Here is a 144,179-nt window from a genome sequence, read left to right on the forward strand (position 1 = left end):
AATGTCACAGAGACTAATACCATGGAGAAAGAAAGAATATTATTAGATCAGTGGTTTTCAATAGGATTGACACTGCTCCCAGGGAAGTGTTTTTGGGTGTCACCATTCTGTCTCATTTAATGAGGCTGGAAGTCCTGTGATATTCAGGACAGCCTTCCAAAAGAAAGAATTGTCTAGCATCCTACGTGACTTTTTATTGGTCTGCAAAGAACATCCAGGTAGATGAAAATCTACCCATAATTATCTGAACCTAAACTTACCTCTGTTTTACATGTAAACAGACAGTATTTTTTGCATAGTGTTGAAATATATTTAATCTTCCAGGAATAGTGCTATTGAGGGAATGTTATATTTTGGGAATTTACCAAGAGTTTTTAACCATTTGGAAAAATTGTGCCTCCAAAGATAAATGCTGCCAGTTGGTTTTAGACCTAAGTTCAAGCATCTGGCATTGCATATTATAGTCATGTGCAAACAATTTCATATTTAAATACCTATTGTTTTATTGCAAATAATTTTCCTTCCATGTATTCTTTTATATTACAGTAACTGTATGCATAGGGCAGCACTGGAAATGATCAGGTATAAGCTCTCTGTTGTCTTCTCCCGGGGAGTCATGTGGACAATGCTTCATTCTCCCAGCAACGATATGTGACAGCATGTATAAAGTATTGCCAACTAGGGAAGTTTACTTAGGCCATGTTGTCAGGGTTTTAATTAGGGGGGCAGTCATGTAACTGTGGAGTGCCTACATGGCTGACCTTACTCTGTCTCTAGTTCCTCTGAGATCAGATTGATACTTTTTGGCCCAAAGCCCTGACCATAAGTTACTTTATTAGCATAAACTACTTGTTGTGGCCCCAAACCCCAGGTACACAAAGACACTCTTTTCAGGCAAGGTATTTTAAAAGCTTAGAGATTACCTTCCAGAAGCTGGTCAAGGGCCAAATTTTTGAATAAACAGGGTTTGGACAACCCAAGCCAATTCAGTTAATTCTTCATTTCATGCTATGAATTTTATTTCAGAACATGAAGGAAGTATTACAAAACTTTTGTTAAAAAAGAAACATTGGATCTGCTACGGTTTAGAATCACTGTATTGAACATAGAGATTGAGAGGTGACAGAATAAACTCTTAACACTCTGGATGGAAAGGTAGCTGACTGCCCTTTCCATCTACCCCCCTCTCAGCCTCATTAAGGTGGAAGAGTACAATTTTTGAGATAAAAGTCTTTGAGTTAAGCTACTTGAATAAAAACCTGGCCCTATTACTTACAAATTGTGTGGTTCAGGGGAGACTATTGAAAGTTTCCATGACTCTGTTTCTTCATTTGTCAGTAAAGTAGAGCTGTGGGGCACCTGGCTGGCTCAGTTGGTTAAGCACCAGACTTCAGCTCAGGTCATGATCTCACGGTTCGTGGGTTTGAGCCCTATGTCAGGCTCTGTGCTGACAGCTCAGAGCCTGGAGTCTGCTTTGGATTCTGTTGTCTCCCTCTCTCTCTGCCCCTTTTCAGCTCACGCTCTGTGTCTCTCTCTCAAAAATAAACATAAAAAAAAATTAGAGTTGTAATTGTACCTACCAAGAACATAACCAGTTACTGATAAATGGTTCTGAGTAAACACTCAGTGTCTTTTAGAATTATTAATATTAGGGGCGCCTGGGTGGGTCAGTCAATTAAGCATCCAACTTTGGCCTAGGTCATGATCTTGTGATTTGTGAGTTCGAGCCCTGTGTCAGACTCTGTGCTGACAACTCGGAGCCTGGAGCCTGCTTCAGATTTGTGTCTCCCCCCCTCTCTGCCCCTCCCCTGCTCATGCTCTGTCTCTCAAAAATAAATAAATGTTAAAAAAATAAGAAAAAAAAAGGAATCCCTAAATTAATAGCTTTCCTAAGAACAGAAATGGGACTACCAAATTCAGAGAGCAAAGGAAGGTTCATGGTCATTTGAAATTTTAGATGTGGTACCTTTTGGTGGGCTCTTGCTCTCAGTCTTTCTCTCAATGAAGGGAATACTTGCTATTTGAGAAGAGTTGAAGTCTAGGGAATCAGAAACAATAATAGAGAAGTATCATTTATCTCTGTTACTTTTGATTTAAAACAAGACAGCTTAAAGCAAACCTCTTTTTTATTCCTAAATTGTCCTTAACTAATCACTAAGGTACTAACGAGGCAGAGATTCAGGATAGCAGCCTAAATGATAAACATTTGATTGAAACTTTCTTTTGGTGCTGCTTCCCTTGAGTAGCTCGGCATAGAGCCTATGTAGGGCACCCTCCACACACATGGCAGTTAGTGAGCAGCCTGAACTCATAAAACTTTTCTTACCCAGAGAGAACAAATCACATTATGTAAAGAGATTTTGAAGTGCTTTAGTCATTGCTTTCATGATATAGATGCAATTTATAAGAGTACGCGAATGATTCATTTAGCCAAAATGGGTTGCGTAAGTTGACTTTTGTCAAAAACAACTTAGAATAAGAGAATCAGCTAATTGAAGACTGTGTGATACCTCAGCTGCAGAGTCTCCATTTATGGTAGAAATACAGACCACTTCATCCAAAGCCAGGTGCCATCAAACAGCAGAAGATGAGAATACATACTTTACATTAGAGAGCTTGCTTTCTAGATCAGCCCACAGGGCATGGGGGTGGCCCTTGGGGACTGAGTGACTCATACTCCCAACCCTTAACAAAAGCTATTAATCTTTCTTCTTTTTGGGAAAACTGTTAACTTTTTCAGAAAATTAAAATAAACTTGAGCTATTGAATAATGCAATTTAGTAAAAGAAACATTCTCTAGAAGCTGTTACCCAAAGAGATCAAGAGAGCTTGCTCTCCACCCCATCACAAGACAAGGGGCATCTTTTCCAGATTTCAGCAGCCCTGGGAGACAGAGCATCCAGCATTCTCCAGGGACTGCTGAAGTGAAATCTGCTGTTTGGCATTCCTGCTGCCCTCAGACACTCTGATCATCCCACTACTCCCAAGTTCAAATTCTCCTAATGCTTCTGGGGTCCCTCTCCATTGATCTGGTCTCTCACCTCTTTAGATTCCTCTATGCCTTCTAACTGCACCATTTGCCATTCCTGATCCATGATGTGCAAACTCTTAGATATCTCAGTGTCTTTCACATGTTTGCCTTAACCTAACTCCCTCCTGCAGCATTTCTCAAGCAGCAGTTGTTCATGTGCTCACACCCCACTCATCTCTGGGTCAGACCATCTGACTACTAATACCTCGTCCACCTGCCTGAAATGATGTTTTACCAACCTTCTGAGATTCTCCCTTCTATGTGTCATCCTGTACCTCTGGCTACCCCAAACTGCCTCACTTACAGTCACCAATTCAGACATCCCACTCTAAGGCCACAACCTCTTATACCCTTGTCAGTTTATATAACCTTTGGCTTAACTGAGGTTATTTCCTGCTTAATTAAGATATAAATGACATACAACATTGTATAAATTTAAGGTGTACAATGTGATGATTTGATATATGTATATATTGCAAAATGGTTATCACAATAAGGTTAGTTAACACATCATTTACCTCACTTAATTATCATTTTGTTGTTGTTATGTTGAGAACACTGAAGCTCTACTCTTTTTTAGTTTATTAATTTTATTTATTTATTTTGAGAGAGAGAGAGTATGAGCTTGCACCAGGGAGGGGGAGAGAGAAGTGGAGAGAAAGAATCCTAAGCAGGCTCCGCATTGTCAACATGGAGCCTGATGTGGGGCTCAAACTCACGAACTGTGAGATTATGACCTGAGCCAAAATCAATAGTTGGACACTTAACTGACTGAGCCACCCAGGCACCCCTAAAGCTCTACTCTTATAGCAAATTTCAAGTATACAGTATAGTACTATTAACTCTAGTCACCATGCTGCACATTAGATCCCTGGAAATTAGTCATCTTATCACTGGAAATTTGTACATTTTGACCTACATCTCCCCATCTTCCCCAGCCCTCTGCCCCTGGCAACCACCAATCTACTATCTGTTCTGTGAGTTCATTGTTTTTACATCCTACATATAAGTGAGATCATACAGTATTTGTCTTTCTCTGTCTGATTTATTTCACTTAGCATAATGCCCTCAAGGTATTTTGTGGCATAATTGTTTTATTTTGATGCTTCAGCCCTTCAGCATCAACATTAACTCATGTAGCTTTCTCTTGCTGTTCAGTAACTCTTTCAGAATTTTCCTCTCTATCCTTAAAGACCTTGCTTCCTTCTTACCCTCAGCAAATGATTGGGATTACTTGACATAGACATTTAGACATTTCAGTCGCCTCAAGTTCAGTATGTGGAAAAATATTTTTGAATCCTCCTACTCCATCAGAAATGCCCTGCCTTCAGTGTTCTTTATCTTTATTTCACTCTTGCACACCTCCAATTTATTCTTTCAATATTAAAAAGAAACATAAACCCGAAACTTTACTATCTATGGGCAACCATTCCACTATTAGAAAGTTCAAATGAATAGTAGTCATACTACTGCATGGGCTGGCTCCTACCTAGTGTCGCCTTGTACTGCTCCTCACTCTGCCAGTATGTGTTCCACCCATAATCAGCATCTTTCATTTCTTCTAATGTATTAAGGATCTTGGCATAGGCAGTTTTCTCTGTTTTCCATCACACTCACAACTGTCCATTCTTCATGTCACCCCTGAAGTATCCCTTCTTCCGGTGAAGTTTCCATCAACCACAAGTTCTCTAATAGACTAGGCTAGGTCTTCTTGCTACACAGTATGTAAGAGTTGCAGTTCTTAATTAGAATTATTGATTAATACATCTTTCCTACCCTCAAATTAAGCTCCATTAAGGTAGGGGCTTGGTCCATTTTGTTCACTCATAGAGATTCTCAGTAACAGCCCTGCAAAAATGTGAATAAATGACTTTAAATCAATCTATTTACTATATTTTTAGAAAGTATTTGTTGTGACTTACAGTGGTAAGATTTTCTTTTCTTATAGGAGACAAATAACTACACAGTTCCATGCACTCTTTTCTTGTGTCACTATCTTCTATCTCTCCAGCTCATTCTCTCAACTATTCCTATTCCATCAAAAATTTTTGCCTATATCCCTGAAACTTAACATGACTGGAAAAAAACATGTGACTACACTGACCACTCCTACTTCAAATTCAGGGCCATGAACCTGAAAGTAGACCCTTAATTCTGCTCTGCAATCATAGTACATTTCCCTGGGCTGCTTTCCCTCTGCTCTCCTATAAGATTTTCTCTCCTCTTCCTCTCTCAGACTTTGAATATGTGTCCCCACCCCGGCCTCCCTTTTCAGCTGACACCCTTGCTTCCTTCTCCACAGAGAGCCCTGAAGTATTCACAGGAAAACTTCCTTAGATCCTTGCATCACATTGACCAACGTACCAACACCAGCAGCTAAAAGCTCTGGCAGCAATTGATACATGAACTGCCTGTGCACCTGATTCAAGCCAGTCCTTTCATGGGTACATTGGACCTCAGCTTCTCTCACAGAAAGAAATTGCTCCAGAGATTCTGCTTCCCTCTCTTGTGTTATTATGTTTTCCTTGTTTATACCACTATTCCTAACAGTATACAAGCATGATATTATTTCTCCATCTTAAAAAAAATAAAACTTTTCTTGACCCTATTGTCTCCACCAAATACAGTCCGATTCTCCTGTTTCTCTTTGCAGCCGTCCTGTTCACTATTTCAAATTCTTCTCTTCCAGTTATGTCTTAACCCCTTGCTCTCCTTCTGCCAGCCAGACTCTGGCCTCATTCTTCCATTGGAACTGTGTGTATTAAGGTCCTAAGTCACACGTCTATTGGCCCCTTCTCAGCCCTCATTGTACTTGATCTTTTTGAAACATTTGACTCAGTTGATTACATCCTTCTCCTTAATACACTTTCTTTGCCTGACTTGCAGAAATCTGCACACTCCTGACTTTCCTCCAACACCTCTGCTGTGCCTTCTTAGTCTACTTTACTGCTTCCTATACTGGATCCATGCCTCCGTGTGGGAATCAATGCCCTGGGGCTCAGTCCTTTTGTTTCTTTTATGCCTATATTCACCCTTGATGACACTGTGGCTTTAAATTCCAAGTATATACAGTTTACTTTCAAATTCATGTCATCAGTCTGGATTTCTCTCAGACATACAACTGCCCACTCCCTGGCTACACAGTTTCAAACCTAAACTTCTCCAAAATGAAGCTTCTGTTCTGCTTCCAAATCTACTCTTTCTCTATGTGTTTCCATTTCACTTGAGGGAAGCTTAGTCCTTCTAGCTGTTTATGCCAACAGACTTTTAGTCATTTTTTAATCTGCCAGGAAATCTTGATTCAGACATTAAAAATATTAAAAACGAATCAATTCTCTCCATTTTTAACTATGATTACACTGCTGAGTGGCCATTTATACTTCACCTGGATTGTTGCTGTAGTGTTTTCATTGGTCTCTCTGCCTCCCAATAATACAGTTAGAACCTACCTGACATACTAGCTAGGCTGATTTTTGGTGAAACAATTGGATTTTGTCACTCACCCTCTGAAATCCCTGTAATGGCTTCCTAAGTTAGAAGAAAGCCAAATTCCTTACAATAGCCCCCAAAGTCCTACATGTTCTACATGCACTTGTACTCTGACTTATTCTGTTCCTCACTTCCTGCATTGCTGCCTAGTGGCCAGCTTGCTTTTCTTTGAATTTCTAAGGATTATCTATTTTAGGGTCTTTCACTGGCTATTCCCTTTGCCTGGGACATTCTTCTTTCCAGAGAGCTTTATGTTTAATGCTTTCCTTGCTTCAAGTCTTTGCTTAAAGGAAAGACCTCCCAAAGGCTTACCCTATTTATTTATTTTATTCTACCACCCTGTTTAAAATGACAACCTACCCTTCCTAGCACCAGTGATTCCTCTTAATCTGATCTCTTTATTTAATGCCATTATCCAATTCTGCCATTCATATATCATCCATTTACTATGTATAGTTTATGGTCTGACTCTTTGAGTGGAATTTAATCACCATCAGATGATGGAATTAGATTATTTTGTATTTTTGATCACTGATGAATTTTAAGTCTCCAGAAGAATGGCTGACATAGAGTAGCTGCGCAATAGATACTGACTGAATGAACTGTAATGTCGAAAGGATTTTTTTCAATGTTAGAAAATCATTGGCATTTATAGTAAAATGTGTTCCCTTTATTTGAAATATATTACAATATATATAAAGAAAAAAAACAATCACAGCAAAATGCATTGTCCTGAAACAGTCACGGTTTTATCTACTTTTTAAAAAAATGTTTAATTTTTTTTAAAAAAATTTTTTTTTCAACGTTTTTTATTTATTTTGGGACAGAGAGAGACAGAGCACGAACGGGGGAGGGGCAGAGAGAGAGGGAGACACAGAATCGGAAACAGGCTCCAGGCTCCGAGCCATCAGCCCAGACCCTGACGCGGGGCTCGAACTCACGGATCGCAAGATCGTGACCTGGCTGAAGTCGGACGCTTAACCGACTGCGCCACCCAGGCGCCCCAAAAAATGTTTAATTTTTAAGAGAGAGCACACACGTGCGAGTGAGGGAGGGGCAGAGATGAGGAGACAGAGGACCCAGAGGGTGCTCCACGCTGATAGCAGAGAGCCCAATGCAGAGCTCAAACCCATGAACTGTGAGATCATGACCTGAGCCAAAGTCAGAGGACCAATAGACTGAGCCCCCCAGGAACCCCTGTTTTATCTACTTTCAATTTTCTTTCTATGCATCCAAATGTAACTGAGATGGCAGCCCGGAGCACACTACCCCTCCTCCCCTGGGCTGCTATGTGCTTTCTTTCCCCTCGTTCTCACATCGCTCTGGCACGCAACTCAGCACCTGTACAAACCCACTCAAACATCTGCTCACACAGATGTCAATGTGAACAACGAGGGCTTTACAGATGGAGTAATGTTAAGGGGGTCATAGCAGAACCTTAAAATCTCATTAGACATGTCTGTTCTCTGATGCTCCTTCTAGGCCTTGCTATCACCAGAAGTTTCTCTATGACACTTTCCTATAGTTCCCAGTCTTGTTGGCTCCAATCTATCACTTGCCTCTGGTTAAATTCAAATTCTTCTTTCCTTAATCTTGCGAAAACAGTTTAGCTCTGTCTCATTCTTTATGTTGAAATTAATGTATCAAAATCGAGGAAAAGATTAGCAAAAGACACTTTCATTAAAATGAAAAAACAATCATAGCAAAAAACACTGTCCTGAAAGAGTCACAACTCATCTACTTTTTCTATTTTTTGGTTTTTTTAAATGTTTAGTTTTAAGAGAGAGAGAGAGAGAGTGCAAGCGGGGGAGGCAGAGAGAGAGTGAGACACAGAATCCAAAGCAGGCTCCAGGCCCTGAGCTGTTGGCACAGAGCCTGATGCGGGGCTCAAATCTATAGGCCACAAGATCATGACCTGAGCCAAAGACCGCCATTTAACCGAATGAGCCACCCAGGCACCCCACAATTGATCTACTTTTAAACTTCTTTCTATGCATCCAATGTAACAGATGGTGGCTAAGAGTACCTCCCAACCATCCTCTCCAAAACACTGCTATGTGTTATTCTCGTCAGAAGCCACTGGTTTTGTGTATGAAATCTTTTGCTTGCAATTTCTCTTTAAAATTTATAAAAATAATTTTCTGATATCAAGTATTCTTCTGAAGTGTGATTTTTTTTTGTAAGAAAGTTATTTTTTTAAGTTCATTTATTTTGAGAGAGACAGCACGAGAGAGCAGGGGAGGGGCAGAGAGAGGGAGAGACAGAATCTCAAATAGGCTCCATGTTGTCAGCGAGGAGCCCGAATGGGGCTCAAACCATGAACCTTGAGATCATGACCTGAGCCAAGACCAAGAGTCTGATGCTTAAATGAGCCACCCACGCACCCTTGGAGTGTGATATTTCTTAATGCAGTATGTGATAGAATTTATTTTGCTGAAGTCCTATTGTTGGGACATATATACTATTTACTTAATCTGACAGTGTTTGATACAAAGAGGTGAGGTTTCCTATTGGCTTTATCTCAACTAATATTTGACCTTATGTTATCTTGTCATAAAACTTATTGTTTTTAATGGTTTCTGATTGTTTTCCTTCTTCTTTTGCTATATTGACTACTCTGTTTTCTTCTCTTAATATGAAGGCATATACTTTGTTTTTATTTTGGGAACATCTGTTTTTAGATACTATAATATAATGGTTATTTTCCTTGAATATTTGCATCTAAGCATGTATTAAAAACCTCCATATATTATAATAAATTCAACTTGGCTTTCTTCTTCCATCCTTTCCTCATTCTAACTTTTGTTCATTAAACTGAATTTTAAGTCTGCCATTAATTCATATTTTTGTATCATGTCTTCTTTTTCAAGACATTTTTATAGTATATTAAGTTTTATAATGATTTAATATTTATTATGTTTTCTTTACATAGTTTTACTTCTTACAGACAATTCCTTTATACTGTGATTTCTCTGTTCTTAAGATTTTTGTTCTTTTCTCATTTTGTTGAATTTGTCAAATATTTTGTATTAAGGATGTGTGTATACTATACTTTCTGGTTGCTAGAACATCTAGAAATACCTTTTCTTGTCCTTGTAATTGAATGCAAATTTCATCTTATACAGAGGATGTTATCACTTTTTTTCTCTGCAAAACTCAGAGAATATTGATCTACTTTCTGATCTCAAGAATAAGTTCAATGATATTTGGGAATACATATGTCCTGTATCATACCCACAATTTAAAGGGGAAGAATGTGCAACTGTTAAAATGTGGTAAAATGTTCAAAAGTGTAGGTAAAAGGTAACGTAGAAGATAAATCATGTTTCTGTCTGCTGTGTGCCAAAGTGAACACTGGAATATTTTCAGACAGAGAGCAAATGGAAATAACACAACTGATTGTGGTATTTCTATCTCACCATCACTGTCCTGCTTATGTCCTGCCTACATGCCTGTTTAAGTATACTTGCTTGTTTTTGAAGATACTGTACAATGTTTTCATGTATGACACATAAAATCCCCTAAATCTCGGCTGTGGTTGGGTAAAATTCTTTCTTGATACCTTTTAAGGACTTTTAAACAATGCAAAAGCCTGTACTAACATTTTCATAACAATTTCTATGCACTCAGGTACTAAGTTAAGATGTGAAGTGAATATTATAAAGAAGTTTCCATATGGTGCCAATATAATGAGAATAGATTGAGGTTCTAATATAAGGTTGAAAACAAAGGAGAAATAGTATCAACCAAGTTATCGTTAAAGCAGGTAAAGTTTAAATCAAGATTTGAAATCTTAAAACATCTTGGTTCAGATTTTTCTTACCATTTTATATATAGGAGATTGAATTCCCTTGATTGTGTCATTTGTTTTAACAATAAAAATGGACCCATGAAAAATAGCTATTTATGATACAAAAGATTCTAATTTAACAACACAAGGACAATGACAACAATGAACAACAGCATTGAAAAATTTCAGAAAATAATGCAGTAGAGGACTGAATGCCAATTTCATGGTAAAACTATTGCTGAGAATTATAATTATGTAATTATAATTAAATTACCTAATCACTCCCAACAGGTTAAACAACTAGAGTGCACAACTAGCTAGTATATTTACTTGGACAACTATGCCTATATTTAAGATAGTCTATTTCATTGTGGATATAATCTATAGAAGGAGAATTATTCTAATGTTGTAGTTCATAAGATAATATTCCTACAAAATTGTGCAAATTTAAAATAGAATCATAAGGACTGGAAGGCTGTATGACATTGGTAGCTAGATTCTTTTGGGCTTAGTCATTTCTGATGGAAATATTGATATACAAATAAATGACAGCTGTCAGTTCATGTAAGATAGCTGGCTTCAATATAAAAATTTGTTTAAAAAGAGATTATTATTGAAGAGACAGCTGGAAAAACTGGAAGAAGTTATTTTAATGAATGTTAAATAAGTCAAAGTTAATTTAAATAAGATCAGTGCTAATATTTATAGTATCTACATAAATTTGAATTTCAGTGATGTAGAAAATTTTACCTTTTAGATTGAACAATGATGAGGCTTTGTATAGAATAAGAGAATTCCAAAGTGCTCTGAATTAACAAAAAAATTCATATGACACTATGTATCTCAAATATGCAACATTTCATATTCATATGAAATATGAAATTTCCAAAAATTTATATGAAGAATGCAAAGGGGTAGCATGTAATAAATGATATTGTTTGTTGAAAACACACTGAATTGTATCTCATCATGGGTTACATGAAACAGTGTTTCAAAAATGTAACTTGGCTAATTGGAGGGATTTGCTGAAACTGGCTTCCAGATCCACATTTTTTAAAAAATTTTTTTTAACGTTAATTTATTTTTGAGACAGAGAGAGACAGAGCATGAACGGGGGAGGGGCAGAGAGAGAGAGGGAGACACAGAATCGGAAGCAGGCTCCAGGCTCTGAACCATCAGCCCAGAGCCCGACGTGGGGCTCGAACTCATGGACCGGGAGATCGTGACCCGAGCTGAAGTCGGACGCTTAACCGACTGAGCCACCCAGGTGCCCCCAGATTCACATTTGATGTTTTCCTCTAACCTGTCTCACATGTTTAGAGCTGGGGCTTTTGCTCTAAGGGTGCCAAGTAAGAGAACAGCTATTGCCAGCTTCCTTTTCAAAAGCAGAAGCATTAAAGAGAAACATAACCCTGGAGGAGGCTAATAAAGAATTGTGCAAAAGCAAAAATCCCCAAATCAAGCAAACAAAAAAGCAAACATCAAAATTGGTATTTCACAGTTGTGAATAAGAAGACACACATTTTTAGACTGCACATGTTTTGAGACTAGTTAGAAACCACATTTTATAATGTAAGAGCCCTCTACTCAAGCCCTACTACATTGTCAGTTTCATATGTCGGCCCTTCTACCAGCTCTGCTACTATCTATACTCTTGCTTTCACTTCTTTGTAGTCTATAAAATGACTGAGACTGTGGTGGTAAATAGAATGAAACAAATTTATTCCAAAGGGAGTATCAGCATGAGGGAAATGGGGACCATGGGGGAATGAACAGATGTTAATTATTGATCCTGGTAGAAGAGAGATTGAAAGAGATCAGTGCCTGTTCATTCTGGCATTTATTATGTTAGGTTATAAAATTACATTTTTATCTCTGTGTAACAGATTCAAGCAATCACATTTGATCCACTAATCCAGTTTTCTGAACTGGGGATGTGATTTATAGAATATAGCAGGATAAATGTTAATAAATTAATTTTTAAATGGACCTTAGTTGCACAGAATGCTGTTAATCATAGTGTTTCGTTTGTAGACAAATTATCCTCATTGGTCCATGCAAAGCCGTCTTTTATTTTATGGTTGTAGGTATGGTGCATATGTGTATTATTCACATAAAGAGCATCCATGAACTCTCAATCAAGAATTAGACTCTTTCTAGTTATTTATACCTATACATTTATTTGTCCTTATTCTATTCCTCTAGCTCCCACTTCCAAATAAACACTATCCTGGATTTTTTTGTCATTCACTCTCCCTTTCTTTCTTTTTATAGCAACAGCTCTATTGGGATATAATTCATATACCAAATCCATCACTTAAAGTGTATAATTCATTTTTTTAGTGTATTCACCTAGTGGCGCGTTCATCAGTACAGTCAATTTTAGAACATTTTCATCTTCCTCAGAGTAACCCTGCTCCCTTTTGCCGTCTTCCCTGCCTCCACATCTACTGCAGCCTCAGGCATCCATTAATCTAATTTCTGCCTCTATGTATTTGCCTATGCTAGACATTTCATTTAAATGGAATCATCGTACCGATTGGTATCTTTCGTGACTGGCTTCTTTCGCTTAGCATAACGTTCCAACGTTCACCATGTTGTAGTGTGTACTGGTGTTTCATTCTTATTTATTGCCAAATAATATTCCATGAGGTGGATACACCACATTTTATCTTTCTGTTCATCAGTTGGTGGGCATCTGGATTGTTTCCTCTTTTTTGTGCTAATATGAGTGATATTGCTCTGAACATCCATGTGCAGGTTTTTTTTTTGCAGACATATGTTTTTATATTTCTTAGAGATATATTTAGGAGTAGAATTTCTGGGTCACGTGATAACTTTTTGTGTACAAGTTTGAGGAACTGCCACACAGTTTTCCAAAGTGGCTGCACCATTTTGTATTTCTATTAATCATCAGTTAGCGTTCCATTTAATTTTTTATAATTTTTGCAATACTTGTTAGTATTTATCTTGTATTTAATTTTTTAATGTTTTTCTATTTATTTTTCAGAGAGAGAGAAAGAGAGCGTGAGCATGTGCGAGTGGGGGGAGGGGCAGAGAGAGAGGGAGACACAGAATCTGAAGCAGGCTCCAGGCTCCGAGCTGTCAGCACAGAGCCTGATGTGGGGCCTGAAATTAGGAACCGTGAGATCATGACCTGAGCTGAAGTCAGATGCTCAACTGACTGAGCCACCCAGGTGCCCCAGTTATTGTCTATCTTTTAAATTACAGGCATTTTAGGGGCACCTGGGTGGTTCAGTTGGTTAAGTGTTCGACTCTTGATTTTGACTCAGGTCGGGATCTCACAGTTTATGAGATTCTCTCTCTCCCTCTCTCTCTGCCCCTCCCCCCACTCGCGCATGCTCTCTCTCTCTCTCTCTCTGTTCACACTCTTTTTCTCTCAAAATAAATAAATAAACTTGAAGCTAGAGACATTTTAATGGGTGTGCAGTGGTCTCTCATTGTGGTTTTGATTTCCATTTCCCTGATAACTGATGATGCTGAACCTCTTTTTCAGTGCTTATGGCCATATGCATATCTTTTTGGAGAAATTCTTTTAAGGTCCCTTGCCCATTTTAAAATTGAGTTCTTTATCTTTTTATTATTGAGTTATAAGAGTTCTTTATATATCTAGACACACAAGGCTTTTATAAGATATATAAGTTGCATATATTTTCTTCCATTTAATAGTCTGTCTTTTCACTTTCTTGATGGTATCCTTTGAAGCATAAAACTTTTTAATCTTGATGAAGTTCAATTTACTTATTTCTTTAATTGCTAGTGCTTTTGTTTTCACACTTGAGAAACTGTTGCTAATTCCAAGGTCATGGAAATTTATGTCTATGTTTTCTTTTAAGAATTTTATCATTTTTGCTCTTACATGTAGGTATTTGGTCCACTTTGAGTTAGTTTTTGTATATTGCATGAGGGAGGGGCCCAACTTTGTTTGGATGTGGATATCAAATTGTCCCAGCACTATTTGTTAAGAAAACTGTTGTTTTCTCTTTGAATTGTTTTGGCAAAATTGTCAAAAATTGGCTGATCATAAATATGAGGGCTCATTTCTAAACTCTAAATTCTATGCCATTGGTATATAGTATATTCTTATTCAATTATCAGTTTTTATTCTATTGCTCTAAGTTAGTTTGTGCATAGTTTCTGTTTGTAATGATACAATATACTTTAGAGATTAAAAATATATATAATATTGTATATGTAAATTCTTCAGAGGCTTAGTGTTTTTAGTCAGTGTTTTATTACTAAATTTTATCCCTGTTGTAGGTAGAAATAATTCAGTTATTTCACTGATATGTCATAATTTGTTGTTGAATATGCCATACTTTCTTTATCTAGCACCCTTTCTATAGGCATGTGGGTCATTTCCTGCTTTTATCACCCCTGTTTTGTACAGTGTTTCTATAAAGATTCTTGTCCTATTTACTAAATGCACGTGAATGAAGGTTTCTCTGGGTGTATACTCAAGGGTGGGATTGCTCCATCCTCAGTAGGTGTTTCATAGATATTTCCAAACAGTTTTCTTACTATTAGTCTCCTATCAGAAATATATTAGGAATCCCATTAGTCACCACCTCTTCACAGTTGGTGTTGTTAGACTTTGTGAGTTTGTCAATTAATACTGTATAATATATCACTATCTCATTACAGGATTGATTTGTATTTCCTTGACTAATAAGGTGGAGGATGTTTTTATATGTTCATTGCCCATATGCATTTATTCCTCATTAAAACACCTTTCATGGTTTTCATGTTTCTGCCCATTTTAAATTAGATTATTTAAGCTCTTATTGATTTAAGATTTTTTTTTTATAAAAAAAATCTTTTTAACGTTTATTTATTTTTGAGACAGAGGGAGACAGAGCATGAACGGGGGAGGGTCAGAGAGAGGGAGACACAGAATCTGAAACAGGCTTCAGGCTCTGAGCTGTCAGCACAGAGCCCAACGCGGGGTTCGAGCTCACAAACCGCGAGATCATGACCTGAGCCGAAGTCGGCCGCTTAACCGACTGAGCCACCCAGGCGCCCCAAGATTTTTTAAAATATAACTTGCTGCTAACTGTTTGCTAGTCATATGTGTTATAAATATCTTATCCCCAATTTGAGCTTCCTTTTCACTTCTGGAAGTTGTTGTTTTTTGTGTTTTTTTTTTTTTGATGATGACAAGTTATTTAAGTTTTGAGGTATAACTGACATACATTATATTAGTTTTAGGTGTGCAACATAATGACTTGATATTTGTAAGATAATCATCACACTACGTCTGGTTAACATCTTTCACCATACATTGTTACAGCATGTTTTGTTCTTGTGATGAGAACTTTTAAGATCTACTCTCTTAAGAACTTTCAAATACTCAATACAATATTATTAATTATAGTTGCTATGTTGTACATTACATTCTCATTATTTATTTATTTTATAACTAGAAGTTTGTACTTTTTGCCTTTCTTCAACAATTTCACCTTCCCTACCCTCATCCCATCACCTCTGGCAGCCACCCATCTATTCTCTGTATCTATGAACTTAGTGTGTGTGTGTGTGTGTGTGTGTGTGTGTGTGTATAATGATACAATATGCTTAATGATATATATGTATATATATAAGATTCCACATATAATGAGATCATATGGTATTTGTCTTGCTCTGTCTGACTTATTTCACTTCACATAATGCCCTTAAGGTCGATTCATGTTGTTATAAATGGGAAGTTTTCGTTTTTTTAATGACTGAGTACTATTCCATTGCATATATATTTTACATGTTCTTTATCCATTCATCTGTTGATGACAGACATTTAGGTTGTTTTCATATCTTGGCTATTGTAAATACTGAAATGAACATGGCAGGAGGTGGGTACAGATACCTTTGCAGGTTAGTGTTTTCCTTTTGTTTGGATAAATTCCCAGAAATGCAAATGCTGGATCATATGGTAATTCTATTTTTAATATTTGAGGAAACCCCACACTGTTTTCCACAGTTGCTGCACCAATTTACATTCCCACCAATGGTGCTGGAGAGTTCCCTTTTCTCCATATGCTTACCAATACCTGTTAATTCTTTTTATAATAGCCATTCTAACAATGTGAGGTGATATCTCATTATGGTTTTGATTTGCAATTCCCTGATGATTAGTGATGTTGACCATCTTTTCAGGTACCTATTGGTTATTTTGATGTCCTCTTTGGAAAAATGTCTGTTCAGTTCATCTGCCCATTTCTTAATTGGGTTGTTTACCAATTAATTGGGTTGACTGGCTTTACTGCTATTGAGTCAGATGAATTCTTTATATATTTTGGGTATTAACCCCTTATTAGATTTATGATCTGCAAATATTTTCTCCCATTCAGTAGGTTGCCTTTTCATTTTGTTGATGGCTTCTCTTGCTGTGCAGAAGCTTTTAGTTAGTGTAGTCCTACTTGTTTAGTCTTTTGTTGCTTTTGTTTTTGGTGCTAAATTATTTGATGTAATACAATTGATTGGTCTTTTAAAAAATACCAAGCATATTTTAAAATTTTTTTTTTTTTTTTTTGAACGTTTATTTATTTTTGGGACAGAGAGAGACAGAGCATGAACGGGGGAGGGGCAGAGAGAGAGGGAGACACAGAATCGGAAACAGGCTCCAGGCTCCGAGCCATCAGCCCAGAGCCCGACGCGGGGCTCGAACTCACGGACCGCGAGATCGTGACCCGGCTGAAGTCGGACGCTCAACCGACTGCGCCACCCAGGCGCCCCACCAAGCATATTTTATGCTCTGTCATTCTCTGTCTCTAAAAAATTTATAGTCTACAAAGAATTTTGACAGTTTTTGACATTTAATGCTACTGGAAGTTGAATTTAGTATGTGGACTGTATTTTTCCCTATGAATAACCATTCTTCCAAGTGCAATTATTAATAAATAGTTCCATTTTTCCACGATCTAGTATGTCCTCTCTGTCACACATCTCATTTCCATATCTGTTTGACAAGTTTTTGCTCCATTTGTTTTGTGTATTTGTCTAACCCTGCACTAGTGTCACACTGTTTTAATCACTATAGCTTCAGAATAAGCCATGATATTTTCAAAGTAAGTCTCACCTCTTCCTCTTCCTTCTATTTCAGCAGTCTGGCTGTTCATAGACCTTTACTTTTCTATACACATTTAGGAATCACCTCATCATGTTCTATTAAAACAAAATTAAAAAAAAAACTCATTTGGGTTCTGATTAGACTGGCTTTGAAACTTTGAGTTGCTTTAGATCAATTTGGAGGAAATTTAAATCTTTCCATTTTAAGATTTTCTATAATTGCCTTGGGCTATTTCTAAGAAACTGGAAAGTCTTAGCCAGGGGTGCCTACCCCAAGGTCATAAAGATATCCTGCTTGGTCTTTCAGAAGCTGTATAGGCTTACAATTAGGTGTGACATGTCTGAAATTACTTTTTATGTAGGATATGAAGTAGGTTTTCAAATTATTCTTTTAAAAATGAATTTCTAGTTGTTCCGGTACCATTCTTTTCCCCTTTAAGATTCATTTAAGGCTTTTTTGTAAGGATATGGGATGTACAGAGTTGCGTTTTCTAGAGGTGGACCTAATAGCAGTGGGTAGTAGAGAATGGTTTGGTGAGAATCTGAAAGTTTTTAAACCAATTAGCAAGATTTGCAGAATTCAAATAACAGGTTTCATGGCCTGAACTAAAATAGTGGCAATGGAAAAATAATTTAGAAATGAGATAAGAATAGCAAGACTCTAGGACATGAGCCTATGTATCATGCTCCCTCTCTTACCTTCTTTGCCCTTTTTTGCAAGGTCAGGGTCAATTTGGTATCTACTCCCTCCTTTTTAGCAACTTGATCTGCGCATACACCCAGCTTATGGTTCTTAGAAATATTTGTCCCGGGGCGCCTGGGTGGCGCAGTCGGTTAAGCGTCCGACTTCAGCCAGGTCACGATCTCGCGGTCCCGGAGTTCGAGCCCCGCGTCAGGCTCTGGGCTGATGGCTCGGAGCCTGGAGCCTGTTTCCGATTCTGTGTCTCCCTCTCTCTCTGCCCCTCCCCTGTTCATGCTCTGTCTCTCTCTGTCCCAAAAATAAATAAACGTTGAAAAAAAAATTAAAAAAAAAAAAAGAAAAAAAAAAAAAAAAAAGAAATATTTGTCCCATCCATAGGTATTAGGCATTAATGATAGGAATGGTACTGGTGACAAAAACTAGTACCCACTGTTTGCATAGTGGTTTACATATTATAAAAATGACACATACATTAACTAATTGGTAGATCGGACAGACACAACTTATCTCAGTTTATAGATGAGTAAAGTAAAAGTCAGTGAAGTTTATACATCTTTCATCTTGATGATTTATCTACAGAGGCAAAAAACCAGTAAGTACTCTTTTGTTTCATAGCGTGTTTAGTGTTGTGTTCTGCTGAAAAAGCATCAGGTAATAAATTGTGCATGAAGTTTGAGGGCCAAAGACCTAGATTTGTGGCCCAGTCCCACCACCTACTATGTGAACTTGAGCTTTCATTTAACTTCTCTCAATCAGTCACCATCTCTGTAAAATGGGAGTGATAAAACCCACACGCCTTGTGGTAATGATCAAGAAACAGCATAAGTGAAAAAAAAAAAAAAAGAAAGAAAAGAAACAGTGTATGTTAAACATTTTTTAATTTGCATAAATATTAGTTTTTATATTTCATGACACATAGAGAATAAAAGCCCAGACTTTGGAATGATTTAACCATGTGTTCATAGCTGTAGCTCTACCATTCAATGTATGTATGTCTACATAATTGATGTGAATCTCAATTTCTCCATTCAAAAATGGTCACAGTAATACTTCATAGGGATTTTGTGTAGATTAGGGCTAAGATAGAGCACACTGCTTGGTGCATCATACATGAGCTGTATGTTTTAGGCAATATGCCCAAATTTAAAACAAGACAAAACCAAAAAACTCTCTCTTAATCCTTGACCCTCGCTTTCAATTACAGTTTCTGGTTGAAGTAACTCTATAGCTTTTAGCACTGCTTCTCCATTGTTGTTCACTGAGTTGGTTAGATTTTTGCACTCCTAGAGGCACCACTTCCATAGACTACAGTATGATCAATGCCCTCAGGAGCTGTGCAATTGGGTGGCTTGTTTGTGTTTTGTGTTCTCGGTATGATTTTTATGTATTAGTTCCTTTACTTTCTGGTTTGATTTTCTGCCGCTCACTCAGGCATAGCTTCCCATTTAGGATAAAATTTTCTGTCATATTTGTCCTGAAATTTAAAAAAAAATTGCTCACGAAAGTGCATACAAGCTAACAATTAGATTCACTAAGTGCATTCACAGTGGGAACTGATTTTGTTCACATAATTTATACTCCTATTTGGAACTTTTGGTGATTTTTCCATTTGGAGGAAAAGTGGGTTAAAAAACCAGAAACTGTCAGGTGTCCTATTTGTGGTTACTGTTCAGATTTTTGGCTTTATTCTCTGTAGATATCGATGGGTATATAGTCCTGTTGTATATGTTATGAGAGTGGATAGAATCAAAACTGTTCAAATCTAGCACATAAATGAATTTTTAATTGCTTATTAATGAATTGAATGCTTTTAAATTCTTTCAGATACACAGGTGGTGACAGCCCAAATTGTCAAATAACGACTCATGCTTTTCAGAGAGGATAGCTTTTGATTGCACGTTGCTTTATGTTTCTCACATATATTTTTTAATGTATATTATTTTTAATCATATATATTATATAAATTGCTTTTCTGATTATAACCTAATTATTATACCTTGTGGTTAGCAGAATGGAGGTATGTTTAAGATGTGATCAAATGAAAAATTTGTCTGCATTTAAAAAAATGGGATAATAGGGGCATCTGGGTGGCTCAGTCAGTTAAGTGTCCAACTTCGGCTCGGGTCATGATGTCATGGTTCATGAGTTTGAGCCTCGCATTGGGTGAGCTCCAGCCCCTCTTCTGGCTCCACGCTGACAGTGCAGAGCCTGCGTGGGATTCTCTCTCCCTCTCTCTCTTCCTCTTGCTCACTCATACCCTCTCTCTCTCTCACAAATAAATAAAATTAAAATTTTTAAAAATGGGATAACAATATCTGAAAATCAATAAGGAAGAGTATGGGGAAAATCTTAATGAAATCCAGATTTTCAAATAATACCTACGAGAAGTGGTCAATACCACTAGAAAAAAAAGAAATAAGAAAACATTGAAGAGATATCATTTTTGTCATGTTCAAATTGGCAAAGATTAAAAAAAATTGGCGAAGATTCTAATAACACCACAAGTACTGACTAGAGTACTTAGAAACTATCATATATTGTTAGTGGAAATTAAATTTTAAATCAATGTGAATAGAAATCTAAATATTTGTTGGGGAGATATTTGGAAATACTAACAAAGAAAAAGCCATTTGTTGTTCTTTTCAGAAGCAACTTAGATTTCATTTGGGCTCCACCACACTTTTGGGTGTAGAAACTTAAGCAAGGCCAGACAGGTCACATCACTAACTCTTTATCCTACATTCTATCCAGAGGCATAGATTGATTTACTTGCTGCTTCTTATGAGCTGGTTCTTTTTTTGAACAATGATTCTAGTATAGAACATCCAGTTTATCACTGATCATGATTTCCTTTTGAGTCAAGTGCTCTGTTGACCACCTAAAACTAGATGCAACACCTATGTTGTTCCTTATGAAAATATTTTTGAAAATCTGAGGAAAAACAAAATGAACAAATGAACAAAATAATGGGTATACTCCAGCAGCTAGATCACTTTCTATTTATGGGGATTTTTTTTTTTTTTTGCATATGAAACAAACGTAGCTAATATGTGTTAGTATTTACCTCTTTAACACTCAGGTCATGATTATTTCCTTACTCCTCAATGGAAATAATCTAGGACCGTACATTAATAGTTTTGTGAAAGAAAAATTTGTGTGCATTGAGATTTTTAAGGTATATTCAGTTGCTTGAGTTAGTGAATTATTGATAAATAAATTACACTGCTTTCTTTGGAGTGCCAAAAATAATGACTGCTAAAGAAAATTTTATCAAAGGAAAGGTCTCAAAATGAAATCTGAAAAAGGTATTTTCTTCGAGGACAAACAAAAATAATTTATAATCACTTTATTTATTTTTCAAAATACATAGGAAACAGTAAAATTATATTTCAAGTGCTTTTCCATTTTCTTTTACAAAAGTAATCATAAACTGTACACTTCATAACAGCTTGAGGTTTCATTGTTACATAATTCATCTGAACCTGACAAATATTCACACATTCTAAAGAAGACATTGTAAAAATACTGAAATGTGTAACATCTTTTAAAGGTGGTTGCAAAACATTTGTTCTAAGTAATACAATTATATGCAGTCAAGTTTCACAATTGGCTGGTTACCATGTACAAAAACCCGAAACACGAATTTCAAAAGATTTTAAAATTTCTGTTCTATAATGCAGAAGTCAAAGATATTGATTTGAACAATGGCTACGTATTACATCACAAACCTCAGTTAAAAAGTCACCTTATGAACAATGACTGAAGGATACCAAAAAAAGATCAAATATGATGGATCTAAATTATTCAATATCATGTGTGCATTGAAAAAAAATTAAGTTTTCTGGCAGTTGAGAATAATTGGCAAATATCTTGGACTATTCATTAGTGGAATCATCACATTTAAAATGTGAGTTGGTTCTTTTCTATTTTGACCTCTCAATTCTTCATTCTGAAAGACAGTCTCACTCACTGTGTTCCATAACTTACCCATATTTTGCAGATGAACCCCATTACTTCTCTCAGGTGGAAGGGTCAGTAAAAAGTTGATGCAAATGACATGAACTGTGTTGGACTTTTTGTTTATAAAAAAACTATAAATGCAAATGTGTTGTATATTAAAGTTGGTTTATCTGCTTCTTTCTTATATAGGGATAGAATTAATGAAGCTATTCCTAATGGAGATTACTGTGTCTTTTAAATGGGCAGCTTAAGGGGTGGGTGGGCAGGGTGGGTTAAATGGGCGACGGGCCTTAAGGATGGTACTTTTCGGGATGAGCATTGGGTGTTAGGTAAGAGATGAATCGCTGAGTTTTACTCCTTTTTTTAAATACCTTTTTTTTAATGTTTATTTATTTTTGGGAGAGAGAGAGGGGGAGGGAGGGGTAGAGAGAGAGGGAGACACAAAATCCAAAGCAGGTTTCAGGCTCCGAGCTGTCAGCAGAGAGCCTGACGCAGGGCTTGAACTCACGGACCAGACTGCGAGATCATGACCTGAGCCAAAGTTGGATGCTTAACCCACTGAACCACCCAGGTGCCCCACTGGGTTCTACTCCTGAAGCTAAGACTACACTGTATGTTAACTAACTTGAATATAAATCTAAAAAAATAAGTGGAAGGCTTAAAATGTCTTTTTAAGGAAAAGAATAAACCCACAAAATGATCTATATAGATACAAATAGAATAAATCATTCAATTTTTATAAAGAACGATTTTTTAGCTAGCCTTAGTGATTATAGTGTTCTGTTGTTTTTGGTTCACAAATTTTATTCTATAGCAAAATCATAGCCAAACTCTGTATTGATGTTTGGACTGGGAAAATAAAAAAAAAATTAAAAAAAAAATTTTTTTTCAACGTTTATTTATTTTTGGGACAGAGAGAGACAGAGCATGAACGGGGGAGGGGCAGAGAGAGAGGGAGACACAGAATCGGAAACAGGCTCCAGGCTCTGAGCCATCAGCCCAGAGCCCGACGCGGGGCTCGAACTCACGGACCGCGAGATCGTGACCTGGCTGAAGTCGGACGCTCAACCGACTGCGCCACCCAGGCGCCCCGTAAAAACTTTTTGAAATATATAACAAAAACAAAAATCTGTATTAACCTTCCAACATTGAGACTGACTTCTGTAAGAATTTTTCATTCATTTTTATAATATGCCTCATTATCCATTAAATGGTTTTTGAGGGAACAAAAATATGAAATTGAATAATTGAAATCCACCACCCTGTACAGTAATAGGGATTCTGTGCACAGTTGATGTAAATCACAACAAAATTGCTAAAGAAAATGACACATTTTTTTACGCTTTCATAAGATCAGGCATAGTTTGTTCTTCGGAGAGAGTTCTTATACCCAGGTGAGCTTAGAAGAAATTATTGTCAGTTGGAGATGAAAACAATTCCACATTAAGTGCCATCTGTATCTCTAGATCTATCAATGGTTAGTCATTTCCAGTATTTCAATATAGATAAAAATAGAATTACTCTAATCAATTCCTCCTTGTAGGAGTGTATTTAAATCATCTCAGGCATAAAGAAGCCTATCTTTTCTCTTAAACACCTACTTATTTTTTCGAACACCATTTCTGGTATTCAAAATGTTTGCATGCAATAACTTAAGCCTCATTGCAGTCCTTAATTTAGTTCTTTCTTTTTGAAGTTTCTATACCATGGTATTGTCATGCCATCAAATCATGCCACCTTCATGATGAGCAGGGTGAAAATGAAAAAACACCTTTTTACTCTGATGAGAAAACACTTGGGCTGAATATTACTTTACTGCCACTGTTCAAATACACATCTTTTTGGTTAACTGTTAATGGTGGATGACAAGTATTAATGCATCTTTTATTAAATTATTATTCACTGTAACTAACATAAAATTGAGTTAATAGGAAAAGTATTTTAATGAAATAGAAAATTCTTACGTTAAAGAGCATCACTAAGTAATACATTGGAAACAGAATTTACTTTAATCAGCTCTGTTTCCTATGTAAAGTATAAACTCACTATTTTCTTTTGAAGAATGGGTCTTAGTAGGTTCAGATGAATCATATCCTGAGCCATGTCACTGAGGAACTATTAAAATTCTGTGTCATGAATTTTTTTTGGACAGTATTAGAAGATTTGTATTCCACCAAAAGTTAAAAGTACAAAGAAGATTTTGATTTTGCATTCAAAATCTTTATTTCCATGTGCTTTAACATCTGTGTTTAACTACCATTTAGTTACATAGATTTTAACTTAAAACTTTTTTTTAGCATTTATTTATTTTTGAGAGACAGAGGAGTGGGAGAAGGGCAGAAAGAGAGGGAGACAAAGAATCCAAAGCAGGCACCAGGCTCTGAGCTGTCAGCACAGAGCCCGACACAGGGCTTGAACCCACAAACCACGAGATCATGACCTGAGCTGAAGTCAGATGCTTAACTGACTGAGCCACCCAGGTGCCCCATGTAGATTTTAACTTTAAATTACTTTACTTTGCATACTTCTGCATCATCTCTTATTGGCAGCAATAAATTCTTAGCCTAAAATCTATGAAAGTTTAGATCAACTGAAGTACATCAGAATAACCAGAGCTGCTGCAAGAACAAGTTGTGACTCAAACAGATCTCCACATTGTCTTTAGATTTAGTGGAGGCTGAATGACTTTCTGAAATCCTTATCAAGTCTATTTTGTTTTTTGTCTTAATTATCAGGTAGTCAAGTTACCTGGTAATAATCACAATTAAGGTGGCAAAAATGAAATGCCATTCCATGAAACTATATGTACTGCACTTAGATGACATCAAGTACTCCTTAAAGAGGTAAAGAAATGACTATGTGTTCAAAGTTAAGATTTTGTATCCCTTTGTTTGCAATAGCCTTCAGCTCTTTGGATAACCCATTCTGAAATAAGTTATATTTTGTTTTATGGACAGCAGAAGTTGAGAAGGGAGTGAAAGTTTAGCTTTTTTCATTTTTAAAGGAATTCATCATTAAGGTAAAGTCTTACGAGATTGTTCTTTATTGAGTCTGCAAAATCTTAAAATAAAAATTATAGGAGAATAAACAAGGTGGAAATGACAAGTATCATAACCAAATAGGTTCATATATATTTGCTTTTATCTAAAACCTGAGTCAGTTTTGATCAATTGTGATCTCCCTGCAGTAACTAGAACACACGCACATTCGCCAAAACTGCATGAGAAAGTGGATGCTTGGCTCTGCGTTCCATCTCTAGTTCCCTGACATAGTCGTAATGATAGTTTTTACTGAACTGTGAATGCATTCATATCATGAGTTTTTACATGTAAAACAAAGTATCAGAAACAGGGCTAGCCTTACAAAGAAGATTAAAATTGTCAAGAAAAATATTAAGAAACTAGTGTAAAAAGCATTGTCTGTTCAGATTTTGGTGAGAAGACTGTAGACTCCACAAACATTAATGTTCTTTCATATTCAATTTCCTCATTCCCCTGATTATTTAGAGAATCAGGTAAAATACACAAGTAAATAAAATAAATTAAATTAAATTGAAAACCAAAAAGAAAATCAGTGTTACAAAATGAATCAACACTTGCTCCCTTTTCCTAGACTTATGTTGGACAAGTCCCTGAATAAGTCCCTGAAATTAGGTGTTCATTATATACCCAAATTGCAACTTCATAATGGGTCAGTGTTGTCATTAAAATGTTAATTTTAAATACTGAAATTCAAAACATTCCATCTTCAATTACAAGCAGAAGGAGGATCAGTTTGAATCGGTGTGTGGCTGTGTAGAATGAGGGTGTGTTGTGTTGAAAGTGGTAGGATTATGTTTTTGCAACAAGAAGTATTATTTTAAATGATCACGCTTTATGAATAGGAGGGTAAATGTCCCTCATGCGTTGCGTGAAAGATGAGCTGTGGTAAGGTTTCTTTTCATCTGTCTCACAGGATTAACAAATACTTGGCATGATGGGTTTATTCTAATCCCTAGGAAACAGTTTTTAAAAACTACCCTAAAAACAGATTTTATCTATAATCCCCATAGTAAAGTCTCCTGTTTGGCTGGTTGTTTGTGTTGTTTTCATCACAAGCATTGGCTTTTTCTCCATAGGAGGCAAAGAAAAGCAGGAGCTCCTAAGAATGCATAAAAAGTCCTTTAAAATATGTTTTCAGATGAAAATAATTATTATAGGAGATATAAGGAAATACAGTCGCTAATTAGTTATAGGCTGCAGCTATATCTACTAATAAAAAATCTGTCAGCAAAAATGTTATTTTATTGAGTATCACTTGTCTTCCCATTTGACAATTTTTATTTCCTAGTGAAACAAAGATTTCCAAAATTGAATGATCATCTTCAGTCATTCTGTGTAGAGCAAATGGTTCTTCTAAACTTCATAAGGTAGACAATTATTTTCAAACAAGAAACTTCAAACTTCAAACAAGTTCCTTCTGTTATTTTTTATCAGCTAATATTAGCTAGAAATAATTTCTTTTGTTAGGAAGATACAGGCATTTTTGAAAAGTTTTAGGGAATTGTGTTTGCCTTTAAAATGTTAATGTGTAAAATATTTACATCTTAATTAACAGTAATGCCATCAGATGAGAGATGCCATGATCAAAATTTCACAGCTTAAATTTTTTTTAACATGTAGAAATAAGGGATTCTACTAAAATCAAAATTTTATAACTACTGATAAAATTTTCTCATTCTGATAATGTGTTTTTACATTCTAAATACAGATTTTTCTTGCCTTTTTTGTTCTTTTAACCTCCTATCTTGAGATAGCTTTGAAATATGCACTATCCATTGCATATATCTCAAAAATATGGTTGAGGTCATTCAATATGGATACCTTCAGATAGGGTCCAGAAATGAGACAATAAAAAGTTGACCTGATTTAAAAGAAAGTTCTGTCATGTAAAAACATTTGCATAGTTTTTACAACTCCTGGCCTGATCCTTGATCCTTATGAAGGCAAATACCTTTCATGAAAGGACTATGGGTCTGGGCCTTTAGAATTATTTTTATTTCTATTAAATGTGGAAGTTATGTTATTTATGGTATGTGATAGAATTTTCTGAAAAATAAGTCATCCATTCTTTAGGAAAATACCCAGTTCTAGTGATTAGTTTCTGATTGGGTTTAAAAGTCACCATTACTATGTACAATCTAATTGACAATAAGCACAGACATTTTATTGTACCTTTGGTGTAGTATGTTCTATCAGAAATACAGGATCTATGTAATACCTTTATGTCATAAAATATACAGGTCACAGTACTTGAGAACTTTACAAACACTTAAAAAATAAACGACTTCTCATTCTATTGACTTAGGAATACTAACGCTACATTTGAGATAAAGATTATTAGAATTTTGAAAATATCAGTTAAACAGTTCAACAGATGTTTGAACCACTGTAACATTAAGACAGTATAAAATGGTAGCCCAAATGGCTCAACCTCCATTTTTCAGCTACTAAATATTACTCCTTAAGTTTAATTCAAAATTGTTCTTTAAATTACAGCTTTACGTGTATGCTTCAAAGAATGAGCTTGAGAGACAAAGTTTTGAGTTTAGCAGAGCCAAACCTCACTAAGGACCTAATTTTCTGAGAATGAAAGAATATATGATCAGATAAGTAACATTAATTTGATTGTTTAAGGATTTAATGCTGTTTAAGTTCAAAATTTCCATTAAAGTCTATATGGAACCATCTGTGCGACTAGAGATGAACATTGTAACAAAATCAAAACCATACATAAGTGACATGTGCTACTTTATACAATAGCAGCATAAACTATATTTAATTTTAGATAAGTATGGATTCTTTTAAAAGAATGTATTTCTTATGCAAAGAATTGCAACTTATTAAAACACCTTTGTGCTAATAGGTGTATGAAATGAAGAATAAAATGCCTTATGAAAGTAAGGACTATTTGTATTCAAGTAAAATATATCAAGATGTCCAAAGTTAAAGAAGGGACAAAAAAAAAAAAAGCAAATGAAAAATTGTACATCAAGTTTGTTCATTATCAGGATATATTTTAAATGAGGAAATCAAACCTTCCACTCTTTTTCTGATCTGATGAGCACATGGTCCTGGGTCCTTATTAAAATGGTCTTTATTCTGGAGGCATTATGGTGTGGAAGGTGGTTTGGGAGATGGACAGGATCCTTGACTATCAAAACTGGTTGCCCGGCCAGGTAACTGAAAGACAATTATTTCATAATGCATGATCTAATGCAAAAAAATAACAAAGTGGGTAGTTGTTGCTGTCTCTTAAAAAAATGTATATTTATTTTTTGAGTGAGAGAGAGCATGAGCAGGGAGGGGCCAGAGAGAGAGGGAGACACAGAATCCCAAACAGGCTCTGCACTGTCAGCACAGAACCTGATGCAAGGCTCAAACCCACGAACTGTGAGATCATGACCTGAGCTGAAACCAAGAATCAGATGCTCAACCAACTGAGCCACCAGGGTGCCCCTGTTGTTACCTTTTAATAGTGAATATTCACCCATGATATGCAGTCTCTGAGGAGAAGATATACATAAATACCCCCACCCTCCAGAACTCACCTTCTCAGGCAGCACGATGGGGCACAGACATCTCACGGAGATGTAGACACAGCATGGTACAAAATGGCATGCAGACCAACACTGTACACACAATTATTCATGACTAGAGATTCATTTCACATTCTATGAATGTTCTCACTGCAAAATAATTAATGGTTTGTGATAGTGGAGGACAGTTGCTAGGTAAGCGCAAGAAGGCTCAAGGCACAAGAGACCGCATTGCACTTGTTCTAAGGCAGGAGGTGATTTTTATCAGGGTCATTAACGAAACAACAGGACTGACTTTGGCAAATGGGAGCCATGGGGGTTGAAGAATAATTTCTCATGGTTCTTAAATATTACATGTATTTAAAAAGTTCAATTACAACAGGATAAACTTTTGATTATTTAGGTAGAAGTAGCCAGATTTTCTAAATGATACTTTAGTCTCTGTCCCACCAACTTACCCTGTTTTCGAGTAATTGTTCCTTTATTATTTTAATCCCTCCTCTGGCAACAAAAGACATAGTTATACACTCACCACTTTCCCAAAATGCAAAATCCAGCCAGTTCTTAGGTCTCTAGTCCATATGTTCTGTTTGACCAATGAATGTAGGTGCAGGAGTTGGAAAAAAGGAGCTACTTGCTGGAGAAAGTATATTTACATAGTCTTTAGTCCCATTTGTCCTCTGATACTCAGCTGCTATAAAAATATCAGGGATCTTCTTCTGATGCCCAGATTGTAGCTTGTTCTTCCTGTATGTCCTACAATGACTGAAAAGTGTTCACATGTCCTGAGACACAAACAGATGCCTATTCCATAGCTCCCCTTCACCAGATAAATATAGAGCTGCTTATTAAACACTTACAAGTAATTATAATATGCCTTGGGTCACACAAACCCTATCCTGTTATTAGTGAAAAGTTTTTGCTCATATTATCTCTTTTCTCCTTGCATAATTCTTGTGAAGTCTGGAGGGGCATGCATTTCTATTTTCATTAAATATGCAGGAATGCGGCTGTAGATAGAATAAGTGATTTGTTCAGGATTAGACAGCCAGAGAAGCAAGGATTAGAACCCACATCACTTTCCAGTGTGGTTCTCTGCCCAGCAAACTCTACTTTCATGTCTAGATTCTTAGAATTAATATTCGCTTTTCAAATTTTAAGTAAAAACAAGATGAGAAGCAGGAAAATGGATAGTGATCGAATAATAAAAAGTATAGTATACTTTAGACAGTACACACTGTTGACATGAAACACAACTTTCCCAAGACTTGCTGAATTAGAGAATGCACATGTCTGTACTTTGAGGGAAAGTGCTGCATGAATGTGCATTTGTGTTTGTATATGTGTATCTTTTATGATTTATATGAAATGAAATGAGGTAAAGATTAAAAGCATTAATATATATAAGCACATATCTGTGATAACAGTTCACCTCTGTTGCCTGAACATGCACTGTTCATATAGGGTTCATCAGATTTTCCCTATAATATCCTGAGTAACAGCCAAGGTCACAGTTTTGTGACTAAGATGAAAGGAACCTGGACCCTCTGACATTTAGTTAATTGCACTGTGCTGCCTTTCTCATTCAACCCAGGGCTTAGTGCCAGATAAGAAGCAGAATCTTACTGGTGAACATAGGGCAGAGTATTTTTCATTTACTATGTGGCTATCATAACTATTTTTATCGAATTGCATAAATTCCATCATCTACCACACAACGTTTTGTCAACCTGCATTATCTCTCAGGTCACATAAAAGACTTACTTTGTGACTCTTCAAGAGGCTCCAGAAATCATCTTTGAGAAAGAAAGTCATTTCATCTAGCAACATTCAGTGTATCAAGTACTGACAAGTAACTTAAAGCCTAAAAATCCTGATAGAAACTGGTATTGATACTTATGGTTAATATAACTATTAATGTTAGTTGTAATCAGAGCTAACATTATGCCAGACTGCTAAGCACTTACTATTTGGCATTTTATTTAGTTTTACTCTTTGACTTTACTACTATTACAGAGTAACAGCAGAAATGTAGAGAGGTTACAGTAACATGTCCAAAGTTCTCTAATAGACAGTCACAAAGCAGAGCCAGGCTTCGAACTCAGGCATGCTGATGTCTCAACATTCTAAATATTTGTGAGCACTTTCACTTCCTGACCAAAGTATTGGGAGATATACCTGTCCCTTTACACAGATGAGTCGTATTAGAAGATAGTACTTCTATTTAAGGATTCTTGGGATGTTTAGGTGAGGTGGCTGTTTTCACAAAAAAGAAGCAGCAAAATTCGGTTTCCAGTTAGTAATAAATTTACTTCATTGCTCTATCACTCATTGATAGAAGTTTCCAGGCTACGTAAAGATAATGACAGTCTTGCAATTTCATGAGCTTACTGTCCAAAGGAATATCAAACACAGAAAGTTTTTTGGTTTCTAAAATACAACAAGGCACACAGAACTCTGAATACTGGATGATAGAATATGTAGGACAGAAGTAAGAGCAATCTCTGTTTAAAAAAATAGATGAATATATAAAATTTCAGACAAATGTTGGCAGATAAATAATATTTAAGCAAAAGAGATTAAGAGAGATAGAGAGAGAGAGAGAGAGAGAGTGAGTAGATGTCAGGGAATCACAGCATACCTCCAGCAAGGGGTGCCAATGTGTTATTGGTTTTCGGTGATAGGCCAGCATTTCATTCCAGTGGTCTCGCCCAAGACCCTCAGCGTCCAGTCCTGTTCTACACACTCCTATGACCTCATTGTGTCCTACCCTACGATTCGGAGGATATTACACTTTCATTCCAACATTCAAAGATAAATGGAGTTTCATACATCTTAGCAGAATTTCAAGCATATGATTTAAACATTGGATTTTGTGATGGGCTCTAAATGATTCTGCAGATCAAACTACTTTCGGTCAAATTAAAAATCTTAAGTAAACAAAATTTACTACACAAGATCAGCATTCAAATATGAATTTGTAAAAGGAGCACACATAAACCATTTTAGTTCTCTGTAACTTGAGCACATGTCACAATAAACTAGAATGAGAAACACTGCTCCTTACCTGTACTGTTGAATTTGGAAGCAATACTATCAACTTTAAGTGACATAAATCAGCTCTCATTTTTTCTTCACAAGGCTTAATGTTTTACAATGATGCTTAGATTTCTTATCAAAAGGTCAGTACCCACTTTCTTGTATAAATGACCATATTTAATTGACTCTAAGTGATATGTCAGCATATGTTACTGCTTATACTACAATTAAACAGGGCAGGGCTACTACAGCATTTGATTTATTATTGCATGGCACCAGAGCACACTGCACAACATTCCTATTTCCTATTCCTGTCCTGTTTTCACAGCAACAAATCAAAATAACAATGATAGTTAATAAGTCTGAGAGCTTATTATGTGCCAGACACTGTTGTAAGTAATTTAAATGTACTAACTCACTTAATTCTCACACCATGACCATGAGTATCATTATCATCATCTCATTTTACAGATAAAGAAAGTAAACACCCAGAGAAGTTAAGGGACCCACCCCTACTCACTTAGTAAGAGGCAGAGGCAGGGTATGAATCAAGATAGTTGACTCAAGTGTGCATGTGCTAAGTTGCGTAAGAATGAAATGTTATTTATTTATTATTTATTTATTTATTTATTTACGCGCTCACTTATTTGAGGGGGTGGGCAGAGAGGATGGGACAGAGAGGATCCCAACCAGGTTCTGCACTGTCAGCACAGACCCCGATGCAGGGCTCAAACCCACTAACTGTGAGATCATGACCTGAGCCAAAATCAAGAGTCAGATGCTTAACCGACTGAGCCACCCAGGTGCTCCTAGAATGGAATGTAATTTAAGGGCATTTCTATAGGGTTATTTTGACAGACATCTCTAAGGAGACTTTTGAGATAATTTTAAGATCTTTTCATTACTTTCTTCCTGTCATTGATGTAGATATGAATGCTTAGTATTGTGATTCTTCCATATAAAATTTCGCAAACAAGCGTATTTTTAGGAATAATTTTTCAAATCTTTCTGTTTTATATATTCTTAGCATCCATTTCCCTAAAACTGTCTGCATGACAAACACTCACTTGTATCTACCTGCAGTCACTGCTGTGCTAAATCAATAGGAGTAATTTTTTGGTAAAACAGAACAAGGGCTTCTGATGAAAACATTGCAACATTTTTAGAGTTTGAAATTTTAACCAATTCAAGATTTCTCTCTCTATAAATAGTAAAATTTTTTCCCATAAGCTGTGATATAAACTAATTGCAAATAGATGGTATAAAACATTTTATTTTTTTAGTGCTTCATTTCCTCTGAGCCAGAGGATAGCATATCAATTTCTCTAGGTTACAGGGTTCTGGTTACTACTATTTTCATCATACCATAAAATGGAGCACTCTTTTTGAATATATTAGAACAAAATAAATGTAGTAAGACACTGTCTGTGTGCTGATAATTTTGTAGGTTAAACATACAGTATTCTTTTCTAAAAGGGGTGTGTGTGTGTGTGTGTGTGTGTGTGTGTGTGTGTGTGTGAAGCTGTGAAGCATGGGTGGGATGGGGTACATAGAGCTAGGTAACATTTCAGACCAGGCAAGAATGGGAGAATAAAGTAGGAGCTAAAGCAGGAAGAAACTTCAGATGTGCACTTGGGAGTTTGCCATTGATTTTGTGAAAGAAGTGACTCAAAGTGTGTGAGCTGGAAGAATTATCCACAAAGCATGTTTTAAGATTGACGTGAAGGTATCAAGGCTGTCTTCCTATGGCCGTTATTCACCTTCCACTCTTAATACTCACTGTTAATGGTCCTATAATATGCTAATGTCTTTCAAATGGGAAAAGTGAATCCCAAAGAGATTACATAATTTGCCCTTTCACACAGCCAGTTGATGATAGAGCCTGGTTAAGAATTACTATATTCATATTCCAGCCCCGTTGGGAAAACAAACTTGACTGGTTGTAATTTCTGTTGTTACTGTAAAAGGACATCACAATAGTGCTTTGTGTAATGGGTTCCATACTACTTCTGCACCACCCTTACACCAGCCCCAGGTGTCCTGTCTTTCAACTTAAGAATGACTTCTTTTGGAAAAGAAAAAAGAAATATTATAACATGGGAAAAATAAATTTTGAATGAATAAATTTTCCCTCTTCCAGTTTAAATTAAAACTGTTGTTGTAGCAGTAAATAACCAGAAAAACTGTATTTGCTCTACATATGACCACACAGGGCTGTTCTTCAGTGAGAGAAATACACATACCTATCATAATCCATGACTGCAATGGAGAGGCTGACCTGGTCCACATTCTCTGGAGGGATATCGAAAATAATAGCCTCATTGTACACAGGGTTTAGAGTGTTTTTCTTCGTCGTTGTTTTCCTCTTTTTTAATCTCCGACCTTCACACATCAGAGACACTTTGACATAAGGATCTAGGAGTAGTGAGGTAATTTCATTAAAATGAAAGTAATAGTACAAGACATAAATCAAACTGTAGGTAACTATAACTAAATAAGGAAAGTAGTATATTAAGCCTTGTAGTATTATGTTTTAAATTCGAATGACTTATTTTGGGCAATAGACTAAGACTTCTTACTTAAAAATTTTTTTTTTATGTTTTATTTATTTCTGAGACAGAGACAGAGCATAAGCAGGGGAGGGGCAGAGAGAGAGGGAGACACAGAATCCAGAGCAGGCTCCAGGCTCTGAGCTGTCAGCATAGAGCCCGATGCGGGGCTCGAACTCACAGACCGCGAGATCAAGACCTGAGCTGAAGTCGGACGCTCAACCGACTGAGCCACCCAGGCGCCCCATGACTTCTTACTTTAAATGTAAGAATTTATCCTGAAAGAATCAGAAAAGAATTAATTTCATTTTTAATACAACAGAGAAAACCTACTAGTTTATCAAGAGCCAGTCTAGAACTATAATGTGTCTTTTAGTCACAGCTATTTGAGGACATATTTTGTTAAAAGTGATTTCTAGGGAATATAATCCTAACAAGTAAGAATAATTGCATTAAAGTTAATTTCCTTCAAATGATTTAGGATAAGAGTAAAATTTGTGAAGAGCAATATTGTATCATATATGTGTGTATATATATATATATATGTATATATATGATACAGTACGTAGAAATTAGAAAGCAAAAACTACATTAGTTAGAATTTCCTCAATTGTTGGAAAGGTACTAAAATTAGAAGTTTAATTTTACAGTCAGCATGTTGGTGCTTGATTAAGGAGCTCCGATTGAAGAAGAGGTCACTACAAATATATTAAATAGATTGTATTTATATTTATTTACATTGTATTTGGTATTATACAATAGTATACAATAAAAAAAGGCGATACTTGGTTTAAAGATGTTCTTAAGGAAACCTATTGATATGACATTGCCTATATGATGCCGACTTGGAAGAGAAAAATTTAGTTGGAGTACATTTTTATAGGCCAAACGGGTCAAATAAATGTTAACAAGTTCTGCCCCCACTGACTCATCTCCAGACTTACTTCTGCCACCTTAAGTAGAAAAACTGGTCCAGTATTATAGAAAATTATGCAGAATCATATGAAAGTTTCTGTAAAAGCCTTACTTTTGTACCTTTTTATGAGAAGCAGGTGTGGTTTTGGGAGGGGGTGTTGGCATTGGGGTGAGAACGCTATCTGGTGAAAATCCGTGACTGCTCTACATTCATTCTTGTTTTTTCTCCTTTCCACCTATGGAGTAATACATCTCATTTCCTTAGAATAAGCCAAAATCATGGCAGTATAAAGTTATTTGAGCAAATGAACACCTTTTAAGCGCTAGAAAAATGTATCTGTATATTTCATAAGCATTTCCATCAAGGGGCAAAATATATTTTCTGACTAGAAATAGAGTATGCAAAGGAAAACAAAGTATAAAATGGTAATGTTCAGTGACTGCTTCCCATTTATTTTTCAGTTTTTTAATAGGAAGTATGTTCTAAGGAAGAAACTCACTTCTCTGATACTCTTTGGTCTATGAGCCCCCAGGCCTAGGCCTCTCATTAACAATGGGAACAAGGCATGATTTATCCTCCACCACCCCCATCATGTCTCTGACCACATTTCTCTACTAGTGACAAGGATAATTTACTGGCTCCTTAGTTGATTCACAAGCCTCCTGTGAGAATTAATGAGGTGGTGTTCTCCGAGCATGCACTCCTCTGATGAAAAGCTTCATATAAACAAAAAGTACTCTTGTAGCTAATTATAACTTTGATGCTGTCTGCTTGCCTCAAAATTTGATCTCTTTTGATACATGGTGGAAAGAGTAGAATAAACAATAATTTGCAGAGTTCTTCAACATTTACTGTCCCAAGACTTTTTCACCAAAATAAATGTAAAATTTACTTACTTTATTTCTACCTTTATATATCAATTATGTGTTGCAAATTAAAAAAGATGAAAACATAATTCACAAAATAGTTTAAAAGTGAAGATGATAGAGAAAAATTTACAATTGGAAGTCTCCCTCCCATCTGTTCCCATACCTCTCTCTCCTCCGTTTAGTTTTTGTGTATCACTTTGTTATTTCTTTTGCAAATATTAACAACATAAATATATATTGTAATGTTCCCCATTCTTACACAGAAAGGAGCATGATTTTTGTATTTATTTTTGCACCTCACTTTTTATTTTTATTATTATTATTATTATTATTATTCACTTAGTATATCCTGGAGCTCTATCCCTTAAGCTTTTTGCAAATTTAGTTTATTTTTTTTGTTCTGTAGAACCATAAAGTTATAGATTCGTTTCCTTAGGTCATCCTTTCCTGTATCTCCACTACCATTTTTTATTTGTTTAATTCAACACATGCTTACTGACCTCCCTCTTCTGTCCTTACCATTTTTCCCTTCATAGACCTGTGCCAGAGTTCACATATTTAGTTAACATATAACCCTCCAGACTGTTGTGATTTAAACAAAGGGATAGGGGTGCTTGGGTGGGTCAGTCGGTTGAGCGTCTGGCTTCGGCTCAGGTCATGATCTCACGGTTTGTGAGTTCGAGCCCTGCGTTGGGCTCTGTGCTGACAGCTCAGAGCCTGGAGCCTGTTTCAGATTCTGTGTCTCCGTCTCTCTCTGCTCCTCCCCCACTCGTGCTCTGTCTCTCTCTCTCTCTCAAAAATAAAAAAACTTAAAAAAATATATAAATAAACAAAGGGATAAAAGAGAATGGTGTGGCTTTACCTCTTTATCAAAATTAGCATAAGAGAAATTTCCTCCAAGAACATCCTTAAGAAACTTCAAGAAGCATTTCTTTACTTTATTATTTCTTTCAGTCCCTACTGTTGCCCCAATTCTTATTTAGAAAGGTGGTAAGAATAAATGCACATGATGGTGTTGGAAACAAGTTATTTCTCTATAGATCAGGTAAGGGAGATAAATTAAGTCTAAATGTGTTTTCATACTTGTAGGCTAATGCAAGCTTGAAGTCCAAGAATCTTTTATAAGCCAACTGACTGGTTAGAAGTGGGGCAGTGATTGGTAAATTATGAATTTTTGAGAAAGAACTAGATCAGCAGAGAAAGAAAAAATAAAAATCCAAGTTCATAGTCAATCTATTTGATAACATCTTTTAAAAATTGTGAAATGATAATGTAAATAAAACAGGTGATTTGGAGTACTTTGTCCAAATGAACTATAGACAAATGAACTCAACAATTCAACAGCCATATAGTTCTGTATATATGAAATATTTTATTTGGAATTTGAGAATGTACCCTTGACCCATCAGGCCAATTGTGTACATACCTGATGACCCAGTGATATCCATAGCCTTCAGATTTCTGCACTTGATGACTGTCAATGTCATACGTCCAGCAGTTGGCAAATAACAAAGGGAGAACATGATTTCACCCAGATCTATACTTTCCTAGAAAGGCAATAGGTAATGTTAGTAATTTCAAGCACCAGATAGTGAAAACCAAATATAATTGAAGATGTTGAGTAAAAAATCACTTTAATAGAATATCTAAATGTCATTCTAAATTGTTTTTATTAAGGATACATATGACATTGCCAGAAGCTGTTCTAAACAGAGTAAAAAAAGGGAGTATAGTCCAGTCGCTCCTTTGACATCTCCACTTGTGTTTTTAACAGGAATCTCAAACTTATTATAGTCAAAACCAGACTGCTGATTCCATTCATTGCCATTCACTTTCTGAAACCAATTCCTCTGTCAGTCTTCCCCAAATCAGCACATGATGTCATAATTCAACCAGAGGCTGGAGCCAAAAGCCCAGCAGTCACTTTTCTTCCTTCTTTCCCTTCCTTACACATCCAATCCATGTCTTGTCTACAAAGTCTACAAAGTCTATCCAAATTAGTGACTTTCTTTTTAGCTCTAGGAGTATCAGGCAAATATCAGGATTACTTTATCATTCTCTAAAATTGATCAATCTCAGAAGGAGCCAAAGTGATCACTTATGAAATGCAAATCAAATTATTTTGCTCTCCTGATTAAAACCATCTAAGGGTTCACAACTATACTGGAAACTTCAAACTCCTGGTATATAAGTGGGGTAACTATAAATCTTGGTATATCTGGGAAATTCTGGGTTTGTACCTACTTTCCTGGTGTAATTATTAAGAATATCCCTTTCGGGGAGCCTGGGTGGCTCAGTCGGTTATGCGTCCGACTTCAGCTCAGGTTGTGATCTCACAGTCTGTGAGTTCGAGCCCAGCGTTGGGCTCTGTGCTGACAGCTCAGAGCCTGGAGCCTGCTTCAGATTCTGTGTCTCCCTCTCTCTGCCCATCCTCTGCTCATGCTCTGTCTCTCTCTGTCTCAAAAATAAATAAAAACATTAAAAAATAAAAAAAAGAACATCCCCTTTAATTATTTTTTCCCTTTTTTAATTTCAGAGAGAGCACGCATACGCACATGAAATGGGGGAGGGGCAGAGAGAAGGAGAGACAGAATCACAAGCAGGCTCTGTGCCACCAGAGCAGAGCCTGACACGGGGCTTGAACTCCCAAACTGTGAGATCATGACCTGAGCTGAGATCAAGAGTCCGCTTACCTGAGTGAGCCACCCAGGAGCCCCTTTCATCCCTTTCAATTACTAAATATGTCTTTGGTTTGGACAATGCATTACAAGGTGACACATATAAGGCCTTGGGTGATAGGGATCCTATCTTTCTAATTTTATTTCTTGACTCTCTTCTCAGCTTACTCTGATGCAGACTCAAAAGCCTTTTTTCTTTTCTGTTATTCAAACAAATGAAGTTTGTTCCTGCTTTTGCCAATTGCATTTTCTTTTTCTCTCTTATGTCTTTTTTGTGGATGACTCCTTCTCACCATGCAGGACTCGGCTCAAATAGCATCTCCTTCCATCTTCTTATCCTATGCTCAACTATTCACAGACCCTTTACACTTTTTCACAGCACTTATCATCAGAAATTATCTTTTAAATTCATTTTTTGTTTCTCTGATTCCCATATTTAAGGTTAGGACAGCAGAGTTCTTGTCTGTCTTATTGCTACTTCCTTCTGAAGTACATGGTAAATAGCTGGCTCTCAGTGCATTTTTTGGAAGGAATGAAAAGATTATTAGTTAATATGGACAAAAATTGATCTGCTTTGTATCAAATGTGAATTTGAACTGTGTCCAGTACCCTGATATAGATATATTTCCTCTCCATGGCTGCGTAGATGGTGGACAAATGAAAATGAGTGTGAACAATGCACATTTAAGATGCTTCCAAAAGAGCTGTTTACAGGATTTGATCAAATCATTCCTGGTGAGACAATATATGGTAGATTTAATTTGGTGGGAAATAAGTTGCTTATGTACCCAGGCCCATAGAAACAGGTTCCAAAAAATTCTTCATGACAAACTATTCACATTTGCTGGACTTATTCTTCCAGCTTAGGTTCTGACTTCTATAATTCTGATTTCTTTATCCAGGCTCTAGAAGTAGTGGAGCTTGGTAACTAAGAGCATAAACTTTACAGCCAGTTAACCTTGTGTTTCACTCCTGTTTTCTACTTCCTAGCTGTAAGATCCAGGAAATTTAATTCAACTTTGAATCTCTGAAGCTTCATTTTTAAATTGGGAAAAAATACCCACTCAACAGTGGTGTTAATCATTAAATGAGATAATGTAAATAGAGTCCAGAGCATCCAACATAGTGTCTGGCATATGATAAAAGACGCTGTTTTGTTCATGGTTGTATTGCTATCACATGGAGCAATGCCTTACACATATGAGAAGCTCAGTAAGTACTAGATTACTGAAGGAAAGCAGCTATTATTTTTTAAGAACATTGGTAAAAAATATGTGTTTTAAAACAAAGATATATCCAACTGGGTCTCCTCTGGGCTGTTGAATTGCTACAGACCCCAAATAGTGAGTAAGATCCAATAGGAGAGGCCTGATGAAAAACAGGAAGAATATAATCTCTTACAAAGGATTCATTCTTTTCACCACCAAGCAGTTAATAAATATTATTTGCTGGGTGCACTGGTAGGTGCTGTAGATGCCAAGTAGATGTGGCATGATTCTGTCCTTGGAGATGTCAGTTGAGAAGGAAAACAGTAGGCTCTGAAAGGCTGAGAAATTAAGTCTGATCCTATTTTATCTGATTATTTTCTTCCTGTTTCTCTGTCTCTTTTTCTAAGTATTTCTTTTTCTTTCTTTCTTTCTTTCTTTCTTTCTTTCTTTCTTTCTTTCTTTCTTTCTTTCTCTCTCTCTCTCTTTCTCTCTATCTCTTTCTTTCTTTCTCCCTTTCTCTCTCTCCCTTCCCTTCCCTTCCCTTCCCTTCCCTTCCCTTCCCTTCCCTTCCCCTCCCCCCCCAACCCCTCCCCTCCCCTCCCCTCCCCTCCCCTCCCCTCCCCTTCCCTTCCCTTCCCTTAGTAGGCTTCATGCCCAGCATGTAGCCCAATGTGGGTCTTGAACTCACAACCCTGAGATCAAGACCTGAGTGAGCTGAGATCAAGAGTCAGGAGCTTAATTGACTGAGCCACCAAGGTGCACCGCCTCCCCCCCCCCCCCCCCCCCCGCCCGCCTGAGTTGGTAGAGTTTTCTCCAAAGTTTTCTACCTGGCAGCCATCCCCCTTTCTTTCACTGTGTATTTCTCCTTCCAGGAATTATCAGTTGGGGATGGTGATGGAGAAGCTGGAAGGTAACAGGAGACATGGTCTCATAGATGAAATGCTTAGAGTCCAATAGGGAATGTACCACAAACAGTCAAAGGTACACAAACAGAGAAATCAAAGGGATTAATGAAACACTTTCATGTGTGGTGATTGATATGGTTTTCCTTTTACACATTAAACAATCTGTGGAAGTAATTTGTCTACTTTTCTAGATATATCACATGCTTACTGGTTGGAACAAAGAAAGTTTTGCCATATTTGGTCCCATCTCTCAAACGTCCTTTCTATGGATCCAGCTGCAACATAATTTTGACTATCTGTTATTAACGGGTATTGGTAAACATAGAGGTTAAACTGAGGAGTTGACCAAAGTACTAGCCTAAATCAACTGAAAGCAAAGAGCATGATTAAAGAACATCTCCAGGCAGCTCTGTATGACAAGCTAGCAGGCTTTTTGCCTACTGTAGTAGTAATAAATCTCCTGAAGCATTTAAACTCCATGAGGTCAGGGGTTTTAAGGAAACTGGAATGGACTGGGTGGTAATGCTTAATGTATAATATGCATGCATAACAAGTGCACAAAAGTTAGTCTTCATTAGACTAGATTTTTCCTTCAGGAAGTATGAATGTAAAAGAACTGAAACTGCTCACATACTGTAAAGGGCAGAATACTCTCTAAGATAAATACCAATATTCTAGAACTTTTTACATCTGGAAGTGATCTAAGAGATAAGTATGAAAAATGAACTTAATGAAGGTAAATGGCCATATAACCTTTAAAAAGGTCCTCTAACAAATGTAACAGCAGAACTCCAGACTTTGGCTATAGTGCTGTGAACTAGCATGCACTAATGCTCAGTACCCTGACAGAGTTTGTCCCCGTGTTGATGGCCTCACTCCAGGGAGCTGAGTGTATTTTAATTCCTGCCTCTTCTCTGCCCCAGATCACTGCAGTTTATAAGGCCACACTCAGCCCCAACAATCTGAACCCTCCAGTGTCCAGCAAAGAATCAGGAAATAAGTTGAAAGGTCTCTGAACATATGGCATAAATATAACACAGTTATCTGATGAAATTCTCTTAAATAAGGATTCTACTTCATTTTTTATTCAACACCCATTTACTATTATTTTAGACAAAATTCTAACAATGTTTACTTGGCATATCAATAGCAGGTCAAAACTCACACGTGAAATGTGGAGATGGGGAAACAGAGTTGATCTGGTGAAGGCAGCAATAAATGATGGCTAGAGAGACAATATTCATACAAGAAAGAAGGAAACATTTTAAAAATGGTAACAATCTGGGACCATCTTGTATCAAGGGGAACTAACACTAATAATGTCTTAGAAACTTAAAAACAGCATTTTATTATAAACTTCAACAGTAATTAGTATTCAAAATGATGACTCTTGAGTCATTAAGCTAAGAAAAAAATATTTCATATGTTCTGTTTAAGAAGGTAGAGAAGTATATACTAATTTTTAGAGTTATTTTTATCGAAATTCCTTAAAATGTTTGAAGTGGTAATTTGGGGTTTTAGTTTCTTAAAATGAGAAAGGCTTTGAGTTTCTGAAAATTTTATTTATGGGTAACCTCATTTATTCCAATTCTACATAAGCATGAACTTCCCATATTAATCTTTGAGAAACTATTGTATCTTTGGGCAAATAATCATTTGAAAACCTGCTTTAAGTCTAGGATAGTGTTCCATAAAATTTCTTATGGGTAAGAAGACCATTCTCATACACACTAATGTAGTTGGTGGAACATTCACAGTGACAATCTTTTAACTGTATACTTGGGAGAAGGGCTTATGAAAAAGTCTGACACTGAGGCTGAGTCAGGGACCGTATGTTTGATTTCTTTATCCTGGTTCCACAGACATAGGGCTGGGTAGATAAAGATCATTTTCTAATAACTGGCTATAGTTAACCTCATAAACATAGTCACAGTTATAAAGTTTCTTTCCACGTACCACTCTCCAAGATAAAAATAAGTCATTGGCAATCCTATCCCAGGACTGAGCTAATAGTAAGGTCAAACTATAGCAACTGAGTACAGAGATGGAGAGGAGGCAGATTCAAGGCTTGGTAACTACAGTATGTCATAACCAAGGGAAGCACTCCTGGAGGAGGTGAACATAATGTTGGGGTTTGAGAGTCTAAAGAGGTGGGATTTGACAGAGAACAAGAGGAATAGTGTTGTATGTGAGTACTATGACTGATATTTACAAATAAGAATGAGCAGCTTATGTTGAGAAATAAGGAATTTGGTAACATGTTGGAGGTCATGTAAGGCTATAGGTAGCTTATTCTGTGGCTCCTATGGTACCGGTAACAAGAAAGAATGGGAGCTTGGCGGAATGAAAAGGGCATATAAGTTTCCAGATCAGAAAAACCAGAGTTAAAATCCTACATCTTCCATGTACTAATTCTTACATGTCAAAAATACATGACCTCCTTGAACTTCGGTTCAATCACAACATGGGGATAATAACATCTGCCTCACAAGGTAGGTATCATGCATGTAAAGTGCCTGACATAAACAGACACTCAAAAAATAAGGACAGTAATGTAAATAATATTTGAAAAACATTTCTTCGTTGTGAGTAGGCTAGGTTAGGATGAAAAAAAGAGAGGGGCCATTGAAGTAAACAGGTGTGTGAAGGTGTTGGCTGAAGAAAGGTCTGGATTCAGAAATCTATTAGGAAGAATCATTAGGACTTATTGAAAAGAAAATTTTAAACAAACAGTTGGTTGCTATGGTGACAGCAGTCCTCACATCCACTTAACACCCTAAATGCAGCCTGCCTTTCACATTTCCTGGTTGGTAAGAAAACGGATGGTTTTCCTCACACTGTTAAACGATGTGTTACTAGATCAAAATGAGCTTCTTCATTAAATTACCAGTGTTTCATCCACCTGCTCACAAAATGAAGCTATGGTGCAGTGCAGACCCAGAGTGGGTCTGCTGCATTCAAACTTCTATAAAATCTTTATTTCTTTCTGACCCACACAATCCATGCACCTGAGAAAATCATGGAATCCAACCTTGGGCAATCTACTTAAGCTCACTTAACCTCAGTTTCTTCGGTATAGCATGAGGGTGTTCCAAGAGATAAACTAGTTTATTTTCCAGCTCTAAAATTTTGTAATTTTAAGCACTGGTAAAATGAGGGCTAAATAGAATATATAATTCAGGCATGTTGAGGAATGTATGAATAGGCCCTTTTAGCCCTTGTGCGCTACAGACCCAACAGAACCTCATTAGAAAGACCACAAAGGATCAACTAGTGCTACCAGTTCCATTTCAAACTCAAGAACAAGATCAGGGCTGATCTGGTTGGGGATTCATGAGGAAAGACCATACTGGATAATGAATGTATCTGACTCTTCTCATGAGAATTAGGAGAACTTCAGAGGTAGGTGACTTTTGATCTGAATTTTGAAGAATGACCAAAGGTAAAGAGAATTAAAAACAGAGGGAGCAGCACAAAAAGAGGCCATGAGGTGAGAAATGAAGTGTCCGGCCATGACCAAAAGGTGAACAGAGACCACTGGCTCTGGCAAGGCCACAGGATAATTTAAATGGCAACACACTGGCCTTATTCTAAATGACCTCTCCTCAGGAATACTTAGATCAACCCTGATTTTTTTCTGCAGTCAGGATGAGATCCATTGTCATGGCTAATACCAATTACCTGGAAGGGTTGCATTCAAATTTTAAAGGGATATATTATGGGTCCAGTTTGTAGTCTGACACATAGATGTTGGAAAAAATACCATTTCTTTTCTTGTTTATAACAATGTTTCTGGGGTCAGTGACTGGAATAAGGTTGATGGTCAGTAAAAAACTTATTGAATGAATAAATCATAAGAGCATCAGGCTGGGTCATGACTTCAGTGATAGTAGGGACACCTACCATTTGAAGGAGTGAAGGCTACTCCATAACCAGAGAACAAGTGAGCAAAGACACAGTTTATGGGTGTTGTGGACTCTGTGCGTGGGGCCCCCAGGAACTGTAGGGTATGTTCATACGGTGGCCCTGGAGGTACAATAAATAGTCCTAATAGTTTTGAGCCATCTAAAGATACACTAAGGGCTTGGGGAGCTAAAGCTAGAGGATACTTATCTATTGGTTTTATTGAACTTTATTTCATGGGGCGCTTGAGTGGTTTAGTCGGTTAAGCATCTAACTTTGGCTGAGGGCATGATCTCATGGTTTGTGAGTTTGAGCCCTGCATTGGGCTCTCTGCTGTCAGCTGAGCCTGCTTCAGATCCTCTATCCCCCATCCCTCTCTGCCCCTCCCCTGCTTGCACTCTCTCTCTTTAAAATAAATAAAAACATTTTCAAAAAAGAACTTTATTTCTTCAAAGATCCTTCTACTCTGGAGTGATCTGGGATTATGTTTGCTATAATTCTATCATGCATTGGAATTTGTGAATCAAATGTATCTTTAAGGTGTATAAATTGTGTTTTTTCCTTGCACATCTGGCCATCTCCTCCAACCTGCCGGCACAAGCAGTCTTGTGACTCTGGGAGGCAAAGGAGGAGGAGGAAACTGTTTGATAGAATACAATTAGGAAATGTAATTAACATTGTAAATCTTCTCCAGTTTCTATTCCACTTCTCTCCTTTTCTTTCAAAGAACCACAATTTTCACACACTTCCTTCCTGCCCTGCCTCCTTTTCCCAGTGATGTGATTAAACCAAATTTCACCATGTTGAATGAGGGTGGAGGAAGGAACAGGCAAAGGAAGGTTCTGCCACAGCACCTGGTTGAACTCCTGGATTTTTACATACATTTTCATTATTGATTATTTTCCACTATCTCCACTGGAAGACAGAGAAAATGCTTACCAGGTGCCCTTTAGCAGGACCTACTCATATTTCTGCAGGAAGGAAGGAATACACTTTTCAATAATATATTTTCAGTAATACAGTATCATATTAAGCATTGTGCTTGGCCATAGCACAAAGTCCAGGTGAAACTTTGCTGAAGTCAGGGCAGAAAGGGGCAGAGAACATGGCAGTGTTAGAGATGGAATGATTACAAACCCCAATGAGCATTAGTGATCAATAGTCACCACGCAGAGCTACTATTGCCAGGGATGCAATTTTTTTTTTAATTTTTTTTTCAACGTTTATTTATTTTTGGGACAGAGAGAGACAGAGCATGAACAGGGGAGGGGCAGAGAGAGAGGGAGACACAGAATCGGAAACAGACTCCAGGTTCCGAGCCATCAGCCCAGAGCCTGACGCGGGGCTCGAACTCCCGGACCGCGAGATCGTGACCTGGCTGAAGTCAGACGCTTAACCGACTGCGCCACCCAGGCGCCCCTAGGGATGCAATTTAATAGTGCCATGTTTCTACTCAGTGGGGAACCACTGTCAGCTCCCAATCTGGGTGGGAAGTAACTCTGCCTGCCAAAATGGTTTAGCTTTTATCCTATCCAACACAACCATGGATTTAGCTACTAGAAGCCACAAAGTGCTCAGGTTGTAGAAAAGAGCTGAGACCTTAAAACAGCCTTTCCTGGATTTCACAAATCAAATTTCATAACTACTGGTATAATAAGCTGCCTGAAACAAAGAGGGGATAGTCTGTTGTAGACACTGGGACAAGAGCAACCTGGGGCATAAGAAGAGAATACAAATCTAATAAGAACTCTTCCCTTTATAATACTGATTAAGAGATACTTTAAACTTTTTGCTGAGAGGAACTGGTGACTTATTCTCAAACTTTGATGACTGTTTATAGATAGTGGCATAGAAACTTGTGTAATAAACTATGCAGCTCTCCTTAGAGTGTTTGAAGCTTTTAAATACCTTCCTAAAATTCCTAAAGACATCCCTCTCAGTATCGTTGTACATAGACACTTGGACTGGAGGAACTTGGCTTCACTATTTAAGAAACTACCTTACTTTACATGGTTTCACCCCCCCATTGTGTATTGACTTGTTGTGATTTCAAACCAATGTTTTGAAAGCTTGTTTTTGTTTTCTTTTGTTTTTTTTTTTTTTTTTTTTTTTAAGTAGGCTACATGCCCAGTGTGGAGCCCAATGTGGGGTTTGAAATCACCAGCCTGAGGTCAAGACCTGAGTTGAGATCAAGAGTTGGACATTCAACCAAACCACCCAGGCACCCCTGAAAGCTTGTTTTGGACAGCACTGTTTGTAGTTTGAATTTGTTTTGAATAACTTGTTTCAACGAAATTGTTCTGCAGTTAGATATTAAGACTTTCTTGCCAAACTCTTGCACACGGAGTAGAGAACCATTATATCACTGATAGTGGAGTAATGGCAAGGGTGTCCATCACGTGATGGACTTTTAAACTTTAAAAACCAAGGTTTGACCAGTAACTCGAGAGTGTTTGGTTTGGGCTACTCTTGGCTAATCTAAATAGCTGTCTGTAGATTTTGACACACCTCCTCCTGCCATGGCCAGGCTACTCTTGGTTGGCAGTGCCATTAAACTGTGCAGCAGTGTCAGGAAGGGACAGGTGTTTCTGACTTGGCAAGGCTACTTGTCATAGGCAGTGGTGTAAGCTGTGTCCCCTGAGTAATAACCTTCGTAGAAGCCCATCTTGTCTGTAATATTGGTGCTGCCTCCTGCTAGCTACATGGTCCTAGCTCCTACTAGGCCAGCAACTGATACCCAGATTTTAGTTGGAAGAGTTGACTACCAAGAACAAACTCGTAGAAAGGAATACCTTGGCTAAATGTGGATTTTATTTCATTCATCTCCTCTTTGCCTGGAGCAATATTGTAATTATTCTATCATTGACTTGGTATCTCTTTATTGGCATATTAAAAGATGTTATCTGGTATGCTATTGGTTTGTGAACTATTATTGTAAATTATAATTCCCACAGTGAACCTATGTTAAGCAAATTACTGGCAAAGACAATCTTAGTCTCTCAGCATAATTCGCTATAAACAAAACAACCTTAGCTCCCCCATGTCTGTTCTTCATATAGTAGTCAGAAATCTTACTGAGGCTAAGTGACACCATAGCTCACTTCTGACCAAAAGCCATCAATGGTTTCACAAGTCAATCCAAGTAAAACTAAAAGCTCTTTCCATGGCCTGAGGGCTCTAGAAGATCCGGCCCTCATCTTCTAACACTCTCATCGGAGAGGCCCTTTCTGACCACCCTTGTACAGCATCTCTGCCCCACTGCCACTTACTGTCCTTTACTCTGCCTCTGTTTCACAAAGCATTTCATTCATTGGACATATTACATATTTCCATTATTACCTGCCTCCCTTTTCTACAAAGTAGCCCTATATGGTGGGGACAGATTATGCTCTAAAACATCCAGAAGAGTGCCTGGTAAAACGGAGAATTCAATAGAGTTGGATGAAATGGTGGATTTAAGATTCCTGTTCTATGAGTGGATGGGGTAGGTAACGACTTCCATCACAAAATGTTCTTTTATTCATTATTTTTCTCTGGATGTGCAATATATCATACATACCTGCTACTCTGTAGATAGACTATAAGTTAAACATCTGACCTGCTCTGACAAAAGCCTGACTGGGCATAATTTTCTGCTTCTGGTTATAGACTCTTTTGTAGATTGGTATTTGATAAGTGCCTGTACTTGTAAAGCATCCTTTACTTACCATGGGGTGTGGGACTGTGCATAAAGTATTTAAAAATTTAAAGGCACTCTAAAGACATGAGTAAAACTGATACTCAGTAGAATCTCTGGTTTAGTGAATTAAATTTATAGAAAGACTGAATTTGATATATGCCATGGTATAGTCTTTTATAATACTATCCTATTTTATTCAAGTTCAAGACTGAAGAAAAGAGTAAAGGAAAACTATCTCATTCATTTTTTTAAAAAAAACATGAAGGTGATTCACTTAGGAAATTTAATTATTAGGGTAAGAAATTTAAAACATGGAAGAAACTGGGTTCTTAGCAATCAAGTGGATAACAAACAGCTGTTTGTGTGCAAGATTACAGCATGCTGGGATAAATGACACTTGGTAACTTTAAATTGTACAAGAAGTTCACATTTATTATCTCATTTTATTTTCAAAATATTCCTGTTGGGTTGGTATTATTATACACCTTTTTTTATATGGACAAAGAAATGAGGTCAGAAATGTTAAGAAACTTACCCAAAGTAATGGAGCCAGAAGGCAGCAGAGCCAGGCTTCTAATGAAACTACACTCACTTAAGTTCCTGTAGACTTTTCTTTCCCTCTTAACCTTCCCCAGCAGAAACAATGCTTCAAATTTTACTAGCCAGGACAAAAAACTTTAAATTGTTTTCATGGCCTTAGATTTCAAAGCCAAGAGATGAGTAACTGTATGTCCTTGAAAAAATTTTTTAGAAATTAGGAAATCAATTACCTGATATATAGGAAACTGTTTAATGCAGTCTACTATAGGGAAAGAGGAGAATATTTTAAACATTCACATTTAAAAGTCAACTGCATGTTCTCTTCACTATATAAGAGCATGTTAATAATAATTAAATTAGTAAAGTGCAAAAAGGAACACATTTAACTCAATGGTACCTTTAGAACTATAATGAATTCCTAAAACTTACAACAGATGCAGGTATATTGCTAGAATGTCATGGGGCTGAAAACCTTCTCCTTTTTTATTCATTTTTTAAAAATTTTTTTGAGGGGAGGGGCAGAGAGAGGGAGAAAGAGAATCCTGAGCAGGCTCCAGGCTCTGAACTGTCAGCACAGAGCCTAATGCGGGGCTTAAACTCAGGAACTATGAGATTATGACCTGAGCTGAAATTGAGAGTTGGAAGCTCAACTGACCAAGCCACCCAGAAGCTCCCTGAAAAGTTTCTCCTTATCTTTTGCAACTTCCAAACATTAAAATACAGTAAGACACAAGTGGTAAAATTCAATTATACCCCAAATATGGATTTTTTTCACTAGTTCCATCTAAGAGGAGAAAAATGGCCTAGAAATTTCCTGAAATAACATTGATTGCAACTGTTCCTTTTGAATAAGGCCAAGAGAGTCATTGTTTAGCTCTCCATGCATTTTAATAAAAGTTGTTAACAAGACAGATTTGACAAGATTATAAATTTTAAAAGCCTTAAGCATATTTTTGTCATAAGTATCATATTAAAAATTTCTTTAATTCAACTACGTAAATATTTTGAGATTTCAACTCTGTAAGCCAAAAGTTGAACTCCCATATTAAAAAGAAATTCTCTTTATTTCTTTTTAGTATATTCCAAGAACAGTAACACTCCAACATAATTCAAGACAAGGAACACTGGGCTAAGAGTTGATTAAAGATTTAAAATATAGTTCTGGATCTCCTATTAACCAGCTGGATGGACATAAGTGATTTTTTTTTTAACATTCCTTGGCCTTCATTTTCTAGATGATAAAATTAAAGGATTAAATTGAACTTTCTAGCAATTCTAAAATACGATCACATGATCTAGACCTGAGTGTTCTCAAAATTCTACTCCAAACACACACCAGAATTTTTAAGTTAATATGAAAAGTCTTCTGACCTATTGTAAGTTCAAGCATTTTACTCTGAGAAAAAGATCTCAGGTCATTATTTAAGGCATTGATTTTATTTGTACACAATTCTCTCAGTGTAAATATTCTTTTAGAAACCTAAAAGCAACAAATTGGAAAGGTAAGGAATGCAGGAAGCATGTGTACTTATAATGGAAGAGTAATGGACAGAAATAAAAATTTGCTTTTTAAATTTATTATAACAACTGATGGTCATAAAGATCACCACTATTAAGAAAAGGTTAAATTATTCAGTAGATTTTACTTAAAAAACCAGGGACATGCATAATATTTGATAAGTGTTTCTATTTAAAATTTTTTAAGTAGGAAATTAGGCACATAAATATGTTTTGAAACTTATTAACATAGAGTTTTTTTTCAGACTATTCTTAATAAATAATGTGTTATTTGTCTGAAATCTTGATTTTTAAGAAGCAGAAATTCTGACTTTCTCAATTGTGATGAAATGTGAAATTCCATTTTAAGGAGTTCCTTTGCAATTCTCTGTGTATAAAGATGAGAGGATGTTAGCATGGCCATGGTTCTTTCTCACTTTCTGCAGTTGAAGGCCTTGTCTTACTATCAAGCTTGTGAAGGACTAAAGACAATGAACACACAGAATAGCTCAGACACAAGGCAAAGTCCAAGGTTACAAGAAATTAACCTGTTTGTAATCAGGAATCTTTTTTTTCTTTCTTTAGGTTATCAGTCAGGGATCCAGGAGGAAACAGGTGGCACACACAAATTAGACTATTTCCAGAGGGCTTACTAAATAGACTATCTACAGAGATGTGAGCCGGGGTAGAAAACCACCAGAGATGGTACTGCACCCGGCTGCTGGGAAGAGGGGAGGCCATGATGCCCTACTTCTAAGTCTGAAAGGACAAGGGTGGGAGAACCATTACCTGGACTTGGATGGAAAAAATGGTGAAAAGCAAAGGCTGCTTTGAGAGAAATTGTGCCCTCAGGTGAAGGACACGGCCAGCCTGAGGCATCCTCTCAAGAGAAAGATGAGAGAATACACATCCAAATGACATTCTCCTCCTGCCCTAATGTCTCTTGCCAGAACTCCGAGAACAGTGTCAACAGTGTCGGTAGACCTAATTGGCCAGCCCCCTGAGGTACCAGACAGGGTGGAGAATAGTAGAGAGTGAACCTAAAGGGACACATGGACTACATCTAGCATCTTTAGCTCCTGAAGTTTTACAAGATGCACTTTTTAATAAGCGCATGTACAGGTTGGTGAAGGAATAAAGAGAAGTGCCCAGTGTAAAAGGAAGAGTCAAGTCAGGGTGCAGATGAGAGGCGTGTGATGTAACATTATAAGTGTATACTTCATTTAAAAATCATATACTCACTGAATCACACCATAGGTAACTAAAAAGATTTAAATTAACTCTTACACAAAACTTTCCACCCTAAATAGAAAAGCGTACCACCTAAAACTATCTCCTACCATAATATTAAGACATAACCATTTTTTTTGCACCAAGATCTCTATTCCTATTTCATATGTAAGTGACATCAACAACCAAAACCATATCCTGTATCATTCTGTAATAATTTTTTGGCAGCTAACATACAGTGAGCATTTACAAATGCCTGACTCTGTGCTAAGCACTTATTTTATTTACTCTATTCAACAAACTGTGGTTTGCCTTCTCATAATTTCCATTTTATAAATAAGGTAATTAAGGCTTAGAGAGACTTTGTAACTTGCTCAAAGCCATAGATTCATTCAAAGTCATAAGTGACACAGCAGGGATGCAAAGGTTGTTAGTTTGTCCCAGAGCCTAAATTCTTCAGTGATTGGGCTACTCTCCCTCCAATAATAGCCAGAGAGGGAGAGGGAAAGAAGGGGGTGGGGTGGGAAGGGGGGGCCAGGAAAAGGGGAAGAGGAAGGGAATGGGGGAGAGGGAGAGGAAGAGAGCCAAGAATGATAGAGAAGTTAGATAGCATTATAATCTTTACAAATTGAGCAAGGTAGGAATTTAAATTGGAAATTATGTGGATGCAATGAATTTAGGCAAAAAAAAAATTATCTTGCCTTTTGAGCAACCCCAAATGTTATGACTAAAATATGGTCAGCTTTGGCTACCAATCTGTGATATTCTTTTAATGACTCAAAATGTCTTACTGTGCTCACCCAACAATGCTGTATTTATTTAGCATGTGTGGGTTCAGTTTTGAATTAAGACTAAAACTGGTGGCATACATACATTTAAGTATTGGATATGCATTAACTTTTTTTGTTGTGTGAAACAAAATACTATAATCAATATTACAGGAATCTACTGCTTAAACTGATAATAAAAGGCTAATATAATTGTTATGAGCTATTTTAAAGCCAATTTGCCTGAGGTATTTTATGTAAAATGCAAAGGTAGTCAAAACAGACCAAACACTAAAGCCTTGCTCTCTAAATGTACACAGATGTGACTTAACTGTCAAAATAATATAAACAACTATGGTGATTTATTGAATTCCAAATATTCATGAGACAAATTTCCTTATTTTTATTTCCTTTTCCTCCATTTGGCCCATCTCTCCACTCTCTTCCCCTGTGGCAACCACCAGTTTGTTGTGTTTTTATGGGTCTGTTCCTGCTTTGTTTGTTTCCTTGATTGCGTTAGAGTCCTTTAACAATCTTTTGGAGTTGAGCAGGTGTTAAGGCCAAGAAGAGCCAAGGTTTGGGAACTCACATAATCTTTTGATAGTCTATGATAGACTCTATTATTTTGAATTTAATTTTAATTTGATTTTATATTGCAACAAAGATACTTCCTATAAATTCTTGCAAAATGATCTAAGACCAAAAGATCTGATAGGTTTATAGATTTGCATCATGTAAGTTAATAATAAATTAATGGTGGCCCTTTAGCAGATGTGGTATCTGTGACACTCCAGAGATGAAATAGAAAATTAGGAATGCTTAAGGAGGAGCAGATATGGGTTCATTGTCCCATTCTGCAGGCCTATGACTATAATCCTGCTGCTGCACTCCGGAGATGTAGCGGGACAGCCCCTGACCAAAAAGGTTTACTCTCTCCCACCTTGCCTTTCACCACATTTTTCTTTAGAAGAAGGTTGGAATTTTGCCATTCTTTAAAATGTTACTGGCTAACCCATTATTCCATAGTTAGCAAACTTTAAAAGTGAATTGATAGCTAAATGCAAACAAAGCAAAACAAAACAAAAACCAGCATTATTTTGATCCTGGGATAGACCCAAGATGCTCAGAAAAATTAAAAATATATCACTAGAAATAAGAAAACAAATTAAAAACAATTTTTTAAACATTTAAAGAAATTTTAGTCATGGACATTAAAATACATTACTTCAAACTCAAGCTCAGCTAGTACATTTAGTACTCTGGTTGGTACAATGAACATAACAGTTTCTTTCTTTCAAACTTGACAGATCCTTAGTTTTAAAAGATAATAGATTCAAGTACTTTATAGCTGTAAACTAGGTCAGTGTGGTTATGTGCATATACCCTTTTTTCCTGTGAGAATTCTTGTCTAGAACATCGTTGGTGCTGAAAAAAAATGTTCATTGAATAGATGAGTAAATAAATATGTAAGATGAAGTTCTAGTAAAAAAATAAAGACAAGCTTTTCTTTATCTAGCTATACTTTCAGTGGCTTCTTGAGTGTGCATGAGATCACTATATTTAAATATTCAAAATACATTAGTCTTTATACTGATTGACTTTTTGAAAATAAGTGAATTAAAATTTTGACAAATACACTTTTACATAGCTTAAAAAGTAAATGTGTATAAAGCATACATTGCAAACGTATTCTACCATTTTTGCCAACTTTCTATATTAGTGCAAGAGATGACTGGCTTGCCATATGTCTGATATATAGTAGGATGATCCCTAAAGTGAAAATTATTTTTTTGTAAAGAATTAAGGCATACCTTTTTTTTATATCCTTTGCCATTCAATCTTAAATTTTAAAAAACCCTGATTCCTAGGACGTTAGAGTGGGAGAGAGCCAAAGCATAAGAGACTGTTAAAAACTGAGAACAAACTGAGGGTTGATGGGGGGTGGGAGGGAGGGGCGGGTGGGTGATGGGTATTGAGGAGGGCACCTTTTGGGATGAGCACTGGGTGTTGTATGGAAACCAATTTGTCAATAAACTTCATATAAAAAAAAAATAAATAAATAAACATTAAAAAAAAAAAAACCCTGATTCCTGATAAAAATGTCAATTCTTGTATAGACATAATTAGTAATTAAATTGTGAGTACAAAATATGTTTCAACCTGATGGAGTTTTTTTTAAAAAAAATTTTTTTTAACGTTTATTTATTTTTGAGACAGAGAGAGACAGAGCATGAACGGGGGAGGGTCAGAGAGAGGGAGACACAGAATCTGAAACAGGCTCCAGGCTCTGAGCTGGCAGCACAGAGCCCGACGCGGGGCCCGAACTCACGGACCTCGAGATCATGACCTGAGCCGAAGTCGGCCGCTTAACCGACTGAGCCACCCAGGCGCCCCACAACCTGATGGAGTTTTGACAATAAAATATTCCTGCTTTATTTTACATAAGAATTTATGCCACAAAGTTTTTCATTTTTTCTTATAGAAGGTAGTTGATGTTAACAAATAGAACTAAGAAAATATTTATTAATTTGTAATCAATAGGGTACAATACTGCATTGTTTTTTCCCTCTGGTAGTGGCAGATTTATACTTACAAACATTCTCACACTTGACCTTGTGTGAAAATTTGCTATGTTAATTTATTCAACAAGTATTTATTGACTAATCACTAAGTGCTCATATATGCTGAGAAGAATATAAGAGGTATACAAGGTGATTTCTGTCTTCCAGCTCAGAGGGAAGAGGAAGACATGAGACATCTACTCAGACAAGGTATAAATATGTGCTACAGACAGCGCTTCCATCGGCAGATATTAGCTTCTTTCCATTTCCATGGCTCCCAGCCTACTCCAGTCTCTATTTCATTTAATCTAGACTCCTACCTGGACCCCTACATTTCATGATCCTTTACTCCTACCCACTGTACACACTGAAGCCATATAGGATGATAGCTCCACTAGTTTTATTCTCCTGATAAAAACAAATATAAATTCCCACAGCATTAAAGGGCTTACTGATTGTAGTTTAAATAGAACATTCTACTTTTGGTTCCCTTTAGTCCCTCCTTCATCTCATATTCCACACAAGTCTACTATTTTCCCCCTGAAAACGTGCTGGTCTTGTTTATTTCCTTTTCCTCATGCTGTTTCCCTGTCAAGAAACATCCCTTTCCTTTATTCAGAATTCTATCATCCTCATATGGTGGTCTTATAAACCATTTTCATATTAGACATAGTCTGCATGAGAGGAGAGAGAGAGAGAGAGAGAGAGAGAGAATGTATGTGTGAACAAGACCGTATTTGTGGAGGTTTTCAGGAAAATGTTATATAGTATTATTTATACATTAACATATACTTTATTTCTTTGTTTCTTCTATTAAAGTTCTTGATCAAATACAAATTTATTAAATTTTATTAAATTTGTATTTTACTAAAGTATAAACTTTGTACATAGGTGATTCTCAGTAAATTCTTATGTAATCAAATTGAAGTTGTTTGAATCTAATGCCATAGGGAAAAAGTCAATTTCATTTAATGAACCGGCCTAGGAAGATTTTTTTGAACAGGGCCTTGGACAGGCATCTGGATATATGGAAAAAAAATTGTGACAGATACTCTAAGATGAAAATTTTTTGGAATAAGACACATAAAATAATTAAAAACAACAATCACAAAAAAGCAGCAACTCTTATTTCCATAGAGTTCTATATTAATAATTATGTCATTGGCCTGAAGAAGAAAAAAGAGGTCCATGGCATTTACATCAATTGATATTAGTAAAGCAGGAGATTCAACAAGTTGGTGACAAAAATTTTTTTTACTAAATTTTAGAATTTTTAACTTGGACGTTTGTAGTATATAAAGGCACTCTCTAAAATACACATGATTGGGGCACCTGGGTGGCTCAGTCGGCTAAGTGTCCGACTTCGGCTCAGGTCATGATCTCACGGCTTGTGAGTTTGAGCCCTGTGTTGGGCTATCTGCTGACAGCTCAGAGCCTAGAGCTTCTTCAGATTCTGTGTCTTTCTCTCTCTCTCTGCCCCTCCCGCGCTCACACTCCGTCTCTTTCAAAAAAAAAATAATAAATAGAAAACAAAATACACATGATTATCTCAGTATGAGAACCTTAAATTATAAGAATGGTTTTTCTAGATCTGTGTTTACTTAACTAGGTATTTATCTATATTTATCATTAGTGTCTCATAATATAAAGATAGCTAATATTTTAATTCAAATATATGTTTTATCTGTTACTTAAATTCTTTTATATCTCTGTTCACATAGTTGGATCACCTTTGCAGGTTTCTACAAAACTTGGGTGAGTGAGGGCATATGACTACATTTCTTTCTATCTCTTTCCTTTTTTCTCCTTCTTTGTAGGAAGCTCTGTATTTCTGTATGAAATTACTTGAAGTTAAAAGTGTGTAAGAAAAGATAGTCACTTAAGCAATTTCAACCCATATTGTTTTCATTAATCTGAAATATAAAATTGCTTAATGATTTTTCAAAAGCTGACGAGAAGCTTTAATTAAACACTATGCTACGCATAAAGATGATACTATCATATATTGTGAACTTGGGTCCCATAGTCAAGAAATGTAGGTTTCATTACGATCTTCCTAAAAGAAAACCCGTAAATAGTATCTAGAACAATATGTACCTCAATGTTCCAGTTACAGAGAAATGTCATTTGGCTAGAATAATTTAACAATATATTTTATTATTACCCACTTATTTTTGTATCCAGAATATTGAAGCGAAAATGTGTATAGATGTGGTAATCAGAATAAAGGTACCCCCAAAGATGGCCACATCCTAATTTCTGGGACCTATGAATATGCTGCCTACATGGCAAAAGGACTTTGCAGATATGATTAAGATTATGAATCTTGAGATGGGGAAATTATCCTAGATTTTCCATATGGGCCCAAGAACATGCTTTAAAACAATTTTTTGCATCCTTAAATATCTAGAACATGCTAAACCCATACTAGGCACTTAGCAAATATTTATTGAATGAATAAAAAAGAAGGGATAGTTTAAGATTGGGGCATCAAGAAAGAAATAACCTAACAATTAACTATTACCTGCATTTGCAGATTTTCCACTATAGGAATATAAGTAATAAAGTAAAAAACAATGTGAAATTAAAAGAGCTCCAATGTATCTTTGAAATATGATCTGGTTTCAAAATTTCTTCTTTGTTCCCTAATAAATTTCACAGTGGAAACCAAGAAATACCCAACAAGTGAGAATGTTATGATGATGCAATTCAACAAACTGGAAGTATAAAATTTTAAATGATCTTATCTATATCATTCTTAGTGAAAATATAATGACCCCAAATTTTGGTTTTCATTAGTAAAACATTGAGGGGGGAAAAAGTAAAAGGAGTACTCTTGGGGCACCTAAGTGGCTCAGTCAGTTGAGCATCCGACTCTGGATTTCGGCTCAGGTCATGACCCCAGGGTAGTAGAATTGAGCCCCGAGTTGGGCTTTGCACTGAGCACGGAGCATGCTTAAGATTCTTTCCTTCTCTTTCTCTCCCTTTGCCCTTTCCCCTGTTGACATACTCTCTCTAAAAAATTAAAAAACAGCAGCTACTCTGTATTAAAATATAATTTCCTATTTTTATTTTTTAATATATTTTTAAAAAATTATCTTATTTTTAAAATTATCCCTTATCTCTAGTAAGGACTTCTACATTTTAAGCTTATAAATTTTGGTAAAATTTTGACAAAAGATGGTAAATACTTAAAGACAACCTGGTGGTAAAAAATTAAATGTACCCATTTAAAAACCAACAAATCAATACAATTCTGCAATCTAACCTAAGTGACCAGTTTTCTAATTCCAATTCCATAATTCTATCCTAGATACATAATCTTAAATAAAACAGATTTGTGTAAATAAGAACATAACAATTTTTAGTATACCAAAATTTATGCCTAACTCAAATGTCCAACAGTAAGAGAATGGTTAGGTAAATAGATTATATATTTAAACATTATACAATAAAACAAATGTAACATAAAAGAAAATCAGTGGGAAAAAATTTAAATGTGGTTTGAACTATTTATTTATTTATTTACTTACTTACTTATTTATTTATTTAGAGAGAGAGTGGAGGGACAGAGAGAGAGAGAGAGAGAAAATCCCAAGTAGGTTCAGTGCCATCAGCACAGAACCCAACACATGGCTCGAATCCACAAACCATGAGATCATGACCTGAGCCTAAATCAAGAGTTGGATGCTTAACCAAGTGGGTCACCCAGGTACCCTGAAACTTAGTTTGAACAATAATTTCAAAACATGTATGGAAAAAATTTACAAAGCAATATGCCATGATATTATATGTAATTGGTAGCATTATGGAGTATTTTATTTTGTATTATGTTTTTTACTGTTTTCCAAATTTTCAATATTAAAGTTATTATTTTATATTAAGAGAAAGAGTTTTGTAATGTAAAACAAAAATTCTAATATAAACAATCACTTCTGCTCATTCAACATTTCAAATTCTGTAATTGTGTCTATTCCATGAAACTTCTGAAGAAATGGGCTGTTTTAGACTAAACCAAGGGCTTTTCCAAATATCATCAAAGTACATTTTAGGTTTGATCTGAGGAACAATATCTGAAATAATGAAAGTCACTCAATATTAACTATGAGGAAACTGAGTGCTGGGAATAGGTTATAAAATAAACATTTTACAAAAGAAAAGAACTACTATTTTTGTTAACTTACAAGAGCTGGGTTTTTTTATTTACATAGTCACTAATATCATGTAAGTGCCTAAATTATTATTACATACGTAATCAAATCCTACCTTTGCACGTTCTTAATACATAAATTCCGTAACTTTGTAAACTCATTCCAATAAGTTGAATGATAATTAGTTTTATATACTACTACAGGTGAAAGAAAATAGTTTGGTGGAATTATTACTTACTGTGGTAGCACAATGAATATCTTTCCACACTGTGGCTTCCCTGGAGAGATCAGAGACTTCAAACAAATTATCAAGAATCACTTCCCCAATCATGTCATGTCTAGAAAATCTGTCAAAATCATATACACTGAAATGTAGTTTTCGGTTGCTTAGTTGATCATATGCTACAGGAAACTGAAAAGTTTCATCAAATAGAGGATTTAAAGTCTTTCTGTGCACACGGGTCTGAAATTTCTTTTTCCTATCTGGAAGAAGATACATCTTCACATAAGGGTCAGAAGTGCCTGTGAAGTCTTTAGCAGGGAGATCTAAGGCTTTGATAATTTTAACAATCAGAAGTTCATTTTCATAGTCATACTGGAGGGTGAAGTTAAGTTTCCCACAGGTTTTGACATCTTCTTCCCTGTTGCCCTCAGAGTCAACGGATTTCTGTTTGTAGAGCTCTGGTTTTATCCTCCCAATGCTGGTTGTTGTTTCTCCTCTTTGTAAAACTGGTTCTGTGCCCATGCTAAAATCAACACTGGAAACCTGCATTTGCCTTGGTAGGTGTCTCCTGAAGGAATTGTGGCTGTATATACACACATGTACACACAAGATAATTTAGGTAGATCATTTTGATGACAACATTATACAGTGGCATATAAACTCTCCCCCACCCCAGGATAATGAAAGCATTGCATTTGTATAAACAGAAAAATGGATGGACACACACACATGCATGCACACGCACACACACACACACACACACACACACACACAGAGCTACTTTCGAAAAACCAGAAATGCAATATTCAAAGGAAAAGACTTCTAAAATTATAGAAACATCTGAAACACTCAAATGTACATTTTTATGAACTTTTGGAATTTTTTACTCTCAATCATAAGGACATAATTAAAAACAATTGTGAAGAAACACAGTTACAAAGTTTAGTATTCCACAAAATACCACAAATCATACATCATCTGGTTATATCTTGTTGTAATTTTTGTGTAGACAAATCATGTTGATGATTGGTTTCTTTATATCTGGATTTTTTGTATCTCATGAATTTCGTGTTTTTAGTGACTGCCCCATTACAATAAAAAACATAAGTCCACCTATTCTAATACTATTTAATTATTCCTAATACTTAAGGAATTATTCCTAATACTTAAGATAACTAAATGAATATTTACTTGTGAAAAGAATATATAGTGGTGACAGCCAAAATTAGTACATTTTCCTTTTTTCAACATGGAGTGGGCTTCAGAAATTCTAAGGATTAAAAATATACACTTTTAGAATTTGGGTCCAACCTAATAGAGTTTTTTAGAATTCAAACTGACTTTCCTTTATCACTGTTACTATTCATCTAGTCAACATTTCTGGAACATTAGCTATATCAACTTACCATTGTCTTGTAAATGTGACTTGCATTAAAATCTGCTTCTCTTCTACTTCATCTGTGATTTCTGGTATGAGCCGTGTCAACTTACGTGTCTCCTCAAGGCTTAGTCCCAGGTCTTTAGTTCTTTATTCTCCTTAGTCTCTCCAGTAGACTAATCATCAATTCTTGAACTATAACTGTCATCTTAAATCTGGTGGTTCCCTGCATATATCTCAGATATGTAAACTTCTAGTCCCATATTTACACATCTCTAAGGGAGATTTCTAAGTGGATATCTTAATTTTTCCCCAAACTCAAGCAAAATCATTTTCTGCCTTTTGCTCTCAAACTAGTTCTCCCTTCCACAATCTCAGACAATAGCTCTAACATATTTATCAGCCACTTGTGCTTGGGAATCTGCAGTATGCTCTGAATCACATTTCCTTCATTCATGAGATTTACTCAATTTTCGAAATCCAGTTGATGTTTGCTTTGAAACATTCCATATACTTGTCCATTCTGTTCCATTTCTATTGCTACTCAGTCCAGATCCTCATCAACTTCTGTTTTGCTTTCTCTACTAGTCTTTGCCTGACTCTCCTTTCAGCTCTCTCTTACACTTAATATCTATCTAGCACTTACTTTAAAATCCTGTATTCACTTCTGTTGTCTGTTACATCAGATCTACATTTTTTACAGTAAACACAAAGTAATACTGAGGACATTGGTTTAACTAATATTTGATTCATTGATGCACACATAAGGACTGATTTAAGAGGGATAAAAAAACATGAGTGAATATCCAGAAGATACCTAGCCATGTTACCATTTGAGCAGTAATTTGAGGAGCTGAGGATGTTGAACCTAGAAAGGAGAGGAATCTGTCTTCTAATTTCTAAAGCACTGTCATGGCAGAATTAATAAGAATCTATGGAAGTTACACGTAAAGATGGACTTTGGCTTAATATAAGGGAGCATTTAAAAATATCTACAGTTGTCCAGGGGCGCCTGGGTGGCTCAGTCGGTTGAGCGTCCGACTTCAGCTCAGGTCACGATCTCGCAGTCCGTGAGTTCCAGCCCCGCGTCGGGCTCTGGGCTGATGGCTCAGAGCCTGGAGCCTGCTTCCGATTCTGTGTCTCCCTCTCTCTCTGCCCCTCCCCCGTTCATGCTCTGTCTCTCTCTGTCTCAAAAATAAATAAACATTAAAAAAAATTTTTTTAAATAAAAAAATAAAAATGTCTACAGCTGTCCAAAATGGTGTACATGAAGTATAGAAACCAAAGTTAGATGTTGAAGAAAAAGGTTTATGCTTCAGGTTGAGATGTTAGACTTCTGTTTTCTAACACTTAATTTCTACGATTCTCTATCATTCTATGATTCTTTAATAATTTTATTCATGATATCATTATGTATATTAATAAAATGGAATTTTATTATGTAAATTATGTTATGTAAAATCAGAATTATAATCTGAGGTGTTCCAAATTTACTCTCTTGTGTTTAATTAGCTTATTTTCTATTCTCAGGACAGAAATATTAAACAACAATTTAAATACCATAAAAATGGTATAGCTAATCCCATTCTAATTCTTGATATTCTTTAGTGCTAATCTGGTATTGGAATATCATTTTTTCCTTAAGCTTCTATATCTATTCCTTATATAGAATCAGGGGCTTAAATTGGGGTCAGGCCACCATTGGAGAGTATTTGTGAAAATAAGAATAATTTTAAAAAGAATACAAGTAGTATATGTTCTGAATTATTAAAGGGGTCTAATATAATTTAGTTATATATTCAGTGTTCTTAAGCAATTTAGAATATATTGTTGAATAAATATTTCTGCCTAAATCACTTTCCCTTATGTAATGATTTTCATTTTTAAAATATTTATCTATTTACTTATTTATTTATAGAGCATGTGCATGAACAGGGGAGGAGCAGAGGGAGAGAGAGAGAGAATTCTAAGTAGGCCCTGTGCTGCTAGCATGGAGACTGATGCAGGGCTCCATCTCATGAACCATGAGATCATGACCTTCACCAAAATCAAGAGCCAGAGGCTCAATCAACTGAGCCACCTAGGAGCTCCTGTATTGATAGTTAAAGAAAATTTTTGTAAGCAAAATTCCCCCAAAAGTTAATTCCTTATTTCTTATAAATTGATTCCATAATTTTACCCTCATACTTTTCGATATAACAAAATTTTAATCTTCTAACCTCTCCCTAAAAATCAGCACTTTCTTTATGTCTGTGAATATAATTGTACAGCTGTAAAGCCCCTCTGGCAAGAATCAAAGATTAGTAATGTTTTTGTTCTAGTAAGCCAGTGCCCTAATTATAGGGTAAATAGTGCATATTCTAAGTCATAGTTTAGCTAGTCAGTTAAGAGAAGCTTTAATTATTACAATGTTAAACTATTGCCATGACAAAACAGACCTTTTTCTTTTTGCTTCCCCTCCCCCCCCCCCACCCCTTTCCTTTTTCTCTTTTGGAATGATATGATAAGTGGCTAGTCTCACAAATATCCAGCCAATCAAAGTATAGGACATTTTACTATTACTGATCCCATTCTTACCCTTCAAACCCTAGGATGGCACCACCCAACTATTTCTCCAATAGAGAAGGAAAAACTTTCCCTACCTTGCCTAGAATATCTGACAGCAGCTAGATAGATCAAACTTAACTTAATGCCATAGGAATAGCATGCATTACCATGGTGATTTTCAAATATTTATTACCAACAGATCCCTTCCTTCAAAGAAATCAGAAGCCAGAAGTTGAATATGTAAAGACAGCACTGCTCTGGTTGACGTGTGGGTAGAGTCCTGGAATCTCACTGGAAACCAAGCCAACTTTTCCCTACTACCCAGAAGAAAGTGCTTGAAGATCCTAACACTGAGATGAGGTAGGCAAAGTGCTGGACTAGAATCAGACAGTTTGCTCCCAGCTTCCCTATAAAATAAGAGCAACTTTGGGCAAGTCCCTTAACTTGTTTGGGCTTTCCACTCCTTACCTATAAAACAGTCCTTTCACATTGTGAAGACCCAGTGAGATATTAGATGACTGAAAACTGTAATTTCTCGTCTGATAATATCATTACAATTCAGGATACAAGGAGCTAAGGTGCAAATGCCATACTGAACTCTCTGGTTCTGACAATCTGAAGTATAGGGTTGCTATTTGGGGGTGCACAGATGGCACAGAGTCACTCCTGTGGGAGAATGTCCTGCAGCCACCGCCCTGGACAACACAGACTCTCTGATTAACTCACTTCTCAGCACCTACCAGTTCTCTTCTCCTTAAGTGGGAAACCTTTATCCTCCTACTCTTAACTGTAGTGCCTTTACCATCTGTTCAGTTTACCTTAGATATTGCTTGAGAAATCAGAGAGGAACAACAAAAATATATTCAGCAGCACTTTATTGACTTATTTTAATATGTTTACACGGAATTCATCTTACCTTGTTTTTTGTTGGTATCGAAGTTTGTATCAGAGACTGTCAGCATATATTAAAGGTTACAGCCCCATTTCATAGTTAAGAAGTCTTGAAAAGTAAGACTAAATCAAGTTTCTGGTAAAGTAAGTTTTCATCTTTATTTGTTTCCTATTCTATTCAATTCGAAACAAGGATTCACTCAATACAGGCACAAAAATAACAGGCAGAGCACCACATATACGAAGGCAGACTAAGTTGTATAATATGTCACAATGAATTTTTAAAATAAAAATTGGAAGGGAGCCTGGGTGGCTCAGTCCACCAGCATCCAAGTTTTGATTTCGCCTCAGGTCATGATCTTGTGGTTTGTGACTTCGAGCCCTGCGTTGGGCTCCGCACTGTCAAGTGTGGAGCCTGCTTGGGATTCTCTCTCTCCCCCGCTCTCTCTGCCCCTCCCCTGCTCACACACTGTCTCTCAAAATAAATGAATAAAACTTAAGTAAATAAATAAAAATTGGACATCAGCAAAATCCTCTATATCCTTAATCTCTTCTTTGAATGTTCTCACATTATTGCTCAGTAGAAACATGACTTTTCTCCAAGGACATGTTTCCTGTGTGCCCCTCTCATGTGGGGGCTGATGTTTTCCCTGCAATCCTGTTCCACTGGCCTGGAGGCCAGGCAGTCGTACATTCCTCTTGTTCTCCATTGCCCCTTTGACACCATTCTCCCTTCATCCACCTCTCCCAGTGCTGGAGCTCAAGTCAGCAAGTCATATCCCCATTACTACTTATTTTTAGTAGTCTGTTGATTACATCACTCTCATTTAAGTCGTCATTATTTCATTTCCTGCTCCACTAAAACACTGCCTTTGACAATGTTTTTGTTCTAACTGCTAGCAATGCACATGTCTCTTCCCACCTTGTGGCCTCTAGGTTCCCTGAACTCCCCTTCTACCATGATGCTCTTTACTTACTCAAGCTACTACCATGTACATAGATTTTGTCATCATTAGCTGCAAACTCTCCAGAATCCCAGTGTCATGCATGCCTCTCTCTGATCAACACCCATTATCCTTCTAGCTCAGACCCTCTTACACTCCAACTCAGACAACCTTTCCAATTCACCAGAACCTCCAATCCATTGTCTATACCACCATTTCATAATCCCTATTTCCCTGATGTCATTTCCCTCTCTTTACCCAGTTTTAATTTCATGGCTAATCAGTAGTCACTCTCATTAACACATCCCCTATTCCCTGTTGCTCCCTACCTTCTTAGTAGCAGGACAAAACTGTGGCTCTGGTTGAATTCAAGTCTCCATCATTTCTACACCTGCACAAGTGCAAGTGAATGCAATTGGAGAAATACATAAAACAACTCTCACTGGTCTACTTTATTTTTTATTTAGAGAGAGAGAGAAAGAGAGCACACGTGTGTGCATGCATGCACTTCAGTGGAGGAGGGGCAGAGAGAGAGGGGAAGAGAGAATCCCCAAACCCATGGGGTTTGATCTCACGAGAGATCAAGAGTTGGATGCTTAACCACCTGAGCCACCCAGGTGCCCCTCACTGCTCCACTTTAAATTTGTGACCACATTCCTCATGCAAACTCTAATGTAGCATAGCAATCCCTTCTCCCTCTCAACCTCCTGGATTCACAAGACGACTATTTCATACCTTCTCATTTTTCTACAAACCTCCATCACCACCTTCTTCATTCTTAGTCTACATTAGGGACCAAACTTTCCATTGCACTCAGAAAAAATTGAAGCAAAGAGCAGAAACCTTCCGCAGACTCCCACTATCATCAACCCTCTTATCAGCATTTGTACCTATATGTTTTGCCTTGAAGCCAGTCCCTCCACTTATATACTAAATCCCATTTTTTCTCTTGTTACCTTGAAGAATATTCCCTCTGCTTAATGCATTAATCCTCCCTCTCTGTTGAATCACTGCCTATCAGTATAAAAGCACACTATTGTTTCTCCCAACTTAAAGGAAACTTCTTTACACCACTTCTTCTCTCTGTACTATACTGTTTCTCTGTCACATTTGTAGCAAAACTCCTTGAAAGAGTTGAGGACAGTCTGTTTACTGTCTAATTGATTTCCTTCTATTTAAACATATTCTAATTAGCTTTACATATGCCCAACTCCACCATAACCACTCTTAGAAATGTGAACAATGTCTTCCCCACTTTGCTAAGCAGCCAGGGCAATTCACGGTCTTCATCCCAGCTGACCTTATTAGGGTCACTTAACAATTAATCATTCCTGGTTATTTACATACTCTGTTCACTTGGCTTCCAAGTTATACCTCTTGGCTTTTCTCCTGCTTTACAAGTCTCCATTTCTCAGTCTGTTATGCTCTTCCTGATGTCTGCAAACAGTGTATTGAAATTATTTGTTTCCACATCTGTCTTCCATTCCTCAACCCGTGTGCTAGACTGTAGTCTTCATAACAGCAGAGACTAAGTATTATTCACCTTTTCATGAATTTCATAATAACATATGCTGAGATTCAGGAAATGTTAATTGGAGTTTGTATTAAAACAATTTACCCTAGGGGCGCCTGGGTGGCTCAGTCAGTTAAGCATCCGACTTCGGCTCAGGTCATGATCTCACAGTTTGTGAGTTCGAGTCCTGCATCAGGCTCTGTGTTGACAGCTCGGAGCCTGGAGCCTGCTTTGGATTCTGTGTCTCCTCCCCTCTCTTCCCCTCCCCTGCTCATGCTCTGTCTCTGTCTCTCAATAATAAATAAACGTTAAAAAAATTTTAAAACAATTTACCCTAATATTCCTGTGACTCATGAAATCAAACTTCCCAAGAATATTCTGTATTATAAAGAGTCCAATCAATTCATAATTAGTGCTTATAAAGAAGAGATGGTATTTGTCAGTGCCAGAAAACAAACTCTCCAAGTTTGAATTTATTTTATAAGGTTTTGACTTTGACCTTGGTTCAAAGAGCCATCCACTTCAGAAAAGAAGTTAGTGTATTTATCAAATACATGTTTCATGAAAAGGGTTATTTAACCATTTCAAGCACCTGTACAGCATGTTTCATGAAATTTTATTTCAAAGAGATAGTTCTCAGTTCTCTCAGTTTTAGGTAAATACTGCTTCTTGACATCCTAGCTAGGTTTATATCTTTTATACTCTCCCTTTGTATAACATCTTGCTTTCCATTACTTACAGTGCCCTGGAATGGATAATTGCAATTTCTACTTTTAGGAGGAATTTAATTGAAAAAAAATCTCTTAAAGAAAACTATACAATCCAGTTTTATGTATTTTTATATAATTCTTTCATTTCTCTTATATAATGATTTTAAAAATTACTTTTGTAAGCAACCATACATAGCTGATTGTAAGTCCATGAACACATATAAGACAATTTCTTCCTATGCACATTTTCCTGCTTTTGTTAATGTTCAGTTGGCTCTGCCATTAGGTTTCCCAATTATTTTTCAGTAGGTATTTAGAATCCTAACAGTGGCTAACCTATGTAATTCCTCATCCTCAACAAATTACTTTCCACTTACTATTCACCTCTTCTCTATACCATTAATGAATGCACAGAAAATTGGCCCTCAAACTCATCCCTGGGAGTATACCATCATTAACCTCTTTCTAATATGGGCAGTTTATCTCACCACCTGATGCTGTTGTTAAAAGAGCACAGAGAAGTGGAGATGACCCCAATCAGTTAGAAGCATCACTTGACACTTATTCTGTATCTACACAGTGATAGAAATTAGGAGCGCATAAAAGTAGGCTACACACCCTTGTTCTCCTGAGAACTTAGCATCGAGTTTGGCAAATAGCTAGAGCTAAATATTAGGACAATAGATAATTGCTAGATTGTAACTATGGCTTCAAATGATAAAGGGTAATAGCTCATAATTGGGCAGAGAAGGTAGACTCTGGAATGCATTTTCCTTAAACATCTTACAGTAGATAAAAAAGAGGTCACCATCCCAGATGAAGGAAGCACAGAAGCAAAAATGCAGATGCCGAGAGGTGGGGATAGTCAAAAGACCAAGCACTCCTCTAGTGGACAATCATGAAGTATCCATTTGGATCAATAGGATGAGGTCATCAAATTATTTAATGATTTTTTTTTTAGACCAACAAATATAACCTGAGTTCCTACAGTACTTTGTCTAGGTGTCAAGAGCAATACACAAGTGAATTCGGCATTTTCTGCCTAAGAAAGCAGCATAGAGCTCTATGTGTGGGGGAATATGGAACCATAATGCTTGAATGGTAGCTTGATATCATCAAATTGTAATTGTTTGAATGGTAGGCTTTTATTTATTTATTTATTTATTAAATGTTTATTTATTTTTGAGAGAGAGAGAGACACATACAGAGTGCGAGTGGGGGAGGGGCAGAGAGAGAGGGAGACACAGAATCCGAAGCAGGCTCCAGGCTCTGAGCAAGCAGTCAGCACAGAGCCTGATGCGGGGCTCAAACCCACGAATGGCAAGATCATGACCTGAGCCAAAGTCAGACGCTCAACCGACTGAGCCACCTAGGCGCCCCTGAATGGCAGGCTTTTAAAAGGTATAGGCTACACTCATAATGACTAAAATGTCACAGTGTTTTTTATAAGGGATCTTAGATTCTTCCTTTACAACTTCCCTCAGGTTTTTGTCTTTTGGTTATTGTTTGCTATTTCTTGATTTTTATCATGCCTGAACTACTATATTAGTTTCCAAATAGATGTCTTTTTCTTTAGTCTGTCCTATGAACTGTTGCCAAATTAATTTTCCTAGAACACAGCTCTTTATCCAAGGGACTCTTCTGCTGCAAATATTTTTGACAGGGCAGACCTTGAGTATCCTGCCCATGGTTTCAAGACCTCCTTATATAGTTTGAGTCCAGCCAACTTTCTCTTCTATTTTACTCCTCCACTGAACTCTGTTTTCTGATCAAGTAAATTCCACTTTCATGGCAACATTTCCTATTCTAGGTCTTTTCACATAAAATGTTTCCATCTGGGATGCAAACTTTCTCCCAATTGCCATTTGTGTGAATTCTTCATTTCCTTTAGCCTTTGCCTATTGGCCCTTTTCTAAGCCTCATGCTAGGAATAATTTTTCTGTTCTCAGAATTCCACATTCTCCACCACAGTCTATACTTGTAATTCCTTATATTGAAGTTGGTCTTTCATGTCTTATCTTTGCATTATGTTGTAAATTTTTTTCCTGCTCCCTTAAGTTTGCAGAGTGGACAGGGTGTGTATAAGACACTGATGATACCCATTAGTAAATATCTACTGAATAAGACTATTGAATGAATGAACAATCAATCAAGATACATGCTAGAATAATGTTAATAACTAAGAAATACGGAGATGCCTCCTGAGTCATTTGGCTGCTGGCAAGCTCATGTGGCCAAGTGTCTAGGCACTTGAAAAGGAAGATAAGAACTTGGAAAATGTTCCAGTTTCCAGCAATGCTGTTAATTTCTGAACAAATCAAAATGTTATTAAGTTATAGAGATAAATAAGACTTGAAAGGGTAAGATGTTTGTCAGCTACTGTCTGAGCCAAGTAAAAGGGAGTCCCAATGGCAGACTGGAACTGGCATAGCCTAATAAGGTGACAAAACCAATTCATTGTGTGCGTGTGCATGTGTGTGTATGTGTGTGGTTTGATTTTGCTACATTTCAGTGAAAAGTTAAGATTTGAGCAGAATAATCTGATTTATGATAATGTGCCCTCAATCTGTGTCCAAGTGGGCTGCATAATGAACTCAGCAATTTCTTCCTCCTTCCATATAAAGGTAATTTCTAGTATGATGAAGGAATTAATGTAGATGAGGGGTTTTGAGAACTAAGTATAATCAAGTTTTAGGCAAGGAATTCATCTCAAGGCCAAAGAGATTAAAATCGTGACTCTAGTCATTCACAATAACCACGTACAATCTTAGATTTCTGAGTAGAATGAGCAGGAAGATGCCCTCATTCTTCAACCTCCAAACTCTCTGTCCTCAGCAGACTGTAACCAACATCTTTGATTGTAAAAAACTATATATCCCCTTGGCTTTAATGCTTAAAATGTGAAACCATCAATCTGGATAAATTTGAATTCTAACTTTCACCAGCTGCATGACTTTAGGCAAAATTGTAAATTTCCCTGGGCCTTGAGTTAACTCACAAGTAATGGGAATAATTAATAACACTTACTTCATGCAGGTCGGCAGGATTAGCAGGAAGGGTGCCTGGCATAGTGACCAAATTGCAAGTGCTCAAAAATAAATCTTTCTTCCTTCCCCAGCCACTCATATAAACAAGGAAATTCAAAGAGGTAGATGAAATATCAAAGTTCTAGCAAAACTATGAATTTGTATTCTACTTTTTCTCTTGGAAAATACAAGATATGTGTAATTTAATCTTTATGTTTTTTTAAGATTGGGGGACAAAGTGCACTTATCAACTAGAAGAGCTTAATGATTCTGAGTGCTAAGCTGATTGATGTACATACTGCTGTCAATATTTAAAATATGTTTTATAAAAAATAAATAAAAATGTTTTGTAAATTAATTGAACATTTTTACTCTAAAACTTCTGAGTGTCTTTAAGGCTTTACCAAATACTGTATTTGGCTACTGTTGCCAGTGATGAGAGTAGTGATAATCAAGTAATATGATAGTTTTAAAGCAGTTTTTCTTAAAAATATTTTTTTATTTTTAATTTTTCTTAACATTTATTTATTATTGAGAGATACAGACAGAGCATGAGTATGGGAGGGGCAGAGAGAGGGGGAGATATAGAATCTGAAGCAGGTACCAGGCTCCGAGCTGTCAGCACAGAGCCTGATGTGGGGCTTGAATTCACAAACCATGAGATCATGACCTGAGCCAAAGTCAGATGCTTAACTCACTGAGCCACCCAGGTGCCCCTCTTATAAATGTTTTTAAAAGTGGCATAGGAGATAATTATTTCAGTTAAATATCCATAATAGATAAGTTTAAGTTAACATATATTCATATTACATAGAAATCATAAAAATTAAAAATGACCCTAAATGCCACTGCTCAGAAAAACTAACTATGAGACATACATTGGTTATAAATTTTGTTTATTTTTTTTTTAATTTTTTTTTCAACGTTTATTTATTTTTGGGACAGAGAGAGACAGAGCATGAACAGGGGAGGGGCAGAGAGAGAGGGAGACACAGAATTGGAAACAGGCTCCAGGCTCTGAGCCATCAGCCCAGAGCCTGACGCGGGGCTCGAACTCCCTGACCGCGAGATCGTGACCTGGCTGAAGTCGGATGCTTAACGACTGCGCCACCCAGGCGCCCCGGTTATAAATTTTAAAGAGCACAGAAAAGCATAACGTGGAAGACACCTCCATCCATCCTCCTTATTCCAAAGTTCCTTATCCCCAAAGTAACAGTTATTCTTACTTGTTTGTCTGGAATGTATTTCAGAAAGAGGTGGATTTATTTATTGATACAATTCTCTTCTTTTCTTTTTTAAAAAAAAATTTTAATGCTTTTATTTATTTTTGAGACAGAGAGAGACAGAGCACGAGCAGGGGAGGGGCAGAGAGCGAGGGAGACACAGAATCCGAAGCAGGCTCCAGGCTCTGAGCTGTAAGCATAGAGCCCGATGCAGGGCTCAGACCCACGGAGTGTGAGATCATGACCTGAGCCAAAGTCAGACACTTAATGGACGGAGCCACCCAGGCGACTCTGATACAATTCTTTTCTATTTCACAAAAGATATACTGAATATTCTTTCAATCCTAGTGGCAAACATGATCCATGCACATTGTTTCAATTTCACAGATTTTTAAACCTACAAAAGCATGTCATGTCAGAAAGCATAGATGTTACTTAGATTTAGAGAGGTAGAAAGGGAAGATTAGGAAGTCAGTTACTTAGCAGGAAACCACACTTGCCTTCCCAAACCACTGATTTTCCTCTGCCCTCGGGTGAAACTAGTTGTTACTTCTGAGAACCAGAGAAAAACCAGTACCACTAGTTTGTCATTCATTTTAAGGACTGAAGACCATCCTTAATAGAAAAAAATGACCCTTCACAAGAATGTGTTTTTCCTTGGGACGCCTGGGTGGCTCAGTTGGTTGGGCATCTGACTTCGGCTCAGGTCATGATCTCGCAGTTCCCGGGTTCGAGCCCCGCGTCGGGCTCTGTGCTGACAGCTCAGAGCCTGGAGCCCGTTTGGGATTCTGTGTCTCCTTCTCTCTCTGCCCCTCCCTGTTCATGCTCTGTCTCTTTCTCAGAAATAAATAAACATTAAAAAATTAAAAAAAAGGAATCTATGTTTCCTTTAGAGTTAACACAATTTGAAATACATTACAGCAAATTATTTTCATTCAAGCAATCTTTTACTGATTTTTCCAAGCAGAGTTAAAATATATCTCCATGAAGAGGCTCTCATTTCCCTCCTTTTGTATACACTCTTTAGTGTGCTCAGGATATTCACCAAAACTCCTGTGGCATTTACCACACTCTGCCCAATATGGCTTGGCCTGTATGTGTTCAAATAGCATTTTCCAGTGGTTCCATGTTACTAAACAACTGTAGACTCAGTATTAATCTCTGTTACTCAATTTTGATTGTGAACTTCCAGATGATTTCATGACAGACATTGCAAGTAGCTGTTTTCTTGATATTTATTGGTTGACTTAAACTACACTGAGACTGCAAGTAGCAACTATCAAGCAATGATCTTTCAAGGGAAAGAGTTAACAAATAATAGCCAGTAGTTATGTTATCTTACTGAGACCTTAAATTCTACTAAAACCCCTTTATGGTACTGCTCCCTGTCTGGCTCCTTTGTCCTCAGTTTCCCTCATCCTTACTTCCTCTGTCCTACCCTTTTCCTCTTTTTTTGTTTTTAAGGTTTATTTATTTATTTAATTTTGTAATGCTTCTTCATTTTGAAAGAGACAACATCTGTGCATGAGTGAATGGGGGAGAGGCAGAGAGGAAGGGAGAGAATCTCAAGCAGACTCTGTGCTGTCAGCATGAAGCCCGACTCAGGGCTTGATCTCAAGAACTGTGGGATCATGACCTGAGCAGAAATCGAGTTGGACCTTACCCGACTGAACCACCCAGGTGCCCCTATTTATTTATTTTTGAGAGCCAGAGACAGCCAGAGAGCTAGCATGAGAAGAGGAGGGGCAGAGAGAGAGAGAGACAGAGAATCCCAAGCAAGCTCCATGTTGTCAGCTCAGAGCCTGATGTAGGCCTTGAACTCATGAACCTCGAGATTATGACCTGAGTTGAAATCAAGAGTTGGATGCTTAACTGTCCTGCCCTTTTCCTCTTTATTCAATGATCTATTTCTTATGTCATTCTCATTTCTCCTGTTTTTCTTTGCTCCTTTCTCATCTCCATTTTTCTCCCCTTACAAGGTCACACACACACACACACACAAACACACACACACACACACACACACACACACACACACATACAAACACACACATACATGCACGCACAGTTTTATATATTTGATCTTTTCTTACCGGGATGAGGATGTAGGTTCAGTAATTTGTCTTTGCACACGTGCATGTTTAATTAAATGTTCTTTTAAAGCATTTTGGACTTCTGCTGGGATATCAGGGGAAGTGTGGCTGATTTTTATAGCAGGCTCAACAGCTTTTAGAGCTGGCTTTTCATTTTCTTTAACTTCTTTTTTCTCTTCGGTCTCAAAGACTTCAGTAGGAGCACTTGAAATGCTCTGTGGAAGGGTGCTGACGTTGGAAGTCACAGGTTTGCTTCTCCAACAAGGCCAGCACAACTTCCAGAAGACAAAAAGTGAGACAACCAACAAGGCCAGGCCACAGAAGCTGACAACCACCGCTAACAAGCTGACCGAAATATCTGGAAAAAAATCACAATGTAAAGAAATATTAATCCACTGATAGTGTACATAAAAGAGCAGAAACAGTGAGATAATTTACATTATGGTTATTATCAACAGATTTCTTTTTTAGAGTTTCAAAATTTACTTTTAAGTTAGGGAGGAAAGATTAATAATTAAGCCTGGAAATTCTCAAAGGAGATATATGAAAAATCCCAATTGTGTATAGAAAAGGCATGATGTATGCACATTATTTCAAAGAACAGTACAAGGGGTCCAAGAGTTTGCAAAATGAAAGGTGGCAACTTATAACCTGCCATGAAGTTATGAAACTTAAGAAACTCAGAAAATGCACACAATAAGAAGGCTTCTGTTTGTTTCATCTTTTATCTAAAGATGTAAACTTCTCACTTTCTAAGCAGGGAATCATATCAAATATTTGTATAAACCACTTTCTGTAGTCCAAATAAGAATAATATGTTACTAACAGAGAAGAGGTACACTGGTAGTTATATTTTTAACCTCCCTAGGTCCTTTCTGATAACCTTGCATGTTCCTACTTTCTAATGTCCCAAATTAATGATGTAAGTATCTCTAAAATATCCTTATTTCAAAATAACCACAAAATTAATATATGTTCATTATGTAAAATGATCCAAAGAAATATAGTAAAAAAAAAAAAAAGTAAGATTGAGTAAATAAATGAATGAGAGAAAAGAAACAAATCTCCTGTGCAGAAGAATTCCAAGCAATATACGTAGATACTCTGTTCTAAAGAAGGTGGACCACAGCTCCCACTCCTCAAGTGTGGACATAGTGCACATACTGCACATAGTGACTTCCTTCCAGAGAAGACAGTATGGAAAGGAGTAAAAAAGGGTAACTATAGTTGGAGAGACCTCACCAGGTGATCAAGGTGACTACTGGCAATAATGAATCATGTTGATAGTACACACCCTTAATATGATGTGATGAAAATGGCACTCTATCTTTGTGGTCTTCTTTCCCAAACCCATAACCCAAGACTAATCATTAGAAATCTATAAGACAAATTCCAGTAGGAGGGCATTCTACAAAATATCTTACCAGCACTCTTCAACACTGCCAAGGTTGTCAAATAAAAAGTCTGAAAAACTATCATAGCCAAGAGGAGATTATGGAGACAATGACAACCAAATGTAATGTGGTATCCTAGATGGAGTCCTGAGATAGGAAAAGGATATTAGGTAAAAACTAAGGAAATCTGAATAAAGTATGGACTTTAACGGTGTATCAATACTGCTTCATTAATTACAACAAATAACCCATATTAATGTAAAATATTAATAACAGGAGAAACTGGGTGTGGGATATATGGGAACTCTGTACTATCTTCCCAATTTCTATGTAAATCTAAAGCTGCTCTAAACAATCAAGTCTGTTTTTTAAAAAGTTAAGGATATCCCCCTACCTACTTCCATTTTCACCTTCCTAAGATAACCAATGTTGGCAATCTGGTGTTACAGCACCCTTAAAAACTAAACAGATTTCCTGTAAAGGGAAATTTGTCTAGATGTAAATAATCTTGTCATTTTCTTTTACAACTTTGCTTAGCCTCAATGTAAATATGAATCCAATTTCTTTTGTTTAAAATAAAAATGTTAGGAATATGTTATAGGCTGAATTGTGTCTGTCCCTTAATCCTTTCCATTTTCTTATGTTGAAATCCTCACCCCCTAGTGCCTCAGAATGTGACTGTATTTGGAGATAGGGCCTTTAAATTAGTCATAAACGCAAAATGAGGTCATTATGAATAGGCACTATTCCAGTATGACTGGTGTCCTTGTAAGAAGAGGAGATTAGGACAAAGGTGCTCACAGAGGAAAGACCATGTGAAAACACAGGGAGAAGGTGGCCACCTATAAGCAAGGGGAGAGGCCTCGGAAAAAAAATCAACCCTCCTGATACCTTGATCTCAGACATCAAGTTTTCACAACTGTGAGGAAATAAGTTTCTATTGTTTAAGCTACCAGTCTGTGGTACTTTGCTATGAAAGGCCTAAAAAACTAATAAAGAATAAATCTAATTTCCTTTAACCACCACTGGAAATTCAAGATTTCCTACCCCTCCCTAGAAGCAACCACTGATCCCAGTTTGGGGTGTATCTGTCCAGCCCAAGCACTAATAGAGACACTTCTTAAAAACCCATACAAAACTTTTTTAAAAAACCTTAAATGGCTTACTGCATATTTGTTTCTTCAATTTGCTTTAGTTTTTAATTCAATGATCCTTGGGGTCTAACTTCATCTCACATAGCATTCCATAATACTTCCCCATGATGGATATTATGGGATAGATTATACCCAGTGTTTTGCTATTACCACATAGCTATAATGAGCACCTTTGCCCCTTCTTCTTGTACATATTCGTGAGTGTTTCTCTAAGGTAAATGTCTAGAAATAGAATTGCAAGGTCATAGGTTATGCACATATTTCATTTTATTAGCTATTTCCAAAAGAATCCCAGAGTGTCTATAACAAAAACATCCTAAGAGTATACTAGTTCCTGTAATCTCAGAGAAAAGCTGTTATACTTTAATTTTCACTGACATGATGGGAAAATGATACCTTGTTTTAATTTACATTTTCCTGATTAGTAAGATAAAATGGTTCTGTTGAAACTCCCAATTTGTAGCTAATGGAAATCTATTCAGAAATTGAAATAATTCCAAATTTTTAATGCTACCTAATTATAAGATAAAAATTAATTTGACATACTGTGATACATAGATATTAATATTTTCCTTCATTTTCTACTTGCTTATTAAAGCAACCATTAAATATATTTCCCATTTATATTCAATTGGTGAAGAATGTGTGATCATATTTTATATTTTGTAATTTACTTTTACTTATTAATTTGTTCATTAGCCCCGTAACTTGAGGAAAAAAAGAAAAACACATCAGTATACTTCCTACTTTTTTTAATGTTTATTTTTGAGAGAGAGAGAGAAAACATGTGCATGTGCACAAGTGGGGGAAGGGCAGAAAGAGAGAGGGAGACACAGAATCCAAAGCAGGGTCCGGGCTCTGAGCTGTCAGCACAGAGCCTGATGACGTGGAGCCCAAACCCATGAACTGATCATGACCTGAGCCAGTCAGACGCTTAACCGACTGAGCCACCCAGGTGCCCCTTGCTTCCTAATTATTTTAAATGGAGGCATATATACTACAATTATGGATTCATAATATTTATGTATTTTCAGCTCCCCCTTATGTTAATTTTTCTGGGTATTTTAACGCAGTTAACTTCTTCAACTCAGCTGGATCCAAAAGCCAAGATATAAGGAAACCGCAGGACAATGTGAGGTAGAAGAAAGGATGGAGTTCGTTTTCAGTCCATAACTGAAAATGCCTCCCTTCTTACTTATAGGCATTAGAAAACTTTTACTCACCCACAAAAATGTGATGACATTCTTTTATGCCATTTTTCCTACATGCTAGGTTTTGGCATTCATAAGGTTATTCTCATTTTAGGAAAAAGTCCTGTGGAAATCTCTGACCCTAATTCTATTTTCCCTACTACTGACAATTTTCTTTCTAAAATCAGTATCTGGTTCTACCATTTAGGGGCCCATAAACTATTTCAGCCAAACTAAATTACTTGTGAAAGTGAAAAATTGTGTTATCAATAATGCTTGGGTAGCAGGAAGAAACCGAGTCATGTCCTGGCAACTGAGATGTATGGTCACCTTACCTCTCTTAGCCTAACATTCTTCTATATCACCTCTTAGCCATCTGGGACAAATCCAAACTTTGTAAGGCATTCCACAGCACCTTTGTGATTTGACCCCTGGGAACTGCTCAGCTTTATTCTTCTGTCACTTTCCTACCTGTACTCCTTCCCCTGACCACTCATTACTCTCTCGTGATTTTGTTCAGGCTGTTGCGTGTAGTTCCACTGCATTTATCTTCCTCCATTTGGCTTCCTGGCAAATTTGTATTCAACAATCAGATCCAAATAGTACCTTTTTTGACACTCTCTTACCCAAAACTCCTGGGACACAATGTGTTTCAAAAATTATTATTTTCTTTTGAATATTAGAAAGGCAATATAGTACACATTATGTGGGATAACACTGAGTAACCAAACACATCGATACATCTAAAATGAAATGTATGAATTAGTCACACTGAGTGGGATCACTGAAGATTATAAGTAGCTTAATGCCAATTCAGATAGGATGTTGATACCAAAATGCTACAATTTACAAAATAATTGTCAGTTTTCGGGATTTTGAGGTTTTGTGATTGTGGATAAGAGATTGCACATCTGTACTTATTTTGCTTCTCCAAATGTTCCCATCCTACACATAAACTCATTCCTTGATCCTTCAGAGCAGAAACCAAATTTATTCACCTATTGTAGTGTCTGGTATTTATCAAATGGTCAAAAAATGTTTATGGAGCTATTGAATCCACATTTTGGGAATTACCTGAAAAAGAACTTAAAAGGCTGTAGGTTTTGAGGTGGCTAGATGACTAAAAACTGAGTGATTTAGAAGGAATATGCAGAAATCCTTCTACCAGGAAGATAATATAATGTAGCTTGTACCCTGGCACAGTTTAGATCTGGGTTCAAATGTCAGCTCCACCACGGGGACTTTGGGAAAGTTGTTTAGGTTTTAAGAGTCTTGTAAAAATAGAAGTATTTATATTTATTTCATAGGATGTTGTGAGGTTTAAATAAAGGTATATAAAGTATATAAAGGTATATAAAGTTAATTTGGATAGTAAGTGCAGTGATGGTTTGCTGTCATTATCAACTCTTTATTTTTCTTTAAACAAGAGTACTGAGGAGAAAAGAGGCATAGTTATGGATTGAGTATAGACTGAATGGTGATTCACAGATTAGTAACAAGAGGAGAGACTCATCTGATGACAACTGGTACTGAAAGGAGTGAATTTGTTTAAAATGAACACCAGCATTTCTAAGTAAATATTAATGTTTCAGGAAGCTAACAAGTAACATTCCATTTTCCTGTCCATATGTGCTCAAAACAACTGAGAGGCAAACACATGTTCAAACAGGCAGCAATTAAAATACAGGCAGCTATCAGCTTAGGTCTATCAGAAAGTGGACTTGCTAATATGCCACCTTGAATTGAATTAGACTTGACCATACAGTCACAAGCCTGGCTGCACCACCACTGGTATTCCCCATGAGGACTGGACCCCATAAAATTTACTACATGGAGGAGTAGAGAATATTTGTTTCCTGAGGATATGAAGCTCATACATCAAAGAAGGGGGAAACTAATAAGTCATTTCTCAGAGATGAGGGTGGGCCAAGATTCCTATCTTGCAGCTCCTTTCATTCAAAAGCATACAGCAAAGGGAAAAAGAGATTTCCTTCTTCTCAACAGCAAGAAGTGAAAGAAGTTGGGATAATTAGAATTTTATCCTGAAACAATAAAACTAAATTTATAAAAATAAGCTTATTGTATTTTATATATTTTGCATTGCTTGCTATTGTAATTATGGCTAACCAGTAAAGGTATTAAAAACAAAATGAACTGTTTAACGTTTATTTATTTTTGACAGAGAGAGACAGAGCATGAACGGGGGAGGGGCAGAGAGAGAGGGAGACACAGAATCGGAAACAGGCTCCAGGCTCTGAGCCATCAGCCCAGAGCCTGACGCGGGGCTCGAACTCACGGACCGCGAGATCGTGACCTGGCTGAAGTCGGACGCTTAACCGACTGCGCCACCCAGGCGCCCCCAAAATGAACTGTTTAATACTTAGGTCTTTATGACATAAATTTTTTCAACAAAATTTGTTTAGCAAAATAAAAGTATCTGACTATCAAAAGAATAAGGAAGAATCTGGGAGAATTTATAAAGTCATCAAAATGTTTTAAATGATTTTTTTTTATGACTGTGACTCACACTTAACCATGGTATAAAAAATGTTATGAGTCTGGACTTAGTTCAAAGAAAAATAAGTAACCTCAGAAACATTTTTAAATAAAGATATTGAAATGGTCAGAAATGCATTTCAGAAATAACACTCTGGCTAAGGAGAAGATAAGAGTGGAGGTCAGACTAGAAGAAGAGAAACTAGTTAACATATGATAATAGTCATTCATTGAAGGATTATAGTGGTTCTGAATGAGGGCTGCTGAAATGAGGAGAAAAGCAGATTCAGGAGATAACTGGAAGTTAAAGTTCCAGTTAAGGAGTGTGAAGACTGAAGGATAAGAATGTGAGTTAGTGGGAGACAAACAGGATGATGAAGTAAGGAAGACCATGCCTTCAGCTTTGGTCATACTAAGTCTGAAGTACTTGTGCTCATGCAAGTAGAAATTTTGAGGAAGTTATTGGTAATGCCTGACTGCAACTAAAGATGAAATTGAAGGACTTCCTTTAATAGTGGAATCTGAATCCATGAAAGAGAAGACAAAATTTGATAGAAACCTGAGTACATCAGTATTTAAAGAAAAAGAACTTAAAGGAACAAAGAGCCTGTGTGCATAGAAACCTGAGAAAGTATGAAAAAACAAACTCAGGTCAATGTGTTTTCATATATATATTTGAGAGAGAAGGAGCGAGCAAGAGAAAGCATAAGAAGGGGGGAGGGACAAAGGGACAGAGAATCTTAAGCAGGCTCTATGCTCAGCAAGGAGCCTGACTGAGGGCACCATCTTACAACTGTCAGATCTTGACTTGAGCCAAAATCAAGAGTCAGACACTTAACTGACTCGGCTACCAAGACATCCCTGGAGGAGAATATCCTAAGAAGTAATCAACATAAAAACGTTAAAGTAAGTTCAATTAGAATAAGTAACTATTAACATTAACAAGTAGGTTTTAGTGAATTCAATGAGATTAGTGAAGGAGAGGCTATATTAAGTACATTAATGTGGTTAAATAAATGAATAGGAGTGAGGAAGTGGATTCTATGAGAGTAGACCATTCCTTCAGGAAACTGGATGTTAGAAAGGAGGAAAGAGTAGCACGTGGAGGTGATGGAGGTGTTTTATTAGGATGTGCAATACTCAAGCATGTTTTAAAACTTAAGGGAAGGAATCAGCAGACAAGAAGACATAGAAAGTTAAGCAAATGAATAATTAAATGAAGTCCCACAAATGGTGAAAATGGATGGATGGGGTCTGAAGCAAAGATGAAAGGATTGCCTCACTTTTTCCTTTACAAGTAAAAGAGGATGGTTCTGCAATCAGGGAAGTTTTTAGGTCTTGGGTAGAAAGTCAAGTGAATTCTTATTTATAAGTAGTATTTTCTCTCCAAAGTAGGAGTTGGGGTCAACTGCCAGTTACTTTGGGATATTTGGGAATAGCTTGGATTATTTAGATATAGTAGGGGGAAGTTTGAAAATAGGAATTGTAGAGAACAGGAGAAAATTGAATAGGAAAACACAGGATTTCCGTTCAGAATTGAGGGCTCTTTTGAAATTGGATACTAGCTTGCCTGGTTTTAAAACCTCCTAAATAGTTGATTGCTCTGGTGTAGGGATAGAGAAGCAGATGAATTTATTCATGAATGAGGTCTCCCTTCCCCACAGCACTGGAAGATGTAATATATTTCAAATTTTTTTTTTTCAACGTTTATTTATTTTTGGGACAGAGAGAGACAGAGCATGAACGGGGGAGGGGCAGAGAGAGAGGGAGACACAGAATCGGAAACAGGCTCCAGGCTCTGAGCCATCAGCCCAGAGCCCGATGCGGGGCTCGAACTCACGGACCGCGAGATCGTGACCTGGCTGAAGTCGGACGCTTAACCGACTGCGCCACCCAGGCGCCCCAAGATGTAATATATTTCAAAGGAGAAAGCGATTGCAATGATGAAATGATGCATCATTAAGTATGGTGCCGTATCTATTGACAGAGAATTCACAGAGAAGTAGAAAGGTGAAAGGACTGGAGTTTCCAAGTGAGAAAGGTGAAGGCATAGGAACTTGTGGTTGGGGACTGGGGAGGTTAGGTAGAGAAAAGAACACTGGAGGAAAAAGGTCAGCCATGGGGAGGCCAGGGTGATGAATATAAATGGCTTTGCTTGCCTTCTCTGCAGGGCCTGTGAAGTTACCCTTGCAATAGGCAAACTTGATGAGTAGACCCTATCTCAAATTTTTAATGTCTCTGAATAGTTAAAAAGAATCCATTATATGACATTCATCTTATTATATTTTGGGAAGATTAAGAGTTAATTAAATTTACAGATATTAGATTAGGTGCCCAGATAATCAGGTTTAAAATTGCTCAAACTCTGGCTTGATTACATAAATATGCATAACCATTGCTTTACCACTGTCTACTTATCTGTCGAGATGTCTCTGACTCACTTTTGGTATAAAGATTTTATTCTTTCATTGTGTCTTAATAATTCAAAATAAAGTGACCCAGTTCTGAAAAACTGAGAAAACACAACTCTCATAAGAGAAGAGTAAGCCATGGGGCACCTGGGTGGCTCAGTCGGTTAAGCGTCCGACTTCGGCTCAGGTCATGATCTCACAGTTTGTGAGTTTGAGCCCCGTGTCGGGCTCTGTGCTGACAGCTCGGAGCCTGGAGCCTGCTTCGGATTCTGTGTCTCCCTCTCTCTCTGCCCCTCCCCTACTCATGCTCTGTCTCTCATAAATAAATAAATGTTAAAGGAAAAAAAAAAGAGAGAGAGAGAAGAGTAAGCCAAAAAATGCTAATTCCTCAGAAACTTTTGTAAAGCAGAACTTTGCTAAAGTCTATGTAACCAGACCATAACATTTGCATGGTCCTATTCACTGAGGCTTGTAAAAAGTGTTAGATCTAATTGTCTACTACCTACACAGATGGATATGATCACACAGAAAAGCACAGACCAATTGGTGTGCTCTCCATTCCCATCACCACTGCGTTAATTGATATTCTTATCTGTGGTTTCTGTATCATTTTTTTAAATTTTAAAGTTCTAGTTCTTTAATTTTCAAAATGTACAAAAATATGATTTCTTGTAATTAATCAAAACTTATAATTTAGTTCATTGATATTTCAAGCCTTTTGTTCTTTGGTTTCTTCCCATTATTGCCTGAACATAGACCATATTTATGGCATCATTCCATAGAGAAAGAAGGGGAATAAAACCCAAATCAGCAACTCTTTTTTTTTTTTGAGAGAGAGAGAAAGCATGAGTAGAGGAGGAACAGAGTGGGGGGGGGGGGGGAGAGAGAGAATGAATCCCAAGCAGGCTCCACACAGCACAGAGCCCAATCCAGGGCTCGAACCCATGAACCATGAGACCATGACCTGAGCTGAAGTCGGATGCTTAACTGACTAAGCCACCCACGTGCCCCAAATCAACAACTCTTACTCAAAGAAAGCTGAGGGAAACTGTTTCTAAGATAAAAATTTGGAATTATCTTTGAAGTTAACCTATTTATCCTATTCAGATGATGTTGTGGTTGACCCTTAAACAATGAGGGGGTTAGAGGCACCAAGTCCCACACAGTTGAAAACTGCCATATAAGTTTTGACTCCCCTAAAACTATTGATAGCCTACTGTTGACCAGAAGCCTTGCCAATAACATAAACACTTGATTAACATATATTTTATATGTTATATTATATGCTGTATTCTTACAATAAAGTTAGAAAAAATAAAATGTTCTTAAGTGAATTATAAAAAAGAGAAAATACATTTAGAGTACTGTACTAGAAAAAATCTGCATATAAGTAGATCCACACAGTTGGATCCTGTGTCGTTCAAGGGTCAACTCTAATATTATAATAGGGCATAATTCTGATTTCTATAACAAGAGGCTAACCTAGCAGTGACTTAAACAAGGTAGAAGAAGTTTATTTCTCTCTCATGTAATTAACTATTCCAGCATAAGCAGGCCAGGGCATACACATCAGGTTCAAGGTGTCTAGAGTCCTAATTTTTTTTTTTATATTTGTGCTTTGCTATTCAAAGGTTTTTGCCTTCTCCTTAATGTCCAAGATGGCAAGCTACCATGCCCATGTTCCAGGCAGTTAGGTGGTAGAATACCATGGGGAAAGGGAAGGTGAGAGTCTGTCCTTTAATTCTAAGGGCACAGCCTGGAAGTAGTACACATCACTGCCACTAACATTCTGATGGTCAGATGTAGTCATGTGGCTGCAGCAAACCAGAAAGAAAGCTGAGAAAAGTTGTCATTTATAAATTAAAAAAAATAAGTTATTTAATGCTGCTACATATCTAAATAAAAATAAAGGATTCTGATACTGTGAAATAAAAGGGGGGAAATGAATACTTGGAAATAACTAGCAGTCTCTTTTTCATCTATATATCCAATACATAATCAATCAACATATTATCCTTGCAACAATGCCTCTTATAATTTCCATTTTAACAGTACTGATTTGCCTTTTTCTTGAATTTCAATAAATGATAAAAACTTTGTATTAATACTATATTGAGTTGATTATAATATGCATATTTTAAAACATTTACATTTTCTGAAATCTGAATATATTTTAGTATCAATGGCTTATTACAATCCCTAATAGCCAGGAAGTATGTCATAATTTTCTCTGTGTATGTGCAAAACAAAGGCATCAATATAAAAAGCCACAGAATGAGTCCAAGTGGCTTAAAAAACAACAACAACCAAAAAAAACCAAAACAGTGGAGAAAACAGTAAAGCCTAGCACTAAACCTTACAAGACAAACTTTTGGGGGATAGGTGGAGAAGGCACTGAGTCAGTGAGTTTGCCAACATTGCTAACATTGCACATAACTGTACAGGTAGCTTAGAGCACAACACCAAATGGCCTTTATATCTTTTATGAATTCTTTTAAGGAAAAAAATGCACCATTACCACTCTTGACAGCACTCTTGATGGCACAGAGCCTAATAATGAGTGGAAAAACAATGGTGTCACCAATTCTGAAATCAAAAAGCCATTCAGAAGAATCATGGTCAACTTTAAACTTATTTTAACCCATTTATGTCTTTTAGTTTACTTTTTATGTTTGTACAAGAGTGATATATGATTTCAACAATTTATGTCTGTTTTAAAAGAAGTTTCTACATAAGTATGAAATAAAAACTCTGTGATAACAAAGTATCAAGTTATAATTTATTTAGTGACATTTCTTTTTCTTTTTGGTACCATATAAAATAATGGTGCATCTTATAATCAATAGCATCTTAGATTCAATCAAATATGGTATTCAATATGATATAAAAGTATCCTAACTTATAAAAAAATCTTTACACATGTTCATAATTGAGTAAATAATTTATAATCTGTGATTATCTATTAACTCTACATTTACAATAACTTGAACTATGTACAGCATTTAATTAATGGTACAAGTACATTTTATTTTTTTAAGTTTATTTATTTATTTTGAAAGAGAGAGGGCACATGTGTGCACATGCACCCAGCAGGGGAGAGGCAGAGAGAGAGGATCCCAAACAGGCTCTGCCCTACCAATGCAACCCCTGATGGAGGAATCATGGTTCGTGAGATCATGACATGAGCTGAAATCAAGGGTGAGACACTTTACTGACTGAGCCACCCAGGCCGCCTAGTACGAGTACATTTTATGTCTGGCACAGTGGCTTTTACCTAAGTGTTCAATAAATATTTGTTGAATAAAAGCATAATGCTAAAACCACCTCTCAGATATAGTAACAACTGATTGTAACATGTTAGAAATGATAATAAGCTTAATATTGTTTTATCCATTATTCCTATAAATCTATGACTATTGAAACAGAATTAAGGGAATAATAAAGACTGTAAACTATAGTCCTCATTGTTTGATTAAAATAATTCTGCAGTATGAACAAATTGACATTTACAAGGTTTTTTAAATTGACTGTAATGTTCTCTATTCCATAACAGAATGTTAAATAGCAGATCGTAACACACTTCAGGATCCACCCGGATGAAAAAAAGGTAGTATCAGTCCCTCCCACCTTCATCATTCTACCCTTCTAGCTCTCAGGCATCACAGAACAATTTTATGATTTTATGTATACATATACAGTATTTGTGTGTGTGTGTGTGTATATATATATACATGTATATATACATGTATACACATACATATATATACACATCTATGTATATATACATATATATACATATATACACATCTATGTATATATACATATATGTATATACATATGTATGTATGTATATATGTATATATATACAGCTTTATTTTCAGACAGTCTACCTAAGTCATGATGATGTCAGCTTTTACAGTTTCAGTAGTCATTTAGGATATTTAAAATGATAAAGAAAGGGGCACCTGGGTGGCTCAGTCAGTTGAGTGTCCGACTTCAGCCTAGGTCATGATCTCACCAGTCCCGAGTTCGAGCTCCGTGGTGGGCTCTGTGCTGACAGCTCAGAGGCTGGGGCCGGTTTCAGATACCGGGTCTCCCTCTCCCTCTCTGCCCCTCCCCCATTTGCACTCTGTCTCTCTCTCTCTCTCTCTCTCAAAAATAAACATTAAAAAATAAAATAAAATAAAATAAAATAAAATAAAATAAAATAAAATAAAAATAAAATAAAATAAAATAAAATAAGGGAAAAGAAAACTATTATACAATAACAAGAAGCCATCGCTTCAGTCAGGGACTGTTTCTAAACTTGGCCAGTGCTGGATATTCCACCAACAGAGAAAATCAGTATTGTACAAATTAGAAATAAACAACATAATTTATTGAGCTTTAATAATAACACTTCCTATTAGGAGGCCTAGTTTTCTTTGATATCATAGCACTGAATTTTATTTTATTTATTTATTTTTTTTAACATTTTTTATTTATTTTTGGGACAGAGAGAGACAGAGCATGAACGGGTGAGGGGCAGAGAGAGAGGGAGACACAGAATCGGAAACAGGCTCCAGGCTCCGAGCCATCAGCCCAGAGCCTGACGCGGGGCTCGAACTCACAGACCGCGAGATGGTGACCTGGCTGAAGTCGGACGCTTAACCGACTGCGCCACCCAGGCGCCCCAGCACTGAATTTTAATAATGACATATATAGACGGTTGACTACTAAACTTACATACCCAAAAAATGGTAGGAAAATAAAGCAAAAATTGATTGTAATGTATTATTTTTCTAATTACAAAGTAACAAAAATAACCAGAAATTTAGTATCTGTTTTCATTATAGGCTTATTTATGGACATACAGAAGGAGCTATATTTATAATTATATGCATTCAAAGTTGTGCATTTCAAACACACTAAAATCTTTTACGTGATTTTACTGTTCAAATGAATCAATTATATTTAGCTAAGCATTCATGAATTAACACTCATGTACACTTAATTATATGCATGCATGTACTCAAGTAAGAAAAATAAAGAATGTTGTGTCTTACGCTTGTATGACAGTATATCTAACAAAAGGAAATTTTGGAATTTGGGTCATAATTACACACTGAGAAATCTTAATACCTTCCAATACATCACTAATTATAGCCAACGGTATAATGATAGTTAAGAGCCTATTTTTTACAAACATTTGTTCCAGTGCCCTGTGGCACCAAGGATGCCCCTAGGAAATCTTCCTATGCTTACTTTTTGTGGAACCTAAGGAACCCTGGGTTTTTATCCTTGCTGCTTCATTAACTAGCTTGATTTGAGGGGAAGTTGCTAACTTTCCCTGCTTTCGTTTTCAACACTGCAAAATAATGACTTCTAGTTCTAACTGGTATGACTAATAGGCATTTGAAAAAAGATGATTATCTTCCCCATGCTAGTTTCTACTTAAGCAAACAGGCTTTCTTTTACTATTATAAATTGATATTTTAAGTAGATATTCCCACTTTTCTAGAACTTGCATAAACTTAATACATTTATTACACAACACTTACAAATTTAGCCACTGGATCATAGCTCTACCTGAACACACTCTGTGGGAAGTCAACAGATACCCATAAGGTGTTAAGTTGCTTTTTTGTGAGTATTTTGCTCGTATTCTAGGTTTTAAATACCTCCAATGCTCTAATTTCTGCTATTATCATAAACAAAATACGATTTCTTGTAATTAATCAAAACTCATAATTTAGTTCATTGATATTTCAAGCCTTTTGTTCTGTGGCTTCTTGAGGATGAATTTATTAATTCATTCATTCTTTCATTAATCCAACAAATATTTATTGAGACTAAGAGGAGCCATAGGTTTTTCTAGGCACTGAGAATAAGACAGTAGACAAACCACTGCTCTCAAAGAGCTTATGTTCTACTGATTTAATGTATACATCAGGAAGAACACAATTGTATTTTCAAAATATAGATAATTTTAATTGGCATTAGAGATTCCAATAAACATTTGTGATAATGTTTATCTTCTGCCAGAATCTTGTAAAAAAATCTTGTAAATGAATGTAGATGTATCCAAATAATGACTAATTTTTTCCATAAAACAAAATGATGATTAAGTTTTAAAGACAATGGGATTTGAATGAAATGGACAGCTATAGATCTTATATATAAAATCATTCTTGTAAGGATCTGATTTCAGAGATTCACAGCTCATATAAAGAGGAAATATAAGGGTGCCTAGGTGGCTCAGATGGTTAAGCATCTGACTCTTGATTTTAGCTCAGGTCATGATCTCATGGTTGGTGAGTTTGAGCCCTACACTGGGCTCTGTGCTGGTGGTGCTGAACCTGCTTGGGATTTTCTCTCCCTCTCTCTCTCTGCCCCTCCCTGCCTCTCTCTCTCTCAAAATAAATAAACTTAAAATTTTTTTTTAAAAAGAAGAAATATAGATCTTAATTTGTCTCAAGAAGAAAAAAGATTAAAGCAAAACAAATCCTGTCAATATTGTCAAAATACTGATATCTCAGAATTAAGAAAAGTAGGTGTTTGCGGACACTTGCTTGGCCTTTGAAAGCAGTTGTTCATTTCCCTTTGGAGCAAATGATACCAAGCATAGTATGTATTGATGATCATGTAAAAATGAGACTTTCTTGATTGGAGTGGCATTCTTCATTGGAGTGACAATGTGGGAGAAGGAAAAAAATCCTTTCTTACATCCTTCTTCATATATGGGTGTATCTGAATTTATTATGGTTCAATTACTCTGTCTCATGTTTACAAGTTTTGAGGAAAAATTTCCACTATATTTCTAAATTGTAACTCTTTATACAATCATTAGAATGTGTAAAACTCAGTGTGTAGTTGTACCAGAATTATAGATTAAGTAATCATTTGCTTTGTGTCTGTAGAGAAAAACCTACGAAACACCCTTACTCATTTTAAGCCCTTATCATAGACTTAAAATGCCTCAATCTCAGAGAATCACAGTGTAATTTTAAAAATCTTACTTAGCAATCTCCTTTATTAGTCAAGTAACTTCAAAGAAATTCTTTGCCAACCTACTGATCCCTACATCTACAAAATTCAGGAATACACATAGAAATTGAGAAAGAAATTGTTTAAACTTTTATTTTAGAATTTTTAGTCCCAAATTAAAAGTATTAAAATGCAAAATCAAAACAATGATGAATTAAATGTTTATTGAAAATATTTAAATTAAGGTTAGGTCTATACAATTGTGATGTGACTATGTGCTTCAGGGGGTTCGATTAGCTATGGTTTATGAGGTCTGCCTTTTAAGCAACATACTTTCCTAAAACCTCATAAGCATTTGGATATGGGGCAGCAATTAAAGACTGACCAGAAATGAACCCAAATGCAGTTCCAAAACTATTATGTGTATTAGTCATGGTATATCTGAAAAATAACATTTTTGGCTGATATATTGTTTTGTATGTTCCTTAAGTATTAAATCATATTGTGCATGAAGATGAATTTAGTTGGTGACATGTCTATTGGGGGTGGGGGTGGGGGTCAGAGGCAAAGAGAGGGCAAACATTTGATTTTCTAAAAATTACACATGATGAACTTTCCAGTGTGCTAGTAATGCTGACATCAATAATGTGTCTAATAAACTATTTCAAAAAAGTAAAATTGGTGTTGGCAGATGCAGTCTAATTCTTCACAAATCTTATGAAAATATGGGATTAGCCAACTTGATTAATGCCAATAACACTGCTGATGCTTCTGCTACTGCTGTTATAGTAAAGAGGATGGTGGAGGCCGCTCTTTATTGGCACTTAAAACACTGGTAGGAGAATATATTATTTATATGTGTGATTCATAAGTTCTTTAATGTAGAATGACTTTAATTGGGATTACCAGAATTTCTCCCCCTCTACTCCTATGGGAAGGAATCTAAAAATATACACAATCTGGAAGCCTGTAATTGTCACTTCACCCTTTGAATAACTGACACCATATGGGCAGTGCTGATTAACATTCAAAGTAAATAACCACTGTGCCATTCAATGTAGATGCCCTCCTACCAATAATGTGTTTCCTATTCAACAAACAGTGAGTAGAAGGGTCACCTACTGGAAGTGTTTTTATTTAGAGACCTAGAATAAAGGGCACAGGTGCTAAGTTATAAGAAAATCAACTATAAAGAATAATGTGAAGCTGAGTGGCTAATATAAAGATTCACTAGGTAATATTTGAATCCATTTTGCAGATATCTATTGGTATTGGGAGTTTATTTGTGGATTATTTTATTTCTAATTGTACAGATTTACAAATGGAAAATGTAAAGTAATCTTGTGCATCTTTAGATCTCATACAACCTTACAGAATGTCTTCTTTAGTGGTAGCCACTCAAAATATATCCATATATTAAATCAAATACTCCATCTGAATAGCATATATTTTCTCTTTACAGAAGAAAAATATCGATGAAATTGTTTTAGACTCATTTTTCCCCAATTTTTCTTTCCAAGGGAAAGGCCAAAAGGAATGCGAACTACGACTACCTCTTGTGGGCTTAGGACATGCTCAACACCCTTTCTGCAATTCATATACTGTGTTTTACCTTAAGTTTATATGGTTGTATATTTAGAAAGATTTATAAGCTAGTAATTGGTTTCCGACTGCACAGTTTTCCTCATTACCAGCCAATCTGAGAACCAGGAGACCACTTCTTGGTGTATGATCACAAACAGATGATCACAGCATCAACCGTTAAATGACCAAATTACAGGTATTTAAATTTAAATACTTTAATTTCTTCCACTATACCCCCTTCTCGGAGTCTTATCTTTAGAAAGTCGATCGCTAAAGATGTTTCAGAAGAGTTTGTCCAATATCAACACAGAGGACTTTTAAGGTCACACTATTTTGGGTATTTATCTCAGGCTTAGCAACCATACACGTGACACACATATACACTGTGTTCACCCAGTTCCTTCCACTAATAGTTGTTTGATACACTCGTTGGAATTCAACACCTACTGAACAAGTGAAGAAAGACTGTTTTATTTGTATATGCACAAAACGTCTAAGTGTCCAGCATGGGGACAGCACCAATCATGTACCCTTCCGCTCCAGGGTTCAAGTAGCAGCATCTCTCAGGTTCTGCCAACCGCAGGCAGAAAAGAAGCCTCTCTTGGTTCCGGTTGCCACGATCAGAGAATTTGAAAACCCTGCAGATAGTCCATTTAAATACTGGTAGGGAAAAGCTAAACCACATCTATTCCCACCTCCCCTTCCTCTCCCTTTTCTTTGGTGCTGGTGGTGGATGGGAGAGATTCACTCAGTGCGCCCTCCTGGCCCCCTTCCCCAGCCCGCAGAGCTGTGGGCAGTCGCGCTCCGCTTGAGTTGAGCGGTCCAGCTCTCACCTGTTGCCCTGGCTGCCCTCAAGCCACGAAGCCCCGCCACGAGGACAAAAATGACAGAAAGCAAAGGGGAAGAAACAAGACCTACAGAAGAGATGGCGATCTTCCAGCCCGTTGCCGAAAATCCCGAAAGCAGTGCTTGTTGGTCGCCCAAAGCCACAAGTGACCGTCACAAGGGACTCTCGAAATCACGCGGCCCGCAACTCTGGAGTCCCTCTCGCTCGTGTGAACGGACAACAGGCTACATTAACCAAGCACTGCGCAGGTGGTTAAAACCCTTTACCCAGGAGTGACCAAACACTAGTTCTGATACGGTTCCCCTCAACCCTCCGAGAAAAACCTGTCACCTGAGGCTTCTTTCCACTTCCAGATTTCTGACGGTCGGTGTCCTTCTCCATCTCACCCCATTTCTTCCAAGTTTCGTTAAGGGAGAGGGAGGATGCCCGTGCGTTGGGGTGTGCATGACAGCATGTGTGTAGAAAGAATTTCTAATCTTTTCTCTTTCCTCCACTTTATATGTGACTCGAGCCTTGGTTGTCGCCTCAAAAAAGAATCCCTGTTTTGCCAACGCTGTCACGAAACCCTCCAAAATCACATTTAATAAGGGGTTCGGACATGGTCAAAGGCTCGACAGGTTGTAGCCGCGAGTTACACACACACTCCCTCCCCCGCCCCCGGAGCCTTTCCGCTCCCGGAGGCCAAGGCAACCCCATTTGCAAGGCAGTTTTTCGCGTCCAAGCAGGGATTCTCCGGCCCGGCCCCTTCCCCAAGCTCGCGAGCCGCGACACGAGAGAGGGCAGCTGGGGTCCCGCCGGCGAGCGGCTCTCGCAGGCAGCGCTGGGTAACAGGCTGTGCGCCGCCGCCCTCGCTCGCCTCGCCTCGCCACCCCGGAAGGGAGCCCGCAGGCGTGGGAGAGCGGCGGCGAGCGAGGGACGGCGCGGCGGGCTCGGAGCACGCCGGGGAGGTGGAAGAAGCCGGGCAGGCGGAGTCGAGCCGACAAAACCCGAAGAACCCACGCTCCAGGTGTCCGGGAGCTGAGCGGAAAGAGGAGCGAGGTAAGAAGGCGCGGCGTCCCACAGGCGCCCTGGCGCCGCGCGGGGTCCCGGCGGAGCGCGCGGACACGAGGGGGGCCCTCCCCGGTTACCTGTGCTGCTTCCGCCCTGGCTGCCCCTGTCCCGGGGGAAGATGCCCGAGCACTTCTCCCACTCCACCTGGCCCGCGAAGCACAGCTCGGTGACGATGTGCAGCGCCTTCTGGCACAGGCTGCTCACTCCGTCCTCCTTGTGGAAACTCATGGTTGGCCTCTTTTTCCCCAGTCGGCCGGCCGAATTTCCCCTTCCCGGTACCTCTGGGCTGGCCCCTCTGGCGCCCTAAGCCATCGCCCGCTCGTGGGGAAATGGGCGGGAGAGCGCGCTGCTCCCAGCGGCAACTCTTAGGAGCCGCAGGTTGGCCCCATGGCGCGAGTGGGGGGCGCAGGGGAAGGCGGAGAGGCTGGGGCTGGAAGCGCGCGAGGCGGCGGCGGTTAGGTTTGCGCCAAGTCTCCTGCGGCGGGAGCCAGCCAGACGCGGCGAGCTGGAGAGAGAGACCCGGCATGGAGTGCGGAGAGGAAGGGTAGGGGGTGGGGGAGACGTGAAAAAGCCAAAGCCCTCGACTCGCTAGAACTCCCCCCGCCTCCTCCCAGCGCTTTAGTGTTTGGGCTGGTGGCTGGCGGCGGCACGTCCAATCGCAGCCCGGCGCGGTCCGGCCGACCGGTTGAGGCACCCGCAGCGCCCCCTCCGCGCTCAGTCAGGGTCCCGAGGTGGCCTTGCAAGAGGCGCGACTCCTCGTCCCTGCCGGGACCCCAGCTTCGGCTGCAGGTGCACGATGCAGAGGGGCGGGGGATAGAGAAATCTTCGTTTTCTCCGTACTTTTTTCCCAGCCTCCGTCCGCCCCTCAGCTTCCTGTCTCTCCAACTTTACTGCATGTGTGTGGCTCTCCGTGGTCTGTCTAGTTTTACTTTTCTGAAAAGTCGTTACAACTGAAGACAAACTGAAAAAGTTAAATTTTAAAAATGAATAGGCGAATAATCAAGTCAGACGTCTACAGAGAAAGAGAAGTGTGCCTGGAAAGCACGTTTAAAATGATTTCTAACGATGATGGTTTAGAGACAAAATTTAATTCGAGTTCTTTTTATTGCTATTACTGAAATTCACCGTAAGATATATTTCCTATCTATCCAATTCAGTTTTTCTTGATGCATAAATACTATGAATAGGCAGATTTTAATTTATTGCCTTTGACTTTGTTTTCTAATTCTCTTACGTATTTCACAAAACGAAATCTTATTTGTATTAATATTCACTGTCGATTAATCCGTAATTGGCAGTTAAGAATGCACAACTTGTCTTATCACTTCTGCACTGGAATACTGAAAACAACAAGACCTGGGTTTAAAGGGGAGAAGGGTCAAGTTCATATCTGTCACACACACCTGTGCTTAACCTTGAAGAAATTGCTTTTAGATCCTTCTTTCAATCTGCAAAATGAAGCCTTGGGACTCTTCTGTTGTAACACTTCTCTAAGGCAAACGGGCTTACTCATGGAGCTACAACTACAAAATAGTGTTGATAAGTATGGGCCACACGGTTATAGAAAATGGGTTCACATTTACTATAAATGGGTTTCATTGTTTTTAAATTGTTTTGGGGCAGAGTTTGATACTCGCTTATAACCTGAAGATTGATTTAACCTTTATTAGGTGAGGATTCTTTATTTTCGAAGTGGAATATCCTGACGTTGTGGGCATATTTATATAGACAGTTTATGATAAATCATTTCCTGCGTAAGGACACTGTGGTAAACTTACTATAAATACTCGGCATAGAATCACAGTAGATAAGCATTCATTAGTTGAATCATTTTGACCTGATTCATAGGACAATTGGTATAACTAGGAGTAATTTTATCGTGAATCAAGACAAACTAAAATCTGAAGGTTTCATTTGCTTTTTGTTTTTATGCACATTGCTTTGGATGGCTTTTAGATAAAATTGACTATTTCAAAATAATTTCACTGTCAAAAAATATTGAATATCTACTGTATGTTTGGAGCAATGTAAACACACTTTAATAAGGCCCTTTCCAGCTGTCCTTGCCTCCCAGTCCTCCACAGTCTAGACACCCTCCTGTAGAACAACCTGCAATGCAATGCTGTGCTTTCATATTTACTGTATGAGCAAACTGTTATGTGGGAGTCCAAATGAGTAATTTAGCTCTATACTACCTAGATTCTAATTGCTTAAGTGGAGTAATGCAGATCTCTCTCATGACCCTCTTCTGTTTGATTTCAGTGCTCAATATTATTAGGTAAACAGATTCTGAAAATAACTTTCCCCGTATTTGTTTATCCTGCTCCTGGCCTCTTGCTTACTCTTCCCCATGTTTCCACAATAAGCAGTTCACCTGTATGTTCATTTTTCTGAATTTATTTGTCTGAAATATTTTTGCTTTCATCTAAATCTCCTAAGGTTTTGCTTTTTTTTCTTTGATCTTTAGACCATCTCTACAGCTCATTAGCAGATGAATCAAACCAGTTTTTCTTGTCACTTATTAACAGCTCCGGTAAGAGGTGTGGGGAATGTAGAAACTGCATTCAAGGTCATTATTTTCAATGCTGAAGGATGAGATGACAAGAATTTCAATTCACAATCTTTAAAAATTTTTTGCCAACTATTTGAACTAAGAGCCTACCCATCAAGTAAACCAAGCAATACACATTTGCATTTACTTCCCCACCCACACTCCGAAGGAGTTGCTGAACAGTAAAGGAGGGGAGAGCAGGTGAGATTGATTTTACTAAGCACCAGTTGCTATACTAAGTGATATATGAGGCATTAATAGTCCAAAAATACAGGCAGGTCTCTGACACAGCTTCCTTCCGAATGATCCCTGCATTAAGACAAGGAGGAATTGGTGTAGAGGTGAACAGGCCCCCAGCGCTCCCATCCGTATAAGCTAAGCCATCCTCTTTCAAGGGTAATTCTGAAGGGTCAATACTGTGATTTCCCTGCTTATTCAATCCTTTTCCATTTCTTTCTTCTCCCCCTCCCTATGGCTCTTTCAAAATATGGAGGGGAGGGAGTTATCTTCTCAGGTAGAGATCTCCCTAAAGTAAGGGGAATCTGGGAATCATTCCTGTGACTAGAATTTCAAATACTACTTGATCTCCGTGACAGGCACCAAGAAGGTGGGTAAATGAGGAAATCTCAGAACAGCTGAGCTCAGTCTGAATGAAGATGAGAGACGAGCAACTTACTTAAAGCTCCCCTACCTTACTTTTCTGTGTTCTACAGCTCAGATTCCTATGAGCCCAATTCTCATCGCCTGTACATACTTGGGCCTGCTCCTGTACTCCTTAAGTTGAAGAGTGGCATCACCACTCACTCTCAACTGGAAAGATGACCCCAGACTTCTCATTTGCATGGATGCATATTGCTACTGAGAAGTCTATTTCTGTTCTGACTCCAGATCCTTTGATTAGCCTGATTCATCTCTCTCTGGAAGGTTTGGTGTCTTCTCTATCGGCTGTGCTCACTTTTGTTCATTCATCCTGATGGATACTCACTCAGCACTTCAAACAGACTCACTTTTGAATCCTGCAATTTTGAGAAATTGTATTGATTTATTTCTTTTCTTCCTTCTGTTTTTCTGTGTAGTCTCTCTCTGGAACTCTTTTATGTTGAATTTTTGGCCGCCAAGATTGAATCTCTAATTTTCATTTCTCTTCAGTTTTGCATCTCTACCACCTCCTACTCCTTGTGCTCTAATTTTTGGGAGATTTCCTAGGCTTTCTCTTCTGAGCCTTCTATCAAATCACAATTTCAACTGTTGTAGTTTTAAGATATGCATAGTTTTTTGCTTAGTAGTTGTTCTTGTTTCTTATTTCATGCATACTATAATCTGTTCTTATTTTTCTGACTCTATTATATATTTTTTAACTCCCCCACCTGTGCTTCTGTCTTGTATCTTTTTTCTCTGAATAACTTGTTTTGTTGTTGTCATTTTTCATGTTGTAAGATTTCTCAGATGTTTGCTCATCCAAATAATCAAATATAAATACCAGTAAGATATGGAGTTGAAGCTCTAGGTATATTAGTAAGGCTTAAAAACAGGGTGTTCACTGCCGGGTGATTCAAGTTATTTTGAATTGGAGCACCCCCCAAATATCAGAGAGGGCTATCTAATCTTTTACTAGGGATGTGGGGCAATATTTAAAGGCTACGTACTTTTCTTTTTTTTAAATTTTTAATGTTTATTTATTTTTGAGAGAGAAACAGAGTGTGAATGTGGGAAGGGGAGAGAGAGAGGGAGACACAGAATCCGAAGCAGGCTCCAGGCTCTGCAGCTGTCAGCACAGAGCCTGATGTGGGCCTCAAACTCACAGACTGTGAGATCATGACCTGAGCCAAAGTTGGACCCTTAGCTAACTGAGCCACCCAGGTGCCCCAGCCTGCTTTTATTTTCCAATCTGGGGCCTCTCATGGTTCTGTCTTCTTATACTTCTGGTGCCTTAGGTCTGGAGACTTTCCTTTGCTATCTCCAGGGGAAAACTATTTGCAAGTTTGGGGAAGGGTAATCACCAGACCACAGGAGTTGTGTAGATGGAGACTTGAGCCTTGAGACATCTTAAGAGTGACACTCCTAGGGTACCTGGGTTGCTCAGTTCATTAAGCATCTGACTTCGGCTCAGGTCATGATTTCATGGTTCGTGGGTTTGAGCCCCACATCGGACTCTGTGCTGACAGCTCAGAGCCTGGAGCCTGCTTTGGATTCTGTGTCTCCCTCTCTCCCTGCCCCTCCCCTGCTTGTTCTCTCTCTTTCTCTCTCTGTCTCTGCCTCTCTCTCTCTCTCTGTGTCTCTCTCCATCAAAAATAAATAAACATTAAAAAAAAGTGTGACAGTCCTCCTTTTTTAGCCTTTCTCCCTAATGCCATCTTCTGTGGAATCAGTACAAGATAACTCCGTTTCTGAGTTTTTCTGAAACTCTGTGAGGTGAGAAGCCAGCTCCTCATTGCTATCTGCCTCTGGAGGTCTCAGCTCCCTCTGCTCAGTAAGGCAGTTACTACTCCTTCACTGCTTCCATCTGGTGAACCGTTTGACATCTTCTATCCTTGCGTCATCTCCTGTGTCCTTTCCTATTCCGTCTGTCCTTTTACACTTCTAGCTTTTTATTGCTTTATTATCATTTCAGTGTCTTTTCAGGAGTGGCAGGAAACATGTACATTTTCAATCCATCATGTGTAACTGTTTGAAGGTTGTCTTCAATCTTTTTTGTTTTTATGTTGAGAGAGAGAAAGAGAGAGAGAGGAAGGGCAGAGAGAGAGGGACAGAGAGAATCCCAAGCAGGTTCCATGCCATCAGCACAGAGCCCAGCACGGGATTCAATCCCACAAACTGTGAGATTATTACCTGAGCTGCAATCAAGAGTCTGACACTTAACTGACTGCGCCACCCAGGCGTCTCCATCATGTGTAACTGTTTAAAAAGGCAATTCTGATTGTGTCCCTTCCAGTGCCTTCCCCTTGTACTTTAGATACATTGAATACCTTGAATGTGGCCTATAGAGCTCTATGTGGCCTGGCCTCTGCCTAGTTTTTTTTGTTCATTTCTGAATTCATTGACTTGTGCTTTCTTTTCATTCTCTATTTCTCCTTTGTGGCACATAACATAACTTAAATAATTAATTTGATATAAATTGGTAGGTAGAGAACCTGTCCTCCCTCATCACTGCCCTTTCCAAGAGCCTTCACTTTGTCAGCAGTAATAGTCACTCAGTAACATTTGCTGAATAAATTAATGTATGTCTTTTGTTAACCCTCTTTCTCTCTAGTTATCAGAAATAAAAGCCTTTATTTACTTGTTGAAGAAATACCAGGGTATAGTAGAAACTGATAAATTTCCATTTCCAAGGAAGTTGGGAGAAGAGGGAAGAGAAGGAAGAGTGGTAGGAGTCCTTTGAGAAGGAAGAAGATGGTCATTTGTACCTTAGGGACAAACAGTAACTCTTGAATACCTACTTTGTACAGGTCTGTTATATATATTATATATATGGTTTAATAATTACAGTGATAGTTTTTGTGTGATGTGTAACTTGTATAAAACTAAATGCTTTGTAAGCTATTGTTATAGTAACTCTTAGGTTAATTCATTTAGAACAGTGATAGGTATAGTACTAAGCTTTGTAGATACATTAACTTATTAAATCCTACAACAAACTTATGAGATAGGTACAATTATGTTCTCATTTAATAGGTAAGAAAACTGAGCCATAGGGGTGCCTGGGTGTCTCAGTTGGTTAAGTGTCCAACTCTTGATTTTGGCTTAGGTCATGATCTCGAGGTTTGTGGGCTTGAGCCTTGCATTGGGCTCTGTGCTCACAGTACAGAGCCTGCTTGAGATTCTCTCTCTCCCTCTCTCATTGCCCTTCCCCTACTTGCACTCTCTCTCTTTCTCTCTAAGATAAATAAATAAACTTGAAAGAAAAAAAGAGCCACAGAGAGGTTAAGTAGCCTTTCTTAGACTATATAGCTGTTGGTAGTAAAGCCCGATTTGGACTAAGGCCTTAAGGTTGCAGAATTTAGGTTCTTCACTATTGTAGTATGCTGCTTCTTATCTATCCTCATGACATGGTTGTAGGGTAGGCAGAATGTGATTAAAGGGCTATTCGGCCAGACAGTTCTCTAACTGATAAAAGCATATAATTATAAAATTATGACCTTTATCTACTTCACATTAGCAATCAGTCCCTGTGCCAATAGTTATGCCATTTAAGAACTTACAATGCATTTTGTCATATTCTTCTTCTCTCTCATATAATTAAATAAGCGCATGGATGGACATGTGTATACATAGGTGCTATTCTGTCATTGTCTATTTTCCAAAAAGGTGCAGTTTTTACCCAACTGTAATGACAGTCTCTCTAGTTCACTTGGGTAGCCTTAACTAATTATTTTAAATGGCTATAAATTATTCAATATATGCCATAATTTATTCAACTATTTCCCAACTGATAGGAATTCACTTTACTTCTAGTTATTTACTACAGTGGATCTCTGTACAGAGACCTGTACTCTGTACAGAGTAGTATATACTACATGTTGCAGTAAACCTCCTTGTAATATTTACTTACATACTGAGGATTTTATTTATTTGATCTAGATTCCCAAGGAAGAAAATTCTGATGTATGAAATCACATTCCTACCAGAAATATATACAATATAATTTTTTGATCTTTTGCTTACAAAAATAGATGTTACAAATTCTTGCTACTATTTTGTGTGAAATTTTTCAGGTTTCACTAAAAATCATGAAATTAAACCGTCATATTTTTATCTATACAATAATTTTATCTATGTGTATAAATGAAGTTAAAATTAAAGTTTAAACATATTTACAGTAAAACCTTGGATTGCGAGTAATTTGTTCTATGAATGTTCCACAAGACAAGCAAACATTTGTAATAAATTTTAACTTGATAAGTGAGTGATGCCTTACAATATGAGTAGTACGTGATGCTAAACATCACATGATCACAACTGAGCCTATGGTTCTTCTCTCTCTCTGTCTTTCTCTCTGTCTCTCTTGCTGTGGGATTGTGGGTGATTGTCTCCCATGCTTGGATGCCCCGTCTCGGCTGTGGTGTTTGGCAGAAATCAGTGATTTTTCAGAACTTTGGAAGGTGCCCACACTGGCACTAGTGTATTTTTTGTCACTTCAAAGCTCCTATGGACAGTCGTTTGCTTTTCCATTCAAGAGTAAGCTTAAGAATGCTTTGCTTCATTCTAAGTTAATGGATAGGTTCCTTGATAAAATTTCATGAAAAGAAAGAGATTTCATTAAGCCAATAGATAGCAGTGATTCTGTTAGTGATAGTGAAAGTCATCCTACACAATAACCCTCCTTTCTCTTGTCTCCTGACCAGCCATGAAAGTTTTCAAAGATAAGTGCAAGTTAATTTGTTTACATTTCTTTATATTTTGTGTTTTCTTTATTTTGTATTACAGTATTATAATCATTTTGTATGAATATTTTTGGGTTGTGGAACAAATTATCTGAGGTTCCATTATTTCTTATGGGGAAAATTGCTTTGATATGGAAGTGCTTTGGATCACAATCATGTTTCCAGAATGAATAATGCCTGCAGACCAAAGTTTTACTGCATTGTCAATTAAAAAAAACAAAAACCACAAGAATATGGGGATAGACTGTTTTTTGTTGGCTAAATTATTTTTGAGACAGAACACAAGTTGGGGAGGGGCAGAGAGAGAGGGAGACACAGAATGTGAAACAGGCTCCAGACTCTCAGCTGTCAGCACAGAGCCCAACTGCCTGGCTTGAACCCACCAACTGTGAGATCATGACCTGAGTGGAAGTCGGACACTCAACCAACTGAGCCTACCCAGGTGCCTTGGGGATAACCATTTCTTACCTTTTAATTTAGTAATCTCAAACCATAGCATGTATCGGAATCACCTGGAAGGTTTGCTAAACCACAAATAGTTGGGCCCCACTCTCAGAGTTTCCAATTTGAGGTTTGAGGTGGGAGTCTGAGAATTTGCATTCCATAAGTTCCCATGCAACAATGCTGCTTGTCCCTGGGATCACATACTGGGAATCATTGTCCTGGTGGCCTGTTTGAAATCAAGAAGTATTCCTAAAAATTTACACCAGAAGTAATTTCCCCAATAATCATACCTGATCAATTCAAAATAACCAATCTAAAATAACAAAAATTCAGAGTATTAATTCCATTAGGTAGAAAACCTTAGTTCTAGTCTAAATTCCATCATTTGCCAGCTGTGTGATACATAGTTTACTCAATCTCTTTGAACTTAGTTTTTCTTTTTAAACTTTAGAATAGTAGTGTTTTACTTTCATCAAAGGATTGTCCTGAGGCACAATAGAGGCAAGGAATGTGAAAATATGAAAAAAGCTATCAAACACTATGCAAATACAGGTTATCATCATCCTTTGGATTCGTATTATTTGATATGTAAACAAGCCTTGTCAAGGCTTTTCTTAATTTGACATCTCATTCATAAGTAAAACAAGGAGACCCACAAAAGCCTTAAAAAGTGCACCTTTCTTAAGAGATAAGTGATGTTTTACCTCACAAGCACATCATTAACCTCCCTAAAAGTCCTCCTTAGACAATATTCTCCTCCAATTTCTATGCATTGAGGAGGTTCCAGTTGTTACAAATCATATTATTCTATCATCTCTGTAGCAATAGCCCCTCTCTGAAATTATCTTGCTTATTTGTTCATAATCTATCTTCCACTCAGTAGAGTACACACTCCATGAGAACTAGATCTCTCTGACTTTTTCAATCACTACATCCCCAGAACTGAGCACAATGATGGGCAGAGTATCAATGAAATAATTTAGTTTTTAGGGACTGAATGAAACTGTACAAAAGCCTATAAGTAGGTTTATGTGACTGACGAGTTTGAAGTAGTCACTTAGAATGTGCTATGCCAATTCCTAAGCTCCAGAAAGTTGAAACATTATTTGTTATTTGGGGAAATTCCAGAGGGAGGATATAGTGATTCAATGTTTTGTAAATCACCATGATTACAATTTGTTCATTCATTGAACAAATACTCATGCAATTTATAAATGATAAAATTAACAGTTTGTAAGTTTTTAGCAATTTTTTTTTTATTCCAAGACATATTCTTGGAAGAAAGCTTACCCAGAAAAAAAGCAATTCTAATCTGGTACACTAGAACCAATTGTCCTCATGTTAAGTACACTTTTCCCAGCTGAAGAAATGACAAACTTATTGTAGGTCTACTCTTGGAAGCAGAACTAGGGTAAATGGGGTAAATTCCAGGAAGACAACTTTGGCTGAATATTAGAAACAACTTTCTGATGATGATTATTCTCATAATATTTCAATTTTAACTTGTGGAATAAGTTTTCTGCAGAAGCATTTGTACCATTCTTGGCTGTAAACATTAAAGAGTAAGTCCTAGAACATACAATCTGCTTATAAAATAAGGAGTATACTGTTTTTCTGAATAGTTGTTTTTATAGGATTATCACTAATTTTCATAATGTTACATTTACTCACAATATTTTGGGATTACTTCTTTTTTTGAACTGACTTCAAAATCAATTCACATGCTACCAGGAAAACCAGAAAACCTTAGGATAATGCCATTTTTTAAACCTAAATTGTAGTTGTGTAATTTGCTTAAATGTTTTATTTATCAATGTTGAATGCCGGCTGTTTAATGTCGACTTAAAAACATTAGATCCAAGATTCTTCCATGATAAAAACATTCAACAAACTAGGGATAGAAGAGGACTGCCAGAAGGTGATAAAAAGCTCTATGAAAAACCCCAGCTAAGGGTGAAAGTCTGAATGCTTTCCTCCTGAGATCAGGAAATGATAAGGATATCCACTCTTGACATATGTTATTCAATATTGTACTAGAGGTTCTAGCCAGGGAAATTAGGCAAGAAAATGAAGTAAAAGGCATCCAGATTGAAAAGGGAGAAATAAAACCATATCTATTTGCAGAGGGCATGATCTTAAATACAGAAAATCCTAAGGAACCCATATCAAAACTATCACAGCTAATAAATGAATTCTTCACAGTTGCAGGATACAAGACCAATATTTTAAAAGATTGTGTTGCTATCCACTAGCAAAGAACACTCTAAGTAAACAGTTTCATTTATAATAGCATCAAGAAAATAAAATATTTAAGAATAAAGTTAACAAAAGAAGTATAAGACTTGACCCCTGAAAATTACAAAACATTGCTATTCAAGAATTTAAAGACTTTAATAAATGAAAAATATCCTGTGTTTATGAGTCACAAGATTTGACCTACAGATTTAATGTTATCCGTATAAAAATCGCAGCTGCTTTTTTTGCAAAATTGATGGAATGATCTTCAAATTTATATGGAAATGTAATACACTCAGAATAACCACAAGAATCTTGAAAAAGAAGAAAATTAGGGGACCCACACTTCCAATTTTCAAAATTAACTAAAAGCTCTATAGCAATTCAGACAATGAGATGCTTGTATAGATTAATGGAATAGAACTGAAAGCCCCAAAAAGGAAAGAATAGTCTTTTCCATAAATGGGCTGGGATAAGTGGTATCCACATATGAAAGAATGAAGTTGGACCTCTTTCACACATCATACACAATAATTAACTCATAGTGGATCATAGGCCTAAATATATATTCTTTTTAGAAGAAAATGTAGGAGTAAATTTTTGTGTCCTTAGGTTAGACAATGATTTTTTTTTTTTTTTTTGAGAGAGTGAGAGAGAGAGAGAGAAAGAGAGACTGAGTGTGAGCCGGGTAGAGGCAGAGAGAGAGGGAGACACAGAATCTGAAGCAGGCTCCAGGCTCTGAGCTGTCAACACAGAACCCAATGCGAGGCTTGAACCCACAAACCATGAGATCATGACCTGAGCTGAAGTTGGATGCTTAACCAATTGAGCCACCCAAGTGCCCTGACAATGATTTTTTTTTAATTTTTTTTTATTTTTTTTTTATTTTTTTTTTTAAATTTTTTTTTTCCAACGTTTATTTATTTTTGGGACAGAGAGATACAGAGCATGAACGGGGGAGGGGCAGAGAGAGAGGGAGACACAGCATCGGAAACAGGCTCCAGGCTCTGAGCCATCAGCCCAGAGCCCGACGCGGGGCTCGAACTCACGGACCGTGAGATCGTGACCTGGCTGAAGTCGGACGCTTAACCGACTGCGCCACCCAGGCGCCCCTGATTTTTTTTTTAAATGACACCAAAAGCTCAATCAACAAATGAAAAAAAATAGGTAAAGTGAACTTAATGAAAATTAAAACTTGTGCTTCAAAGGAAATTATCAAGAGAGTGAAAGGCAGCCAACATGTTTGAAAATATTGTACAACGTATGTAAAGGGATTTTTATCCAGAGAATATAAAGAACTCTTACAAGTCAACAATAAAAAGAGAACCCAATTAAAAAATAGGCAAAGGATTTGAATAGATATTTCTCCAGAGAAGATATACAAATTGTCAATAAGCCTATGAAAAGATGCACAACATCATTAGCCATTAGGGAAATGAAAATTAAAAGCACAATAATATACCACTTCAAATTAAGTAAGATAATTATTACCAAAAAGACAAACGTGCATTGGAGAGAATGGAGTAATAAGAACTCTCAAACATTTCTGGTAGGAATATAATGTGTGCAGTCACTTGGGAAAACAGTTTGGAACTTCCTATTAGGTATCTACTAATTCACTATTCAGTATCTACTCAAGAGAATTAAAAACAAATGTTCACACAAAAACTTGTACTCTGCTGTTTAAGCAGCATTATTTCTAGCAGCCAGAAAATGGTAATGTCCATTAATTGATAAAGGCGGTATATCTATACAGTGGAATATTATTTGGCAGTAGAAAGGAATGCATTATTGATACATTCTATAGCATGTATGAACCCTAAAAAGATTGTGTTAAAGAACCCTGTCATGAAAGAGAACATATATGATAACCACTCACACGAAAGTCTAGAATATAGATACATAGAATAAAAAGTAGATTAGTGGTTTCTAGGGTGTGGGTGGGTGGAGACAACTAGAGAATGGAGAGTGGCTGCTAACAGAGACGGGATTTCTCCATTTTCACTTGAAATTGTTTAAAAATTATATAGTGGTAGTGTTTGCATGATTCTATGAATACACTAAAACCCACTGAATTCTATTCTTTATGACTATTCTGGTATGGGAATTAGATCTCACCAAAGCTGTTATATTTTGTAAAAATGCTGATTTGTCACAATGGACCTAATTTGATTTTAAATATTTAAAATTCAAAAAACAATAAAAAATGAAAATTTCTGTTAGAGAATTTTATAATTCAAAATTGAACTATAAAAATTGAGACCATAACATACAGGGCAAAAATATACTGAGAAAACACCGTAAAAATTGAACTGAGGAAATTGTGTGTGGTATATATACAAGAAAAAGGCTAATAACCATAATAATGACATCTCAATAGAAAAAGATCTCTTTAAATCAGTTAAAACAAAAGTTTAATTTTAATGAAGTAGGAAATATGAATTTAAAAAACTACACATATGACAAATTAACATGTAAAATAACTTTATTAATAGTCAAATAACTGCAAAGCTTAACAATATGACAATCTTTATAAAAAATTATAAGGTCCAGTGTAGGCAAGATTTTGGAGGAAACTGGGTAATTGTGTACATTGCTGGTAAGAAAACAAATTGATACCATATTTCTCTAAATCATTTAACAGCATTACAATGTTTTGTATACTTTATTTAGAAATTCCTTTCTAACAGCGTATCTTAAGGAAGATATCATAAATGTGTTGAGTCAGCCACAAAAATATTTCTGAATATTTATTTATTTTGAGACAGAGAGAGAAAGCACAAGTGGAGGGAAGAAGCAGAGAGAGAGGAGAGAGAAAGAGAATCCCAAACAGGCTCCATGCCATCAGTTCAGAGCCTGATGCGGGGCTCAATCTCACCAACCATGAGATCGTGACCTGAGGCAAAATCAAGAGTCAGATTCTTAACCAACTAAGCCACTCAGGCGCTGGTAGCCACAAAAATACTTACTGAAACACTGTAACATTGTAATATTAAAACACACTACATTGTTATAACAATCTACATTTTCAAAATGGAGCTTTTATTAGATTAACTGTGTATATCCATAAAATTGAACACCATTCAGGTATTCAATTAAAAAAAATCAGATTAAAATGAACAAATCAGGAGACTATAGATGCTGGAGAGGATGTGGAGAAACGGGAACCCTCTTGCACTGTTGGTGGGAATGCAAATTGGTGCAGCCGTTCTGGAAAGCAGTGTGGAGGTTCCTCAGAAAATTAAAAATAGACCTACCCTATGACCCAGCAATAGCACTGCTAGGAATTTATCCAAGGGATACAGGAGTACTGATGCATAGGGGCACTGGTACCCCAATGTTTATAGCAGCACTCTCAACAATAACCAAATTATGGAAAGAGCCTAAATGTCCATCAACTGATGAATGGATAAAGAAATTGTGGTTTATATACAGAATGGAGTACTACGTGGCAATGAGAAAAAATGAAATATGGCCTTTTGTAGCAACGTGGATGGAACTGGAGAGTGTGATGCTAAGTGAAATAAGCCATACAGAGAAAGACAGATACCATATGGTTTCACTCTTATGTGGATCCTGAGAAACTTAACAGGAACCCATGGGGGAGGGGAAGGAAAAAAAAAAAAAAGAGAGGTTAGAGTGGGAGAGAGCCAAAGCATAAGAGACTGTTAAAAACTGAGAACAAACTGAGGGTTGATGGGGGGTGGGAGGGAGGGGCGGGTGGGTGATGGGTATTGAGGAGGGCACCTTTTGGGATGAGCACTAGGTGTTGTATGGCAACCAATTTGACAATAAATTTCATATATTAAAAAAAATAAAATAAAATAAAATAAAAAATATTAAAAAAATCAGATTATAGAGAAGTAGGTACAAATTTATTGATTTATAAGTAGTAAGAAAAAGTAATAAAATGCTCACAGTGGTTACATCCAGTGTTAGGCTTAGTGGTTATGATGGCTGGCACCCAACATCTCTTCCAACCTTCCAAACCTCAGAGGCTTTCTTTGTAAAGACAAGAAAGTTAGAAATTCCATTTCTTAAACTGCAATGTAGCTTGGGTTCTGTATCTTATTAATGTCCATGAAGAACATGTCATTGCAGGATATCTCAAAGTTGTAGGTGAGGCAGAAGTTATAGTTCTACTACTCTTGGCATTTTCTAAGTAGAGTCAGAGAAGCATTTGATTTTTTTGCTGCAGCATCATCAAGGGTCCCACTGTTGGGCTACTTGTAATGTGATTGCTAAGAAGCTTTCCTTGGGACATCTATTTTGCTGTTGTGTAGTACAGCAGGTACCAAGATTGTGGAGCAGTACCTAGTCCTGGCAGGGACATCATGATTTTGCATAATGACTACTAATCTTGAAGAATTAGTAGTGACCATAGTTACCTATGGTATGGCAGTAGGATTCATTTCTGAAAGCACAACCTAGAATTTGTTTCTGCACACTTTACAATAATTCTGTAATCCATTTAAGAGTAAAATTTCTTTTGGTTTACACTGGCACAAAGGATTCTGTTCTCTATAGTTAGACTTTGAACACAGATACAATTGGATTATTTTCATGCATTTTTTTTTGAAAGAGAGGGGGCTCTGGGGGAAGGAGAGAGAGAGAGAGGGAGAGAGAGAGAGAGAGAGAGAGAGAGAATGAATCTTAAGTAGGCTCCTCACTTAGCATGGAGCCCGACATGGGGCTCGATCTCATGACCACAAGATTGTGACTGAGGTGAAATCAATAGTTGAATGCTCAACCAACTGAGTGCCCCTTATTTTCATTCTTTAGCTTATATGTATTATGTAAATTTTTAACAACTATATATTACTATTGTAATGTAAAAAAGATTTATATAACAATAATATTATTATTTAGGATAAATCTGAAGTTTTGTACAAAGGGGCTTAAGATTACAGTTTTTGGAAGAAAGTATATAGTTTAGTAGTTAAGAGTTTGGGCTCTGGAGACATCATAGGCTTAAATCCCAGCTTCTTCCTTTAGCATTCTTAAGCAATAACACTTCTAAGACCTCAGAATTATTCTCTATATACTGAGGATTAGAACACTTTATTTGTGGTGTAAAGATTAAATAAGATAATGCTTGTAAAGCTGAGATCCCAATGCTGAATATTTTATAGGAATTCGATAAATGGTAGCCTGTAGTCTCCCGTAAACTTTCATAGAGTTCACATTTTCCATCTTGATCATAAGAACATCCATGCGTATCTTCCTTAAATGCTTTGCTTTGAACTGCATTTCACTATATTCATTATACTACCTCAAGATAAATTTAGATAAATGTCCTAATCATATTTAAATTAGATGAAAGTAACATCATGAAAATATTAAATGAAACTTATTTCTCCATGTGAGCTTGTACATTACTTGACATGACTTAAGAAAATAAATTGTACTTTATATTTAAGTGATTTTAATATTTAAGTATGCTGATTGTTTCAAATTGAAACAAGTGCCAGCCTGGTGTTCAAAATACAGCAACACATCAGTGTCTAATAATTAAGGAGTCTATGCTTCGTGGATCTACATGCATAACTCCTTGTACAGTTAATAGCAAAATGAGGGCACACAATGAACTTACTAGGAATTTAAAATAAGAACATACTTCTGATTTGTTTTAACTTAAGTATCCACAGTACACAGGGTATATTTTACCCTTGAATATTGAATACTTACACCTGACTCTTGTGTGATTACAGATAGGTCTCTTAAAACTGTCAACAAACTGAAAGCACCTTTTTAATAAAGCTAATGTTTTCTGCTGATGTAGTTGCATTCAACTTATTCTTTGGCAATGTTAAGTTGCCAAGGGAAAGGAATGCGATATGTGGCCAGTACCTAAATAAATAGAAAACCACCGTTTATGGGGTTCAAACTTATCAACTTGGTTTTATTGGCATATATACCAACCAACTGAGCTGATTTGCTGTTTTAATTATGAATAAATCATGTTATATATCTATAAATTACTTTGAATGTGTAATTCCTATATTCTTAACCGACTGCGCCACCCAGGCGCCCTGTAATTCCTATATTCTTGAGAAAAATAATGTTCAGGAGGATTAATCCTTGAGACAGTGTGCTCCTGAGTTGTAGGTAACTATCTGAGATTCCCTTCTGCCTTAACTAATAACGAGATTAGGAATGCCTCTTTACAACTTCTTTTAAATAAGTGATTGGCACTAATTTGTTATAGTGAGAACTTGTGAATAAGTAGGAAAACTATGTTCATTCATTCATTCAATATATATAGGTATGAGACCTGCTAGGCAATCTTAAGTGCTGGAGATACAGCAATGAACAAAATAAGTAAGGAATGTAAATGGTACAGCCATTTTGGAAAACAGTTTGGAAGTTTCTCAAAATGTTCAACATAGGGTTTACCAATATGACCAGAAATTCCACTCCTAGGAATCAACCCAAAACAACTGAAAACATGTTCACCCACAAAAATTTGTACATTAATATTCATAGCATCATTATTCCTAATAGCCAAAAACTGGTAACATCTATCAACTCATGAATGGATAAACTCACGTGGTATATATCCTTGTACTGGAATATATTGGGCAATAAAAATGAATGAATTATTGGAACACAATATGGATGAACTTTGTAGTATTACGCTAAGTGAAAGAAGCTAGTCACAAAAAGCCACATATTGTATGATTCCATTTATATGAAAGGTTCAGAGTACACAAATCCATAGAGACAGAAAGTAGATTACTGACTCTCAGAGTCTTGTAAGAGACAAAAATGAGGGAATGGGAAAGGATTGTTAATGGATATGGGGTTTCTTTTTGGTGTGATTAAAAATGTTCTAAAATTATTTAGTGGTGACATTTGCACAACTATGTGATTATACTCAAAAACACTGAATTATCATCTTTAAAAGGGTGAATATTATGGTGTATGAATTATTTCTCATAGAGCTGTTATATTTAAAAAACTGAAAAATTAATTGTGAATCTTCTTTATGCCAGATAATATCTCAGGATCTGGTGATACTGTAGGTATCAAAAAGAATAAATCTGCATTCACAGAGTTAACCATTTTTTTTAATACATGCTTATTGAAATTGAAGACCATGCTCTATGTTTGAAAATGTTTAAATGAAATTACTACTGGATGTTATAGTTAGTGTATTATTATGTAGAAGTAGGATTCTTCTTCCTATAATATTATGTGAAGAATTGTAGCATGGCACAAGGTGTCACTAAAGAGATGGAATATACTTCTTACATTTAGGATGAATCTTAACATAATGTAAGAACTTGTAGAAGCATATTTTCCTATAATTTTACATCAGAATTTCATTGAAGAGTATTTTGGAAAGTGACAAAAATTACTATCACTCTGTGCCTATCCTTATTGAAATTTCGATATACCTGCTGATGACATTTTCCCAAGGTTTTTTTTTTTTTTTATAAAATATAACTATGGAAACAAAGATACAAATATTAATTACACATAGTGTAACATAAAAGATGATTTCAACAGAATGATAATTATGTGCAACAAATTACATAATATTACGTTGTAAGGAAGATATGAGCTTCATGAAGACATTCTGGTTGATTTATGGTTTACCCAGAAGTTGCTATTGTCATTTCCAAGGAGAGGATTCTGTTATGGTTAGTTTTACATGTCAACATGACTAGGCTGTAGTACTCAGGTTTAAATTAAATTATTTATTTTGTATTTAATTTAATTAATTAATTTAGACTTGCTAGTCCCCACAATTATGTAAGCTAATTCTTTGAAACAAATCTTTTTGTCTTCCCCCTTCTTAATTTATCTATCTATCTATCTATCTATCTATCATCATCTATTTATCTACCTACCTATCTATCTTACAAGTACGATTTGTCTGTTGGAATCCTGATTAATGCAGATTTTGGTACCAAGAGTGGTTCTAGAAAAAGAGAATTTTAGGGTGAATTTTTAAAATTGGTTCTGGGTGTTCTGGAATTGATTCTGTAATCTCATTAGATTTGAAGGCATTAATGACTGTGTCTTGAGAAGTAAAGAGAACCCTGATAGCCCTTGGCACTCAGTGGCTATAGAAATGCAAAATATTGCCATTGAATACTCCAAATGCTTACCCAGCTAGGACCTAGTGGGGCTAGAATTTAAATGTAGTTTATTCAGATGCTAAAATCTGTGAAGTTGCCACTCCATGAACAAAAGTTCAGTCTTCTAAGAGCGATAGATACTTGTAACATCTCCTTGGAAATCTGTTCTTGGGTGGGAAAGCCTAAGACTTACAGTCACAATGTACTAAGAGAGACTGGCTTCACTATCACCCTACTATCCTTTCAGACCTAGAATTAAGGTCGCCCTATAATATCCACAGTGGCTACACTCAAGCTGTTAACAGAGTCAAAACTCAATTTTTCCATCACATTTATAATCTTATTTGTTATAAGAAGAAGCAAAAATCCTGGTGCTTGTGATGACATTGTACTAAGTGGTCATAACAGGCCATGAGAGGGGACATAGACATTTCGTTTTTTTAGTTTTTTTTAATGTTTATTTATTTTTGAGACAGAGAGAGACAGACAGACACAGAGACAGAGAGAGACAAACACAGAATCCAAAGCAGGCTCCAGGCTCTGAGCCCTCAGCACAGAGCCTGAGGCTGGGCTCAAACTCAAGAACCACGAGATCATGAGCTAAGCTGAAGTCAGACACCCAACCAACTGAGCCACCTGGGCACCCCAGGACACAGACATTTCTGCTTACATGTCAGACACAATAGGAAATGAATTAAATATACATTAGGTTTTATTTGACTTTATAGGCAAAGACTCTGAGGTTAAGGCAAACTTGGTAGTTTACATTGAGTAGTTACTGAATTTTAGGGCTTGAAGAGATGCAATTACTCTTCTGTAGGGCTATAAAATATCTACCGGTTCCTAGTTTTTATTTGATCATTGAATAAAATTTAGCCCACAAAATAAATTTATTTAAATTCATGCATATATTACCATTATGGAGTCTCAAAGAGTAGAGACTAGAATTTTGCCTAATAAAATGGGCACAGATATATAAAAGTAAAGCTATTAAATATATATTTTTTCATTAAACATATAGAGGATGAATTAGCAATATGCACCTCTGGGTATTCATCAGAGTTCCCTGACGGGCTTCCTAAAATACTTATGCCTGGATTATAACACAGACCCATGAATAAAATTCTCAGAGGGGGATTCCAGAAACCTGAATTTTTACAAAGTGCTACAGGTGGCTTTGATCCATGGCCAGTGTTGAAAAATATAGAAGTCACAAAAGAGAAGCTTTAAAATTTGCATCTTTTAACTAAGTCAACTGATTTGCTACCCTGCTCCCACTTGATGTGCCCAACTTCTCATTCTACACACACATTCCTTTTTTCTTAATGTTTATTTATTTTTAAGAGAGAGGGAGAGAGAGAGAGAGCGCGCGCGAGCACATGGGAGCAGCGAGGGGCAAAGAGAAAGGGGGACAGAGGATCTGAAGTGGACTCCCGTGCTGACAGCAGAGAACCTGATGCATGACTCAAACCCACAAACTGTGACATTATGACCTAAACTGAAGTTGGAGGCTTAACCAGTTAAGCCACCCTCAAGTGTCCCTACACATACATTCCTATTCAGTTTTATTAGGTTCACTTTGCCAACAATTTAATTTTGGACTTTCTATGTAACTCTACTCTTCCAGGCTGACAGGAATATTTTCTTTGATTCTTAAAGGATTGCTTTGCTTCAGGACTTTGTAAAGCCCTGGCATATATCAGTTCTGGTTTGGTGATATATTTTTATTTTTTAAATTGACTTTTCATTACACACACACACACACACACACACACACACACACAAATGTGTTAGTATCTAGATTTTTTTTCCTTGAGTTAATTTGTTTGCTTGCTTTCTTGGAGGGGAAAAAAACAAGCAAACAGTGTTTTGAGAACAAATACAAATGGCTTATTTTTCATTAGCTGAATTTTGGAAGAGCATTGACAAACCAGCTGTGCAGAATAAAATTCAAGAATACACCCATTCTAATATTCTCATTTTATACATGTATATAATTATTTTTGCATTGCCTTTTTATTTTTTTGTGTATAATACATTCAAACATGTCTCTCTTTTTTTAAATTTGTAATGTGAATGTTGGTAAATGGACAAAATTGTGTTTGCTATATATGTGCAATTTTCTAATTAATAATTGAATAGCAGTATAAACTAAAATGGAATTAAGATGTTAAAAATTTATTATAAAATGAGTTCTCTTCTTGAGCTTATTTCTCATTTGAAGTCAAATGAAGTGTAGAGGGAAAAAAATCTGGTATATTAGTCTTAGCAGTGTGACATTATTATTCCTTAGGTGGATTTCTGATATCTGGGATGCAGTATGATTCTTTAGGGTAGAATTTAGGTGTTTACAATCACTTACAGCCCCCAATTTTAAGATATTTGGTCTTGGTCATACCAGGTAAAATTTTATATTCATCATTATATTAAAAGCATAGAAAATGGTAACCTCCTTTAAAATATTCTTGCAATTTTTTGCAATTTTTATATAATTATAATTTTTTAAATGTTATGTAATACTGTATCCTTGAATTCTGATAATATGTACAACAATACTTGGAATAAGATCTCTTTAAAATACACCTGCTCAAGAAATGTTACTACTTTTAAATTCTACTAAAAAGATCTTCAGAAACATAATGGCTACTGTTAATAGGGTAAGCATAGAAAAATAACTTGATTTACATTATAGAATTCAAAGATTTAACAAAGCTTGTCAATTATCTAGGTCCTCTAGGGAATATGTTCATAAATAAGTTATAAATTCAAGTATGATAGTCATTTCCATTTGTAATTCATGAATTCTATCTTAATAGTTTGTCATTTTTTGGGTAAAACATTTAAAAATATGCTTTAATAAAAGTGACAGTATGGAAAAGAGTAGGGAGCTCACTCCACTGAAACTCATTAAGTTGGCAAAAACAGAATAAACTTTTTAGAAATCTAGAAACTTATGAAAAATTTACAGCAACCAGTGAAGTGCTTGATGAAGAAAAATGATGCTAAATTTAAGCATTTAAAGAAATCTCTGTCAGGTCACTGGCTAAGTCTTGAGATAATGGAACAGAGAATGAGTGGCTACATACAACAAAGAAAACAATTTTTGTTAAAATAGTTTGGAAAAGTCATTAAGTGAATGGATAGGTGTAGCCCCTAACAAGCAACAACAGCAAACCTTTGGCGGTGGGAGGCAGAAAGGAGAAAAATCTGATTTCTGGAGTTCACACATTAGAATATGCAAAATGTCAACTTTTCAGCAAACAAAATTAAAAGCAAACAAAGAAATAGGAGAGTATGGCCTTCCTGGAATAAAGGGGAGGGGGGGACAAAAACCATAACTGAACAAGCCTAGACATTGGACTTATAAGACAGTACTTTAAGTCAACTGTCTTAATTTTCTCAAAGAGCTAAAAGAAGCCATTAAAGAATTAAATGAACCCCGGAGGCTGATGTCTCATGATATAGATAATATCAATAAGGACATACAAATTATAAGAAAGAGATCAGATAGAAATTTTGGAGCTGAAGAAATTACAATATCTGAAATAAAAGATTCACTAAAGGGAAAAAATAATATATTTGAGTAGGCAGAAGAAAAAATCATTAAACTCAAATATAGGACAATTGAAATTATCCACTCTGAAGAATAAAAGAGAAAAAAAAAAGTAAAATGAACAGGGCCTAAGGAATCTTTTGGGCACTATCAAGTGTATTGGCACATTTTGGGAGCCCCAGGAAAAGAGAGAGTTAGAATGTATAAAGAAACAATGGCTGAAAACCTCACAAATTTGATGAAAGAAGTGAATCTACAATTCCAACAAGTTCATCAAACTTCAATAGAATGAACTCAGAGGTTAACAGTGAGACACATTAAAATAAAACTATAAAAAATCAAAAACAAAGAATCTTGTAAGCAGCAAGAGAGACATGACTCATCATCTACAAGTGATCCTGAATAAGATTAATAACTGAATTACCATTAGAAATCATACAGACCAGCAGATAGTGGATGACATATCTAAGTTACTAAAAGGAAAAAAAAAAACGTGTCAACCAAGAAGTTCATATCTGGGCAAACTATCTTACAGAAAAAAAAAAGTATTAATAGAGGAACAAAAGCTGTAGACTTTCCCTACAAGTAATGTCAAAGGGAGTCCTTTATGGTGAAATGAAAAGATAGTAGAAAATAACTTAAAGGCATACACAGAAATAAAGTGCTCCAGTAAAAGTAACTACACAGGTTAATATAAAGTAGGTATGATGGTATTCTTAGTTTGTAACACCTCTTTCTTTTCATATATGATTTGAAAGGTAAATGCATAAAACAATCATTATAATCATTAGCAGAGACACACAATGTACAAAGATGTAACTTTTGACAGTAATAACATAAAGGGGGCGTGGAGCTAAGAAACAGAGTTTGTGAATGCTATTGAAGCTAAGTTAGTATCAATTCAGAGTAGACTTCTAATTTATGTTGCTAATAGTAATTCCCAAGGAAAACATTAAGAAAATTACTAAAAGTATACAGAAAAGAAAATGAGGACGAAATCAAAATGATACACCAGAAATCATCAAACAGAAAAAAACAGTATTAGATAAATTGTAAAACAATAAAAGTTAAGACATACAGAAAACATATTTCAAAATAGAGAAGTTCTAAAGTAATCACTTTAAATGGATTAAACTCACCAATTCAAGATAGACATTGACAGAATAGATCTAAAAAAACTAAAAGGCAACCGACAGAATGGGAGAAGATATTTGCAAACGACATATCAGATAAAGGGTTAGTATCCAAAATCTATAAAGAACTTATCAAACTCAACACCCAAAAAACAAATAATCCAGTGAAGAAATGGGCAGAAGACATGAATAGACATTTCTCCAAAGAAGACATCCAGATGGCCAACCGACACATGAAAAAATGCTCAACATCACTCATCATCAGGGAAACGCAAATCAAAACCACAATGAGATACCACCTCACCCCTGTCAGAATGGCTCACCTTAACAACTCAGGCAAAAACAGATGTTGGCGAGGATGTGGAGAAAGAGGATTTCTTTTGCATTGCTGGTGGGAATGCAAGCTGGTGCAGCCATTCTGGAAAACAGTATGGAGGTTCCTCAATACACTAAAAATAGAACTACCCTATGACCCAGAAATTGCACTACTAGGTACTTATCCAAGGGATACAGGTGTACTGTTTCGAAGGGACACATGCACCCCAATGTTTATAGCAGCACTATCAACAATAGCCAAAGTATGGAAAGAGCCCAAATGTCCATTGATGGGTGAATGGATAAAGAAGATGTAGTATACACACACACACACACACACACACACACACACACACACACACACACAACGGAGTATTACTCAGCAATCAAAAAGAATGAAATCTTGCCATTTGCAACTACACGGATGGAACTGGAGGGTATTAGGCTAAGTGAAATCAGTCAGTCAGAGAAAGACAAATATCATATGACTTCACTCATATGAGGACTTTAAGAGACAAAACAGATGAACATAAGATATGGGAAACAAAAATAATATAAAAATAGGGAGGGGGACAAAGCATAAGAGACTCATAAATATGGAGAACAAACAGAGGGTTACTGGAGGGGTTGTGGGAGGGCGGATGGGCTAAATGGGTAAGGGTCATTAAGGAATCTATTCCTGAAATCATTGCTGCACTATATGCTAACTAATTTGGATATAAATTAAAAAAAATAAAAAAAATAAATGAAAACAATCTCTAAATAAATAAATACGAACACACGATGCAGGAAACTCACTTTAGCTTCAAAGATACAAATAAGTTCACAGTGAAGGGATGGGAAAAAAGGATGCAAATGGGAACAAGAGAGCCGAGGTAGCTATTATGAAAAGGAAAGTTTACATCAACATCAATAAAGACGATATAAAATTTATAAACATATCCAAACAACAGAGCCTTAAAATATATGCAGCAAACACTGGCAGAATTGAAGGGAAAAATAAAGAGTTGTACAATAATTATTGGAAATTTCAAAACCCCTGTTTTAGTAATGGATAGAACAGTTGGATGGGAGAATAATAAGAAAGTTGAGGACTTAAACAGCACTATAAAACAACTAGCCTTAACAGACATATATAGAACACTTTATCTAAAGACATCAGAATACACATTCTTCTCAAATGTAGAAGAACATTGTCTAGGAAACATGATATAAAAGGCTACCAAACAAGTTTTAATACATTTAAAAGATTGAAATCATGTAAAGTATCTTCTCTGACCATATGGAATGAAACTAGAAACCAATAATAGAAGAAAAACTAGAAAATTTGTAAATATCTGGAAACACACTCTTCACTAATTAGTCGAAGAAGAAATCATGAGAAAAACTAGAAAATAATTAAAGATGAATGAAAGCAAAAACACAGTATACCAAAGCTTATAGCATTCAGTGAAAGCTGTGTTCTGTAGAAAATTTATACATTTAAATAAGTACATTGAAAAAGAATAAAAATCTCAAATCTTTAACCCAATTTTACACCATAAGGCATTAGAAAAAGAAGAGCAAATTAAATGGAAAGGACAAAAATTAAAGTTGAAGTCAACAAAACAGAAAAAAAAAACAATATAATCAATGAAACACAAAATAAGTTCTTTGAAAAAGATTAACAAGGTTGACAAAACTTTAGCTAGATCGATTACAGGGGGGAAAAAAACAACAGAGAAGCTGTAAGTAACTAAAATCAAAAATGAAAGAGTGGACATTACTACTGACCTTACAGAAATTAAAAGGATTATAAGAATACTATAAACAACTGTACATCAACAAATTAGACAAGATGAAATTGACAAATTCCCAGAAACATACAAATTATCAAAGCTGACTGAGAAAGCAGTAACAAATCTGAACAGATCCAGGACAAATATCAAGTGATTCAATCAGTAGTCAAAACCTCCCTGCAAAAAAAAAAAAAAAAAAAAAAAATTTGCCAGGACCAGATGCCTTTACTGGTGAATTCTGCCAAACGTTTAAAGAGGAGTTAATACCAACCCTTCTCAACTGCTTCCAAAAACTAGAAGAGAGGGGAATATTTCATACCCTTTGTGGCCAGCATTACCTTATTATCAAAGCCAAAGACACCACAAGAAGAGAAAACCACAGATTAATATCCCTTATGAATAAATATACAAAAACACCAACAGAATACTAGTAAAGCAAATCCAAAAGCACGTGAAAAAGGACAATACATTATGACCAAGTGGAGTTAATCCCAGGAATGCAGGGGTGGTTCAACATGAGAAAATCAAAATGAAAAACCACATTAATAGAACAAAAAGAAAAAAAAAACATGATTATCTCAGTTGGTTCAGAGAAAGCATATGACAAAATTCAACACCCTTCTATAGTAAAAACACTCAGTAAACTAAGATTAGAAGGTAACTTCCTCAACATAATAAAAGGCATTTGTGAAAAGCCTATAACTGACATCATATTCAGTGGTGACAGTCTGAAAGCTTTCCCCCTAAGATCAGAAATAAGACCAGTATGTCTGCTTTCAATACTGCAACTCAACATTGTACCGGATGTTCATGTCAGGACAAATAGTCAAAAATAAATAAAAGGAATCCAAATTAGAAAAGAGGTAAAACTATCTCTATTTATAGATGACATAATCCTATATATAGAAAATCCCCCATAACTAATAGAATTGGCAAATGAATTTAGCAAAATTGCAGGGGAACATACCAACACACAAAATCAGTTGTGTTTCCATACAAGAGCAATTAACAATCTGAAAAGAAATTTATGAAAATGATCCTATTTTTAATATTACCCAAAGAATAAAATATCTACACAAAAGTTAACCAATGAGGTAAGAGACTTATATAACAACAATTATAAAATGTTGCTGAAAGAAATTATGGAACACCTAAATAAAAGGAAAGGCACTCTGGGTTCATGGGTTGGAAGACGTTATTATGAAGTATTATGAAATATTACCCAAAGTGATCTACAGATTGAAGGCAATCCCTAGAAAAACTCTGACATCTTTTTTTGCAGAATTTAGAAATGCCAGTTCTCAAATTCATCTGGAATTGCAAAGAGTTCTGACTAGCCCAAACAATAATGAAAAAGGAAAAAAATTGGAGCTAACACTTTCTGATTTCAAAACTTAGTATACAGCTGCAGTTAATCAAAACAGTGTGGTACCAGTATTAGAATAGACAGATAGATGGAATACAATTGAAAGTCCTGAATTAAACCCATACATTTGTGTGCAATTGATTTTTTAAAGTAAGCTCTATGCGCAACGTGAGGCTTGAACTCATGTGCCTGATATCAACAGTTGCAGACTGTACCAACTGAGCTAACCAGGCTCCCCTGTGTGCAACTGATTTTTGACAAGGATGGCAAATCCATTCAATGAGGAAGTAGTCTTTTCAACAAATGGTGCTGGCACAACTGGTTATCCACATACAAAAGAATGAAGTTAATGCTGACTTCACACAGTGCACAAAAAGTTAACTCAAACTGGGTCAGTTATGTAAATATAAAAGCTAAAGCTATAAGACTCTTACAAGAAAACATAAGGAAAAATCATGACATTGGATATGGCAATGTATTCTTCAATATGACACTGAAGCATGAGCAACACAAGAAAAACTAGATAAACTGGACTACATAAAAATTTAAAACTTGTGTGCATCAAAGGACATTATCAAGAAAGTAAGAAGAAAACCTACATAATAGGAGAAAATATTTGTAAATCATTTATCTGATAAAAGTCTATTATCCAGAATATAAAAAGAAATCTTCCAACCAACTTAAAAATGAGCAAAAGACTTGAATAGAGATTTCTCCAGAGCAGATATATAATGGCCAAGAAACACGAAAGATGATCAACATCATTAGAGAAATCCAAATTGGAGCCACGAGATACTCTTTTACACCCATTAAGATGGCTATAACTTAAAAAAATAAAAATAAAAAAAATTGGTGCCTGGGTCTGACTTCAGCTCAGGTCATTATGTCAAGGTTCCTGAGTCTGAGACCCGTGTTGGACTCTGTGCTGATAACTCAGAGCCTGGCCTACTTTGGATTCTTTGTCTCCTTCGCTCTCTACCCCTCCCCCGCTCATGCTCTGTCTCTGTCTCTCTCTGTCTCTCTCTCAAAAATAAATAAACATGAAAAAATTTAAAAATAAATGAAAAATAGCAAATGGCAAAAATGTGGAGAAACTGAAACCATTGTACATTGCTGGTGGGAATATAAAATGGTGCAGCCACAATGGAAAACAGTTTGGTGATTCGTCAAAAAGTTTAAATAGAGGATTACTGTATGGTTAATATTTATACTTGTAGGTATATATCCCAAAGAATTAAAAACAGAGACTCATACCAATTCTTGCATATTAAAATTCATAGCAGCACTATTTATAATAACTAAAAGGTACAACTAACTCAAATGTCTTTCAATAAATGTATGGATAAGCAAATGTGTATACATAGAATGAAATGTTACCTTGAAAAGGAATGAAGTACTGATACATGTCTCTATGTGGCTGAAGCTTGGAAACATTATGTGAATGAAGCTAGACACAAAAGGTCACCTATATTCCATTTATATGAAATAATCAACATAGGTAAACCTATATAACAACAGAAAGCAGATTGGTGATTTCTAGGAAGGAGGCAAAGGGAAAATGGAGAGTGACCACTTAATGAGAAAAGGTTTTCTTTTGGGGTGATAAAAATATCTTGGAACTAGATAAGAGGTATGTGGTGTTTGAGCAACATTGAGAATGTATTAAATGCACTGAATGACATATTTTTAAATGGTTAATTTCATATTAAATAAATTGTACCTCAATAAGAAAATAAAAAATCCACTACATTCTGGTACATTCTTTTTTTTTTTAAATGATGGGATAAAACTGAAAGTTGTGCTAGTTAGGGTCCAGTCAAAAAGATAGAAAGTATATAGTAATTTTAGCAAGGTTTAATATAAAGAATTATAATGGACTACCTACTAATAGGAAAGGAGAACTCTGAAGAATAGAAGAGCAGACATAAGGAGGAGCCCCTACCTTTTTGGCCGAGACAGCCCTGAAAGAAGGAACAAATATGGAAGAACCTTCTTCCCAAGGCTGAGCCCTTTACTTTGTTGGAGAGGGTGTAGCAGTAGCTCATACAATGGTGAAAATGTTCTCTGAGGGTCCTGGGCCATGGAACTTAGTGGTAATCCTCCTGCAAGGATGTGAATTGGAAAACTGCCTGCTGGGGGACACTGCCCAAGAAGTGCTGTTGGTGGTTGTGCACTGCAGGAGTTTACCAAGAGGAGCATTCTGAAACCAAGAAAAGACCCTTACTCCTGCTGGGTCCCTGCAGCACCCTGCACCAACAAAGCCTAACATGTACCAACTGGCAAAGGAAAGTGTTTACAAGGTTACATTATTGTTTTCACTATTGCATGAGAGGAAGTTATTAAAAAGGGTTTTCAGCTGAGAAAAAATAAATTGTTAATTGGCACAAAATTATTTTAACAAAATAAGTTTAGATCAAATAATTTACAGAGTTCTCTAAGTTTGGCAATAGCTTCCGATATTAATTCATGAGTCATATAATAATTCATACATTATTACTTAGTTGTCATTTGACGTTGGATATTACTTCCAATCATATGAGAACTGGAAAGATATATTCCTTAGAAAAAAATGTAGGTTAGTTAAAAAATAGGCATATTAAACTATAATATTCAACTGAAGGTATTAAATAAAAATGTAACAGTGAATTTAAAAACATTATCAGTACAACATGCTTATTGATAATAAATTAGTACATTGTTTTTTTACTTAGACCCTCAGGTGTAAATCATTTTTTTCAAGTAAAGCTTATATAGGCTAACTGTGTAAGCAGTAAAGTAACTAGTTGTGCTGGGAAATACACTGAAATAAACACTTCTAAATTGTTAAAAATCAAAATGCCAGATTTTGAATAACCATAACATTGAATATAATAACAAATAACTGTCAGGACACAATTATAGCATCCCTATTATAAAATAATTACTTTTTCTAGCATTTTTAGAGCAAGGTATAATGTATCCAAAATAAATTATTGCAATACAACATTGTTTAAAGGTTATTATTTTATGAGATAAAAATTCCTGTCTCAACTTTGACATTTGTTTTTGAAAAATTGGCTCCACTTCAACATTTATATAGCAGCAGGAGGCCATTATCTTGTGACAACACTTCATTGCATTGACATTATCCGTTAATTATCTTTGTCACCACTAATTTCAAGCCTGGTGTGCTATATATGCTGGCTCTTACCAGTGGTATGATTGCTCTTTCTTTCTTCATTGATGAGTCTGAAAAATATACAAAGCTTAATTAAAAGTGAAACTCAGACAAAGGCTATACTTTGCACAATCATAAGATACAGAAAATGAAAAACAGTAAGCGTAATAATTTTTTATTTAGTAGGGGCTATGTTCTATTTCTAATATAAAGTGCTCTTATGAGTTGCATGGATATTTTAAATCTGAAAACCAAGTAAAGGAGAACATTTAATTATTGATATATAAAAACATTTAGAAAAGAGAAAAATTTTATAAGTACTGTAATAAAACATAAACAGATGAGTAGTGTGAAGGGAGATTTACTTTTGTAGGCAAGTAGATCAATAAAATTCTGGCTAGAAGCCCATCAGTTACTGTTGTTATTAAATTGCCCTTTTATCAGTGTGCTCATTACTTGGAAACACTTTTAAAGATAAAATTGTTAGTTCTGTGTGTGTGTGTATGTTTGTGTACGTGTGTGCACTGTTTTTTTTTTAAAGAAGAAAAGCTACCTATTGAAGACTTGCTTTTTCCCCTTATCGATTCACATGCCTTTAGTATAGTATTACAGGACTTAGGGTTTGTTTGTTTTAACTTACGCAGGCTTCTCTTCTCCTCAGGGAAACTCACTGAAAAGGGTATTTCTAATAAATTTATAATACCAAAAAGCAACTCAGAAAACAAATTGATATTACTGTGTTCTTTTAAAGATGAGGAAATTGGGGCAGAGATAAAACCAAATAACCTACCGAAGTGTGCACACTTACTGAGGTCATCCGTGTATAATGCATAGTTTAATGTCTGATGTATGGCAGGTAATCAACAGATCATGGGTACTATTGAATATAACCAAATACATACAAATCTACTGAATATTTGACCACAAATGTGACATATTTTCTGATATTTAACTGAAATACAAATAGATCCTCTTTTGCTTTTTTGAGATATTTTTAATGGTGTTTTTATGCGTGTCTTACTCTATGTGTATACATTTGTGTCAGTGCCTGATAAATATTCTTTGGTTCAATACCAAGATGGAGGATACAAGAGTCTGACATTTGAGGATATAATATTTATAGTGGGAAAATAATCTCTTTTCTACTCTTAAATAAAACATAGTCATAGTCTCCCCTAATCAGGCTTTATACAAGGCTTGAACTGGTGAATAGGTGAGAATAAGTTAGTACTACTTAATATTTGGTGTTTTTAAACACTAAAATTATATTTGTATCGCTATGCCAATATAAAATATGTTTTATAGCAAAGACTGTTAAGGAAAGGCCTCCCTGAACATAATTTACTTCTGAACATTAAGATTATAATAGCATAATCTCAGGTTATATGAGAAAAAATTCAAATAACTATGAACATTGGTGTGCTAATTAACCATCATCATGTCAGATTTCAACATACCTAATTGATGAAACAAGCACACATTAATAAGGATATGGAACAAAATTAATAAGCTTGATAAAGTAGATATAATGTAATTAAAATTTGAACAGCTCATATCCTTCTTAAGTATTCATGAAATATTTACCAAATTGAATGATTAATATGCCATAAATGAAGCCTCAAATTTTCAAAAACTGGTAACCATACAGATGTAATTCAACTATAATTCAGTTAATTGAAACTTTCGATGTTAAAGATAATATATATCCAAATGCCTTACATTGCAAAGAAGAATTTCTACTGCACATAACATATTCAGAAGAATATTGAAATGATCATATGGTTCTTTCCCTTTCTTTTATTAATGTGGTATATCACATTGATTGATTTGCAGATATTAAACCACACCTGAAACCCAGGAATAAATCCCACTTCATCATGGTGAATGATTTTTTAAATGTATTATTGGATTTGTCCATTGGTTGATGAATGGATAAAGATGTGGTGTACGTATACAATGGAATATTACTCAGCCTCAAAAAGAATGAAATCTTGCCATTTGCAACAATGCTAAATAAGTGAAATAAGTCAGAGAAAGACAAATGTCATATGATTTCACTCATATGTGGAATTTAAAAAACAACAAGAGAACATGGGGTGGGGGGAAGAGAGAGGCAAGCCAAGAAACAGGCTCTTAACTATAGGGAACAAACTTATGGTTACCAGAGGGGTGGTGGTTGGGAGATGGGTTAAATAGGGGATTAAGGAGTGCACTTGTGATGAGCACCAGGTGTTGTATGGAAGTGTCAAACCACTTAATATTGTACACCTGAAGCTAATATTATACTGTATGTTAACTAACTGGAAATTAAAAAAAATACTTAAAAAATAGTTTGTTATGTATTGGCAAAACAAAAAGTATATTGAAAATACCACTTATTGAAATGCTTGTATGTAGCCAAAATAGTACAACAAAGGAAATACTTAATCTCAAATGCATATGAAAAATAGGAAAAATTACTCAAAACCTATAAGATGGGTATCTACCAAAAGAAAAAAAGAAAACACAACAAATACAGTGAATAGAAGAAAGAAGAAAATAGAAGAATAAAAATGCAGTGAAACAGAGAATTTCTACTTCTGGCATGTTGGAGTAACTGCTACTAGATTTGCCTTCCTATTGGAAAAAAAGGAAAAACTAGAAAATCACACAAAATATATGAAATAACTGTTTTCAGATATTGGGCAATAGGCATCAAAAGACCATTCTTCCTGAAAGAAGGGAAACAAGAGATGGGCCCTGCGAAATACTCTATGTTTCTGTCTGAAGGTGCATTTTGAACCTTGGCCTTCATAGGGTCAAATATTTATAGTAGTGATAAACTGGCCCAATACTAAAGGCAGCTATTTTCACCCTTCCTAGCAATGCTAAAAAACTAATCTTGAAAGGATCACACTTAACTTAAAACACCTTCTCCTTTTTAGTAGATTGCCTTTTCGTTAACTGCCTGATTAAGAAAGTTTAATATTGTTAAAGGAAGATCTAAAAATCCAGAAACTCAAAATACACCATGTAATCCAAAAATTTCTATAAATTCCACGGAATTTAAAAAGTAGAAGCTCTCTCATATTTATTTTACAAGCCCAGTATTACCTTGCTACACAACTATATACAAAGAGCATGAGAATTAAGAATTGTAGTCCACAATTAATCATTCACATAGGTCCCATTATGCAAAGGAATATATAAGCAAATCAGCAGTAAGTAAAAATGGAAACTCGACAGGTCCAAATTGAATTTATCTTAGTAATTCAAGAATGGTTTAACGTTAGGAAAAACAATATAGCAATGTAATTCCCACATGAATAGATTAAAGAAGAAAAGCAGTGTAATTTTTACTAGTAAAGGAAGAAACGCTATTTGAAAAACTTTGGTAGAGATTTAACCCTATCAGAATTCTGGAAGACAAAGATTTATAGCAATCCAGTTAATGCTTAACCAGAAGGGACACTTAAGGTGGGATAAATTTTTGTATTTTAACTTACTTTCCTCCCTACAGCAGTGGCAGTCTTGAAAATGGCAGCAGGATGCCTGGGTGGCTCAGTTGGTTAAACATCTGACTCTTGATTTTGGCTCAGTCATGAACTTGCAGTTTTTGAGTTTGAGCCCAGCAGTGGGCTCTGTGCTGACAAAGTAGAGCCTATGTGGGATTCTCTCTCTGTCCCTCCTCTACTTGCGTGATCTCTTACTTTCTTTCAAAATAAATAAACATTGGAAAAAATGGAAGTTCACATTCTCAGTGTAGGTATTTCATCCTTGAAGAAGCAGAGCAAACATTATACCCAAAGGATTATGTTTGTCTGTTTTGTCCTGTCTGTGGGTTCCCTGAAGGACCTGCATAACCTTCCTTTGTTTTTACTAACTTGGAACTTTTTCAGGGGGCAAATAGATAGAATGACTACACAGATGTTCCCTGGAAAAGTTGGAAGTCAAATGAATAAGCTGCTGTCATGTGGGCAAAAAATAAGGAACACGGAAAGCTATAGAAAAATTTGGGGAGTGAGAATCTTTAAGGACTAAGGGTTTTGCTCAATATACCAGGGAAATTAGAAAGCCATACATATGTCCAGGGTAGGATGCATGCTTTAAAAAGACCACAGACTGACTGCTGGCTTCTTTTTAGTTTCAGCACATGTGGGAAGTGAAGCCTAAGACAGAGTTGCAGATGCTTGGCCAAGTGTTAAAAGAGTGCCCCCAACCCAGAGCCAATCTGCAATGACCTATGGATTATCTTTTTTAATTAAATTCGTTCTTTGTACGTGATAATATTTAAATGCCCATTTTTTTCAACCAAACATGCTTTTTTTTAGTTTGCAAAGAAAAAAGAACATATGGCACATCATCAAAAAAAAATAACAGAAATCGTCCCAGAGGAAGCATGGACATTGCATTTATTAGACAAATACTTTAAACCAACTGTCTTAAATTTGCTAAGAAAGCTAAAAAACCATGTGAAAAGAACTAAATGAAATCAGGATAATGATGTCTCACCAATAAAGAATATCAATAAACACATAGAAATTATATTAAAAAAAGAATCAGAAATTCTGGAGTTGAAAAAATACAATAGCTGAAATAAAAATTCACTAGTGGGGTCAATAACAGATAAGAACAGATAGAAGAAAGGTAGAAGAAGTGAATTTGAAGATAGGTCAAATGAAATTATCCAATCTGCTTGTAGAAAAAGAAAAGAATTAAGAAAACTGAACAGAGCATAAGAGACTGTGGGATACCATTAACATGCCAACATGTGCACAATGAGAGTTGCAGGACAGGAGAGAAAGGCATCATCTCATGATAAGTGATGTTGAGCCATTTTTCATGTGCCTAATTGACTTTCTGTATATTTTCTTTGCAAAAATGTTTACTCAGCTTCTTTTCAGTTTTTAATCAGATTATTTTCTTTTGCTATTGAGTTGTGTGAGTTTTTAAAATATATTTTGGACATTAGCCACTTATATGTGATTTGCAATATTTTTTCTCATTCAGTAGGTGACTTTTTCATTTTGTTGATGGTTTCCTTTTCTGTATAGAAGTTTGTTAATTAGATGTGTTCCTACTTGTTTGTTTTTATTTTGGTGCTTTTGCTTTTGGAATAAAAAAAAATCGTTGCCGAGGCTGATGTCAAGGACCTGACCCCCTGTTTTATTCTAGGAATTTTATGGTCTTAGATTCAATCTAATTCATTTTGAGTTAGTTTTTGTTTATGGTGTAGGATAGTGATATAGCATGTGGCTTTCCAGTTTTCCAAATACTACCAATTTTTCCCAAGGAAGAGAATAACTTTTCCTCAGCGTATACTCTTGCCTCCTTTGTCACAAATTAATTGAATATATATGTATGGGTTTCTTTATGGGCTCTCTGTTCTATTGATCGATGTGGCTGTTTCTGTGCCAGTAGTATACTATTTTGATTACTAGAGCTTTGTAATATAGTTTGAAATAAGGGATCATGGTGTCTTCGGATTTTTTTCTTTCCTAAGATTGCTTTGGCTATTCAGGGTCTTTTGTGATTTCATACAAATTTTAGGATTGTTCAATCTTTTTCTGTGAAAAATGCCATTGACATTTTGATAGGGATTGTATTGAATCTGTATATTGTTTTGAGTAATATGGAAATTACAGAATTATTAGTTCTTCCACTTCATAAGCATGGAATATTGTTCGATTTATTTGTGTCCTCTTCAATTTCTTTTGTCAGTGTCTTACGGTTTTCAGTGTACAGGTCTTTCACCTTCTTGGTAAAATTTATTTCTAGGTATTTCTTGCCTGGTTTTGGTATCAGGGTAATGCTGGCCTCGTAAAATGAGTTTGGAAGCATTTCCTTCTCTTCAGTTTTTTAGAAGAGTTTGAGAAGGATAGGAATTAATTTTTCTTTATATGTTTGAATTCTATATATGTGAATTTCTATATATGTAGAATTCACCAGTGAATCCATTTGATCCTGAAATTTCTTTGTTGGAAGATTTTGGAGGATTCAGTCTCCTTACTATTAATTGATCGATCTATTCAAATTTCTTATTTTTTCGGGATTTAATCTTGGAAGGTTTCTTTTTCTGGGAATTTGTCCATTTCTTGCTTGTCCAGTTTGTTGGTGTGTAATTGTTCCTAGTAGTCTCTTATGATCCTTTGTATATCTGTGATATCAGTTGTAACATCTCCTTCATTTTTAATATTATTTATTTCAGCCCTTCCCCTTCCTTTTCTTGGTGAGTCTAGCTAAAAATTTGTCAATTTTGTTTATTTTTTCAAAGAACCCACTCTTAGTTTCATTGATCCTTTCTATTTTTCATCTCTATTTTGTTTAGTTCTGTTCTGATCTTATTCTTTCTGCTAACTCTGGGCTTTGTTTATTGTTGTTGTTTTTCCTACTTCATTTAGGTGTGTAGTTGAATAGTTTACCTGATATTTTTCTTGTTTCTTGAGGTACACCTGTAATGTTATGAACTTCCTTCTTAAAATCACTTTTGCTGCATTCTATGTAGTTTGAAACATATTTCCATTTTAATTTGTCTCTAAAAATACTTTTTGAATAAACAAAAAAATCAATAAAACCTAATGATTAAAAACAGAATTTTAGCAAACTAGGAATAGAAATGAATTTTCATGGAGAAATTAAAACTTACATTTAAAATGAGACAAAGAAGTCTGCACTCCCCACTTTTATTTAACCTTGTAGTAGAGGTGCTAGGCAATATCATAAGACAAGAAAATACAAACAGAAGGTATGAAGAGCAAAAGAAAAATATGTTATGAATATATAATATAAGTGTCTGAAAGAAAACCCAGAAGAGACTAACAAATTATTAGAGTCAATAAGGAGTTCACTGAAATTACTTATTCTGAGTGAAAGACAACACAAGTGTAATCATGGCTTTGGGAAGATTATTTAAATTCTCCGTGTTAGTTTTGTAATAAAAAAAAAAGTAGATAAGGGCACCTGGCTGGCTCAGTCAGTAGTGCATGCAATTCTTGATTTTGGGGTCATGAGTTCAAGCTTCATGTTGGGCATAGAGCTTACTTTTTTTTTTCTTTTTTTTTTTTTAATTTTTTTTCAATGTTTTTATTTATTTTTGGGACAGAGAGAGACAGAGCATGAACGGGGGAGGTGCAGAGAGAGAGAGGGAGACACAGAATCGGAAACAGGCTCCAGGCTCCGAGCCATCAGCCCAGAGCCTGACGCGGGGCTCGAACTCACGGACCGCGAGATCGTGACCTGGCTGAAGTCGGACGCTTAACCGACTGCGCCACCCAGGCGCCCCTAGAGCTTACTTTTTAAAAAAGGTAGATAATAATTATATAAATGGTACTAAGACTTAAATGATTTAATTTGAGTAAAGAATCTAAAATTGTGCCTTCATGTGGTTGGTTTTATATAAATGTTAGCTATTTTTATTATTATAGAAACAGTGTAAAAGATTCATGGCATTGCTACATAAAACAAGTAAAGAACCAAAAATGTATAATTTAAGTATGCCATTAATAATAAGAATGGAAAATATATTTAGGAATAACCCTAACAAAATTTGTAAAACATTTATTTTTTATTTTTTTTAATGTTTTTATTTATTTTTGAGACAGAGAGAGACAGACCATGAGCAGGGGAGGGGCAGAGAGAGAGAGGGAAACACAGAATCTGAAGCAGGCTCCAGGCTCTGAGCTGTCAGCACAGAGCCCAACGTGGGGCTCGAACTCACAGACCATGAGATCATGACCTGAGCCGAAGTCAGACGCTTAACCGACTGAGCCACTCAGGCGCCCCCAAAATTTGTAAAACATTTAATGAGTTAATCTTAAAGTGAAGATAATCAAGGAGACTTAATTAAATATAAGAACATATCATGTTTGTGGACTTGGAGCCCATTAAAATATCAAATTTGCCCGAAAGGAACTAAAAATTTAACCAATTTCATATAAAATTCATTCAAGTGTGTGTGTGTGTGTGTGTGTGCATGTGGTCGAATTTCTAATGGGTTATTCTAATGCTGATTCTAGTAGAAGAATAAAGAACAAGATAGAGAAAATGGGATTTGTTCCAAAGATTTCAGACTTGTTTTAAACATATAGGAATGTTATTCATACAGTTACAGATGATCCAATAACACAGGATAGCTTGGAAAAAGACCTATGAAGATGTGGAAATGTAATATGTAACAGAGGTAGCATTGCACATGGTACAAAAAAGTTGAATATTACTATAAATAGCACTGGGATACTATTTGTGAAAAAAAAATCAGTGCTTGGGATGCCTGGATGGCTCAGTTGGTTAAGCATCTGACTTCATCTCAGGTCATGATCTCATTGTGAGTCTGAGCCCTGCATTGGGCTCTCTGCTGTCAGAACAGAGCCCACTGCAGATCCTCTGTACCCCCCTTCCCATTCCCATTCTTTCTCTCTCTCTCAAAAATAAATAAACATTAAATAAGTCAGTGCTTAATGGATTAAAGTTTAAATGTGACAGAGCTTTTTGACTTGTGTAAGAAAATATAAGAAATTATCTTCCTTGCCTTGGAATGGGGAAAGGACATCACACAAAGGCACAAAACCTTAAATAAATATTTGATAAATATTATTAGATTAAAAAACAGATTCATTGGGGTACCTGGATGGCTCAGTCATTTGGGTGTCATACTCTTGATTTTGGCTCAGGTCATGATTTCAGGGTCATGGGACTGAACCCCGTGTTGGTCTCTGTGCTGAGTATGGAGCCTGCTTAAGATTCTCTCTCTCTCTCTCTCTCTCTCTCTCTCTCTCTCTCTGCCCCTCTCACCCACTCATGCTCTCTCGGTATCTCTAAAATAAAAATTAAAAACCCCCACATTCATCAAAAGACATTGTTAAGAAGTAGACAAATAACTATACTGGAAAGCAAATTGTTTTCAACACAAAAATATGACAAATATTTTCATACATTATATATAATATTAAAATATTAAAATATTAAAATATAACTATTAAACAGATATGTCACTAAAGAAAATACATAAATTGCCATAAAATATGAAAAAATGACCTACACCATCCTAATCAGAGAAGTGCAAATTTAAACCGCAAGAATTCACATTTCAGACTCATTAGGTTAGCTATAGTTTAAAAAGTCTGTCAATATAAGTGTTGGTGAAAACGTGGAGCAACAAAAAATTTTTATACACTCCTGGTATAAATTTGAACTCTAAATTTGGAAAAGACTAATAAATTTGAAGGCTCACAAACCCTTTGACATGGGAAGAACTGTCTTTGACATATACCACAGACTCTTGTACTATTCAAATCGATATTTTTAAGAATGTTTAAAGCATCAGTGTTTGTAATCTCAACAAATGGAAATAAAATAAATACCTACCAGATGAGCAAAACAAATATGTTGCAATATGGTTAACTGAATATTAAAATACACTGCAGAGGAATGAACCGTATCACTAATATATAGAGAGTAAAAAAAAAAAAAAGCAAGTTGAAGATGACATACAATGATATAATTTATGTAATAGTAACATTCAGTCAAACATCACAATAAATTCTTAAGTATATTTGCATTGTAGTAAAATCATAAAGTAATATAAGGTTATGAGAAAAATTAAGTTCCATATATATTGAGAAGGAGAAAATATGAGATCAGAGTAGAATATACAAGCCTTCAATTTTTTTGTAATCCTTTTTATTTTAAGATAATTTAATGAGTTCATGTAATTTATTACATTATTTCTTATATTTCTTTGCATATTTTAAAAATCACACAAAGAGTGTTAATGAAAAATAAAGTTATCTACTTAAAATGGTTAAAATGATAAATTTCAAGTTATATATGTGTGTGTGTGTGTGTGTGTGTGTGTGTGTGTTTGTATATAATATGTTTTAATCACAATTCAAACAAAAACAAAGTGATCACCTTTTATAGATACTGTTTCTTAATGAAAAAACTCTGAATGGTAGCATTCCCAAAAGCATATGGCCACACTTTGATTTATGTATCTGTGTGTATTATTTGGCCAGATAGGTATAATTTTTTAATAAACAAAATAAATATTTGGATATAAGACCATATCCTTAGCCACTTTTGCTTTAATCTTCTTAGCAGATTCCAAAATCACTTATTAAATAGAACAATACTGGTATTAAAGTGAGTGACCACAGGATAAGTAGCAAAGCTAGCCAAGATGAGGCATGTGTCTGTATCTCATCAGTATTGAATACTGCCTATAACTATCACATTCATCTTTGCTTTTAATACCCTGCATAAGACTAACTGAATAACCCAAAACATTTTGCAAATCTTAGGTAAGTTTAGAGAATATACTTTTTTCCAGAATGTAGCTATAATGAACCTGTGAATCATACATGTATTGCCTGTTTTTACAAGATTATGATACCGTAAAAAATAAAAATAATATAAAATTCTGTCTGTAAGGTTATTAAATTTAATGTACACTTAAGTAACTTCTCTATTCAAAAATTATGATATTTCTTTTATAAGCTAAATCTAACTTATAAATTAATTTTCTGAATATCGTTCTAATAAGGTATACATCTTCTAGGAGAGATACTTAATGAACCAGTAGACAGAATGATGGAGTTTGTTGAATTTAGCTAGTATTTACTGCAAGTTACCCTGTATCTGGCATTATGGGCACATGAACATAGGGGCCACAGTGGAAAAGGTAGGGATTATGTATGAATTCAACAGCATAGGTTCTCATTTGCCAAGGCCAATCAACCTCTAAATGTTCAACCTGAGGGCTGCCTTTGATAGAGCACTATATCTTGAGAAGTTGAACCAAGCACTTGGAGCAAATTGGCTATATGGGACCCTTCTATCTTAGAAAGGTGAGCAGTTTGCCATTTCAGGGATAGATGCATAGGCCAGGTATGACTTTTCCTCTTCTTACACTACACTTAGCCAACACTGTTAGCCAGGGTGTATGGAATGCTTAATCTATGAGTATGTAATCCCATAGAGTACACCACTCAACCAGGGGACCCACTTCATACTGAAGGAGGTGTAAGAGTGGATCCATATCCATGGGCTCCATTGGTCATTATCGCATACCATACTATTCAGAAGTAGCTGACCTCATAGAATTCTGGAAAAGCCTTTTAAAGGCACACTTAAAGGACCACCTGAAGGCAACACTCTTAGAGAATGGGATGCTATCCTTTAGAAGGTGGTACATGAATTGAATCAGAGGCTTCTAATATGATCCTATGGTCTCAATAAATAGGGCTACAAAACAAGGGGTGGAAGACTGGCCCCACTTAACAACACTCTCAAAGGTAAGAGTGGTCAGACCCCTTTTGTTTTTCATCCTTGCAACTCTGGGCTCTTGAGGGTTGAACGTACTGGTTCCTAAAGAGGACACTGCCCAGAAAGAGCAAGTAACCATTTAGCTACAAGCTATGGCTTCCCAGGGAACTTTGTACTTTTAATATCTATTGAGCAGCAGACAAGAAGAGGCACCATTCTGATTTGAGTAATTGATCAACAGAGGTTGGTAGGATTGTTTTTATACAATGTGGGCAGGGAGGAATCCATGTGCATTTACTTGCATGATCTACTTGAGTGCCTTTTGGTACTATCTTGGCCCACTGATGTTGTGAGCAAACACATGTAACAACTAGACCAGAGAAGCAAGTGATTACAAGGGTTCAGACCCTGCAGGAATGAAGCCTTGCTTTATACTTCCGGATAAGTCAACTAAAACCGCTAACATAATAATTAAGGGGAGGAAGATTTAGAATGGCAGTGGGGGAGAGGGTGTGTGTGAACTATATCTCCAGAAATAACTCCAATAATCAAAGTTCATTCTTAAAACCTCCCTCTTGTAAGTTTTCTATTAGGGTGAAAGCTGCATAGGAACATGAAGGATTAGGGAGTTTTATCTTACCTCACCAAAGTCACAGTATTTTCTATTTTCCGAATTATTTGGAATCTTCTTTATGGGAGAATGCTTCCATATGGAAGATTTGTCTTTTCTCTTCTGTTTGCCTATTTAATCTTTTATTTATATCAGTCTGGATCATGGGGACTTATTTTATACTCTGGTTATAACCCAAACATTATTTTTTTTTGGTAAAATTATTCTAGCTTTGGCCAAAGGGTACTATTTCATTTGGTTCCTATGTCCCTTTGACATATCACCATCATTATGTTTTTTCACTTTATTTCTAAATTATATTTTTTATTGGATATTGAATTTAGGCTTGGGCATTCCCCGCACCCCCCCCCCCAAGTACTTTCATGATGCTGTTATCTTGTCTTTTGCCTTCCACTATTTTTACTGTTAATCTTAATTTTGCTTTTCTTAATGTAAGGTCTTTTCTTGTTTCACTTTATCTTTGGCTTAGCAGCAGTTTTATGATGATGACTACATGTGTGTTCTTTAATCCCGTAGCAGATTTGCTGAATTTCTTGAAGGTTTGGTGCTTGATATCTTTCGTTAATTTTGGAAAATATTCAGTCATTATTTCTTCTGATATTTCTTCTATTTTATTCTCTGTCATTTTTTTTTCCTTCTGGGTCTCTCTATCACACTATTCTATATTGTTCTATTGATCTCTGGTGTTCTGAGTTTTCATTCTTTTTTCCTCTTTGTATTTCCTTTTGCATAATTTCTATTGAGCTACCTTAGAGCTTTCTGGTTGTCATTCAGCTCTTAACTCATCCAATAAATTAAAAATACTAAATTTTATTTTGATACAATATAAAGCTTACAAAAAATGGTAAGAACAAAATAATGAACTTCAGAAAGACATTATAGAATATGTTGCCCACATGATGCCCTATCATGCCCCAATACTTTAGTATGTATTTTCTATAAAAGGATATTCCCCTATAAACACAATGCATCCATATAAAATCAGGAAATTAATATTTACTTGTTATAACCATGAATGCTTTGTTTCCACTCAACTTTTCCCACACTCTTAGTAAAAGTACTATTGGGGAGAATCAGTGGGATGGTGGAATTGGCTGTTTATTTTCAGTTTCTATCAGTTCCAGTTCATCCCATCGACTCACACTGTCATTAAAAACTGTGGCTAGTAATTCCTTGATTCAGTGGAATAATTCAACTTGCAGGAACATCAGTTCTCTGCTCTACAGTGAAGGGTATAGCTACTAAATTCTAGTCATTAAGTTTTGTTTTTTTCTTACCTTCCCCCCGCCACGCCCCACCATTTCTTTAGCTTTTTTTGCTACAGTAGGAACAATGGTTTGTGTTATCGTATATTTTGCTAAAAGTAAAACCTCTACTTCTATGGATTGTTTTTTATTTTTTTCCCCTTTTGAACAGATTGTATAATTTTTTCTTGTCATTTTAATTCTTTAATAAGTTTTGAAGTTACATGTTTTCTTGTTATTCTTAAGTATAATAGAAATTAAAACATAATACTTGTTAAAATCTAAACTTTCTCCCTTACCCTCCCCTGAGAAAATCATGTTGACTATTCCACTAACTCCTCTCAAATGTTTTATTATTGTTGGGATATATCTTCATTAGATATCTTTAATCCCACAAAATATATTGTGTTATACAGTTAATGTTCATTTAATTGTAGTTATATAACTTTCTACATCAGTTTTTTTTTGCAGCTCAGATTCTTCTATCAGCCCTTTGTTTCTGCCTAAAGTAAACTTTTAAGAATTTCTTTTGGTCAGTCCTTTGGTGGAAAATTGGTTATGTTGGCAAACTCTTATGGCTTTATTTTTCTTGAGGTAAAATCACTATATTGTAAAATTCATCCTTTTTTGTGTGGAATTCTATGACTTTTCATAAACATATACTGCCATGTTACCACCACCAATATTAAGATATGAAACATTGCCAACACCCCCAAGGATTCCCTCTTGTCACTTTATAGTCAGTTCCTTTCTCAGTTCCAGCTTCTGGAAAACACTAATCTGTTTTCTGTTCCTATAGTTTTGTCTTTTCTGGAATGATAGTATGTAGGTCTTTTGAGTTTGTCCTCTTTTGCCTATCTTAATGCATTTGTGACCCATCCATGATGTTGTATATGGTTTATTCATTTTTATTGCTGATTAGTATTACATTGAATGAGGTACACAGTTTGTTTAACCATTCACTAGTCAAAGTACATTTGAGGTGTTCATAATTTTTAGCAATTATGAATATAAGAGCTATAAACATTCATATATGGTTCTTAACATGTACATAAATTTCATTATACTTGTATAAATACCTAAGTATGGTATTGTAAGATCATATTGTAATGATATGCTTAACTTTATAGGATATTGCCAAATGCTTCCATTTGACTATACCATTTTGCATTATCATCACAATTTATGAAAGTTCCAGGTTTTCACCATCTGTATCATTTTAACTATTCTAATAGATTTGTAGTGGTATCTCATTATGATTTTAATTTGTCTTTCCCTAATGTCTAATAATGTTTAGCATTATTACATGTGTTTGTTTTCTATCCATATATCATCTTTCGTTTTGTATGTACTCAAACTTTGTTGTATATCAATTGTGTTTTGTTGATCTATCCCTTTACCTTGATTTGTAGCTTTATAATAAGAATTGAAATCAGAATTTACATTCTTCTCTTCAACCCCAGGAGATTTTGGGAGAGGACTGCATAATTTTGAGCAGAGTCACATGTTTATTAAATATGACAAGTATCAATGCAGCACATGTATTAGGCCTAGAACAGTGTTCACTTGCAGAAGCTCAGAGAGAATAGAATGGTAGCAAATATGCAGATTTTTTTCTGTCTCTTGCACTCAGGAGCAGTGCAAACTGATAAAGTTGTGCAGTATGCTAGGCTATTCAATGAGGGACTCTGGCTTCATAATATGGAGTGTAAAAGCTCAATGAATTGGGAAGCAATAGCACCTTTCCTGGCATAGGCAAGGGCTTTGAATTACGTCTTTTGTTCCATGAGGTCACCAACACTAAAGCCCACCTTTTCTTGAGGTTGAAGAATCTATTCTTGATCTTGCCTTATCAGATAATCTTACTCAGAGTTGCAGATTAATTGGTGTTAATTATTTCCTAGATGTGGTAGAATTTACCAGTAAAGCCATCTGTTCCTGGACATTCTTTGTTATGAGGTTTTTGATTACTAATTCAATCTTCTTACTGGTAATTGATCTGATCAGATTTTCTATTTCTTCATGATTTAGTCTTGATAGGTTGTATGTTTTTAGGAATTTTTTATTTCTTATAGGTTGTCCAATTTGTTGGTACTGTACTTGTTCATAGTAGTCTCATGATTTCTTTTATTTGTGTGTTTTCAGTTGTAATGTCTCCTCTGTCATTTCTAATTTATGTGTTTGAGTCCTCTTTTTTTTTTTTCTTGGTAAGTCTAGCTTTTAAAGGTTTGTCAATTTTGTTTATCTTTTTAAAAAATTAGCTCTTAGTTTCATTGTTTTTTTTCTGTTGTCTTTTTAGTCTCTATTTCATTTATTTTCACTATGATTTTTATTATTTCCCCCTTTCTACTAACTTTGATCTTCATTTGTTCTTCTTCTTCTAACTCCTTGATGTGTAAAGTTAGTTTTTTTTAATTTGAACTTTTTTTTTCTTAATATAAGTGTTTATCACTATGAACTTCCCTGTTAGAACTGCTTTTGCTGCATTTTGTAAGTTTTGGTGTTTGTATTTTCATTTTCATTCATCTCAAGATATTTTTGATTTGTCTTTTGATTTTTTCCAAATTCATTTTACTAGACCACTGTTACACTGGTACTAAAACCAGACAAAGACATTGTAAGAAAAAAATAAAAAAACAAAACAAAAAAATCTGCAGACCAATATCCCTGATGAGCATAGATGCAAAAATCTTCAAAAAGGTATTAGGAAGCCAAATTCAACAATGCATTAAAAGGATTATATGCTGTGAGATTTATTCCAGGTATGCAAGAATAATTCATCACTTACAAATCAATCAGTGTGATACACCACATCAACAAAATGAAGGATAAAAATCACATGTTCATTTTAAGGTGCAGAAAAAGCATTTGATAAAATTCAACATCCATGCACAATAAAAACTCTCACAAAACAGTATAGAGGAAAAGTACCTCAACATAATAAAAGCCATTTATAATAAATCCGCAACTAACATCATTCTCAAAAGTAAAATGATGAAAGCTTTTCCTCTAAGATTAGGAACAAGGCAAGGATGCCCATTCTTACTACTTTTATTCAACATAATAGTGGAAATCCTAGCCACAGCAATTGGCAAGAAAAAGAAGGAAAAGCCATCAAAATCAGAAAGGAATAAGAAAACTATCTCTATTTGCAGATGATATGACCCTAAAGGCTCCATAAATGAAAGAAAAATTGGAACTAAAAAATGAATTCAGTAAAATTGCAGAATACAAAGTTAATGTACAAACATCAATTGCATTTCTTTCTTTTTTTTTATATTTCTATACAGTAACAATGGAGTATAAGAAAGAGAAATTAAGAAAACAATCCTATTCACAATCACATTGAAAAGAATAAAATACCTAGGAATGGATTTAGTCATGTAGGTGATGGACCTGTACTCTGAAAACTATGACGCTGATGAAATAAATTAAAGAAGATAATCATAAATGGAAAAACATTCCATGTTTATGATTGGAAGAATTAATAATGTTAAAATGTCCATACCACCCAAAACAATTGAGAGAGTCAATACAATGCCTATTAAAATTTCAATGGCATTTTTCACAGAAATAGAAAAAAAAAACAATCCTAATATTTTTGTGGAACCAGAAAAGTCCCCAAATAACCAAAGTAACCTTGAGAAAGGAGAGCAAAGCTGGAAGTATTACACTTCCTGATTTCAAACTATATTACAAAGCTTTTTACAGTTCTTAGTAACCAAACTGTATAATATTGACATAAAAATAGATACATACATTAATGGGACAAAATAAAGAGCCCAGAAATAAGACCATGCATTTATGTCAACTAATTTACAACAAACGAGCCAAGAATACACAATGAGGAAAGGATAGTCTCTTCAATAAATAGTGTTGGGAAAACTGATCAGCCACGTGCAAAAGAATGAAATTGGATCTTTATCTTAAGCCACTAGCAAAAATCAACTCGAAATGGACTAAAGACTTTAACATAACACCTGAAACCATAAAAATCCCAGAAGAAAACAGAGAGAGTAAACTCCTTGACATAAGTTTTGTTAACGAATTTTTTTGGATTTGATGGCCAAAGCAAAAGCAACGAAAGCAAAAATAAATGGTATGACTACATTATACTAAAAAGTTCCTGCACAGCAAAGACCATCAACAAAGTGACAAGGCAACCTACGTGTGGGAGGAAATATTTTCAAATCATATATTTGGTAAGTAACTAGTATCTAAAATATATAAAGAGCTCATACACTCAACAGCAAAAAGCAATCTGAATAGAAAATGGCAGAGGACCTGAATAGACAGTTTCCCAAAGAAGACATACAAATAAGCAACAGGTACATGAAAAGGTGCTCAACTTCGTTTAATTATCAGAGAAAAGCAAGTGAAGAGCACAATGAGATATGACCTCAACCTGTTAGAATGGCTATTATCAAAAAGATAACAGATAACAAGTGTTGGCGATGATGTAGTCAATAGGGAACATTTGTGCACTGTTGGTTGGAATTTAAATTGGTGCAGTTACTACGGAAAATAGTATGGAGAGTCCTCAAAAATTAAAAATAGAACTACCATATGAATCAGCAATTTAACTTCTAGTTATACATTTGGAAGAACAATATTACTATCTCTAAATGATATCCCCATGTTCATTGCAGTATTATTTACAATAGCCAAGACATGAAAACAACCTAAGTGTTTATTGATTGAAGAATGGACAAAAAAATATATTTTATATATAACCATCAAAAACAAGGAAATCCTGCCATATGTGACAAAAGGATGAACCTTGACAGCATTGTGCTAAGTAAAATAAGTCAAACAGAAGAAGTCAAATATTGTATCAGCTGACATATATGTTGAACCAAAAAAAAAATCCAAACCCATGAATACAGAGAACAAATTGATTTTTGCCAGATTTGGGGTGGGGGTGGTCAGTGGAAGAAATGGCTGAAGATGGTCAAAGCGTGCAAACTTCCAGTTATAAGATAAATAAGTTCTTTTTTTTTTTAACGTTTTATTTATTTTTGAGACAGAGAGAGACAGAGCATGAACGGGGAAGGGGCAGAGAGAGAGGGAGACACAGAATCAGAAACAGGCTCCAGGCTCTGAGCCATCAGCCCAGAGCCTGATGCGGGGCTCGAACTCACGGACCGCGAGATCGTGACCTGAGCCGAAGTCAGACGCTTAACCGACTGAGCCACCCAGGTGCCCCGATAAATAAGTTCTTAAGATGCAATATACAGTATGATGACTATCCTTGATAATACTGTATTATATATTTGAAAGTTGCTAAGAGAGTAAATCTTAAACGTTCTTATCACAAAAAATAAAATTTGTAACTATGTGTGGTGGTCGTTAACTAAACTTATTATGGTGATAATAAGTTTATCTTATTCATTCATTATTTCACTGATATCTTTTCATATATTCACTCATTTTCTCAACAAGAATTTATGTATCGTCTGGTAAAAGATATATTCACTTTGATAAATGGCCAGTGGAATTAAAGACCTGCATTCAAGTTTTACCACAATATATGACATCAGAGAGATTACCACTTCATAAAAGAGAGACTTTGACTTGGGAAATCTCTTCTTGTTCTGTAATTCCATCTATGTTACAGATTTGTACAGGAGAGTATCTGACCTCTTGTCATTTATAATATACTAAGGAGATAAGAAAATGACATACTATGTTAGGACACCTGCATAAAGCTTAAAAAACTATTAATCAAAGCCTAAAATAATTAACTTTATCAGTAAAGGTGTTTAAATGCAGAGGCTGTCAGCAGGTTCAGGAATCTCCAAGGGATGGTCTTTCAAGCCTAGAATCTTGGTCCTGAGTGGCTCAATGATTCACTATCACCAAAATCATGACTTTTTAGTGTGTAATGTAGAATGCCAATTTATTTATTTTAATTTACAATGACACAAATAATTCCCAGTGAATCATCTTGAGCAGTATATTCTTTATACCAGAAAAACTACATGGGAAGCTAAACTATTGGTAGGATTTTCTTTTAGGGGATTCTCATAGGCTCCAAACAATGGAAGCTACAAATAAGAGTTTATGTTTAATAGACTAAATTTCCAGGGTCTATGCAATGAAGTCAGTGAGATCAAATAGTTTTATAGTAATTTAAGACATTTGCAAGTACCAACTCTAAGTACTTTGCTGACTAATTATCTAGAATCCGGGTTGACCAAACTCCACTTAGAATGATGCATTACTTCTTAAGATTTACCAATACATTCAACTAATCTTGTGGTTGTCATTATATCTTTTTGCCTATTTTTAATTCAGTGTGTGTGGAATTTGGAGCATGTGTTCCTAATGGCAATATTATTCATTTATATCCAAGGACTTGGAGGGGTTACTTGTTTAGTACCCCAAAATATTTTGGGAAATGATAATGTCATTTTTGAAACTTTTAAAGATCAATATTATAATAATTATTATTTTGGTTATTTCTGTACTATTATTGTTTGAGCCATTGATCTATGGCTTCTTCTATTTTGAAAAGTGCCAATATTTTAGATTTTTAAAAGTTGACTTGTATGACAGATTATTTAATTTTAGAGATATGTGATGGAAACTAAGATAATTAAGATATTATAGTCATGTTTATTACATCTTAAGTACTTTTCCTGGATTTCTCTAATTTAAAAATGTAGGTTTGAGTCAGTATGTCATAAAATGTATTTCCAAATACTCTAGTCTGAGGATTATATGAGTTTTAAATTGAGTCATTATGACAGATCCGGTACAATATGTTAAACATGTTGCTACACATTATGAAAGTTTTCCTTTATTACTATTTATGTAAATTATCTGTGTTTATTTGCCAGGAAAAAATGGTCGCCTTGTTACTGATTGGTTAACTATTATCTCTCTGCTCCAAATTTACATTTATATTCTCTTTCCTGTGGTTCTGGAGCAGGGACTGCAAACTATTACCCAGACTCATTTGCCAGAAGGCTGCTGCCAATAAGAGGCACTAGGGCAGTGCTTCTTAACCTTGGCTGTGTATTGGAATCACCTGGGAAAGTTTGGGGACTATCAGTGCCTAACATCCATGTCCACAATTTCAGATTTCTTTATTTGCCGGTGAGGACTGGGTATCGGGCTTTTTAAGATTAAATGATTCTTGGGATGCCTGGGTGGCTCAGTTGGTTAAGTGTCTGACTTCAGCTCTGGGCATGATCTTGTGTTTGTGGGTTCAGGCCCCACATTGGGCTCTGTGCTGACAGCTCAGAGCCTGGAGCCTGCTTCGGATTCTGTGTTTTCCTTTCTCTCTGCGGCTCCCTGCTCATGCTTTGTCTTGCTCTGTCTCTCAAAAATAAATAAACATTAAAAAAAAAAAGATTAAATGATTCTCATGAGAAGCTAAGACTAAGAATGATTATGCCAAAGGATGGTAGTCAGGTAGAAGGTATTTCCTCCTGCTTTAATCTTCCTTCACTGACACCTGAAGAGCAGCATTCACTCCCAGCAGGGGCAGTTGGCCCCTGTTTTCAGCCTCTTTAAGGCACTTCTAGAATCACTCTTTTGTATCCCCTTAAAGATATCAGCAAAAGCTTAGTGGTGCCACTACCTGTCCTTCAGAAGTCTGAGAACTCTCTTTCAAGTTCTTAAGGTACTAGTAGCATCCAAGACCCTTCTCTCCATCAAAAATCTGAGCACCTAATTCACAAAGCCTCACCTCTGAACTCCAATCTATTCTTTTATGCCACCAGTTTTAGGGTCAGAGCTGATTGCTACAGTTATTATCTCTGAGTTATTTAAGCATCCCTCTTGTGTTCTTTCGACACTCCAAAGTTTATGTAACCATTTTTCTATATTAAAGTTATTTTGTGGAACTATGTAGATGTTTTCCATTTTCCGGGCTGGACCCAACTGCATCTAAACTTTTTGTTAACTATTTTAATGATATGGCTGTAATAGTCATAGATTAAATGAGAAATTGGAATGTAGTAGCAGTTGCCCTTGGATTATGAAATTAGAATTATGGGGAATTTTTTTTCCAGCCTCTGTCTCTTTCTCATTCTCTCTCATCTCTATTTCTCTATCTCCATCTTATCTTGATCATCTATATCCTATCTATATCTATATCATTTCTCTCTCTCTCTCTCTCTCTCTCTCTCTCTCCCCCTCTCTCCCTCCCTCCCTCTTTATGTCTGTGGAAGTAGATGAAATTCAGAAGGGGAAACTTTGCTTTGAAACCTGAATGTAACTGCTAAAATTTAGTACTGCTTACTATGGTATTTACCTTATTAATAAAAATTGAATATATTATTGTTTATTATT

The 144,179-nt window shown here is 36.1% G+C and overlaps 1 protein-coding gene across 1 annotated transcript; it reads right to left on the bottom strand.

The window, feature by feature from the left end:
- Positions 1-28,202: 28,202 nt before the first annotated feature.
- On the bottom strand, positions 28,203-92,990 carry SYT10 (synaptotagmin 10). The gene is made up of 7 exons (XM_047067145.1): positions 92,840-92,990; positions 73,671-74,028; positions 59,361-59,928; positions 37,430-37,550; positions 33,913-34,084; positions 31,272-31,401; positions 28,203-28,274 (listed from the first exon to the last, which is right to left on the bottom strand). The coding sequence occupies exons 1-7, from the start codon at positions 92,988-92,990 to the stop codon at positions 28,203-28,205; spliced, it is 1,572 nt and encodes a 523-aa protein (XP_046923101.1).
- Positions 92,991-144,179: the final 51,189 nt, after the last annotated feature.

This window comes from Lynx rufus, unplaced genomic scaffold, assembly GCF_022079265.1.
Source record: "Lynx rufus isolate CCGP_SWC_20201006 ecotype Redwood Valley unplaced genomic scaffold, mLynRuf1.p SCAF_7, whole genome shotgun sequence".
In the NCBI taxonomy this organism is placed as follows: domain Eukaryota; kingdom Metazoa; phylum Chordata; class Mammalia; order Carnivora; family Felidae; genus Lynx; species Lynx rufus.

Excerpts from the sequence above, each read along its gene's own strand:
- SYT10 (XM_047067145.1), bottom strand. The coding sequence starts at position 92,990 with ATGAGTTTCCACAAGGAGGACGGAGTGAGCAGCCTGTGCCAGAAGGCG. Across the intron at positions 31,402-33,912 it reads GCAGTCATGGATTATGATAG|GGTAGGACACAATGAGGTCA; the intron begins GTATGTGTATTT and ends TCCGAATCGTAG. Across the intron at positions 28,275-31,271 it reads ATTGGCACCCCTTGCTGGAG|TTACCTGGCCGGGCAACCAG; the intron begins GTATGCTGTGAT and ends ATTGTCTTTCAG.